The sequence below is a fragment of the Carettochelys insculpta genome, chromosome 27, assembly GCF_033958435.1.
Source record: "Carettochelys insculpta isolate YL-2023 chromosome 27, ASM3395843v1, whole genome shotgun sequence".
NCBI classification, from domain to species: Eukaryota; Metazoa; Chordata; order Testudines; family Carettochelyidae; genus Carettochelys; species Carettochelys insculpta.
The window spans coordinates 14292100-14410489 of record NC_134163.1 but is presented as its reverse complement, the minus strand read 5'-3'; the positions used below and the strand labels follow the sequence as shown (position 1 = coordinate 14410489).

Genomic DNA, 118390 nt, shown 5'->3' with positions numbered 1-118390 from the left:
GTGCAACTACACCAGCTCGTGTCCTCTGCAGGAGGGATGCCAAAGTTCCCTGCAGAAAGCCGGGCACCACTTCCCGGGCAGGCAGAGGCACAATGTGGAAGCCTGGGGTTGCCCCCACCTCTAAATAAAAACTACTAGTTTCTGGCATCCTTTTAAAACCAAGGAGATCCTTAAAGTCAGGGGTGAGCAAACTTCTGACATCCGGCCCCACTTTTCACCCCTGCAATTATCAGGGGCCCTCCCAACTCCTCTAACGTCAGCCAAACCGAGGGGCATTTCAGTTGTGTTCACATTAAAAAAAAAATCCTTTTGGCCGGTGTAAGAAAACGTCTGCAGAATGTAAAAATGTCATTAATCAGTATGTAAATACGAATGCACAGACATAAAAACAATAACCCATTTCTACATTTTTAAGGAGACGGATGCGTCTCACACCCAGCAGCTAATTGTACTGTGCCTCTGTTATGACATTTCACTCCGCCTCAGAGGTGCCCCCCACTTGGGGCACCCCTGCATCTAACTGGAGAGAGTAAGCGATTTGCCTTTGATCCCATGTGTTTCACTGTGGAGAGGGGAGGGATTCCCTGGGGAGAGAGGAGAGGAGAAGAGATGGGAGTGAATTATTTATTGCAGGGAGCTGATAGATCCAGGAAGCGTTCTTGATCATATGCTGAAAAACAAGCTGACCTCACGCCTCCCCAAGGCAGCCCCCCTGCCCTCCCGATGACTCCACGTGATCAGGTGGCTCAGCCCCAGGATGCAAACACAGCTGCCCCGTCAGGGAAAGAGACGTGAGACAGGGCAGGTTGGTGCATGGGCCTGCTGAGGCCTCCTCTCTCAGGGCTTTGTCTGGGCTTAGATAAATGCTGCTTGGCCTAGAAATCACGTCCCATTGCCTTCCTGAGTCTGGCACAAACCTCCTCCCCAGCTGGGTCCCATCCTCACCCACTAACAGTGCCTACTCCCCACCGCCCCTTCCCTCCCACTGCCCCACTTCTCCCCTTTTTCAGTCATATCTTTCCTCCTTCCTGGGCTGAGGGGCAGGAGGTGGATTTAGCACAGGTCACTGGTTTCTCATTCGCCCCTTTCATGCCTCTTCCGCTCCACTCGCTTGTCTGCTGCTGCATTAACTGTTCAAATCACAGCACAGTGTAGGGGTCCTCCCTGCATGCTGCATGTGTCTGGCCAGGTAAGTGGGGCTGGGGCTGGTCCAGAGCGGGTCAGTTGCGATCAAAAACTGAGGTGCAAGAGACAGGATGTCTGAAAGAGAGACAGCAGTGGAAACTCCCCATCCACGCTGCAGCCAGCCACTTGCGCCAGCCAGTCTGGCAGTACCCAGGCAGCTCTTGACAGAGGAGGACACTCTGGTAGGACATTATCAGGGCTCCCAGGGTGGCCACCCTGGAGCTCTCCAGTCAAGGAGAGTTTCCCAACCAGCTGGGGCTGCGAATGCCCCTTGGGAGCTGGGAGTCCAAGCGGATTCGCTCCACTGCTTTTGTCCCCCAAGAGAATAAAGATGGCGGAGTTGTGAAGAAGCCGGGAGCTCCACTGACCATGTACAAGGCAGAGCAGGGCAGGACAGAACCACACTCTCTCCCTGGCGAGAGAACAAGTATCGGAGCTCGTGTCGGAGGACTCAGGAGGTGTGTGAGGCCAGAAGGCTGGTGCAGTGGGCACTAAACGAGGCGCCAAATCCTCTTGGGCTGTGCCCCCGGGTGATGGCTGAGGAGGAGACAGATGTGCCCCTGGAACTCTGCAGTGTAGAAACAGACTGTGTGACAAAGAGTCTTTCCCTGGTCCAGTAGGAACTCTACCTGCTGGGGGTGCATTAGAACAGGTGGGGGCAACACACTCACAAGAGGCCCCCCAGTCTATTCAAATATTAATGTAACAGCATTATTTATGCTTTACAATCTATTCACGCTTATTATTACTCATGATGCATCATAAAGTGACGCTTGACTTGATTTTAATGAAAGCACAATGGGACACGGTTCTTTTGTTCCATGAAAGCGAACTGTTAAATGAAAATGGAGTTGTGGAGCCTGGGGGTCCCTCATGCCTGGGGGCCCTGGGACAACAGGCCCTTATTTCCATATGTTAATTCACCACGGCGGGATCACTGGCAGAAAAACAGTCAGTGGGAGGCAGCTGACTTAGGTGCAGAGGAAGGGGAGGGAACCCAACTTACAAAGTACTGGAAGACTCCCAGGCAAGGATTCCTGTAAGACGGGCGTGTCAGTGGCCGCCCAGGAGAGAGTCAGGTGCTGCCCATCTGATTAGCAGAGACCCCATGGCTGGCAACATGTTTCTACTGGTGGTGCACAACCGCACATTCCTCAGTGCAATTAACAAAATTTATTTTGCACCTGGGTGGAAAAGACTAGGAGGAACACTGCTCCTGGGTGTGTATTGTAATGGAGGGTGCAGGTCTGCCCCAGCATGAAAAGCATCACAGAGTCTGGGATTTTTCCCATTCACCTGCCACTTTTCTCCCTGCTCCAGAGCAGTGATTTGGGTAGCTGCAGTGTCCTGGTACCCTGCACCAGGCATTGCAACTACCTCCTGGGGTCGCCAAGCCTGAGTGGGACTGCTGCCCTGCACTCAGGGCTGCCACAGCTGGAGCAATGGGCAGAGCCCAGCCCCGTGGGACACAACCAGCACCTGTCCTGGGGGGTGGATGCAGAGCTGGCATGCTCACCAGTCCTGCGCCCTGCTCTCCCAGCCTCCCCCTGCCGTGGTGCCCATTAGAGTTATGGGGTGGGGGAGGGTACTGTCATGGGACGGAGCCGCAACACTCACCCATCTGTTGGTTCCTTTTCCACTGCTACGGCACCCGGGGGTGGGACTTGGTGCAGACCAGGCCTTCCCTGCCCTGAGTCTCCGCCTCCCAGAGGTGTTGTGAGGACACAGCCATTGGGGCTGGATGCTGCTGTGCTACAGAGATGAGAACTGCAGCAGCAGCTTGAGAAGAAGCAGAGCAGAGAGCAAAAGGGCCATTTATACAGCATCTCTGCGCTGCACCGCCAGGCTGCGGATGCACAGCCGGAGGGATCTCCCCAAATTCCTCTCCCACTCTCCAGAGCCTGGCTTTAAAATGCTGACTCTGGGCTGCAGCAGCAGGAAGAGAGGGATCCGCCCGCCCAGCTCGCCCTGTGCGCCCTGCTTGTGCTACATGACGCCCCAGCCTAATGCTCGCTCGTCATTTGCCCTCTTGGAAAACGCAGCCTCCCGCAGCAAGTGTGAACCATAGAATTTATCTTCATCTTCATCTTTATCCAGCCCTGTGTGGCTGGCAGGAGCTGGGGGAGATGGACCAGCCTGGTGGGGTGCCGCCTGCCCCAGACCATGCCAGCCTGGGGCTGCTGCAAGTACCGCTCCTCCTTACCCCAGCCCTGGGACACCAGCACAGCCAGGGATCACCAGTCACAGCTGTTGAGCTAGGGGACAGGCCTAGTGGTTAGAATAGAGAGTTGGATGCCAGGATTCCTGGGTTTAACTCCTACCTTTAACAGCACCCGGAGGTGAATCAGTGCTCTGTGCCTCAGTTTCCCCTGGCTATAAGGTCACTAATGACATTTCCTGACTCCCAAGGGATTTATTACATCACCCTTTGCGCCCCACCCTCCACAGTCCAGGGTCCCTCTAAATTTTTCAATCCATGAGCAGAAAAAAAAAATTGTTCTGTGCACCCCAGGATGTGCGGCTGTGCACCACCCATAGAAACACAGGGTGCCGGCTGGGGGCGCTCTGCTAGTCAGCTGGGCAGAACCTGAACCTCTCCTGGGCAGCCACCCCAGCACTCAGCTTCCAGAAAACCCTGATCCAGTCCCTGATATCCCTGGTCCCCGTGGACCTGGGGTGGGATTAGAATTGACTCATGCATCTGATGAAGCGGGTCTTTGCCCACGAAAGCTCATGCTCCAAAATTTCTGTTAGTCTATAAGGTGCCACAGGACTTCTTGCTGTTCTCGAAGCTACAGACTAACGCGGCTCCCTCTCTGATACCAGTTGTGACCAGCTCCATATCCCATTCCTACGCACACTTTCTCGGGGTCAGCGGGGCCCCCTGACCTGGGGCTACACCCTCTAGAGAGGTGCAGGGCCCTGTGCCCAATTCCCAGTGGGCCCATCTTCCAAAGACCCAAACCCACCAAAATATGAACCTGCACAAGGAAAAAAGAAAGCCAGATGTGCGGCACGAGGGGAGCTGCCCACAGGTTGCTTAAAGCACTGATGCAATTGAGCAAGACTTGCATTTGAAACCAACCGTAACGACTCGATTCTCAAATATCGCGGTACGGGCAGAACACGAGCCCTGTTAGCACATGAGCCATGTAACCCTGTATCCCAACCAGGCGCCTGCATGGGAACGCACAACTCCCCCGGCTGAGAAGTGTGGTGTCAGTGTACGTCCCAGGGCCTGCGCGCAGGGTCCTCGCACTAGTGCAAGAGATAGCGGGAAGTGTGGGAGAGTTAGGCTGGTGGTTACCGATGGTGCAAAGAGCTACACGGCTTGTTCCCCCAAATCTTCCCAAGTAGATATGCTACGCCAGGGGAGCTGAGATGATTTATAAATGGATCGTTAAAGATTAGCCAGGCCTTCTGTAGCCCAGGTCAGGTTACCTGCATGTCCTTCTACACTGGCTCAGCTTTAAAAATAACAGCATGACCTCGAGGGCTGAAAGCCAGAGTGGGGCAAGGTGGGGAGCCCAAGCAGTAAGATCTGGAGGGAAAGAGCTCAGTGGCTAGAGCAGGGGGCTGGGACACAGGCGGGCTTCTGGGGCCTGGCCTGGTTTGGGAGGACAGTGGAGTCCAGGGATGGGAGGAGGCTGGGCTGGGAGTCAGGACAAACAAAGTGGGTTATTGGCTGAAATTAGCGCGGGGTCTGAGGACTAGAACGCCTGGGTTTGACCCCAGCTCTGCCAAGGCCTTACAGTGTCACACTGGGCAATTCCTCTTCCTGGGTCTCCCCTTCCCCCACAGCGACCCCCCCGCCCATCCCCCCAGACCTCCTCTCCCTCCCCCAGAGCGGCCCATCCCCCCAGCCCTCTCCCTCCCCCAGAGCGACCCCTCCGCCCATCCCCCTGTGCCTCCCTCTTCCTCCATTCGCCCCCACAGCCCTCTCCTCCCCCCTCCCGCCCCCTTAATCCTCCCATCCCCCATCCCTGCTGCTCTGTTCCTCCACCGCCCTATACCTCCTACTCCCCCTCCCACCCTTACCGACCCCCACTGAACCCCACCCCCCCGCCCCATACAAACCCCTCCGCCCCCCCCCCCTCCCCGCTCCCCGCGCCCTACCTGCCCCTCCCCTGCCCGGAGCCCCGGATCGCGCTGCGGCGGCGGACGCCAACCAGACTCTCCGCCCGCCTCGCCGCGCCTTTGTCCCTCCCCCGGCTGGGGGAGCCGCGGGGCCGGTGCGGTGCGGAGCGGAGCGGAGCCCCATGGCGCGGCCGCTGCCCGGGACGGGACCCCCCGCGCCCCGCCGCTGAGCCCCGCGCCGCGCCCGCCAGGATGCCCGAGCCGGGCGCGCAGGAGGGCGAGCGGCAGCAGCGAGCCCCGGCGGACGCGGAGCCGGCCCCGGCCGGGGTCTTGGGTAGGTCCCTGCGGGCGCCCCCGGCAGCGCGGCGGGAGAGCCCCGCCCGCCTGGGCTCGACCCCCCGCAAGCGCCTTGGCGGGGTCCCCGCGCGCTGCAGGGCACTGGGGCGCACAAGACTGCGGGCTGGGGCCGCTCTGCAGGAGTCCCCGGGGCTGTCAGTGCAGCCGGCGGGACACTGGGGCGCGGCGGGGGGCAGGAGCTCTTCCACGCAGCAGGACGGGGGGGGCCCTAAAACCTGGAGCATGTGGCCTCCCCCCACCACTTCATCAGGGCCTGGCCCGGGCGTGTGGTGGGCTCGGCCCGGTCGGGGCGTTTGGGGGGCGCTCCAGTCCAATGGGATCTGTGCATGGGGGGGGTTCCCCAGGCCCCTGTAGCTGCAGGGTGGGTGAGAAGGGAAGGACCCCGCCAGTGCCATGCCCAGCTGGCACGCCTGCAGCATGACCTAATTGGTGCCCTCCCAGGAAATGGGCGCCTGGGCAGCATAACTGGCAGTTCCACCCTAGTAAACAGCCGCCCAGGCAGCGTGGCGCCCAGTCCCCTCGGGCATCCCTGGCAGGCCGGGGCGGGGGGCGTATCGGTACCAACCCGCTCTGCGGCGTCCGTGACCTTAGCCTGGCGAGCCCAAGGTTAGCTGCAGGGGAGCCCGGCCACGTGGCTCCACCAGCTTTAAGGCCCCAGGAGATGAATGGGAGGTTAAGCCCAAAAGGGGCCGTTGATCCCAGGGGAGTCTCGCTGGCCATGACCGTGACCCGTCGTTTCTAGCAGGCCGGGTTTTGCTCTGGTTCGCTACCCTAGAGTCACTTCCCTTACACAGGGACTCCCGCATCCCGGGGGGATAACAATTGGCTCTTGGGGGCTCTGCGGGGAACCGCCAGCGTTGCTGTGGTGTCTGTTCCCGCCTGGAGACGGAGCCAGGACTTCTGGGTTCTACAGCCCGGTTGTGCTGTCGCGTCGCTGGAGGGGGGAGAAGCCGGGACTCCTGGAGGAGTCCACTCTAGTGGATGGAGCTGTGGGGGGCTGGCCCACAGGCCTCCTGGGTTCCTTTCCTGCCCCAGCTGCTCACTTGTGCGGTGACCTTGGATAACATCACCCCTGCCCTGCGTGCGGCAGGGATGCTATTTACCTGCCTCTCATCCCAAGGGGGCAGTTGTCAGGTTGGTAAGGTGCTTCCAGGGAGAAGCGCTAGAGATGGGCTCTGGATTATTATTCCTGCTCAGTCCCCTACCTCAGGGATCTCTGCAAGGCCTGGAACTGGAGTGCTGCAAACCTCGCTGGCTGGCACATGATCCTGCCGGGGGGGGACAATTACCTTACCCAGAAAGACTCGCCGTTTGTGTGGCTTTTCTGGGGACGCAGTGGGGTGTCTTGTGAGCTAGGGACTGGATCAGGCATCCCCTTAGAGCCAGGCTAGCTGACCCGATCGGGGCCAAGCCAAGCATGATACAGATGCAGACTCAGCACCAGGTGCAGCTTGGCTCAGTCTAGCAGGACTTTCCTGGCACTAAGCTCCATCTCAGTCGGATCTGCAAATGGAAAACCCTGGTGGAGGCAGGTTCGGGCTCCCATTGCACGCAGCCTCCAGGAGCAGGTGTGGTGCTGGCATTGGGGGAATGCAAGGACAGGGCCCCTCCCCAGCTGCAGGAATGGCGGGGGAGGATTTGTGCGTTGCTCCCTGGAGAGTGGAGCCCAGCCCCACCCGCATGGCTAAAGCAAAAAGCCCCGGTCACAAGCAGCAGCCGTGCTGGTCCTGGGGACTCCCAGTTACTGATTACATACATGCTCCCATTCCACGTGGGCACGGGATGCGTGTTCACACCCAGGCGTGTCAGTGCACATGCAAGCTCGGCGCGTGTGGGCTTATACTAGTGCGTGTGCTGGTGGGTGGGTGGGGTCTGAGTGTGAGGGTGTGCCCCTCCATGAGTGTGCATGGGTGTGAGTGGTGCACGCATCTGGGCGAGCAGCACCCCCCTCCCAGTGCTTCCCCAAAGCAGCACTGCCTGCCTGCTTGGAGCCCTTTGTTTCCCAGCCTGTGATCACAGTGCTTGGAGCGAGACGTAAATAATTCACGGTCGGCAGGAGACGCGCTCCCTAGAATCACAGCTCGAGCTCCGGGGGCTTCGCTGCAAGGGGCAGAGCCCCCTGCGGCTGGCTGAGACCTGTCCCAGCTCCTGCGGTGCAGAGCTCCTTTGAAGTCCTCGCATCCTGGACCCATGCTGGCCTTCCGGGTGAGCAACGTGTGCTTCTAGTGTGGGTCCCTAGGCTAACAGGACCAAGCCCAGCCTCTGCCAGGCGGGGGTAGGCCAAACCTCCTCCACCAGCGAGACTGGAGAGGCAGGCGGCTCCAGCCCTATCCGCCCCATGGGCAGGGACGCCCCTGCTGGGCCCAGCTCTGGCAGGAGACCTGAAGTGTGACCACAGAACGGGCTGAGTTAGGACTCCTGGGTTCTCTTCCTGAGGATGTGGGGCTGAGAAGCTGCTCTTCTGGGTGCAGGTTCCAGCTCTGCCACGTGCTCAGTAAGCGAGCCTGTGGGAGACTTTGTCCTGCTCATTGCCTCAGTTTCCCCATCAGTAAAACAGGGATGAGACTTCCCGACCATTCAGAGCCGCTTGCATGGAAGGAGCTGTGTACTGGTAAAGCAGAGAATTGCGAGTCAGACAGCCGGCTGGATCCTTCCCCAGCACTGCCCCAATTGCTGCTGTTTGCCTGTGAAGGAAGAACCTTTAGGCATGACTTTATTCTCGCTCCTGTTTGCCGTGGGCAGGAGTTATTGTCTCTGTTTCCCAGCTCCGATGAACAGGATCTCGCTAGGAATAACCATCTGGAAGAAGCTTGAGACAACAAATGTACTTTGGATCCAGGCACAGCTGAGAAGCGAGTTCTTGACCTGCTGGGATGGAAAAGGGCTGGATGTGAAGCAGGGCTGAGACCAGGGTTCCCTCTAATTTTTTCCGTCTGGGGCAGAATAAATTTTATGTGCGCCGAGGCATGTGCGGATGTGCACCATAATAGAAACACAGGCTGTGTCTGTGGGTGCTTTGCTAATCAGCTGGGCAGCATCTGAATCTCTTCTGGGCTGTAGGAGAGGGCCAAACCCGTTGTAGACAGATTCCATCCTTCCACCCACACTCTGGATGGTGTTGAGTGGATGCAGGAGTTCCTTCACCTCCTGTCCTAAATTACTGGGTTGTGACTGTTGGTAAGGCTCTTCAGGCCAAGTGTGACGAGTACTGTATAATATAGCGAGTTGAATGGGAGGTATGTGCATACCACCGTTCTCTGTTGCATAGAAGTAAACTGCTCATCTGTATGCCATAGGCCCTACACAGCTAACTGTGCATGGTGGTTCTCCTTCAGCTTGAGGGGTAGCAGCTTGGGTTTTTGGAGCCCAAAGATCAGAGTTCACATTCAGGCTGTAATCGTCACTGAGCAGGGAGCCCTTTACTTTCAAATGTTTCTGGTGGTGTAAGAACAAGAGCATGCGGGGGGCAGGGTCGGCACCATGCTTCTCTCTCTGTTTTTCCAGACACGGGCGGAATAGATTTTGTTTGTGTTCTGAGACATGTGAGGATGGGCACCACCCATAGGAACACAGGCTGCCAGCTGGGGGCGCTCTGTTAATCAGCTGGGCAGCACCTGAATCTCTCCTGGGCAGCCGCCAAAGCGCTGGGCTCACAGGGAACGCTGGTCTGTGCAAAGGCTGCGAGGCCGCTGATTGACGAGGGACCTGCAGCTGCAGCTTCTGGGTAAGGGAGCCAGAGAGGGGACAAGAGAAACCCACAGACTTGGGGAAATGGAGGAACAGCCACATTACTGCACATCAGTCAAGTGCCTTAATGAACTCGACAGCTGCAGTGAGGTGACAGGGAAACCACAAGTCAAACTGGTGTCTGGGTTGCTGACATACAAGGGAGGTCACAGTTTCATTGTAACCCTGCTACTGCATCCATGTGCCTACCAGATCCCCGGCAGCTCACCAGGCAGAACCCCAGCACTGGGCTCTGCCATCAGCCAACCCTGAGCACGGCTGGATTCTTCCCTGCGTCCTGCTTGGCTGCCACATCCCACCCCAGAGGTGGCTGCATTTTGACCTGTGGATCATTTTGCTGCATGAAGGTTCCCTCCGCACCAAAGATGAAGGATTTTACTTTGCTTAGTGTCACCGTGGCCCTCATGCTCTAGGACATAAATGAAGTGCTGGCCGCGGCCAGGAAGAAATCTCTCCTGTGGTATCAGGCTGCTGAGTGCATTGACTGGCGGCAGAGCCAGAACGCGGGCTTTGAGGCAACGTGCTGTTCTGGGGGATGTTCCTCTGCTGGTCTGTAAACAATGAATGTGCATGAATAGGACAGGACGGGGAAGCAGGTGCAGCCATCTACACTCAAGGGGCTGGTGCCGCACCCACTGCAGCCTCTCCTGGATATGGGTGATAGAGGAACCCGCTGGGCTGTTTTTTTAGTATCACCCAGTTCATCCAGGCATCACTCACAAGTCAGGTCTCATCAGAGGAGCTTCCAGGCAGAGCCGCCGCCATGTCCCCATCCCCCATGGGATGCAGAGGCTGCCGCAAACAATGCTCTTTGTGAGGTTCCCTGCAGAGGGGCCGGATCCTCAGCTGGTGTCAAGTAGCCTGTGGGAGTAACTCCATTGGAGCCGTGGAGCTGTGCCAATGACACCCATGGGAGCTGGCCTGCAGATTGCTAGAAGCAAAACTCTGCGAGGAATTCAGAAGAATCCTTGTACTTTTCTTCTTAAAATGATTTACAGAAGAGCGTCTGATTTCCAAGACCAGCATCTGATGAATTGAGTCTGTGCTCACGAAAGCTCACGCTCAAAACTTTTCTGTTCGTCTATAAGGTGCCACAGGACCCTTCATTGCTGTTGCAGAAGAGTGGCATTTATCCCCATTTTGCAGCTAAAACAGAGGCAGAGGAAGGGAGGTGATTTCACAATGTCACCCAACAGTTCCCAGGTCTGCCACCAGCTTAAGTCCATACTCCTTAGGCCAGTCAAATATTCTGTCCACTAGGCAACACTGCCTCTGTTGACATGCCACCTTCTGCCTCTCTAGAACAGCACGGTCATGTCCAGCATCTCTTTGTCTTTTCAAACTATCCTGACTTCCACGACCAGCACAGTGAAGCAGTCAGTATCTGTCACACTGCATGGAATCACAGATGTTACATAGGTTATGTTTGCTGACAAACAGGCTTCCACCCAGCTTGAGTTCCGGCTTTGTCTCCTTTGTTTACCAGAGGCCACACCCTGGTCTGGAACTGTATATTAACATGCAGGCTATTACTCAGCTAATTTTACTCAAGGTAAATTTACTGTTACTGTATTGGAAAAGGGTGCAAAAGTTTACCAACAGCCCTGGTGGAATCTCCTGCCTGTAACATGCAACCCTTTGTCCAGTTATCAAACCTGCTGCAGGCTTATTTGCTGTCCCAAACCGCTGTATAGAATTGCTGTACAGCTGTTAAAAAGCTGTTCTGGCCCAGAGGCAGCTGCATTTTAGGGACTGCAGGAAATGATCCCGGCCCATAGTTTGCCAGGCACGGTGAGGGCGAGTACAAGGTTACACACCACTTGAGTCCCATTTAAACTCTGGGCTTCAATGGGACTTAAGTGGCTGGTACAGAGACTATGTCAAATGCACACAGTGCTGAAGTGGTGTCTAGCACCAGCCCCGATGCACAGGGGTGAATATCCCCCTTAGGGCAGAAATGACCCAGTGGCAAGTCAGGTCTCATTCACCCTCCCTCTCCAGCATCTTTGGGGAAGCTGCAAAGCAGGGTGCTGCTGGTACTGGCCATCCTAGACAGAAACAAAGCCTCTGGGGCAGCAGCCGCGTGGCAGGACCGTGTTTCAGGGCAGCTGTTGCTGTGGTGCCTTGTACAGAGGCCCAAGGGCTGTCGCTGATGAAAGGCAGAGTCTGATCGTTCGTAAACAGTGGCCTGAGGTTGTGTGAGGCTGGGTCAGTTTTTTTCACATCCGAGCTGGAGCTTTAAGGATTCCAACTGCGGGGCAGGGAGGAAAAGATCACTGGAACAGATGCAGACGCCTGCTGCGGAGCCTGAGCTTAACCCGGGCTCCCTGGCTGGGCCTCCTGGAGACAGGACGCGTCAGGCAGTGCCACCCGCGTGAGCCCCGGCAGAGGGCCGGGAGGACACAGGCGGGGTGGCAGGAGCAGGCGAAGGGCATGGGAGAGCCTTGACCCAGTGCAGTGGGCAGTGCTAAGGGCTGTTTACCTCCAGCCCGGGGAAAATCCCCAGCCAACGAAGCCAGCGGCAGGAAATCGCTCAGCCAACCGCCTCCCGGCTCCCTGCCCCTCCCCGCTACAGCTGTGCTGCAGAGCTCGGGCACCCACAATGCCAGGCCTGTGCACTCCGTCCCAGACCTGGGCGGCAGAGCCCTGCGCTGTTCTGTGCCAACTGAGGGCAGCTAACAGTGCCTGGGGGCGAGGGGAAGGGCAGCGTGTGGCCCGGCCGGGCAGGGGTTTGGCCAGGTGTCAGGGACCAGGTGTGCGGCCCAGCCTGGAGTGTGCCAGTCTGCTCCACCCCAGCTCCTGCCTCTGCTAGACGTGGGCCAGCCACCAGCTCTGCGCTCAGCCTCCTGCCCCTGGAGGAACAGGAGCAGCCCCAGAGCACAAGCCCACCCCCTGCACTGCCACATCTTCTGATGGGGCTGCCCAGCCCTGGGGCTCTGCAGGACCGGGCTCTGGCCCTGTTAGGGTTCCAGTCGTGCTCAGAGCTTGGAGTGGGGGGCCCTGCCGGTGGGACAGACATCAGGGTTGTCCTGTCCCATGCACGCCCCAGCCCGCTGCCTCTGGCTCACCTGGGGTCCCCCCCGGCCCTTTGGGGAGATGACTGCACGGTCGACGTGCACCTAGAGCAGTGTGCCCGACCACCTGCTCCTCCCCCAGCCTCTGTCCTCCAGGGGATCAGTCCCCAGGGACACGCCCAGAGCCCGCGGGAACCCGGGGTAAAGGGCAGCCAAACTGTTGGTGCTGCTGGAGCAGAGGGGGCTGCGCAGAGTTCCCCAGTGCCCGAGGGGTTACATGAGGCCTTCGCCCACACCCGGCTGGAACAGGGCCGGCTTTCAGCAGCGCTCTCTCAGCTGGCGAAGCTTGAGGCCTGTTCCCACCCCCCTCTCCCACTCACTGCCCAGGGAATGCCACAGTGAATGGGGAGCGAGGCACTCGGCCCCTAGAAGAGCAGTCGGAGGAGGGAGGTAAAGGGTTAACGCACCTAGGACACGGCACCCGCTCCCGCTGACAGGTGAAACGAGTTTGGTGGGTCTTAGCCTAGGCGCTGGGCTGGAGCAGGGCTTGGCACAGTCGGAGTTTGCACAAGGGAGAGAGCAGACGGAAATGACAGGAGGCTGTGGGGCAGGATTACGGGGCGTCGGCAGAGCTGGGGGTGAGCCTCCCCCCCCCACAATGCCCACTCTGCTTGGGTCCGGCTGCTCTCTCGGAAGCCTTCACTCTCCCCAGGGCACAGACTTGGGGCAAGACCCAGACGCAGGCCAGGGGCCTGTTGGATCCACTCCAGGGAGGGTCTCGGGCCCAGCTCGTGGGGCACTCAGGGCCTCCAGGGCACAGTCCCCCTGGCCACGTGCTGGTGAGGGGCCTGGCGAGAAACAGGGGGATTTGGGGCTCGCTGTGGGACAGGGATCGGCCCATCTGTCCCGTCGGCCCAGTCCCCCAGATTAGGGGGTAGCTGGTGAGTGGGGCTCAGCCCCGTTCTGGGAGCTGCCTGGCCCTGCTGCCCCATTAGCTTTGGGGGTGGAGGAGCAGGTCCTTCCTGTTGGCACCTGGACCTGAGCCCAGCTCTCGGGCTGCCTCCCCACTGGGCCAGCAGGCCCAGCCAGTTCCCCAGGGTGGGGCAGGCCCAGGATGATTCCCCTCTTCCTGCCCGGTGCCCTGACAGCCGACAGCTCCTGCCTCTCCGGAGCCCTGCTGCCCCCAGAGCACCTGGGCGTGTGCAGCTGGGCTGGGCTGAGCCTAGAGGCCCACCTCACCCCTGGCACCAGCCAGCCCCCGAGAACAGAATGGGCTCCAGCCGGTGGCCTCCCCCAGGCTGGGAGGGGGCAGCTTGCTTGTGTGCGGCCCAGTGCAGTGGAGGTGGGTGTGTCTGCTGGGGCGGGTCACAGTTATAACCACCCCTGGATTCCCCACGGACCCCCTCCCCGGCCGCCCTGTGCCCCATGGCTTTGGGGGCGGAACCGAAGTATCAATGTGGTTTGGGCCACGGGTCCCCACTAGGGGCAGCTTTCCCTGCTCCGAAGAGCTCCTGGTCCACAGGCCCAATCCTGCAAGATGCTGGGAGCCCTGGACTCCCCCTGGCGCTGGTGGGCGCCGAGGGAACTCAGCCTCTTGCAGGATGAGGCCTGGGTGCGCGTGCGTGCCCCCCAGGCAGGGACAGGGCAGGGAGCTCCTGCAGCGCAAGGCAGGGTGCCTGAGGGCACCAGGGGGTGTGAGCCAGGGCACCTCTGGGCTCAGAAGTCAGGCCAGGTGCACTGGGCTGCTTGTCCCAGCCAGGCAGGGAGCCGAGCTGGGCAGGAGTCCGAGGCCTCCCCCGGCGGCGGAGGGATTCTCAGGCGGGATGAAAGGAAGTAGCCGGCGGGAAGGAGAGTGGGAGCAGCCCCTGCTCCGAGTGGGGCTGCTACTGCGTGGGGCCTGCCGCAGGTTTCCATGGAGACGGGCTGCGTTTTATCCTTTCAGTTCCCCCATCTTCCCAGCTTTGGTGGAGCTGCGGCTGAGGAGGGGCCGCTCTGCCCTGGGCCCGGTGCTGGGGGGGTTGTAGGTAAGACACCGGGGAGAGGGTGACGGGGGACTCCCTGGGGTGGCGGATTCAGGGGCAGGGGGCCAGTCTGGGAATTGCCTCCTTGTCCAGCCTGGGGAGGGGGACGGGGCTGTTAGACTAGGCATGGGGCTGCCATGTGCCTTGCGGATGGACGGCTCCAGAGGGAGGGAGCAGCTTTGCCCCGCAGGGAGGCTCTGGGCTGACCCAGGTCCAGTGGCGTTCGCCGTCCCTGGATGAGCGTGGAGTGTTGGCCAGGCGGGGTCCTCCCTGGAAGTGCCAGGGTGACGCCAAGGCCCAGGCCAGGGTGAGCGTAGAGAGCAGTGGGGAGTCACTCCTTAGCTCTGCCAGGCTGAAGGATGTGGCTGTCTCACCTGGGATGCTGGCGGTGGCCCCTGCACTGGGCTGGTGCTGGAGGGGGACGGCTGCGGACGAATGGAGCGGGGATATGGAGTCACTGCCCTGCAGGGTCCCTCGCGGCCACCCCCGGCGCCGGAGCCGGAGCTGGAGCCCTTCCAGCTGCGCTTTTTGCTCCGGCCCCACAGGGTCCAGCCGCCCCGATGCTGATCTGGGGAGAGGCTCCAGCTTTGCCAGTGCCACTCAGCTGCCGGCCCAGCGACTGGCCTGCTGGAACTGGGCACACGATGGGGTGGCCTGTGCCAGCCCCTGGCCTTCCTGGGAGAGACCCCCCAGGAGCCGACCGAGGGGGAGCAGAGCTGGGATTCCAGCCGAGACTTTTCTGGGGAGTAACGGGGGTATGAAGAGCGGGAGCAGGTGGCTGCGAAGAGGGTGAGATGCAAGAGGAGCCAGCTGGAGCCTGCTGACTCAGTCTAGCCAAGGGGCCGCGCGTCCCTCGCGGGGACGGCTGCAGGAGACCGAGGGGCCCGGCAGCGCTGGGGGAACGGGTGGCAGAGGAGTCCGGCCTGTACGGGGACCCAGACCCAGGCCGACGCCTCGCTGGGCTCTGCAGTGACTCAGTGAAGGGACCCGGGTGTTGCTGGGGTGGCTCAGAGGAGGCCCTGGCTCCGCACACACCGAATGGGACAGAGGAGAATATGATCAAGCCAATATCCACCCCCTGCCCAAATCACTGGGGTCCACCTCGCTGTTGGGCAAACCCCCTTGGAAAGGGCAGAAGGAGGGCGGGGCCCAGAGACAGGAGACAAGGACATCTCTTAGTTGTTTGTGTTGGGGGGGGGCGCTAGGGACCCCAGTCACTACCCAGGTGCTAGGTGCTGTACAACACAGAGCCCAGGGACAGCTCTTCCTCTGAGGGTTCAGCCACCTGGAAAGACTCCTGCAGACTGGGGCTGGTTAGTTGGGAGGGGAGATGGATACACAGGGGCCTGAGGAAGGCTAACCACAGGTGTCTGCCTTACCTCTCCCCATTAAGGCACTGCTGTGCCTCAGTTTCCCTTCTCTGGCCTCAGGTGGCCCTGTGAAGAGCACCCCCTCCTGGTGGTCTGTAGCCCAGCCTCTGTGCCACCCCTTCCACGGTAACGGAAGGCAAGGCACAGTTCTGAGCTCTGGTCTGCAGGGCCCATCCCACCCACTGCTACCAGCAGGGTGCACATCAGGCCCTGCTTCTCACTGCAGGCTGCTGCCTGTGCCCCCAGCGCTCTGTTCAGTACAGGGTTCATGACACTGCAAATGCCTCCTCAGGCCTTGAGCAGCTCCTGCTGGTCCTTCCCAGACCTACCTCCCGTCCAGCATGTCGGCTACACCCTGGCTCCCTTTTGCTCTGCAGCAAGCCCCTCTCCCACTCTGCCTCTGGTCAGGGGAAGGCAGCTCTGTATATTCCATGGAGCGCCTTCTCGGCACGCCTTGCTGCAGCTTTCCGTGCCCGGGGTCCGCGTGGGAACTACATCTCCCAGGATTCCCTCGTCCCACGCTCTGGACCCGTAGTCCCTCAAGGCCCCAGCGCCCTATGTGAAAAGTTCTTTACTTGTTCCCATAACGCAGGAACTAGGGGTCACCCGGTGAAATTAATGGGCAGCAGGTTTAAAGCAAACCAAAGAAAGGTTTTCTTCACACGGCGCAGGGTCGGCCTGTGCAACTCCTCGCCGGGAAGAGGGTTCAAAACAGAGCTTGCTCAGTTCCAGGAGGGGGGGTCCGTCAGTGTCTGTTAGCCAGGCTGGGTAGGGAAGGTGTCAGTGGCTGGGAATGGATGACAGGAGAGAGATCACTGGGATGACTGTTCGCTTCCTCCAGGGCACCGGGCATTGGCCACTGTGGGCAGACAGGGCACTGGGCTAGATGGACCTTTGGTTTGAACCACCTGGCCCTTCTGTTCTGAAGAGGGAATGCTTTTTAGCAGCACACAGGGCCTGCGGAACTCCTTGCTGCATGATATCACTCAGGCCAAGAGCTGCAGCCCAAAGCCACTGTCGGAAACAGGACACAGCCCCAGATAGCCCCTGACTGATCCAGTCTGGCAGTTGTTGGGGAGCACAAGGCTGGGTTGTGGGGTGATTTCTCCCTCCGGCAGGGCTGAGCTCCATGTTCGGTCATGCCACAGGGCGGCTTGCCTTGCACAGGGGAAAAGCGTGTGGGAGTGGACAGGTGGCGGGGACCACGCAACACGGGTGTGAATTCCATGGCAGCGAAAGGCACCCACAGCGCTGGCCTGGGGCAGTTAGTGGGTTCTCCTTGTCACCCAGACAGGGGATTGCTGGATCCGGGCCAGATTCTGATCTCTGCTTCTCTGCACTGACACTCCTGATGTACCACTGAGTTACTCCACGTTTGCACCAGGATGACGGAGATCTGGATCTTGACGCCCAGATTTCGAAGCCCCGACAACACTTTTTCCAAATCAGCCCCCGTTTCTTTGCCAGACTTTGCCTGTTTGTGCCCGATCCGGTGGGCTGGTGACCCGGATGCCAGGCGGTGCGGCTGTGGGTGGCTCTGGCTGGGTTAGGGGTGAGCTGGTGCAGGCGTCGGGGGGAGGGGATGTATCTTGGGCGCGTGTTGTGTAAGATGGGGCGGAGGGGGAATGTGCTTTGTGTGTCTGGCTTGCCTGTGACGAATGGAGTTGTATTTGCGGTGGTTGCGCTGTGGGTTGCCTGTCAGCCTGAGCCATGGCCAGTGGCTGGCTTTGCACACCCACCCTCTGCATCGCCTTCATCCGGCCAAGACTCCATGGCTTTAGGCAATACTGGTCACGAGCCCTAGGAGGCAGGTCTGGCTCCATAAAGAGCCAGCCAGCTCCCTTATTGCTTGAGCAAGCCTCCTGGCCTGTGCTCGCCCCATGGCCCCCTCCTCCTGGGGCAGCTCCACCGTTCCCCCATCTCCTGGAGGGTCTGAGCTCCGGGATCCACATCCCCTGCCTCTGTTTCCAGCCCAGCTCCTTCCCCGCGCCTTCCTGACCCCTCGTTCTGGCTCCCTTGCAGACAAGCTCTTCGGGAAGCGGCTGCTCCAGGCCGGGCGCTACATCATGTCCCACAAATCCTGGATGAAGACGGTGCCCACCGAGAACTGCGACGTGCTGATGACCTTTGCTGGTAAGGGGCCGCTCAGCTACGCGCCAGGAGCGGCAGGCAGCCACCTCTGGGGTGGGGCGCGGCAGCTGTTTACCATGGCGGTAGGACAGGACGAGGCTGTGTCCAGTGGACACGGCGAGAAGGAGGCGGCAGGAGATGGGGCAGGGTGCTGGGCTGACGTCCGAGCGCCGGGGGAGAACACGGCGGGTGGGTGCCCACGGGGGGCTCGCAGATGCCACATGTGCTGGTTTCTAGTTCAGCAGATTGCTCCCATGGCACAGCGCCCCCGACTGCTCGTCTGGGCTCAGCAGCGTCTCCTGCTGTCCCCTCGCCCCGCTGCCTGGAGCACTAGGAGCTAACAGAGGACGCTCCCCACTGCCTGCAGCAGGCAGAGGTTTAGCTAGTAGCCTACGCTCCCAAGCCGTGGGCTGGAATAGCCTTTAACCCTAAGTCCTGGTGGCCAGAAGTGGCCCAGCATGTGGGGAGGAGGGGCCGTGGACAGGGTCCCCTTTTGTTTTTCTGTCTGTGTGTGGAATAAATTGTTTTGCATGCACTGAGGTGTGAGCGGATGTGCACCACCCACAGAAACACACGGGGCTAATCAGCTGGGCGGCCCCTGAACACCTCCAGCAGCTCAGCTTACAGGGAGCCCTGGCTGGGGATCAGATTCAAGGGGCGTTGGCAGAGCCAGGGCAGGGCAAGGCTGGAACAGCAGAGTTGGGATTGGCTGAGCTGGGCCGGGCCAGGGGAGACAGCAGGGCCCTGACTGCTCCCCCCGGGCTCTCCCTGGGAACCAGCCGTTGCACTCCCAGGAGCCCTGCCCCAAAGCAGGCCGTTGTAGGTGGGGGGTGCCCACTCCCTGCCCACCTGTGTCCCCTGGCTCCTCTCGCCACAGACACCACGGACGACCACACGCTGCTCTGGCTGCTGAACCACATCCGCCTGGGCATCCCCGAGCTCATCATCCAGATCCGGCACCACCGCCACACCAAGGTTTACGCCTTCTTCGTCACCGCCACCTACGAGAGGTAGGCCGCCCTGCCCTGCCCTGCCCTGCCCTGGCCCGGCTGGGGGGGAGGGGGCTGGAGGAGGGGCGTCTCCCCACTCTCATGGCTTCCCCCTCCGCCCGGGCAGTTTGCTGCGGGGGGCGGACGAGATCGGGCTGCGGAAGCCGGTGAAGGCCGAGTTCGGGGGGGGGACGCGCAGCTTCTCCTGCGAGGAGGATTACATCTACGAGAACATCGAGAATGAGCTCTTCTTCTTCAGCTCCCAGGTGGGCACAGCCCAGCCCTGCCCCGCCCCGCCCCGCCCCCGCGCTGGCTGTTGGGCACACGGGGCCACCCTGGGTCTCTGGGAGAGGGGGCTTGGGTGCCGTGGGGCAGGAGCCGGGCTGGGAACCCATGGGGGGTGCAGCTTTCGACAGAGAGTCCCAGGCGGTGTTAACTCGGAGCTGAGCGCTTGGGCAGCCGCCCAGCAGAGATTCAGGTTAGCAGGGTGCCCCAGCCGGCAGCACGCGCCTGCACATAGCAAAACTTATTCTGCCCTGGATGGAAATAAATAGAGACAACCCCAGTCCTGGGCCCTGGGTGGGCGGCCTGGCTCCACGCGTGCGCGCCCCGGACGATACAGCTGGGAGAGATGCGGGGGCGGGGTAGGAAAGCAGGGGTCCCTCGGTGCCGGGCGCTGGGCCAGGCTCACCCGCTCGCCCGCAGGAGCGGCAGAACATTATCCGGTACTGGCTGGAGAACCTGCGTGCCAAGCAAGGGGAATCGCTACACAACATCCACTTCCTGGAGGGGCAGCCTGTCAGTGAGTGTGGTGCCCGGACGGCTGGCGGGAGGGGAGGGACCTGCCCCCCCATACAGCCCCACAGCAGCAGAGGGAGCCCGGCTTCATGATGCCGCATGGTGCTGGTGCCCCCCAGGAATAATGGGGCCGGCTCATCCGGCCAGTTTGCTGACGGGCTGGGCTGGGCTGGGCGGGGGACGGCGGTGAAGGGGGTTGGGCATGTGTGTGCACGTGTGAAAATAAGCGTGCGCGTGTCACCTCGGCCACGGTGCGACCCCTTCTGGCAGGGCCACACCGGAGTGGGGCGGCAACCCCGGGGGCCAGGTCGCTGTGCCACTCGGGGAGTCGGGGGAGGAGGGGAGAGGGGGTCAGGCTGCGGGGGGGGGGTGGAGAGACCCTGCGTGGGGGGCAAGGGAGGGGCTGGCTGGGCACCTGGCCCCTCACTGCTCCCCCCCCCGCAGTCCCTGAGCTGCTGGCCCGCGGCGTCATCCAGCAGGTCTTTCCCGTCCATGAGCAGAGGATCCTCAGCCGGCTCATGAAGTCCTGGGTGCAGGCGATCTGCGAGGCCCAGCCCTTGGGTACGTACCTGTTTCCTCCACCCTGCCCGCCGGGGGCCGGGCTGCTGCTCCACCATCCACAGGGCTGCCAGGAGCCTCGGGGGCCTTGTTCCAGGGTGTCAGGAGAGGGTCAGAAAAGAGGGGCTCCCCCAGTGTTGCAAATAGTCCACACGTGTCCACTTGCCAACTGCACCCCAGCCCTGCCCATGTCCCACGCCCCAGCCGTGCGCCAGCCTTGCACACGTGCCCCACGCCCCAGCCGTGTGCCAGCCTCGCACACATGCCCCACGCCCCAGCTGTGGCCAGCCTCGCACACGTGCCCCACGCCCCAGCCGTGCGCCAGCCTCGCACATGTGCCCCATGCCCCAGCCGTGCGCCAGCCTCGCACACGTGCTCCACGCCCCAGCTGTGCGCCAGCCTCGCACACGTGTCCCACGCCCTAGCTATGCCCAGCCTTGTTCGTGTCCCATGATGGATGTGAACACCTAGAAACCTAGACACTAAACGCAGCCACCCAGGAAGGTCAGGGCCAGTGTACCTTGTAAGCTGAGTGCCCAGGAGAGATTCAGGTACTGCCCAGCTGATTGGCGGAGTGGCTACCGCCAGCAGTGTGTGTTTCTCCTGGTGGTGCACATCCGCACATACCTCGGTGCACAGAACAACATTTATTCTCCACATGGATGGGAAAAATTAGCAGGACCCAGGTCAGGGCCCACTTTCCAGTGCCTGGATTTAAAGCCCAGCTCCAGGACCCCGAACCCTCTCCGGCCCCATGTTCCTGTCCTGCGCCCCAGCCTGGCTGCTGACTCCTGCTCTCCCCTGCGCAGACGAGATCTGTGATTACTTCGGGGTGAAGATCGCCATGTACTTTGCCTGGCTCGGCTTCTATACCTCCGCCATGGTGTACCCTGCCGTCTTCGGAGCCATCCTCTACACCTTCACCGAGAGCGACCAGGTGAGGGTGCCGCCGGGGCAGGGGGGAGCGTCAGGCTGGGGGTGCTGCCGTGGGACAGGGAACTGCCCTGCTCTCTAGCCCCCCTTGGGCTGGCCCGCAGTGCTGTGTCCATCTCCCCCAGCGTAGAAGGCTGATCACTTCCTTACGGGGAGAAGAGTGAAGAGTGCTAGAGCCGGGGGAGCTGGAGTCAGGACTCCTGGGTTCTCCTCTCAGCGCTGCGAATCGGAGGGGAGCCTAGTGGTTAGAGCGGTGGGGACCGGGAGTCAGGGCTCCGAGGTTTGATTCCTGGTTCTGCTACTCACCCCTTGCTGTTCGTTGCCCCTCTCCCCTGGCCCACGTCTGTCCCTCCCGCTCCCAGACCAGCCGGGATATCTGCTGCGTGGTCTTCGCCCTCTTCAATGTCATCTGGGCCACGGTCTTCCTGGAGGAGTGGAAACGGCGGGGGGCCGAGTTTGCCTACAAGTGGGGGACCCTGGACACGCCCGCCGAGGCCATTGAGGAGCCCCGCCCCCAGTTCAGGGTGAGTGACAGGTGGGCAGCCCCGGGTGACCTGAAAACCGCTTGCTGACGGGATTGGCTATCCAGGCGTGGGGCTGCTGGCTGGGGTCTCCCCACGAGCAGGGGGGCCAGGCTCTGGCTGTGCACTGGGGCCGCCCGAGCAGGCGGGCACCAGAGAGGGGCAGTGCCCCGTCGCGCTGTGTGAGAGCCTTCCAGGCCCAGGGGTCTGCTGGGAAGTGTGGGGCACATCCCTGCCTGGGCGAGCCCAAAGTTCTGGCTGGCCAGAGCCCGGCTGGGATCTCTCTGCAGGCAGGGGGGTCACGAGCTGCTGTCTCCCCACTCAGGGCATCAAGAGGATCAGTCCGGTGACCAATGTGGAGGAGTTCTACTACCCGCCCTGGAAGCGGCTGCTCTTCCAGTGCCTGGTCAGCCTGCCCGTCTGCCTCATCTGCCTCTCCTTCGTCTTCCTCGTCATGCTGGGCTGCTTCGAGCTGCAGGTGGGTGACGCTCCCCCAGCCTCGCTGGCTGCCAGACAGGGGCGCTGACTCCCCCACCTTCCTGGGAGCAGCGGGGGAGGGTGGGTACAGGGCAGGCGCGGCTTCATGGGTGCGCTTGTGGACGCCCGTGTGCACCTCGCTGCATGCGTGCACACGCGTGTGGATGTGCATACACGCCCGTGAGCACGCGCGCAGGCGTGCGAACCGCTGGGCGTGTGTCTGTGGACATGCACGGCGCGTGCACTTGGGAAAGCTTGTGCACGGGCGTGCAAGTGAAATCCCGTCGTGCCCGGTGGGGAGCCTGGGGCGTGCTGCAGCCAAGCTTCCCTTTCCTGCCCGGCCCCCGTCACCCCAATCCCACCCCCTGCTCTGGAGCAGCTGTGTGAGACAGAGCTTCCTGTCCCCATCCTGGCACGGCCCAGCAGGCGACTCACCACCGCCCTGGGCTCTGCCGGTGTTTCTGCCCCCGCTGCCGCCCGGCCCTGGCGTGGCAGCACACAGAGCGGCGGAACTCACTGCCACGTGAGACCATTGAGTCCAAGAGCCGGATTCGAAAGAGGCTCGGGCAGTTGCCAAGAACTGGCCACTCAGAAACAGGACACTGGCCCGGACGGCCCCTGGTTTGATCCAGGCTGGCAGGCACTGGCTGGGCTCTGTGTGTGGGGGGGTAATCCAGGCTGGCAGGCACTGGCTGGGCTCTGTGTGTGGGGGCGGTAATCCAGGCTGGCAGGCACTGGCTGGGCTCTGTGTGTGTGGGGAGGGGCGGGTAATCCAGGCTGGCAGGCACTGGCTGGGCTCTGTGTGTGTGTGGGGCGGGTAATCCAGGCTGGCAGGCACTGGCTGGGCTCTGTGTGTGTGTGGGGGGTAATCCAGGCTGGCAGGCACTGGCTGGGCTCTGTGTGTGGGGGGGGGGTAATCCAGGCTGGCAGGCACTGGCTGGGCTCTGTGTGTGTGGGGGGCGTGTAATCCAGGCTGGCAGGCACTGGCTGGGCTCTGTGTGTGTGGGGGGGGTAATCCAGGCTGGCAGGCACTGGCTGGGCTCTGTGGGTGGGGGGGGGGTAATCCAGGCTGGCAGGCACTGGCTGGGCTCTGTGTGTGTGGGGGGCGTGTAATCCAGGCTGGCAGGCACTGGCTGGGCTCTGTGTGTGTGGGGGGGGTAATCCAGGCTGGCAGGCACTGGCTGGGCTCTGTGTGTGTGGGGGGGGTGTAATCCAGGCTGGCAGGCACTGGCTGGGCTCTGTGTGTGTGGGGGGGGGGCGTAATCCAGGCTGGCAGGCACTGGCTGGGCTCTGTGTGTGTGGGGGATGTAATCCAGGCTGGCAGGCACTGGCTGGGCTCTGTGTGGGGGGGGTAATGGGAACGAGGGGTCACAAGCGCCTGTACAGCCCAGTCCCTCCTGTCCCCGCAGGAGTTCGTGCTGAGTATCAAGGAGCTGCCCCGGCTCATCCGTTTCCTGCCCAAGATCGCCTTGGCCCTGATCGTCACCGCCTGTGACGACGCCTACCGGAAGGTCGCGTACTGGCTGAACGACATGGGTGTGTCCCTGGGCACCGGGGGGCTGTGGAGGGTGTGATCAGCCTGCAGCCACCACGGCACCTGGGTCAGGGTGTCCCCAGGCTCCCCGCTCGCTCTGTTCCCCACGGCCGGCCGGCTGCTGCTACTCCTCCTGGACCACTGCGGCGCCAGCTCCACTCTGCTGGCTCGAGCTTGGGAGAAGCGTCAGGCTTCTCCGAACCCCCAGCTGTCAAATCCCTGGGCCCGGTGGCTCCTAGCGGGAGGTCCAGCCCTGTCCCACTGCAGGAGCTGGGACTCCAGCTGGGAGCCATGTCTTTCATTTGCCACCAGAGTACCTCCAGGCTCTCAGTCTGGGGCACGCCCAGCAGCTGGAGATGCTCTGGCTCATCCTAATCTAGCCTTGGGGGAGCCAGTTCTCCGCAGGGTCGCTGCTTGGGGCGCATGGCTGGAGCTGGGCACTGAGCGTGCTGGCTACTCTTCCTGGAAGCCGTGTTCAGGCGGCCGCCCAGGAGAGGTTCAGGTGCCACACAGCTGATGAGCTGAGCTCCCCCAGCCTGTGTTTCTCTGGGTGGCGCTACACCCTCCCCCGGCCTGCATGAACAGAACAATCTTCATTTGGCCCTTGCACGGGAGAAGTTAGAGGGCAAACAAGCCCCCCGCTTGCCCCCGGCCCCGGCCTGAGCCTCCCTCTTCTCGTTCCAGAAAACTACCGGCTGCAGAGTGCCTACGAGAAACACCTCATCATTAAAATGGTCCTGGTGAGTGAGCAGGGGCAGAGCTGCCCAGGATGGAGGGAAGGGGCCCTGCCCCCTGCTCGGTGACCTGCTGGGAGCAGCCGCAGGGGTGCAGGTGGGAGCTGGGAGAACCTGTCCATGCCGGTGAGAGGGGCTCCGTGTGTGCGGGGGGGTGACGTCACCCCCGCTGGTCGGCAGCGGTGACTGCTGCTCACGGCCACCCCAGGGGCCAAGCTGGGGACCTCCTGCTGCCCCCTGCACAATGAGCATGAGCTGGGGTCCTGGCAGCCGTGGAGCCGGCTCCTGCAGGCAGGGGCCGGACTTCCTGTTTCGCGCTGACCCTCCCTCTCTCTCCCGGCAGTTTCAGTTTGTAAATTCCTACCTAAGTCTTTTCTACATCGGCTTCTACCTCAAAGACATGGAGCGGCTGAAGGAGGTAAGGGGCGCTCCTGGGCCCAGCCTGCTGCGCGAGCCAGGGAGGGGCGGCTGGGTCCCTGCCCAGCTCAATCCAGCTGGGCTCTTGGCTGGCTTCCGCGCACCCAGTACCTCAAGAGCCCAACGCCTCCGGTGCAGGTCAGCCGGCAGCCAGGCCTGCGCCCTCGGGCCTGCGCACGGAGCTGCGGGCGCCCGTCAGACCCCCAGAGTCAGCTTTCCATGGGCTGCTCCCTGCTTCCTCCTGCTCCCCTCCTCCCGCCTTGACTGGGGGCCTCAGCAGATTCCCTTTCTCATTGTCTCTCTGTGTCTCTCTGTCTGTCCGTCTGTCCCTTCCGCAGCTCCTGCTCATCTTCTCCCTCTCCCAAAGTCTCATGCGTCAGCTCAAAGACGCCCTCCTCCCATTCATCACCCTCCAGCTCCACCTCCTTCTCATCTGTTTTAAGGGCCTTCTCAGCTTTGCCAGGACCCTGGCAGGATCCAAAGTAGGAAGGGGGTGGGGGCGGGCAGGCGGCACAGCCGCCCCCGGCATATTCCCCCTGCCCCCTGGAACAGTCAGCCTGACCGTGGGGGTCAGCCCCGCTGGCTGGAGCAGCTGACGCTCCCCCTGGGACCGGCCGTGGGGGGAGCCTGGGAAAGCAACCGAGCTGCTGGGTGGGGATTGAGGGGCGGCTGGTTCCCTGCTAGGGCCACCAGCTCTGATCGGCCCCAGGGCAGGGGGCTGGGAATGGGGGGTGGGGAGGTTCCCTTCTGGGGGCTTTGGTGCTGATGGGTCCCCATAGCAGAGGGACCCACTGGTGTGGGGGGCGGGTAGGGAACGGGGCCTTGCACCCTCACGGCGGCTGGCTGCAGGGGAGGCGGCGGCGTCTCTTTCGGCCCGAGGGGGCCCAGTTCTGCTCAGCCCCACGGCAGCGGATCGGAATTTGCCAGCCTGGGCCGGCTTTTGGCAGCCTGCGTGCGATGAGTGCAGCCGATCTCAGGGACTGCCCGGCCCCAGCTGAAGGAAGCCGCTCGCCCTCCCAGCAGCTCAGCCGGGGGGGCTGGATCCCCCTCGCCCTCGGAGGGGCGTGTGGCAAACTGGCCCAGCTACAGGGTGCAGTGGAGCACTGAAGCATGAACCGCCACCCTTCCCCCCGCACATGGGGGCATCCACCGGGCCCCGTGTGCAGCCCCTGTGCCCGGGGGGGGAGCAGCCCTGGGGTGGGGTGGGGCAGCGCCCGCGGGCTGGTTCCCCAGCCATGACCTCCCCCTTGTGTCTGTCCCCTGCCCAGATGCTGGCCACGCTCCTCATCACCCGCCAGTTCCTGCAGAACATCAAGGAGGTGTCGCAGCCCCACCTGTACCGCCGGTTCAAGCGGGGCGAGCTGAGCCTGCAGCACATCCGTGACTTCTCCCACGCCGTCCTCCGCCTGCTGGCCCAGAGGTACGCGGCGGCGCCCTGGCCGGGCCCCGAGCCCCAGCCTGCAGAGCCAGCGGCTGGGCCGGGCCCCGAGCGCCAGGAGGTGCCACCGGGGGAGAAATGCCTCAACGGGGGCTGCGGCGTCCCGGAGGAGGAGGAGGAAGAGAAGCGGGAGTCGGACTCAGAGGACGAGAGCCTGCTGGACTGCGGGCTCAAGCTGAAGAAGGTGAGCTTCACGGAGCGGGCCGAGCGCCGGGGCCGGGAGCCGGGCGCCGGGGAGGGCTCCAGCTTCCTGGAGGAGGGCAGCCCTACCATGGTGGAGAAGGGCATGGACCCCGCCTGCGTCTTTGAGCTGCCCGAGGACGAGGAGGAGAGCGAGGGGCCCTCTGGCAGCCCCCTGCCAGCGGCCCAGGAGCTGGCGGTGACCCTGCGGGCCCGGCGGGGCCCAGCAGCCCCGAGCCGGGAGGAGGAGGAGGAGGAAGGCGGCAGGAAGCGGAACAGGGCCTCCTGGCTCGACCCGCCGGAGGAGAGCTACTCCCCACAGCTCACCCAGGCCGAGGTGGAGAGCTGCATGAAGAAGTACGAGGTGAGGGGCGGGGGGCTCCGGCTGCGCTCCCAGGGCTCGGTTTCAACCCTAGCTCCAGCCGCAGGCGAGAGCAGCAGCTCAGGCCATGCCTGGCCTGCGCCCATCACAGCCTCCCGGGATTCGCCCTGCGGGGCGTGCTCAGAGCCAGGGGAGGGAGGGACACCAGCGGGGCCCAGAGCTGAGGGGCAGCCGGGATAGAGGGGGAGCCCAGGGTGGGAGTGAGGGGCACAGACAGGGCGCAGTGTTGGGGGGAACTGGGGTATGGGGGGCAGTTGGGCGGGACTGGGGGGCACCAGGGACTCGCTTCCCCCCAGCGTGACTCCCCCCCGCACTGCCCCAGGACACGTTCCAGGACTACCAGGAAATGTTCATTCAGTTCGGTTACGTGGTTCTCTTCTCCTCCGCCTTCCCCCTGGCTGCCCTCTGCGCCCTCATCAACAACGTCATTGAGATCCGCAGCGACGCCTTCAAGCTGTGCACGGGACTGCAGCGCCCCTTCGGCCAGCGGGTGGGGAGCGTCGGGCAGTGGCAGGTGGGGAGCGGCGGGCGGGCAGGCCGGGGGCGCGGGTGAGCCACGCAGGAACCCCTGCTCCCAGGAGGGTGTAAAGGGGCCAGCGGGTGGTATGGGGGCCCCTCCGAGCATCCGTGACCCTGGGAAAGCTGGTAGCCCCAAGGGCTGTCTGACAGGAGGGGAACCTGAGCGCCTGCCCCATCGGGCTCCTCAAAGGCAGCAGGTGCCAGTGCTAATCTCAGTGTCCTATGTAGCCTCGTAGGCCCAGGTGCTTTCAAAGAGACCCCGGCGTCCCCTCGCCTCAGCGCTGTGCCGGGCTCCACCCCAGAGCTGCCCGGCCACAGGAGCTAGCGGAACGAGAGTTACTGGTTGTTAAGAGCCGGGTACAGAAGTTGCCAGCCCAGCGCGCGCCTTGGGGCAGAGCCTACTCCTGCAGCCCTCACGCGCTGTACTCTCTGTCTCCAGCTCCCGCGGGGTCTCCTCTACACACCAGCCCCGAACCAGGGCCCAAACGCTCCAGCCCGGCTGGGCTCACCCTTCAGCCCCCTTCTTGGCCAGCAGCCCCGGTGGCAACGGCCTGTCCTGCTGTCCAGCTCCTGCCCTCCTAGCCAGGGCTGCAGGCAGACAGCACAGTCCCTGCCAGGCTCCCAGCCCCTGCCTGGCTCCACTTCCTGCCCTGGCCAAGTGCTGGGCTGGCTTCTTAAAGCCCACCCCACCCCCCATGCCCTGTTACATACAGGCCAGTCAGAGCCTGCCTCCGCCCGTCCCCTAGGCTAGAGCTGAAGTGCTGCATGGACTAAAAATAAGCCCCAACCACGAGTCCCTCTAATTTTTTCCCTCCACGGGCGGAATAAATTTTGTGTGCCAAGGCATGTGCAGAAGTGCTCGCACACTTGCTGTGAGCCAGGGGTGCTCTGCCAATCAGCGGGGCAGCCGTTGAATCTGTGCTGGGCGGCTGCCAGGCGCTCAACTCACAGGGACCACTGGCTCCAATTGATGACTAAAAATGAGGAGACACTTGTTCAACCTGTGGAACTCGCTGCTGCAGGATGTTATTGGGCAACCCCTCAGCAGGAGGACAGAGGGCTGAATAAGGAGTTCCCTGGCAGTGGCAGGAGGTGGGAGACCCCCAGCTCCAGGGGACAGGCTGGGGAATTCTCTAGTGGGATCTCACGCCGTCCCCCTGGAGCCTTCGTGGAGGCCTCTCAAAGCATCTCCCACCATGGCGGCCGGTAGTTAGAACTGCTCCTGCCTCTCCGGCCCTGGCCGTGGGTGCTGGGCGAGATGGGCTGAGCTCCCAGCTCCAGGCAGGCGCCGGCCCGCTGGGGTGGGGACAAGCGGCGCCTCCCTTCCACAGCGTTTGTCTTGCAGAAGGTGATGGAGGCCATGGGCATCCTGGCCATCGTGGTGAACTGCTACCTGATCGGTCAGTGCGGCCAGCTGCAACGGCTCTTCCCGGGGCTGAGCCCCGAGGGAGCCATCATCTCGGTGGTGGTGCTGGAGGTACGAAGTGCTGGGGGGGTGAGGGCTGCAATTGTAGGGGCTCCTGTGTGGCGGGGGGGCGGGGTCGGGGTCTCTGGGTGCTGCCATACTCAGCACAGCCCGGCCCAGCAGTTGCTTTGGGGCCAGGAAGCTCAGTAGAAGCACCCTGGGGTGGAATTGGGGCCAGGACACGGGGTCAGATTTCAGGCGTCTAGCCCAGCGCCATTTCCAACGCGGCCACGCAGCGCCCTCTGCTGGCGCAGCCGGGACCAACGCGCCCTCCGCCTGTTTTCTGGCCATGTGTGGAATAAATTGTGCTGAGTGGACGGAGGCGTGCGGATGTGCACCACCCATAGAAATGCGCTGCTGCTGGGGGCGCTTTGCTCAGCAGCTGGGCAGGACCTGACTCCCTCCTGGGCGGCTGCCCAAGCTCTCAGCTCACGGGGAGCCCTGGCTGAGCCCTCCCCACCGCCCTCTGCCTGTCCCCTCCCTGCAGCACTTTGCCCTGCTCCTGAAGTACCTCATCCAGGTGGCCATCCCAGACATCCCGGCCTGGGTGGCGGAGGAGATGGCCAAGCTGGAGTATCAGCGCAGGGAGGCATTCAAGGTGAGTCCTGCTCCTCGGGGGCTGGCGTGCGTGGAGTGAGTTTGGGGCGGTCTCAGCCTAGAGGCCACATTCCCCCCCCCTCCCCCGTCCCCTTGCTGGTGGTCTCAGCAGCCGCCAGGCTTTGGGCAGATCGTGTGCAGTTACGGCCCTGCCCGCTGGGTGATGCCCCTCAAGGTGCAGGGTGGTGGGAACTTGCCGCAAGGGTTCCCGCAGGCCTGGCAGGGGAGAGCCCCACAGCTGTGCCGTGACAGGAGCTGCTCCCTCCCCAGAAGCACGAGCGGCAGGCACAGCACCACTACCAGCAGCAGCAGCGGCGCAAGCGGGAGGAGGAGGAGCGGCAGCGGCAAGCCGAGTACCACGCCCGCAAGGAGCGCGAGGCCGGCCGGGACGAGGGGAAGCCGGAGGCGGCCGGGCAGGACCCAGGCCCCGAGAAGAGCCAGGCCAAAACCAAAGGGGCCGGCGGCTCGGCCCACGGCACCGACAAGCCCAAGCGGCCCAGCTCGCTGCTGGCCACCAACAACGTCATGAAACTGAAGCAGATTATCCCGCTGCAAAGCAAGTTCCTGTCCGGGGCGGGGGCCCCCAGCACGGCCTCGGCCCGCTCCCCGCAGTCGCCGACCAGCAGCGAAAACAAACTGCCCAGCTTCCTCAGCTTCAAGTTCCTGAAAGCGCCGGAGGCCCGGCGGGAGGGAGCCACCGAGAAGGTCCAGTCGCCCACCAAGCCTTTCAACCCGGGCAAACTGTTCAACTTCGGCAAGTCCGAGGGGGCCGGTGGCAATGGCTCCACCCTGGCCGCCCCCCCGCCGCCGCGGCCCGGCCCTTCCCCGGAGGGCGGCGAGAGGCTGCCAGCCAGCAAAGCCCACCTCAACGGGCTGGTCGACGAGGGCGGCCTGCAGGAGGGCGAGCTCGGGGCGGCGGCGGAGAGCACAGGCCATAAACTCTAACGGGGGCGGGGGCAAAGGCACCTCTGCTCTGCCCAGCTCTGTTCTTCAAGCAGAATTAGGACGCCCCCCACCTGGGGCGGGGCCCGAAGATCCCTGCACCCCCCTCCGGAGAGCACCGCGACGGGTGCGTACCGTGTGCGGCGCTCAGGGGCTGGGGGCAGCAGCTTGGCCGCAAGGTGGGGGGCAGCTTCTGCTCCCAGCCTCGGGGAGATCACTGGCCTCAGCTCGGTGCCAAGTGGCCCTTCTGCCGCCCTGGCCGTGGGGAGGGGCAGGAAGCCAGGCAGAGGCGGGGACTGGAGCTGTGGTTTACTGGGGGCCTATGGCCCAGCTGTCAGAGGGGCTTGGCCGAGGAGGGTCATTGCTGGAACGGGGGGGCGCTGGCTGAGCCTGGGGGAAGCCAGGGCTAGAACAGCAGGGGGCTGCACGTGGATCTCCCCCTGGAGCCAAAAGGGGCAGAGGGGCTGGGGAAACAGGCAGCCGGCTGCTGCACCCTGCATTGAGGAGCTCAGCAGCCAGCGCACACAACTCCTTTCCCCTCCGTCCCAGTGCGCATCAGAGGGGCCGGCCAGGGCTCTCCACTGCTCCCTCCCCTCCTGGGGGCAAAGCCCCCAGCGTCCCCTGCAGGGAGACTCCCCCGCCCGCGGCGAGCTCAGCCCCTTTCCTGTGCCCCCGCCGGCCGCAATCGGCCTGGGGTTACTACTGTGAGTCTGCCCCGGAGGGGGGCACTCCCAGCCTGCATCCTCCTAGGGCTCTGCAGTTTGCTTCCACGGCCCCTGAATCTGACCCCATGCACTCAGGCCCTCCCGACTGCGGCTGCCTCACGCCATGGGCAGGCCACGGCCCAGAGCCACAGCAGCCGTTGGCAAGGGGCTGGAGGAGCCTCGCCACTCCCTGAAGTCTAGGCTGGCACGAACGGGGCTGGCCTGCCTGGCTCAAGTGGCTGCCCCCCCTCTGCCAGAGGCCAGGAGACTTAGGGACAAGGGCAGCTCGTGCGCTTCGGCCCAGCCAGGGACGGACAGGAAGGGAGGCTGCTGCTGCAGCATCAGGCCAGAGCCACTGATCACACGGGCTGGTGAGACGGCCCGAGCATCCGGAATGACTGGGCAAGGCCCGTACACCTGAATGAGGGCTGGGGACACAGGCCCCCAGGGCAGGGTGGAGGCAGTGCACCTCTGCCAACTCCCCTGGCAGAAGCTGGCAGCCACCCCACTGTACTGGCCCGGGGAAACCCCCGTTATTCCAGCTTCGTTCTCCCAGAGCTTGCCCCACACTTGGCTTTGCTGTGCCCAGCGCAGGGCCAGCTTTCTGCTTGAAGAACAGACCTAGGCCTGGGGCAGCAAATTTGAGCCACATAATCTCCATGCACGGTTGACATTTCTTGCACTGAAAAGCCACCCCCCCGCACCCCCAACCCAACACTCTCTTCCCTTCTTTAGCCAGCTTGAAAAGCAGAGGCAGGAGCTGGGAGCTGCTCCCACCCCAGCATATGCAAAACATTGAGTTTTACGGTTTCCAGAACAAAGCGCACATTCCGGTAGCAATTTCTGCAGATTTCCGTGGGCAGGGAAGACTCTGAAAGAACAGGGATGGTTTGATTTTTTTTTTTTTTTTCCTGCAATAAGGCGCTTGCACACAAACCTGTACGAGACTTGGAAAAGATTCTTGTGGGATTGGGGGGTGGCTCCATGGGGAAGGCTAAATAACTGACGTGCTTAGCAACCAAATAATTGCAGGTCTGGAATTTGGGGGCGGGAGGGGCCAGCTTTGCAGCTGCAGCAGGGACATTTTTACCGTAGCTAGTTTATAGTTTTAGCTAGTGCTTTGATGCCGGAGAGCGACAACGTGCCGTGCAGCTCTGCCCGCATTTCGGTAACTAGGTGTAGCAACCAGGCTTCAGGGCCACCAGGGCTCGTGGATGACGGAGACAGGCCTTCGGCAGCTACGCAGCTCTGCTTGGGGCTGAGCTTTGTGTGGGGATGGAGGAATCTGTGAACAGCTACCAGCCAGCTGCTGTAGGGATGGAGGAGGAAGGCGCTGGGGACTCGGCTGACAGGAAGGAAACTCCCCAGCAGACAGTGTCCATGGGATTCTCACACGGAGTGACCAGGGGCTGCATGCAGCAGGCTGAGGCCAGGCCCCGAGAGGTGGGCTTGTGATTGAATGTTTTAATTTAAATTGTCGTAGAGACAGCGGGGTCCTTGGGCTGCTTGACTGGAGGAAGGAGGCAAGTTCAGAGTGCATAGAAATGCTCCCTATGCCCAACACCTGCCCCACAGCCAGCTGTGGCCTCTGATCTGCTGTGCCTCCCACCCTGTGAAGTGCTAGGGACGGAGAGTGCCAGACACACATTTACAGACAAGGCCGTGCCCAGTGTGTTTAGAGCAGAGATGGGGCTCGAGGGTCAGCGCTAAGGCCAGCCACATCTTAGCACCAAGCAGGGGTTTGAAAGCAGCCAGTCCTCCCACGTGGAGGGACGCAGAAGTTCAGAGGGTGTCCACAACAGAGTTTGCAGGTGCCTGTTCTGTAAGTGGCCAAGTACTGACAGCTGATTTATTTATTCTTATTCTTCCACACAGAGGATGTTTTCTTACCACCAAGTCATTCTGTAGCAGCCATAAACGAGGATCGAACCACAGCCAGGGCATGCAGAACGTAGGCTGCGGGGTGAACGTTTCCAGCCAGGCCTCAGACCTTCCCCTGGCCAAAGCAGACCCACAGCAGGGAGAGAAACCAGGAATAGACTCGATCCCTGTAGTACCAGGCAGGAGCACTAGAGAGGGTGGTGAGGCAACAGCTGGTCAGAGGGGGAAAAAATACCCAAAAAGATGTTGGTGTCCCGCTAGAAAACTAGTTGAGGAAAAGTGCACACATCACCTCTTTACTGTGCTCAAGTATCCAGAAGTAAAAGCAGCTGCTCTTTTACTCAAGTAACTTTTTGAGTACTATTATCACCTCTGCAGCTGGTGCCACCCACCGCCCTGCCATTGTTTGGTCCGGTGGTGAATGGCTGTTTAATACAGCCAGCGAGGAGAGCCAGGCGTTGCCTTACAGGTGGCTAACGGATAGCTCCTCCGCAAGATCATCACAGGCCAGGGCCAAGGAGCCTTATGGACTTCAAGGCCGGGCAGTTCTCCGGGAAGGGAATTCTCCCCCACTACATGCCTGGAATTCCCTTCTTCAGCTCTGCCCAACACCCTCCACTCTCTGCTGCAGCCGGCTTCTCACTGAGATGGAGCTGCAGGGACCGCTCCCCCAGCAGGGTGCATTGAGGAACTTAGTACCTCTTCCCCCGCCCCACCCCTCAGCACCCAGCTTGCAGCTGCTCCCTGGCGTCATCTCAGCAGATGCGTGCTGGGTCCCAGGGTAGATGGCAGGGGTTGCAGCTGTCATGTGACATGGTGCTGTGGGGTGGGAGAGAGATCCAGGCTCAGCTAGAGAAAAATCAGGACTTTGCTCGGAGGAGGAGGAAGGATGGGATCTCTGCCTCTTGGCCCCTGGGACACTAGAGGGTCTCAAATGCAGCAGAACCTAGGAATAAGGCTGCACCAACTCCTGGCTGCCCAGGAGAGGGTGGTGCTTATTCTGCAGACAGCAAGTTGGCCTCTCTACCTCCCCTCTCACAGCAGCCATGGAACAGGTGGCAGTGTGGGATGAAAAACGAGCCCCCCCCACCCCCCACTCGACCTCACCTCATACCCTCCCAGCCACCCCAACTCCAAGGAGGGGATGGAGGAGGTCACCTAAGAGGCCTTGCCCATCTTGCTCTGCTATACCCCAGGGAAACACTTCTCACTAGCTTTCTGCTCTGTTTGCGGTGCTGAGCTCTCGCCAGGGCCTGGGCTTTGTGGCCCGACAGGAAACCAGAGCCCCCCTCTGATCCTGCTTTCCCAACCTCCCCTGCCCCAGGCAGCCTTTGGCCCCACCTGTACTAAATTAAGGTCTGGGGGGGCCCCCAGAGGCCAGGAGGTTCCTCCAACATTGTTTCGCTGCTGGCCATTAAATGGTCCCAAGGATTCTCCCCCACCTCCAGTCACTGCCCTCCCCTCTCCACCCCTCCTTGGAGCCGAGAGCTAGACGGACACCCTTCCGCGGCTGCCCTGCAATGGTGCAGTCATTCCCCAACTCCTTGGTGCCCAAGGCCCTTTGATGGCCCCAGGAAAAGCTTGGCAGACGCCCCAGGGAAGCCCGCCGGGGCAGCGTCTTCCGACAGCATTTTGTTTCCATACCTGATCGGAGCTCAGTTTGTCGAAGCCAACTCTTGTGTTTGTCATTGTTTTAATCACGCTGGTCTTAAAAGGAGCGAGCTCTTACGTGGGCCATGCTCCTGAACTATAGCCTACAAGCACCACTTACCAGACAACAGGGCACGAGTCCCTTCTGCTGCTAGGGCTCCAGCAGTCCAGGGGATTTTTAAAACATGTTTAGCGGTAAAAGTATTTATATGAGTACCTGGCTGTCTGGTGTGTCTTCTGGGCAATTACTGTACAAAGCATAAAAGGGTTTTGTTTTGGCTGTTTATTTCTTTCACTTGAACTTCAAGGGATTATTTATTTCTTCTTAATTTTGTCATATTTTTGTAAAACCTGCGGAAATGCAATAAAAACTATATTTCAACAAACCTGGGTATTGGCTGTCTGGTGAGCGGATGGGGCTGTTTGCACGCTGTGTCCACTACAGGGGTCGCTTCTCCCAGTTCCTGGGCCCTGTTTAGTGGCGGTCTCCAGCGTCCTGTTAGCTGTTGCTAATAGCTCTTGAAGGATGAGGATAACAAACACAGGATTAGTAGATGGAAGGGCAGAAGGGACCTTGTGGTTGTCTCATTTGAGCTGTGTAAACACAGGTCCTAGCTAGCCAGGCACATTCAGGTACATGAGATGGGGAAAGCTGTGGGCGTCACAGGGGGGAGGCGTCTGTCTGCCCAAAGGAATTTCCATGAGGAAGCCCAGCAAGTTGGCATTTGTTTTGATGGCCATTGGAGTAAAGGCAGGAGCTGAGCTGCATGGGTTTCAGTTCCAGCTCTGGGGCAGGACAGCCGGTGTGGGGTCAGAACAAAGAAATGGCTGTCCGATTTCTTAGGTTCTAGCACAGCTCTGCCAATGGCTCACTTAAGGGCCTTGGGCGAGTCACTTCCACTGAACCTGTTTGTCTCCCCAGCTGTAAAACCAGGGACAAGGAGCGTTGATTCAGGGCCTGATTTTGCCTTCAGGCACAGACAAGATCTGGGACCTGTCGCCCTGTGCCCCCTTCTTGCTGATGGCAAGCACAGCAGGAACAAAAGGACTAGAGGGGCAGGACCGGGCCAGCCATGTGTCTTGCTCTTCCCTGTGGGTTCTCAGTGCTTGGGGCAGGACTAGGAGCCCGTGCTTCAGAACTCAAGTCCAGACCCCAAGAGCCTGCCTTAAAAACACAAGATTTTATCATTACTCCCCGGGGGTCTGGATATTTGCCTCCAAAGGACCAAGGCCTCTCGGGGGATGGGGGCAGTCTCCCCCCACCAGGGGACTTGGAAACTTGTTTGGTGTTTATGAAATCAGATCTGCCACCCCACTGCCAACCCCCTGACTCCAGGAGCTGGGGCTAAAAGGGAGCAACCCTCCCTCCTTGTCATACACAGCCTATTTCAGCCAGGGGAGGGGCTTTCCCCACCCAGACAAGGCCCTGGAGGACGCCCCTGGGGCAGGGACACTGACCAGGCCCAGCCCATCCTACGGCAGCAGGTCACCAGAGGACCACTGCATGGTACAGTGCCACTTCCTCCCACACAGCTCTGGAGGCCTGAGCAGAGCAGGAGGCCACAACCGCCGTCTCCTTGCCCCCCAGCACATGCACTCCCGGGGCAGTCCCTCACCCCCAGGGCACAGCGCACAGGCCCAGGTGTCTAAGGGCGGCAGCAGAAGTTACCATGGGAAGTGCAGTTCACGGAGGAGGAAAAGCTGATACTTTACCTCCGGCAGGTGGCCCCGCAGGCATGCTTGGTTGTGTCTGCAGTGCTCCCGGGCCCTCTCAGGCTCCTGCAGGGGGAGGCCCTGGGGCTTGCAGCTGAGAGAAGACAGTCCATCTAGCCAGGCAGAAGCTGCAGATCAAGACCCACAAGGCCCTGGAATGGACTGATTCACCCCTCACCAGTTGCCAGGCATCTCTCCCCCCTTACTTGGTTGGCACAACTTGCCTGCAGTCAATAACCCCCATGCCCTGACTCCTAGTGGTGCTGCAAGGAGCTGGCAGCGCCTCCCCTCTGCTGGCACTTCCAGCCTCTCGGAGACTGGCTCCAGTGCTGCTGGGAGCATCCATGCTAAGCGAAATGGGGGCAGTGGCGGCAGCTCAAGTGCACTGGACAGGATGGGCAGCGAGGCTACGGGCCCGGCTGAGCGGAGCTCTCACATCAACCAGCTGCCTTTCAAAAGTTCTCTACACTCCTCCTCTCTGGTTGGTTCACAAGAGGCTGATCAGTGAGCACAAGAGAGCGGTGCCTCTCCCCAGCCCAGCCTTTCCTCCCCTGCAGGAGACGCCACATTAACCCCGACGGGGCGGCAGAAGTTCAAATCTTGTGCATAGAAACTTCACTGAGGCACGTTTCTCCTATCTACCATGAACAACAGTTCATCCCACAGCAGCCTTGGGCTCTCTGAACCCTCTGTGATAATCCTAGAAGACGACGCTACAGCCTCGAGGAACACAGCAGAGGTAGCATTGAAAATACAAGCCGCTGCTCTTCAATCCACCAGCGCTGGTTGGGTGAGCGGGCCAATCAGTAGCCACTAGCACTACCAGACTGGGAGGCAGCCTGTGCTAAGTAAGTTCTCCTGGTGACTATTATATACACCTTGCAAATAAACCTAAGTAAAATGAGTTTGAGGGGTAGTTGTGTTCCCACTGAATTTTCCCATCTGAGTGGAATAAATTTTGTTGTGTGCACTGCATGTGCAGTGCACACCACCCCTAGAAACATGCTGCCAGCTACGCGAACCAGCTGGGTGGGTCCTGAATCTCTCATGGGTGGCCACCCAAGTGCGCAGCATGTAGGGAACACTGTTAGTCACATTGGTCTGTTTCAACAAAAAAAACAAGTCCAGCGGCACCTCAATGCCAACACATTTGTTAAGTATCTCAAGGTGCCACTGGCCTCCTTTGTTTGAGTAAAACAGTGCTTCCTGTCTCTTTCATTTTGCAAAACCGCTCTGAGTAAGCTCGGTGCGGAGAAGGGAATGCAGGACCTTGTTTACTCAACAGACAAAAGGCAATCTTTCAAAATCCTACGCTAGTAACGACGCACAAGTTACACTCTCAGCATCAGGGTCGGCACACTGGAATCCAGCTTAAATTCCTAGTACTGCATTTGTGACAAGCAGTTTTCTACAGCTAAGAAGGAAAACGTATCGGGGAAGGAGGCAAATTTCTGCCCTGCTTTTCTAACTCTGAAGCAGGGCATCCAGAGCTGAGCAGACCAGAGGAGTTCTAGCACGGCTTTTCTCGTGGCTTTCACTGCCCCCTGCCATTCTCAAAGAAAAAAAAGTGAGAATTAAAACTGGTTTCGGAGGGCCTGAATTTTGTTTTCATTCCAAATGACATTTCAAAGTTCTTGGCAGAAGTTACACTGCTGGGCTAGCCGGACTTCTGCTCTGCCTGGGCACGGGTGCTCTTATGTGAAAGCAGTCACTGCCAGGTCCATCAGAGGGCGTGAACAGAACAGGTGATCACTGAGTAATCCCTCCCATCTTCCACTCCCAGCATCTTGCAATCAGAGCCTAAGGCACCAAGTACCTGCCTTGCATCCTGATTATGTAGAGCTTAACAGCTGCTGTGGACTTATCCTCCCTGAACTTACCTAATTCTTTTTGAACTCAGTTATAGGTGTGGCCTTTACATCCCTGGCAACAAGCTCCCCAGGCTGCCTGCATTGTGAGTACTACTTCCTTTTTGGTTTTAAACCTACTACCTATTGGTTCCACAAGTTAAACCCTGGTTCTTGTGTTAGGTGAAGAGTAACTAAACACCTTGCCCATACCATTTATGATCTTATAGACCTCTATCAACCCCCATCCTACACCTCTCTTTTCAAATATGCACGTCTTAAAACTCACCTGGAAGCTGCTCTGTATTCTTAATCCGGTCCCCTTCTCTGTACTACTTCCAGTTTTAATATATCCTTGTTGAGATGGGCTGACCAGAGCTGCACGCAGTATTCGAAGTATGGGCATACCGTGATTTATACAAACGGCATTACAATATTTTCTGTCTTGTCCATTCTCTTCCTAATGGTACTTAAGTTAACTGACTGCTTTGTATCAACCTGAATGTTTTGACAAAAAGCTTTCCGTTCTGACCATTTTACAATATGCAATACAGCAAATTCAAGATGAATTTGCTACTAAAGAGGAAAAAAAAATAAATGTTTCATGGAGAGTAAGTGTCAAAATAGAGAGTTTCACTCTTGTCAAATTTTCTGCTCTCCCTCCCAAAAATAAATTTCTTAGAAAACTGAATTTCACAGTGTTTTGATTTTGACTGAACAGGGTTGGGGGAAAATCTTCACTCAATTTTTCCACTAACTCTATCAGCAACGGTTGTTTTCCTTGTGTTTCTATTATTCTGTGCACTCACATGCATGGTAACATTATAGGACAGCAATATAGCATAGGAGGAAAAAAAAAAAGACTTGCCTGTAACTGTCTGTCACATACCAGTTTCTGCAGCCAGGCAGCTGTTCTCTCACCCTCGATGTAAAAATGGCAGAGGAACGATGGAAAAAGAAAGATATTCTTATCCTCTAATTTCTGCAAATTTATTATACACAGTATCAAACATGAAATAGTTTAAAAATAAATGCAAAATCCAACAGCTGTGACATTCAACTAGAACAGAATATTTACAGCCGCACCATTACAGCAGCCCCTCGGTCGCCACACAGCTCAGGAGGACGCATTGCCTCCTGCCCCACAGACAGTGTTTGCAAAAAGAGTAAGGGGAGGGGGGCAGGGGAGGAGCTGGAACTCAGCAGGTATTTCTTGTCCACCAGCAGAAACGTAGGGTTGTAAGTAGTACAGGCTCCAAGTGATACACTGTGTGTTGCCCAAAAGAGTAATCCTGGGATTTTGTATTCCAGACAGACTGTAACGGACATAAAAGCAACTGGGGTTGACTGGCAGGATAAGGCCCAATCTCATACATTCAGCTGTTACATGCAACTGACTAGAGAGACTACATAGATTAGGTTTAATAAAAAAACCAGTAAAGCCTTTTTAACTATACACATTGCACTAAGTAGTAAGAAACGTGGATTTGAGAGTCCAGCCCAGCTGCACGGTGCGCGGTGATGCAGTGCCAATAAGCACCACAGATCGTTCCTTCAGATCGCATGGTAGTAATTCGTGTCGCTTCGTCTTCTAAGTGAAGAATCAATATCCATTTTTGTCAGGACCCTTCTGCAATCCAAGCCAGACAGCCAGCGTCACAGAACAAAGCAGGGGGCTAGCAAATGAAGTAGTTTACTTTGCCCTCCTCCTCCAAGTACACACTTATTTAAGTAATTAAATGGCCAATCTCAGGAAGAATTTTTTTTTTTTAAAAAACACACATTACTTAGCAAAGCAAGGAAGGATATTTGACCAGTTATGTTCGTAGTTCTCCCCTCACTTCCCAAAGGAAGAAAAGAAAAGCACACTTAGATTTGTGTCATAAAAATAACCAAGCACAAGATTAGAGCACAGGGCTGCACTGGACATCTACAGGGAACTGTTATCGATGTGGCGTTCAGGGTATGGCAAGCAGCGAGCTGGCCAGCGAAAGGCCATTACTGTGTGTCCAGCAAGAGGATTTCAGGTAACGCTCCAAGTTAAATTTGGTCACAAACACAAAGTCGCCAAAGTAGTATCCTTCACACCACAGACGGCTCATTAAGGCAGCTTCGTTCTCCCAACACAATGGCTGTTCTAGTCTATATGTTCATCTCGCCCCACGGAATGCTGACCGACGAAGTGCACACTTCTCCGGACGAGGAAACAAAAGACAGTGACCCACAAAGCTTCATTTGTACACAGGTGACCTGAACAGCATCAGAACCCAGGACAAAAGAGGTGCAGACCAACTTGTGTTGTTACTTCCAGGTTTACACTGACAAGCTAAACTCAGGGCTCTTCCAAAAACATTAAGTCCATCAGTAGACGTTTGCCTTCTACAGAACCTAAGAGCCACCACTGGAATTGTGCCAGACTGCATGAAAAAGCCAATGTGTACAGACAATTCACCTTTTTGCTCACCACACACCAGCATAAGGAGGGGGTCGAGAATTTCTGCCTTAAAAAGATCTGACTGCAAAAAGAATCTGAAGGTTGACATTTGTACACCCACTTTTAAAATCAGTGCTGCTCTCCTGTACAGATCAAGCTCCGTCTTCTTCACACCAGAAGGAAACATTCACCCTAAACTTGTAACAAGAGAACTAGAATTCCAAGTTCAACCCTAGTGTTGCTAATGTGATGTTGCACTCCACTGAAGAATCCACATCCAGCTGCGAACACCACACAGCTCACTAGCAAAGCAGGAGACAGCTACAACCCTGCTGGCCTCTCACATGAGAGATGTAGCTGGGAGGATGTGAAACGTCAGGAATCCAGGGATACAGCTGTATGGCTCTAATGAGCACATTCATTCTACATAAACTTGCAACTGACAAGGAAGTCCTGTGGCCCACCTGCAAATGTGGCTTTGGTCCCACATTCCTCAGCAGGTTAGTGGTAGTTAACAGCCCTCCGAGCTAAATTAACCTCTCGTGAAGATTCCATGACTAAGTTCTCCACTACTGTGAAAAGCAGCGCATGTCTGTGAACCATCCGAGTGGAGACGGCTGAATGAACATTCGGCATGCAGGTTAATAGTCTGTGCTTGAGTAAACAAATGATGCAGTGTCCTTCATTGGGCATGGTAAACAACTAATCCTCATCCCCAGCCTCCCCAAATATGCCTGGGCATCTGAAAAAAACACCACCCACGCCTACTTTTTATACACCTAAGTTAAACACACAGAAGGTGCCAAAGACAATCAGCAAGAATCCTTCCAGTCAAAGCGACAGTGTAGCATGCCTTCCCTGCTGCCAGAAGCCAGTCAATAGATCAGTGCAAGAAAAGGTCACTATAAAAAAAAAAAAAAGTATAGCTGCAAAACTAAAAAAAAGCAAATCTTTTAAACAGAAAAACAAAGTCACGAGTGATATTTGAACATAACAGTGCTAGAGTGTGTGGCAGCACTGCTTATGAGTGATCCCTGTTTGTGTGATCTGTCCATGATATACATCAGCAACTGCTTAGTCTCAGCGAGTCTAATTTTCAAAAGGTATATTCTCAATGAGCTCCTCTGATGCAATCCTATCTACTGCAGAAGCAGATTTAGGATTTTCCAGCAAGCACTCCAAATTCTGCCCTCAACACAGGAAAGAGGGCAGCGTTAACTAAACTACTGTACAAGGCACAGAGTCATGACATCAAAAGAACGAGAAACCAACCAACGAGAATGCAGGAGCTTCTAAAACCGTTAGCCCCCAAGAAAAGCAAATAAGCAGTACTGATTCAGTGGGCTTAAGCCACCCACCTAGTGACTGTATGCAAGAGAATTACTTCAACACAGCAAGCAGCATACAGCTTGGTCTATGGCCCTCATCCTCTCTTGAGCTCCTGACTATTGTGAACAGTGCTCAAAGAATTACATGCCACTCGGCTTCTGGACATGGTTTCAGCTTATATGGTTTGATACGCAAGGCCCAATCAACAGTATTGCTACAAGTGTCACTGAACCTGGTTACAACACAGCTCCATTTTAGCAGTAGTGGAGGATCTTCACTCTGCCCTCAAAGTACGATAGATGCCCATGGCTGGCTCAGGCTGGTGTGGCTCTGGGTAAGAGGCTGTTTAACTGTGGTGTAGATGTTTGGGCTACAGTCTGTTTCACGAACGAACCTACTTCCTGGGCACCAGTGCAAATGTGAATGTCTACATTGCAATTCAAAACAGCCCCTTAGCGTACGCCTGGGCTGCAATGGAAAGCTTGCAGATGGCTCAGGCTAGCTATGCTAAAGCCTTACGCCCTCTCTAGGCTAGGAAAATAGGTCATTTTAAAAAAAGTGTTACACGATTAGTGTAGACAGGCTTAACTCCCTTAACACCTGTTCTCTAGAGCCAAGCGCAACCAGCTAATTGGTTTTCAGAGGTGTTCAACACCAACTGCCCGAGAGAGCTGTAATAAGGCCTATTTCCCTAGTCTAGCCTAAGCCTTAAACGGAGATCAGGGATGATTGATTATTTCCCCCAAACATCCCATCCAGGACGGTTTTCACAGTTTCAGACTCTCAGCACTAACAGCCTGACCAGCCTGCCAGTTCTACTCAAAACAGATCATCCTCCCTCAGCAGTACTCCTTTCCACAGCCCTTTGTTTGCTCAAGGAAATGGCTGCAGCACTCAAACTGACTGCACACAGATACAAGCAACTGGCAGGTCTCAAGAGCCAACACCAATACAAATAAACATGGCCTGTGAGGATCAGATGTGACCACTTATGACCACTGGAACGAAAGGAACACGTACCAAGGTTTGTTTAAAAAAATCCCCTTCAAACTTCAATACCTTTTGAAGTCATTTAGGAATCAGGGGAGGAGGAGAAGAGAATAAATATCCTTCAGAACACTCCTCTGAAGTCCAAAGTGGAAATCCAGAGTTTAAGACATCTTTGGTTTTGCCTTAAGTCAGTCACTAATCTTGTGATAACACCTATTACTTTGTTTTTAAAAAGGTAATGTCTGCAACTGGAAGAGCTCAGATGTATTCATTACATCCAGTACAGGCGAAACCTGCCTTGCTAGAGATGGCAGACACTTGCTAGGCTATTCCCATGATTCAGCGTCCTCTGCATTCTTCACTGAAATGAAGAGTGAAATACGTACCTGCAGCTCCAATTTCTGCTACAAAAGTCACCCTATTTGCTCCCAACATTCTAGTCTGATTTTTGACCGGCTTCTAAAGTTTTATAGAAACTGTGTAGAATACTAGAACCAATAAAAATACCGCTATGCTGACAATACAAAATACCCATTAAGGGTCAGTAAATCCCAGTCACTATGTAACAAGATAATCAGAATGTATTAGAAGAGCTACATACTATAAGAACTAAACATTGTTGGAGAAGGTCTAGATCTTTGTTTAACATATGAAGTGCCTAACACACCAGATGATTGATTGGCTGTGGGAGGGTTTTTATATGCAGTGCAAACCTGACAGATATATTAAACAGCAGTGGAAATGTGTTGAACTCAAGGCAATTGGAGGGTGGTATTTGCAAGCCTTTAGTAGCATGGAAACTGGACATCAAGAGGTGGCTTTCAGCTCAGATTAAGTAACTTTGGCAAGCTGAGAAATAGTATCAAAAACTGACAGTGAAGTGCCCCAAAGACACCTTTTAGTGGGCATCAAAAAACCAGGCTGCTTGTGTACAGCCAACATCAAAAGCAAACTGCAACAGTTTGAAAGGACACTGGAGCGTAAGTACAGCGGCTTCACCATCCCCACCCACTTCAAACGTGCTCACAGGACATTAGAGGCAACTATTTTTTCCTCTTTCCAAAAACAATTCCTGCACCCGAGTGTGAACTGCAGATATTTTTCATAAATTAAACAAAAAAGAATCCTTATTCGTAAGATGTCAAAGGTTTCACAACCAGCAAGTGGCTATTTACTATAAGGGGAACAAACGTATGAGGCATAGAACAGGATTTAAGTGACAGTTCTTTAACAATACCTCGCTCACTGTAGTGGAAAGGTCAGCAAAGCTCTAAACTCTCGATAGTAAGGAACTAAACAGCACCTGACAAATATCAATCTTTGAGACTAGAACTCTCGAATTAGCTAAAACACACAGCATTGGTTACACTATCAACAGCATGACACTTGTTTCCTCCTTTGGTATCTTACAAACCTTTCACATGCCCTTGCAACTAACATAGCATTTTCCATTTATTTCTTCCACTTCACACACCAGCACCTTCTTTGGCAGAACAGCTCTGGGCAAAGTTTTAAGTTCGGACTGCCAATGGATCACATAAAATTGTGAAACCCTATTTGTATCCTCACCAACCCAGTTGGTATTCCTGCAGCAAATGTTGCTATTTTAAGGGCCAGTACAATATTGGGCCCAAACAACTTAACCGTCTGCACCAAAAATGAGATGTATTTAATATTAGAACCAGAGCTTACACCCTGTATGTAGTTATAAAAAGGCAGCAATAAGTGAGGTTGTGTCCTGCTCCTCACAAAATCCTGTCTAGTAAAAAAAGCTGTACTGCTTTCACACACATCATGCTTTTATTGTGATGAAGTCCCGTCCACTTGTCTAACTGCAACATAGTAGTGGAAGGAGACAGCATGAATCCTGTATTTGCAAGTCTTCCATCCGAGTTTAGTGACCATGGTCAAATACCCTACACTAGGCTTACGCATGGCTTTCTGGAAAAAGGTTCACATGGCTTCCAGACTCCGATTGTTCAGAATCTGTGGATGAGCAGAGATGCTGGGAATGGAAGGCGATCTAGATATCGACCTAAAACAATGCAGACTCAGCTTTTCACATTAAAAGCACAACAGACAGTCAATAGTGAGACACACACCTTCAATCAACTGGTTTTCTTTCATTTCACTTAACCATCTTGACAGTTCTGCATTTAGCTCCTACCAGACAATCAGCAAAGGATTACAGGTGACAGGCACTGAACTGTCAATGTCCAAATGAAAGAGGATTGGTCTTTAATACAGACCTTGGAAGCTCATTCTGTTCAGCTACTTTGCATCAGGAAGTCCTGGACTCTACTCCAGTCATGCAGTGTAAGATTTTTCAGAATTGCTGGTTGAGAGAAAGGAAATAGCCAGAGACCAACCTGTACCCCATTTGATTCTCAAATTTAACAAACAAGTTTACAACGTAGATCTACTCAGTTCCACCAGCTGACATTTTAAAGACACTGTTGATCACATACTTGGTAGGATAAAAGTACCCTTTTTATTCCAATGGAGAAGTTGCACATACTAGTCCGTTCAAGACTAAAAGGCTGTTAAAATAGAAGAGCAACCAAAGCAACACACTTGTCACTTGAATTCTCCATGATTGCAGGTTTGTGAGATAACATATGTTGCTGAACAAAAAAAATCCACAAACTGTTCTACCAAGCCGGCCATGGTTGATCAGATCAGCCTAACTCTATAAAGAACCCCCACAATTTCTCAGTACAGTGCTGATTTTAGCATCAACATTTCAGAGCAGCCAAGCACCCCTCCCCACAAGTTACTTCTAGACTGGGCACAGCCAGTACAGAGTTGGCTGCTGTAATACAGCAGTGGGTATATGGATTGGAAAGCCTGTTTCACTGGAATTCACATGCTTGAAATTCATGTCCCCTATCCAGGCTTCCAGGGCAAACAGGGTTAATTAAACAACTGGTTTTATGAGACCTGGGAAAGCGATTGTGTATTTTTTTTAGAAAGGACTGAAGTTATACCACATCATTTGTGGACCCATTCCACCAATCACTCTAAGTTTAACAGCATAAATAAAAACTGGAGAAAAAAAATAAATACGTTGGCTCCTATGAAGTCAGAAGTGGTTTGGGCTGCAGAGTGGAGGGAGGTGGGGAAAAAGGGGTGCGGAAATTTACACATGTTGAGACAAAAACAGGAAGCGCCTGCAAAATAGCGTATGAGAGAGTTTAAGTGTCCTCGTTCATGTCCTGGCTGTCTGTCCGAGCAATTTTCCGTGGTGGTGCCGAATTCTCACCTTCTATTTCAACCTGCTCTTGATCTCTCTTCTTTGCTGCATTCTGATTGAAGCAAAGAAAAAGGCACATCAATGAAACCTTCCACAACACTCCACTCCAGAGACGGCAACATTTCCTCTTGTATAAGAAGTTGGGAAAGGTCTTTGTGAGAGAAGACCCTGATGTATATGAACTAGCATAGACCTCTTCTGATGAGCACCAGAACCCTGTACACTAAGCTACACTACACACTGAATTTTCCTTGTAAAATGCTCTCCTGCCCCTGCAGGGCTGCTGATGGAAAATCCTTTGTCCTTAACTTTTTATTCCAAGGATCTTGAGTGTAAACTTCAATGAGACCTGCTTTTTCTTCTAGGGCTCTGATTCCGTCTCTCCCAAGTACCTCATTATTCACCTCAAGGCTCTTGACACCCTGTCTCCCATTTGCCTTTTTTCTTGCAACCTCTCCTTCTCTATGCCCTCTCACTTGCTCCCTGTCTCTCCTTGACTCACTCCCAGCCTCCTACCTTCTTTCTTGCTGTTCTGTCTCTAAGCCTTCATGTACCCCTCCCAAAGAAACACCCTGAAGTATCTTCCCAAAACAGATGGATTCTGGCTATGAAATTCCTCACTGTGTACACCTTATATTGTGCCTACTTCTGCCTGTAGAGCACAAGGCATGAAGCAGGGTATGGGCTAGGAACTTGTTATAACATGTACACCTGGCACACGCTGTTTGTGTGACGCTGTGAGAAAAGGAAGATATGATTTTACAGGTAAGTACCCAGAAAAAAAAATATTCAAAGGCAACCACTGAGTCAACAGCAGAGCCCGGGAAAAAAAAACAAAACAGGAAACATGTTTCCAAATTTCCTGTATTAACGACCAGGCTAATAAAGGACTATATAACCTAAGCTGTGCTAAAAGTCCTTTATTTACAGGCAGGGAGCTGAGGCACAGAGAGGCCAAATGACTTGCCCAGGGTCATACAGAAAGTCTGTAGCAAAACAAAATTCAAACTATGGTCTCCATTTCTAGGCTACCCTCTTAGTCACCAGACCATTTTCACTCATTCTAGAATATGAGAAGTCTAGCAAAGAAAGAAAAATTGTCACAGATACCTTCTGGTAGAATTCAGAAACCCAAGGTTGGCTCAGTCTTTCATTTAATTTAATATCTATGTATTTGTCATGACTAATTACAGGCCTTGGTGATCACAGACTACAAGCAATCAAAGCAAAGTGCACTGTAAAACCAAATATCAGTTTTATATTAAAAAAGCATACCTTTTTGTCCCACTGCTGATGTAGGTAACGCAATAGTATATTTGTCTTTTCCGTTACTATGACTGTTGAAGAAAGAGAAAAACACTCTGAAGGCATTTCTAAGGAGATAACATTTAAAACTATAATGACCAAGACTTCATGAGAAAGTTATGTTCCTTTTAAAAAGCAGCAATACCACCAACGCCACTTGAATGATTGTAAAGAATTAGAGAGAAAAAGAAGTGTAAAATGCTGTGAGAAAAGTTAACCATCTGAACTCTCTGGAGTCACTTCAATCCCACATAGGTAGCACAAACCTGAAATTGATTTTTTTAAATTATCAAATGAGAATAATATTAAAACTTTGGCGCACACACAAAACACAAAATATCAGTTTAGTAAATAACACTTGAAGCCTCAAAACATAGGAGCATACTTACTTTGTTCAGATGGATATTCCCTTGTGGGGAGATATACCGATGGTCTTCTGTTCTGTAGAAGAATGAGAATTGTTACGGAGCAAAGGAAAAACATAATCCCAAACTTCCCCGAACAACTAAGGCCACTGAAAGGTCCCAGTCCTGACAGCAGGTTCCTCTCAACTGCAATGCTGTAAGAGTGTGGCAAACATGACAATCTCACATGCAGCTGTGAATTCTTTCATATGTAAGAAGAGGTCCATTTATCACGTATGCAGCCCAATACCAATGCTAAGCTTAAGAACATAACAACCAGGAAGGACTGTCACACAGGTTTGGCCCTGCTGATACTACATTTTTCTGAAGCACATCAAATTTGTATCTGGGAAGTCTCCCATCCTGTGACTCCAATCTCAGATAAGCAGATGCCGCTCATGATGAAACCAGCAATAACTTATTTTAAGAAACCCAAGGCACAGTTAGAGGCCATCTGAAGCACCCTCAGAATTCTGCAAGATTTCACTGCAAACAAACCAACTCCTGAGAGGCTGAATTTAGATACCATACTCACCGAGGCTTTACATACAGAGTCCGCATGAAATCTACTGAAGTTGCTTTTGTTGTAGACTGGTAATCCTTTCAAAAAATCTGCCTACAATGACATAAGGCAGCTTTGGTTAAACAGTGAAGCAAGTAAAGAATTAAAACAGATAAGCAAAAAGATCAATGGAGTTGCACAAGCAATAGTGATGAGATTTTGAGCATTTGGAAGTGCAGCTATAGCTATGAAGTGAAAGATAAAACATTCAGAACAAAGATCTGTTTTCTTAAGACAAATCCTGCAGTTCTACATGTACATCTCACCTGTATTTCTCCAGCCTACGTAACTTAGGATCGCCAGGGATAGTCTCTGCTGCATCTACATCCATTTTGAACACCTTTAAAAAAACCTAGTTCACTGTAAATATATACTAAGGTCTCATTTTTAGGATTAATAGATTTCCTCAATTTACTGGAAGTGGCATAATGACATTCAAAGGGGGTCAATGTTAAGTTAAGAACACTACATTTCTTCAAATGATTAGGTCAACAAATTGAAAAACCTAATGAGCTATTTATGCTGTCTATAGTTTTGTACCTCAGCTTGAGCCAGGAAAGTGCACCAGCTCTTTTTATTTTTCAGTACAAGCAGTTTTGCTTTCTTAGATCATAGGCACTAATGCAATGCTGTTATGTTTCTGTTGCAAGCTTTAATTGAATTTAAAAAAACAACAACACTGAAGCATTTATTTCGGTTTCACTTTGCCAATGTTATGGTACAGTCAAAATTGGCCCAGATATTTCAAGTTTTTTTCTGAGAGGCACGCCTGTAACTGCACAATGAAATACTCACTCACTGTGCATGCAATAAAGCAAAGGGAACAGGAGGAAAAGAACTAATGTGCCCATGTTAGAGCAAGCAGCCAGCTCCCTAGAAACATCACAACAGCCCACATGCATCCTTAATGCCAAGTCTGGTTTTGAGAAGCAGGGGACATGACAATGGAACCATTAACGTAATATCTTACAACTGTTCTACAAAAGGTGTTTACTCATTAAAATGAGCTTAGTTCTCAAACAAGGTAGCTACACTGAGGCAACCCAAGTGTAAACCTGTCAGATGGAAATTACCACAGCGGCTCACCACACAATGAAATTATCACTCCAGCACAGCCACACCAGCAGATAAAACCCTCAGCACAAAGCCAAGGCTCCCCAGTGAAACTGGCAGCTGTCACAAGATTTACAGGGTCACGAACAGCTCATGAACACATCGCACAGGAAGCAATCAAGGGAAGACGGAAGCACACAGCCTCCATGGCCTGATCCTGCAACCCTAACAAAGCTCTAACCCCTTGACCAGAGGTGGTTTCCACGACAAGAACTTGGGAACTCTTTGAGTAGGTGCTTGGCTGGTTAAGTCTTCATAGCAGAGTCTGAGTAACACACCTGACTAACAGTAGCAACTGCTTCACAGGAAGTGTTCCAGGCATAACAGGAACAGCTGCCCTGAAAAGGCCCTTTACCCCCAATCAACTAAGGATGGAGAGTTGTCTTAAAAGCAACAAGAAGGAGCATTATGGTAATCAACTCAGCAGTATGCCAGATCCACAACTACCCCGGTCAGTGACTAGGGCCCACCACGTGTATGTAACAATGAGACAGACACCCCCTTCCCCCTCTGAGGTTACAATATAAGCTTAATGTATCATCTTATTTAGAAGTAACTAATGGGTAGCAAAACAGCAGATAATTCTAATGAGCAGAGTTGTTCAATCACAACAAGAATAGTGACAGACAGATAGCCCTGTTAGTCTGTATTCTATCAAAACAAAAAAACAGTCCAGTAGCACTTTAAAGACTAACCAATAATTTATTAGGTGATGAGCTTTCGTGGGGCAGAAGAAGATCTGAAAAAGTGGGTCTGTCCCACCAAAGCTCATCACCTAATAAATTCTTTTGTTAGGTCTTTAAAGCACTACTGGACTGTTTTTCTGTTTTGATAGCAAGGAGACGACAGAGTCCTCCTGCAATGCTGCTGTTGTGGAAGAAGTTAAAATAATTTTTAATGGGAACAAACTATTTTCTTTTTGTAACTGAAGTAGCTTATTCAAAGCAATGCTCTGCAATCAGGAGGCTTCTGAAGCACTGTATACATTCTGAACTTATTTAAAGAAAAGTTATGTACTTTAATAAGATTTCCAAAGATACCTCATCCCAAGCTTCCTTTCAGGAAAAGGACAGTCCTGTGATTATTGTACTGAGTTAGACTCAACCAGTTGGGTCTCACTTTCCAGTTCTGCCACAGACTCTGTGCAATTATGAATAAATCACTAATTTCTCTTACCCATCTGTAAAATGGGGATAATCCTATTCTTCTTCCACCCTTTATTTGCCTACTCTCTCTAGCTCTTGCCAGCTCTTCAAGTAACGGGGGTGCTGGTTCTTGTTTCCCCTACACAATGAAAGCACTATTGAAGTTGGCCTCTCCCCCCACTGGAATAGAAATAAACTTGTTTTCAGATTCTGCTGTGCATGCCAACCGTTATGCCTCCTCTCATAGGCTGCTTTGTTTACCTTCATTTCTCTCTCAAGTTTGGTTTTGGTTACAGAATACTCAAACTGAAAGTTTCATGACTCTGGAAAGGGTCATCCAAGCATATTTCACTCACTTAAAATCTCATTCCTGTGTTTATAATTGAACTTGAGCTCTCACATACTAGAGCTAGTAATATCTGACTGGAATTGACCAAAATTCACAGGTATGTTTCTTACTCTACAGTAGAGAATTTTGATCACATCCCACTACAAGCCATTTAATTTCGTGCAGCCTTTCACTGCACTTTGATGCAAGAAACAAACTATTTGCACCATTACGCTAGCCCAGCAGAAAAGCCTTTGTAATTTTATTACACTGAACTTGGACAATTTGATGTAATAAAACAAAAATGAAATATATTATTTTAACAAGCACCTTATCCAATTTCTGATGTTTAATAAGCTACAGCTCAACCCCCATTTCAAACTATGAAATTGGCTCTAGACCATTCCTCCTGTCTTTCAGTGATTGTCTCTCTCCACACCACATTTGAATAGACTCATTGGACACACTCCGGCAGGCACATTTCAAGGATTCTACAAAAGGAAAAGCTGGGTTAAACTGCAAATTTAGAAAGCCATTTCCTCAAACAACTGTAGTGTAAGAGTTCTGAACACCAAGGAATTGATCAATAATTGTCACTAGTTACTTCAAATTTAAAATAAAAAGCTGATTTAAAGATTGGCAGAGGAAAATTGTACTTTCTTGAGGTATCTAATCATTAGGATCACGATATTTCTGTAACTCTCCTTGACTTTACACAAATCATGTGCAACAGAACCAGAACTAGCCAATTTAGGATACTGTGACAAAAGAGAAAAGCTGGTCTTGGCTACCAATGAGTCTTAAATGAGGTTAATTACATAAGGAATGCCACACTCCTGGACCTGAAGCAGGATTATATCACGTACAGCATATGTTCATAATGTGGATTCTTTCCACATCCATTAAAGAGCAATATTGCTTCCCCAAAGAGAACCACTGTAAGTATTTAAAGATGAGGACTAAACGTTTCTCCAAGATGCAAAAGGAGCTCCTCAGTACAGCTTTGGCCAGGCTGCAAGACAGCTTAAAGCAACATTAGTTTTCAATTATTCTGTCGTGCCCCCACTCACAGATTATACATTTAAACATACTAACGCACAAATTCCATTTAAACAGCGAATCCATTACTGTAAAGATTACAGCCGGAATCCATTTTGACAGAGAGCAATAAAAACTGATCAAATATATCTAAAAAGCAGTTCTTGCCTATCTCCCAGAATAAGAGGTGGTGGAAGGCAACCTAATTAATCACTTTGAAGTCAATGTGTTTCTACGTGCCTACTAGATTTCAGACTGCTGTCCCCACATGCAGCCACCTAAGCTTTTGAGAGCCCAAATACAGATGAAGCCTCAAAATGACAGCTATGAAAATAAAATAAACAATATGAAAATCCTGAAGGAATTTTTAAAAATGTTTCATTTCTGCAGATTTCATTTCATTGTTCAGATTCTCTAATTAAAACTGATAAATGCAAGACAGACACCAGACTTATGCAGGTCAAAGACTTCCATACCTGTGAACAGGAAGCTGGCTAGTCATTTACACTACAGGTGGCACCATGATAGGTTAGCTCTACAGGCAACAAGTGGGAGCTGGAGTTTCCCTGGTTACAACCTACTACCCTTTTATTTTCCAGGGCAGAAGTTATTTGAATGATTCAGCTACAGCACCACTGGAAGTGTTTGCCAGGCAACCACTATAACTGCAGGTACATCTACGCTACAGGGAAGCTCAACCCTGCCATGACTGATCCTCTGGAGTTCAATTTAACATGCCTAGGGGGGCTTGTTAAATAGAATTTACAGGCCCCTCTCATCAAGTGCAGTACAGTAGACCACCGAGTTACACAAGGGTTGCATTCTTGGGCAACTTGACATAACTCAAATTTTGTGCAAATCAGGGGGGTGGGGGAAGCAGCCAGGAACCAGGCAGCACCCTGCCTCCAGGCTCCCCTCTGCTGGCCAAGCCAGGAAACTGACCAGTGCTTGTCAGTTTCCTGGCTTAACCGTGGTGGGGAGCTGGAAGCAGGCTACCTCCGAGTTCCTGGCTTGCCACCACTCCCAGGGACCAGGAAACTGCTCCCGCCAGCTTCCACCAACCGGGGGAGCCGGCAGAGAAGCTTCACTCCTACCAGCCTCCAGGAATCCCAGGATTTCGACTAGCTTTAATGCAAGTGAAGTGCTGGTTGAAGTCATGTATTTTTGGGGGGTGGGGGAGGGGATTTACTGTCCTCCTCCTCCCCCCTTCGGAGGCAGGGAACGCAACGGCAGCGTGGGCACCTGCCAACCTTCCTTCGCGGAGATGACACGAGAGCCCCAATTGAGCTACGAGGCCTTCAGCTATGCGATCAACACAGCTGAACTTGCGCACCTGAACTCCCCCCGCCCCGAGACACGAGCAGGGAAGCAGAAGCGCGTCTAACACACACACACACACACACACACACACACACACACACCCCGCACCCATTCAACAGGGCGCTCCCCCCCCCCGCAGCCTCCTGCCCGCTCCCCCCGCTTACGCCAACGGGGGCCAAGGCCCCAGCAAACCCCAGGGGCTGAGAAACGTCCCGAGGAGCCAGCACCCGAGGGAGGGCCTGAAACCTGAGCCCCCTTCCCCCCGCTTCTGTTGGGGGGGGGGGGGCGGGGAAGGTGACGCAGCACGATCCCCCCCCACCCCCGCTGCCGCCTGGAGACCCTCCGGGGGGGGGGAGACCAGGCCGCATCCGCCCGCCCCTGGCCCGCGAGCCGCTTCCCCGCTCCCAGCCCCCGGGGCACATCCGCGCCGGCCCCGGGGGCGGCCGTGCCGCAGACGCAGCCCCGCCGGGCGCCCCGCGGCAGGAAGGGGACCCCGCGGGGGGCGGGGGGCCGCGCCCCTCCCCGGAGCAGGCGGCGCTGGGGGCGGGGGGGCGGCCCGGCGATCACCGACCCCCCGGCTCGTCCGCGGAGGGAGGCCGGGCCCAGGCCCCGGGCAGGTGCCCACAGCCCCGCCGGGCGGCCGCACACGCCTGCGGACAGGGCCGGGGCCAGGCCCCGAGCCAGCCTCGCTCCGCTCCAGGGGGCGGGGCCTCTCCCCCGGGTCCCCGCGGCTGCGGCCCTGTCACCCCCTCCGCCATTTTGAAAGGGGGACGGGGAGGGGGGGCACAAAGGACCTACCATCTTCCCCGCCGCCGCCTCAGCCGCACGGCAACTTCTAAGACCCCCCCCGCTCCCCGCTCCCTCAGCCTAACTTGCCTCCTGGCCCGGGCCGCCCCGCCGCGAACGTAAGCGCCCATTGGGCGGCTCTGCCAGAAGCTGCGGCTGTATTGGCCGTCGGCTCTGTCCCTCAGTGCAGCGCCGATGCCAGCCGGTTCGGTTGAGGCAGGAACTGCTCTAAGACTCGCGGGAGGGAGCGGAAAGGACCCGGCTGTGCGGCTGGCCGCGCTGCGTCATGGGAGCTGTAGTCCCAGTGAGAAGCAGCGGGCTTGCCACTGCCCGCAAAGGGAGGACAGGGTCACGAATGGTGAATTAAGAGACAAGTGTGCAATAACAGCGTCTGTGCAACACCACGTGATCATCAAACATTAATGAGCCTCAGTATTCAACTCACAATTAGTCAATGATATTAAGCCGCAGCAATGGCTTAAGACCGCGCTTATCTGACAAATAATAAGCAGTCCTGCAGCACAGGGAAGCAAATGTTATAGGCTGAGCCCCACTCTTCATGCCTGCAATTACTAGCCCCCCCCCGCCCCATGCCTGTCTAATGTAATCCAAACTGATGGAAATTTCAGTTATGGGGGGGAAAAAACCCTTTCAGCGCGTAGGAAAGTGAGTCAGTAGAATGTGAAAGCTTGGTTAATCAGTATGCAAATGTGAATACGCAAACCTCAATGCAGCAACATTTTTCAGCATGTTTAATGAGATGGATGAGCCTGACACCCAGCAGCCAATCATGCTGAGCCCCTCTTTATGAAATTTCACACATCGGAGCTGGGTCTGCTGGGCACCTGTCACAAGTCGCTGGGATCTCTGTTCTCCAGGCCACTGGCTGTGGCCTGCCAGTTCTGTGCTGGTTCCTGCCATACAAATCCCCTCACCTCACCATACCAGTCACACCAAGTGCCATCCCCTCTGCATGCAAACCTTTCAACCCCCACAAACTGCCCACTTCGTCGCACATCACACAGCTTGAAAAGAAGGAACTGTCCTGCAATTCCCAGGATGTCTGGTCACCTTAGTAGATCTGGCATCACTGCATCGGACAGGGCCGGGCAGGCTCTTTGCCATGACAGACTGTTCAAAAACTGTAAATGTATTTTCTGTCCAAATGATTTTGCTGGCAACAGTTCTGGGCTGTTTCTGTGCTTAATTGGTGCACCCACTGGAGAGATGCTTGGAATGGCCTCGTCTGTGCCTATCTGAGCTTTTCATTCCCTGATCCTGCTGTTGGGATAACAGGAGCTGTCCAAAGAACACAGAGAACTGGAAACAAATTTAGTCTTATCCTTAGAGGAGCAGAATGGGAGTCAGACCTTCTGGATTCAGTTCCTGCCTTCACCCTAGAGCTTCTCTATTACATGAGCCAAGTCACTTTTAAATTGCTCTGTGCCTCAGTTTCCCCCTCTGTACAACCAGATGGTACTATTATTTCCCCAGGGGAGTCATCAAGTTGGATGTCTGTGAAACATTTTTGAGATTTCAGATTAAACTTTTTATGGAAGATTTATTATTATTAGCCTTCCATGAATACAGGGGCATAATATTTAGCTGGAGAGACTATCATTTATTTTGGGGCTCCCTTCACAAGCTTTAAGGCACATTACAGATGCCAGAGGGGTTACGTCCCCTTCCCACTGAAATTCAGTCACCTCTGGGGAGGGAGAGAGCAGCTGTTCTGAGGCCGCTCACACAACCCAGCGGGTGTGGTGGCTGATGCTTTCCCCACACTGAACTACTTGGTGAATTACTGCAGGATTTAAAACTCCAGCAGATTGTTCAGAGTAAGAGCACTTAGTGTTGTATGGTGTGTATGGCATTCCTTGGCATTTTTACTTTCACTTAGTAATGCCAAATTTTAGTTACACAAAGACTCTTTGACTTCATGGCCCTTCCTTCAAGTTAACAGGAAGGACCTCGATTGATTCTGCACTATTCAGCTCCCTGGGAAGAGGTTTGTTCTGTCTGAGCTCTGGCTACCCAGGGGAAGGGCTAATTTAATAAAAACGTGAGCAGAGGCAGGATACTGCTAATTTCAAAACTGCATCTGCTGGCTCTTCTGTGTGTATCAGTCACATCTGCTGATGTCAGCACTTCACAGACCGTGCTGTTGCCATTCGGTGACTGAGCTGCATTCTCTTGCATTCAGGCATTATTAAAAGCACCGTTCATGCCAGTCCAGCTCCAGAATCCAGCAACGAGTGGCCAGCACCTGGAGTAGACTCTTCACCTGGATCAGAATTAACAGGGGTGATACCTGAACCAGAAAGCCACCCGGCTTGATTAAGATCCTTCCTCCCGCTACCTCGGTGAGTTTGCATCCTTTGGCAATTAGCAAAAGCAGCGTTTGACTTGCAAACTGGGCACATTTGCTCTGAATTCCTGAGACACAATAAATCATTAACATGTTATAAACTTATGCATAGTTATAATGGGTACCATGATAATATACTGAGTGTAGCACAAATGGATCTTGGGATCAGCTAGCAGATGTAAACGTGTCAAGCTCTTCGTCTCAAATCTAATCCAGCCTCTTGCTTTTAAAATAATAATACTTTTGAAACAATGTCCTCGAGGCACTTTAGAAACAGAATTAATTCTCCCATCATTCCTTCACAGGGGAATATAATTATTGTAATTTTACAGAGCAGGGAAACTGAGGCACCAAAAGATAAAATGACTCACTCAAGGTCACATGGTGAGTCAGTGGCATCCAGGAGTAGAACCCAGGAATCCTGGCTCCCAGTTGCCTGACCTAACCATTAAATAAAAGGTTTTATTTTCACTGCCATTGCTGATGGCAAAGGTAGCTGGCTTATCAAGGACAGGGCCAGGAGTTTGAATTTAGTATATTGCCAATTTCAAGCTCTCAAAACAAACGAGTCAGCCCCTCCCACCTTCATCCTCCAAATTTGTAAGATTTAAAAAACTAACTGAAGTGTCCATTAGTGTCATGTTTGTCAGGGGCCACGGTTTCAAACTTTTTCTGGAAAGAATAAAGAGGGCTAGAACTTACTTTTGGTATTGTGTGAAAGCTAAGACATTCAGGTAATTATCTGCATCCAGACATTACTGCTTTACAAAAAGCACCAAATATTTGTGATGAAATCATGAGACTTGGCAACCCTGAGTAAGATCAAAGGAATTAATTGGAACGAACTTGACTGTAATGTGTTTCCAGGAGATTCACGGCCACATTGTCACAAACACAGCCAAATTCCTTATAGAATGCTGGAACTGGAAGGAACATCGAGAGGTCATTGAGTCCAGTCCCTGCCCCTACGGCAGGACCAAGCACCATCAGACCATCCCTGACAGATGTCTGTCTAACCTGCTCTTACATATCTCCAGCGATGGAGATTCCACAACCTCCCTAGTTAATCTATTCCAGTGCTTGACCACCATGACAGTTTTTGCTAATGTTCAACCTAAACCTCCCTTGCTACAATTTAAGCCCATTGCTTCTTGTCTTATCATCAGAGGCCAAAGAGAACAATTTTCTCCCCTCTTCCTTGTAACAACCATTTAGGTACTTGAAAACCGCTATCACGTCCCCTCTGTCTTCCCTTTTATAAATTAAACAAACCCAATGCTTTCAGTTGTTCCTCCTAGCTCATGTTCTCCAGACCTTTAATCACTTTTGCTGCTCTTCTCTGGACCATCTCAATTTTTTCCACATCTCCCTTGAAAGGTGGTGCCCAGAAGTGGACACAATATTCCCCTTGAGGCCTAATCAGGGCAGAGTTGAGCAGAAGAGTGACTTCTCCTGCCTTGCTCAGGACACTCCTGCTAACGCATCCCAGAAGGACGTTTGCTTTTTTTGCAGCTGTGTCACACCGTTGGCTCATAGGTAGCTTGTGGTCCACCCTGAGCCTAGATCCCCTTCTGCGCTGCTCCTTCCTAGGGCAGCTGCCTCCCATGGGGCTGTCCCCCTAGCAGATTATTTTGTTCCTCTTTAAAGGGCTGCATGAGGGCTGGTTTGTTCCACTTTGTACCCGTGAAACTGATTGTTCCTCCCTAAGTGGGGAACTTGGCCTTTTGTCTGGATTGGCAATTTCTCTCCAATTTGTCCAGCTCCCTTTGAATTCCGACCCTGTCCTCCCAAGCACTTGCAGCCCTTCCCAGCGGGGCATCACCTGCAAACTGCCTCCCTGGTACCCCTGTGCCATCACCGTAAGATGTGACAAGAGAGGAAGGAACAATCCCTGCAAGTGCAGGAGCCCCCAGGCCCCAGCCTGAGCCCTGCCCGCAGAGCTAGAGCACTTCACCCCCCGCCACCCCATGTCAAAGACACTGGAAAGGGGGCGACTTTTCGCTTCCATTGGTCAGCTTCCCTGCCTGTCACCCTCAAACCCCGCCTCTCTGGGAGGGATTTCAGCGGCTTCTCTATGGCTACAGCACACAAGGGCAATCAGCCCCCCGAAAGCCCAGGCGCTGGTGCCTTCCCCGTCTGCGGGGCTGCTGGCGGGGGCCAGGTTCCCCTGGGAAGCGCAGGCTCGGCGCGGCTGCAGGGCGCATCCCGCCCCGGCTGAGATGTAGCCAGGGCGGCTCAGACCCTGCCCGCGCCTGCTCCTTGCACGAGCCGCGGCTGCTGCTCCGGGCTTTGCTCCCTCCTCTTCTGCGCTCTGCGAGTTGAGCCCCTGAATTTGCACGCCCGGGAGCGGACCTGACCGCCCTTGTCCCTCCATGAGGTGAGGCGGCGTCTGTGCGCGGGGGGCTTGGATTTGGGTCCTGCCCGGGGGCGGGTCTGCACCGGGGAGCAAAACGGCTAAAGGACTCCCGTGGCCGCCGAAGGGGACGGCAGGGAGTGAGGTGTGCAGTGCATTGCAGTGCAGGTGCAGTGCATGCAGCGTCGTGCAAAGGCAGCGCGCGCACCAGCCGCTGGGGGAGCGGTGCAGGCTGAGGCAGCAAAAGTTCGCTGCATGCAGCCGCCTGTTGTGATGCAGTGCTGCAATTGCGGGGGGGGGAGGGGGGGCTCTGCGTGTGTTGGTTCCGCCTTGATTGGGGTTCCACACACCCCCCCCGCTTCCTCCAGCTCCCGCGCCGTGCAGGGCTGTGGCACTGCTGCCTCAGGAATGGCAGCTGGGCTCGTTTGCAGCTGTGCATTTTGTGGAGGGGGGCGGGGGGCAGCCAGAGGAAAGGGGAAATATCAGGTCTGGGAAAGGGAGGATTGGGGTGAGGCGGGGTTGGACCTGACCCACTACATGCAGGAGGGGTCAGATAGGGGTCGCTTCTCTCTGCATTGCTTGGGCTGCTGTGCTTTTCAAGGGCTTACCGCCTAAGGAGAGGCCAGCTGGGCCGTGACCGGCAGGTTAGAGAGGCGCTTATTTTTGTGGGATGCTCTTCCTCCTTTGAGCATCGTTTGTCTGCACTGTCTTGCTGCAGAGCCAAAGTCCCTCTCACTGACCACTCAGCTCCCCCGTCCTGGAATCTCCATCCCTGGAGATATTTAAGAGCAGGTTAGACCGACATCTATTAGGCATGGGGACCGTGCCTGGCCCTACCATGGGGGCAGGTGACGGGACTCGATGACCTCTCGAGGTCCCTTCCCGTCCTAGTGGTGTAGGATTCCTGCAAGGATGCTGCATATTTTAATTGCATCTCTGTGCAGCGGTGTTGGAACAGTTGTGTTTGGGTTTGTTTTTTTTTTTGAATAATGCAGGGTGCTGAGAGCAAACTGGAAACCCTGTGGAGAATGGAATCTGCTTAAGCGAAAAGGGTGTGATGGCAACACTCCTTCCAGCCCTGTAGGCTGAGAATTCCACCTTTCGAGCAGCTCTGATCCCATTTCCGTGGCTTGCAAAATCCTCCCAGATACTTCCTCATAAACCAGCTGCGATGGACTAGGTACACAAGGAACCAGGCATGATGTGAAAGCCAGCAGTGGTAGCCTCCCCAGGAGGAGACATTTGCTCTGTCCCTGGTGAGGACATTGCTGAAAAGGCACCGAGGTAGCTCCCTAAAAACAAGCAGTGCAAAGGGTTAGGGCCTGTGTGCAGCTTACAGATCCCTCGTTCGTTGTCATTGCACTTGAGTGTGTTCTCTGTACCTCGTGGGGTTTTTTTTCCCACATGTGGGGGGTGGGGAAGGGAAGGGAAGGGGCGACTAACACTTGTTCCTTGGGGGTGCTGTTTAGTTCCAATCGTATGTGTGATTCTGGGGTGGAAGCCAAGGGATGAGTTCTAGTTATTAGCGTAATCAGAATCCCAGCTTGGGCACATCTGTTATTGCTCTCCATTTCCAGGGCACTTGACATGTTAAGCCCCCAACTCTCCTGTGAGGCTGTAAATATGGGGAAACCAGGGCACCCAGAAGGGTGGTGAGTTCCCCCAGGGTCATGAAGTAGGACAGGAGCAATGTGTCCTCCACTTGTATTTCTGCCCATGGGTGGAATAAATGTTGCTCTCTGTTAATCAGCTGGGCAACATCTGAATCCCTCCTGAGTGACTGCACAAACGCCCAACTTATGGGGAACACTCGAAAGCCAGGTGATGAACACAGGTCTTTTGGGTTCCAGGTTCCCGCTCTAACCATTAGACATGCGTCCCAGTGAATAATGCTCTGTTGGGATCAAAGTCTGCTCTTGATGTCCGTGAGGAAAGAGGAGCCAAAAGCTGAGGATGCAGGGGGCTGAGAAAGGCCAGTTCCTCCCCCACCTTGGCCCGTGGATTCAGCGCTGTGGGCAGGACAGGGGAAGTAATTCCTTCCCTCTGGGTCCCATGGGGATCCCAGCTGCGTACGAAAGCTGGCCTGCTACTGTCCTCCCCTGCATCCCTGGAGCAAGCCCTCCAACCAGGCAGGGGAGCAGTCCCAGCTGGGGGAGGCAGCGTGGCAGTGGGAAGCCATAGAAACCAGCTGGGGGATCCGTTCTGGTGATCCCCTCTCTTGTGGTGGCCGGGCAAACCTAGCTCCTGATGGACCCATCTCTCAAATCCTGCCCTGGTGCAGTGCATGGAGGGGCTGGTATGGCCCTTAGTCCTCAGCTGGGTTGTTAGCCCATCTTCTCTCTGGGGGTGGTGTCATACACTCATTGCTGGGACACACAGCACCCCACGCCCTGTGACCCTGGCATGCCTGGCCTTAGCATTACCTGGTCCGTCTTCCTCCCTCCCTCCCTGGCCCACCACCTGCATCTCGGCCTCTCTGTTCTCTGCCTGTGATGTTTTGCCATTACATTATGTAAAATCCACAGAGTCTCAGCTCAAAGTAGGTCAGGAAGCTGTTTTCCCTTTGCCTGCCTGTTCTGCCAGGCATGAACACCCAGGAAGCGGGGAGGAAGGCAGAGAGAGAAGTTGGGGAGCTCTGTGGTAGGAGTGGGATTGCAACGCAGAAGGTCTAAGAGCTGATCTCAGAGACCAAGTCCTGGGTTTAGAGAACAGACAAGCGCAGGGTTCCCTGTAAACAGAGCGTTTGGATGGCCACCCAGGAGAAATTCGAATGTTGCCTAGCTGATGAGCAGAGCACCCGCAGCCGGCAGCCTGTGTTCCTAAGTGTGGTGCTCATATCTGGGTGCATGCAACAAAACTGATTCCACATGCGGGTGGCACACTGGACAAGCCTGGCTGCTGTGATCTCACAGGACCAACCATTGCTTAGATTTATTGGGGTTGGTCTCCTCCAACCTTCATCGTCAGTGATTTTGTGACTAGCATTACGACGACCCTGAGTTTCCCTCTCCTGCAGAATCAGGGCTCGTTTCCCTGGGGGAAGCCGTGGTGCTGGCAGGGAACTTGTTTAGGGCTCAGTTATATAATGTGACTCGAACACGGGAGTAACACAATCCAGGGGCTACCATGGGGGAACCCCATCCCCACAACCGTTACTTCTGCAGAATGGATGAGCCCGTAGTAACCCATGAGTGCTGAACCGATGCTGTTCTGACTTCTGGAGGTTGTGCGGTAACGCTGCTGGCTAGATTTTTTTAAAGAAATCCAACGGTAGGAAGCCAGAAACCCCTGCAGGGGCTTCCAACTCTGCCCATCCCCTCTCTGGCTGCGCTGACCCAGCGGATTCCAGGTGGGCAATGCAAGGGGCAGAGGGGCAGGGAGAAGGAGATTTATGTAACGCCTTCTGCGCCTGGCTCACTGTTGTGACTGGCGTTATGTAACTGGTGCTCAGTTCTTTGTCTGCGCTGGGGCTGGCAGCTGAATGTACCCAGGGCTTGTCACCATGGTTACCAGCATCTTTACAAAGTTCCCTCCAGTCCAGATGGTTTCATTTTCTGGCTTTTCATCCTCTGGAGGGAAAAGCCCTGGATTTCTGGCTGTCCTGGAGAGAGGCAGCACTGTCTGGTGGTTAGAGCGGGGGAGTGGGAGATTTGGAGACAGAAACTAACTCTGCTACTGACACTTGGGGTGACTTTTTTTTCCCCTACCCCCGCCCTAAGCGCCACAGCTCAGCAGCTCTTGCATAAACACTGCATTTATTTGCCACACTTGATGAGTGGCTTTTCCTCTGCTTCCAGGAATTTCTTTACTGAGCCAAGGTTGGCACCATGTTCCCCATAAGCTGCGCGTCTGTGCAGCCATTCAGAGGCCACCCAGCGGATTAGCAGAGAGCCCACAGCTCTCTTTGTTCTCGCAGGTGGTGCACAGCTTTACCTGTCTCAGTGCACGTAACAACATTTATTCCAACCATGGATGAAGAGATGAGCGGGCGCATTGGCTGTCACCCCTTGAAATGCGAGTCCCAAGCGACTCCCCTGTCTTGTCTTCTAGGAGGGCAGGGGAGGGTGTTGGCTTGGGCCGCAGGCGGGTGCAGGAGGCTGTTTGCTGGGCTCTAGGTACCCTTCCCTGCTGAACAGATGACAGCAAAGGTGTCCCATGAAGAGGCTTCAAAGGGAAGAGCCCTGCATTGCTCAGAGGAGCCTCCCACTGCCCTGGAATAGCCTTTCCCCCCAGTTCTATGGTAGATTCTGCCCGTCACTCTCTCTCCCCCTGCCCCAGCCCCCAGTGCGGTGTTTCCTCCTAGAAGGGGTAGCGGCTGGGTGGGAGACAGGCTGGGGAGAGGGGTGGGCACCATCTCTGCTACAGCAGGATCCAAAGTTCACAGCTTGGAAGGAACTTCCCAGTCCCCGCTGGGGCTGCTTGTGCTCGGCCACCGAGAGCCGCTTCAGCTGTTCCTGCCTGACCTCCGTTTTCTCCTCCAGCCTCTTCCTGCCCAGTTAACGAACACCCGCCAGTTTGTGCCTAGCATAGAGCCTTGGGCAGGGCCGGTGGCAGGGAAGCACTTAACGGACAGCAGGGGGTTGCGACTCAATCCATGGCTTAAGCCAAAGAAGCATTCATCAGATACCCTGTCCGGGCTGATTCCCCCCGAACTCTGACACTCCAAGTGCACAAGGTGCAGGCTGACAAAACTACTTAAAACTCCCTCTTTAAACCCTCCTCTGCACCCCCCCTCCCAACACGTGCATCTGACGAAGCGGGTCTTTCCCCACGAAAGCTCACGCTCCACAATATGTTAGTCTGTAAGGTGCCACAGGGCTTCCTGGTGTTTTTAAAACACCTGGCCTCTAGGGTGTGCTTGAAGGCTTCCCAGGTCACGGATTCCCTGACCCTGGGCAGTACCTGCCACCCCCCAAGTGAGAACCCCCCGCTTAAAACCCAGAAAGATACACTTGATGTCTCCCTAGGGGGTAACCCCAAGCTCTGACCCCTCCCTTAGGAGAGAGCTTGAAAACGAGACATTAAGCCGCAGTCTGACACCCGACTTTTCAGTCTTAGGCCTGGATACACACAGCCCCTTTTCTAGGACACAGGAATCAAATCATTGCTTTAAAATTATTAACAAAACAGAAGATAAAATATACCAAGAAAGAATACTTGATTTCTAGGTTTTACAGATCAGCTAAAAAAAAAAGAGTTTAAAGCAGAGAGAATTACTTCCCGGGGATTCAGTTTAGCAGTGACAGTGTTTGGGGGGGGAGGGGGTGGCACATAAGCCAGCCCAAGCAGTCCCACACCAAACCCAAAATAAAAAATAGCCTAAGCGTGTGTTTAACTAAACATTTCCTTTCTACTTACATAGCTGTATGCCCAGATCTCCCTGTGGCCTGGCTATTTACTGAAGTCCTCCAAGCCTGGTTCAGACTTAAGCCACCTCTGTGTGTCCCTCTCCTCCAGCCACACCAAAGAAAGACCCTCTCAGCAGGCAACTGCTTCCATTCAGAAATCCCCCTCTCTCTTCCCATTGGCTTCCCCAGCTGACGGCCAACAGAGAAGCCACTCTCTCTGGGGTTAACCCTTGGCAGCATTCACTCCTGACATGCCCTTATATCCTTAAGGGCCTAGGTTCTGATCCAAAGCGTGCTGAGATCTGTGTATAGATTCCCATTAACACCACGGGACTCTGGAGCGGGGCCCCTAGTTCTGCAGGCATCGGGCACGTTAGCAGCATGGCTGATGCCAGTTGTGATGTGGGGCTTCTGAGCTGCAGCGCCAGGTGCCCTCCTGCAGCGAGAACTGGGCCGGCCCCGTGGGATAGACCCAAGAGCCCCGGGGGCCGGGTAGCCACTGTGAGATAGCTGCAGAGAGCTGCTGCCTGTGTCTGGAATCGGGACACAAGCAGAATCGTTCCTCCCCGGGCAGGAGAATGTGTCTCCAGGGAGTCCCTCTGCAGCTGGCTCTGTCCCTACCTGAGAGCTGGGAACAGACACCTTCCGAGGAAATCGGGGCTGGAAATGAGCAAGGGACTGATTGAGTTCATCCTGGGGACCGAGTTACAGTCTAGCAGATCAGCCAGAAACCCTCCTAAGTTGACGGGATGTAAAAGCCCAGGCTAAATGGCAGGTTTAACCCATTAAAGGGAAGGGCAGCTGGGGGGGCCGCTCCAGCACCCCGCTCTCCTCCATGGCATGCTGGTGAGCAGGGCTGCTCCACCCTGGACGGAACTTCCCTGTCCACGGTGCTGCTGCGCATGGGGGACATTCCAGCACAGCCGGAGCAGCCCCGGTCCCCAGCGTGCCACGGGCAGGGATGCTCCAGCTTGGCCAGGGCAGCCCATCCCTGGCAAAGGGGGCTGCTCCAGCCCCTAGTGCTTAACCATAACCAGTAATCCTCATCAATTTAGGATAAGGCTTATTGGTTAACCAGTTAACCATTAGTATCCCTAGTAAGTTCATTAGCCTCTTACCCATATGAAGAGCATTAATACCTTGTGTGATTGAGGACATTGTTTAAATCCAAGCCCTGACTGGAAATCCTAGGAAAACGACCTTTCTGGTTAGGTATGAGGTGAGCTTCGACTCCTTGTAGCCTAGGAGTTCAAAGGCCTGGCTGTCAGGAGGCCCCGATTCTAGTCCTGGCTCTGCCACTGACTCCCTGCGTGACCTTTGGCAAGTCACATCTCTCCAAGCCTCAGGTTCCCCATTTGTAAGTGATGTGTTGCTTGTGGCATGCAGAGGACTCAGAGTCTCAGATGAAAGCTTCCGCAGATGGGAGAGGGTAGCAGAGTCCTTCGGGGCGGTATCCGAGACTGTCCCCAGCGCTCATGGGCAGGGGCACCCTCTCATTTTTCCCATCCATGGATGGAATAAATTTTGTTCTGTGCACTGAGGCATGTGAGGATGTGCACCACTGCTAGACACACATGCCGCCAGTGTTGGGCACTCTGCTGGGCGCTGCTTACCGGCCCGGACTGGGTAAGGGCAACCTATGCCACGCTTGCTCCCACGGCTGCTGCTTCAGCCCCACGGATACCAGCGACATGGGGAACCCTGTAACGAATGCTGGTCCTGCTGCTGTATCCTGCAGCTCAGCTCTGAGCACATACCGTGAAGATGCCCCCATTCTGCATGTGCCAACCCTCCTGCCGTTTGAGTAGCGTGTGAGCTGCGTCTGTAGCAGCAGAAGTGGGAGAGACGCTTAAAAAAAATGCGACTCCTTCCAGACCGTGCGCCCCCTGCGCTGCAGTTGGCTTCCTTCCAGCTGGCCTGTACAGAGGGCAGTCTGTCCTCATTAGAGCCTGAGTTTCGCTTCGCGGCCCTGCTCGCTGGCCGGTTGTCAGCACTGCTGGCTGAGCGGGTCCCACGCTGGGCGTTTCCAGGGGGAGTCGGCCTTGCGCACCGTGGGAAGCATTAGGTTGAAAGATCTTCCAGGGGCTTCTCGGCAGGCTGTGAAACAGCCACGCGCTGCCTTGTTCTGCCTGCTCTGCAATGGACGGGGGGATGTCGTGGGGTTTCGTTCGGGCTCCCTCAGTCATGATGAGACTCGCGGGCAGCAGAGGTCCCTCTGAGCAGCGCTCAGCTTACAGGGAACACCGGTCCTGGGGCAGAACCCCCTGCTTTGCCCTCTGGCAGCCCTTCCCCACCCAAAGCTGCTGCCAGTGGGTGGCTGGGAAGGGTTTGTCGGGGGCTGAGGTGACTCTGCTGGGATTTATACAGCTGGACGATTGCTCTTCCCTCTCCACCCTGCAGGGACTGGTGGGCTGGCAGGAGCGCAGCGCCTGGCGGTGGCTGGGGAGAGGGCTCCCAACAAGCCAGCCCCTTCTGCAGCTGTGGATCCAGCTGTGGGCGCCTGCCCTAACAGCCCACCCCACCAATAATTCACCGCACCAGCCTGAGTAGCAAATGCGCTTCAACCTGTCCAGCAGGATGGGGGAACGTGCCTAGCCCCCTGCAGGGACCGGTGCTTGCAGGCTGCCAGCCCCCAGACGAGTTTGGCCCCTGCAGGGCAGGGCGCTGTACCTGACACAGGCGGCGTCTGCTCTATTCACCTGCACCCAGGGGCCAGTCGCTGCGGGGATGGTGGATCGCAGTGCTGGGCCGTGCCACCGTCCCTCACTTTGCACCCAGGCTCCGGACCCTCGGCAACTGATCTTGGCGTTCAGGCCGTAGGCGGCATGCGAGCGCCTCGTCCTTTCACACCCGGGCTCCCGTCTCCTGCCCCAAACGCCTGCGAGCCGGCGTGCCCAACAGTGCAGCTCCGGCCGCCCGCTTCAGCTTTGGGGTTTGCTGCTTCAGCTCCAAAGCTGAACCTGATGCTGCCCTCTGCAAGGCCTGGCTAGCCCCCGCCGGCTTCCCTCCTTGTCGTCCAGCAGCCCAGGCGGGTGTGGCAGGCAGGGTTACCTGAATGGAGGCCTCCTGGCCCTTACAGAGGCAGGTCATCCAGTGACGGACTAGCACTGAGCTGGCTCCTGCTCCAGGGAGCTCGCAGGCCAAGAGGGGCCCCTGCCAGGCCCTGACTGGTTTGGGGTGGTGAAGGCGGAGGCCGTGCTTGGCTCCTGCTGGGGGTGGCCCCGACCAGGATCTGGCAATCTCCTGCCACCTGACTTTTCACACCTGGGTTTTGGAGTGACGTCATTAAACCCTCCAGCTCCTTGTCCTGTGCTGTTCGGACCCCCCAGTTCTGGGCAGGTGCCGTGTGTAACTCAGGACCAGGATGGAAACGCGGATGGTTTTTCAACGTGCTCTTCATTCGGGTGTTTCTTCCCTTGTTATTGGCAAGAGGCAGAGACTCCAATTCGTGGCAAGGCTGGGTGGACTTGGAGCCGAGTGGGGCCAGCAAAGGGGTGAGGTGCTGGGCTGAGGGCATCTCCGGGAGGTGCTGCTTTGGAAGCAGGGCTGGCACTGAGTGCTGTTAAAAACCGCCTGGCGTGGGTTACACTCCCCTGAGCCGCTTCCTGGCCCATCCTGCCCCTTCCCAGCACTTGGCTTGTAGCAGTAACCTCCATCCAACACCAGCCTCCCCTTGCGCCTTGGCTACACCTGTTCTTCCTCCACCTGCTGAGCCCGCACCCTAGATCCTCTCTCTCCAGAGCACCTCCTCCTTCCTCCTGCCCAACGCTCCTTCTCGGCAGGCCTGGCCCTCCGGGCAGCGTGGGGTTGTTTCAGGTTTAACCTGCCGGCTGGGCCGAGGGTGGTAACTGGTTCCCTCTCCCCTCGTGTTCGTTGGACGTTCTGGTTAACGAGCAGTTCTGGAAAGGGCTGTGTGGTGTGGGCGCCTGGCAAGGGCCCAGCGGGTGTGGTGGTCACAATGCTGCTCTATCATCCCCTCCGGCGCCGGGCTCGGGGGCGTTCTGAGCAGCCACCGATAAGCTGGTGTCTTGCCACTCGAGTTTCTCTCCAGTCAGAGGGGCTGCGTGTGTCACACCAACTGGCTTCCTCCCAGCTATCCCCGGCTCCTCCCCGGGCACTCAGCCAGTCAGGCACAGAACCCAGGAGTCCTGACCAAAGGGGACTCGATAAAGCAAAGCGTTTCTCTCACTCCCCTGTCCAGCACGTGTCTGGCGAGCACAGGAGGGGGGCCTGCCGCTGCCCTTGGTGAGCCAGGACACCTGGGTCCTGCGTTCGACGCTGTTCACGGGCCTGGACCCTCCTCTTGCTGTCACCGCGGTGGCTTTGCCGGTGGCACGAGGAGGGAATCGGGCTGGGTATTGTCTCCAGTGCCCCACTGGGGCTGTTGCAGGGTCTCTGCCGGGGGCACCTGCCCTGATACGCTGCACGTGGCAGCTCCAAAGCTGGAGGAAGGCACGGCGGCCGCTGGACCCATTCTGATTTGCCCTGGGGTGACGCTGCTGGCTCCCTTCCTGCTGATCCACACCAGTTAAGAGCAGATCAGCCCACTGTGGGGAGGGGGACAAAGCGCTCTGGCTGCAGGGGCCCGATTCCCCGCTGTTTGCACTGGGTGGGGGGGCGTGAGGTGCAACAGAGCCAAACAGCAGCACATGCCAGTCCCTCTGCGTGGGGCTGATGCACAGCCCAGGGCAGAGCAGAACCAGCCTCGGCCGTGTCCTGCACCCGGCGCTCTTTGCCCCCCCCCCCACCCAGAGAGGGGCCAGACCCTCAGCAGCTGTGAACAGAGCCAGGGGGATTCCCCCCACCTGCAGACCTGGCCTGGGAGGGGAAGGGTTCGGTGGCCGTAGGTCTCCTGCTAACAGCTCCCCCTCTCGCCCCTTGCCAGGAAGCATAATGCTGACCAGCATCGCTGATGGGATCATGTGCTGCCTCATCGGCAAGACGCCCAACACGGTGGGGCCCGGGGACAGCGTAGAGTCCGGCGACGGCTACAGCTTTGTGGAGGTGAAGCCCGGCCGGGTCCTGCGGGTGAAACACACCCTGCCCGCCCGCCAGCCTGAGGCGGGGCCCGAGGACCCCCGGCCCGAGCGGGGCGTGGTGCACTGCAAACGCAAGATCACCATCTACCGCAGCGGGCAGCTGGTGCTCGAGAACCTGGGCCAGGCCGTGCGGGCCGAGCTCCTGCACGGCCAGAACGGGCCCGTGGAGTCCCGCGGCACCGCGGAACTGGAGGTCCTGGACGTTGCCGCCAGCGCCCGGCCGGCCGCGACGCCCAGGCAGTGCCGCAAACGCAAGCTCAAGAAGATCATCCACGTCGACTGCAAGAAGCAGATCACCAGCTGCAAGGGGACGCACAGCGACGTGGTGCTTTTCTTCGTCCACGGCGTGGGCGGGTCCCTGGACATCTGGAAGGAGCAGCTGGACTTCTTCACCAAGCTGGGCTACGAGGTGGTGGCCCCGGACCTGGCCGGGCACGGTGCTAGCTCCGCCCCACAGATCGCGGCCGCCTACACCTTCTACGCCCTGGCTGAGGACATGAGGGCCGTCTTCAAGCGCTATGCGAAGAAGAGGAACATCCTCGTCGGCCACTCGTACGGGTAAGGCGCCGGCGGGCGGCAGAGTCTGGCTCGGTGGGTTCCCAGGTGGGGCGGCCTTGTGAGCGGATCTCGGCGCTCCATCGAGGGCAGGACTCGCCGCTGAAAGGAAGATGATAGGATGAGGGGTCTCTGCTTTCCAGGCTGGTCCCACCTGTTCCAGCTGCATCACACCACTGGGCCATCCCCCTCCTGGACTGGCCCGTAGGAAGGCAGGGGAAGCCCCCAGGCTGCTCGCCCCTTGTCCCCGCAAGGAATCTAGCGGCCCTAGTTGCAGCTGCATAGACAGTGCAAGGTCAGGGAATTCACAGACCTTTCCTGCACTGGCTCTGGTGGGTAAGGGAGCTGCCTGGCCCAGCAGCCATGAGACTGTCCCTTTAATGATAAATCCCTGCTCCCCCAGGCTCCTTGTTGATGTCTCGGGGGTCCCAGGAGGAGTATTTTTATTTGGTGCCGAAATCTGGTCAGAAACTTTGCAAACCCAACAGCTGGCCAGCCCAGTACACCTCCTGCTGTCTCTTGTTAAGCGGCACGTGAGCCGTGCCAGGGCTCCCTCTAATTTTGTGTGTGGAATAACTTTTGTTCTGTGCACTGAGGCCTGTGCCAAGGTGCACCACCAGCAGACACACACACGCCGCCAGCTGTGGGTGCTCTGCTAATGGCCTGGGCGGCATTTGACTCTCTCTTGCGTGGCCGCCCAAGTGCTCTGCTCCTAGGGAACGCTGGTGCTGACCCCCCAGCGGATTCAGCCTTCAGCTTCAGATCACAGGTCCCAGAAGTGCGTGTGGCAGGTGCTGGCCAGTTACTGCCTCCACTCCCCACCCTTCATCCCCACACCGGAGGGGCTTCCACTTCGGAGCTGCTGTGTTGGATCCTGCTTTATGGACACAACCGAGCTCGACCTTCCCTGGAGAGCAGCAGTGCTTAGACCTGGCCATTAGCTAAGCTTCTGATACAGTCTCCCAGGGAGGTTGCATCCCAGGGCCCTTCCTGTCCTTAGCCCCTCTGCTGGGACTGCCATCCACAGGCCTGGTTAGCGGCTGCGATGGTGGAAGTCTGGTGTTTGGCAGTCACCTCAGCCGAGAGCGGCTGCCTCCTTGCACAAAGGGCTCCATCCAGACCTGATCTGGGCTGGAACTGGGGCACGGCCCCCTCGCTTGTTCCAACCCTGGGACTCCCAGTCCCTCCCTCTCCATGTCGATGTTCCCCCAGGACTCCAGCCGGCTCACGGCAGAGGCAGAGCCTGGCAGCTCCTGCTTTCCAGCTGGGGACCAATATGGGTCTAAGCCAGTGTTCCCTGTAAGCTAAGCCCTGGGGCGGCTGCCCAAAGGTTCCAGGGCCAGGTGATTAGCAGAGCTCTCCCAGCAGCCGCTGTGTGGTGCACATAAACAAACAAACAAACGGGTGGTGCAATTCACGAACGTTTGTGAGCAGAGTAATTAGAGGGAGCCCTGGAACCCCCATTTCACTGCAACCTGATCTCCCACCGGCACTCTAAGGGCTTCCCTATGCTGTAACCTCGCGCAGGGCTGTGAGAAAACACCCTCCGAGCGCAGCAAGTTCCAGGTGGTGCCAGCGTGAAGAGGCAGCTCCTAGCTACTCCCCTCCTGGAGGGGTTTACCTGGTATACTAGGAGGGAGCTCTGACCACACTGCCCCAGGCGTGCTTCCTTCTTAGCTGTGCAGACAAAGTGTAACGTGGGCAGCCAGGCTGCGCAGAGACCCCTGCTGTGACCTCCAGGCAGGCGGCCCAGGAGGGGGAGTGAATGCTCACCGCCAGGGCGGATGACCTGTCCTGCCTGGTGGAGAGGATGCTATAAATAGCAGTAAGTCCAAGAAAGTCAATTAGGCAGCAGTTAATCAGTGCAAAGAGCAGGAAGGGGAGTTTGGGAAGGAGCAGGTCTCCCTGCAGCCCTGCCAGGTATTTAAGGGAGCAGAGAGGAGAGAGCTGCTGGCTCAGAGCCGGGGAGTGAAAGGGGATTAGGTCTGACAGGCGGATGTAGATTCCCCATCCCCCTGCCCCAATCCGTGTGCAATTGACACTCTCGTCCGTGCTAATGATCCATTTGCAGGGCTGGGCGGATCGAGGGCCACAGCACCAGGCTCACGGTAGGGGCCGTCCCTGGCTCTGCGGCACTTGGACCCCAGCCACTGTGCAGCAGAGAGAGAAAGGCACAGAGGTGTAGGGCTGGGAGAGCCCTTGGGACGTCATTGAGTCAAACCCCCTGCTCAAAGCAGGACCAGCCCCAGTTAAATCTCCAGCTGGAGTTATCAAGCTGGGACTTATAAACCTCTAGGGATGGAGATTCCACCACCTTTCTTGGTAACGCATCCCAGGGCTTCACCACCTGCTGGGGAAATAGTTTTTCCTAATATCCAACCTACACCTCCCGCTCTGTAACTTCAGCCCCATTGCTCCTTGTTCTGCCCTCTGTCACCACTGAGAACAGCCTCTGCAGAGCCGCCCTGCAAGAAGCTGAAGGCTGCTGTCAAATTGCCCCTCAGTCTTCTCTTCTGCAGACGAATAAGCCCAGATCCCTCAGCCTCTCCTCATAGGTCATGGGCTCCAGCCCCCCTCGTCATTTTTGTCACCCTCTGCTGGGCTGTCTCCAGTGCGTCCACATCCTTACTGTAGTGGGTGGCCCAGAACTGGATGCAATACTCCAGATGTGGCTTCACCAGTGCTGAATAGAAGAGAATAATCACCTCCCTAGGTTGGCTGGCAATGCTCCCCTATAACGCAGCCCAATGGGCTGTTAGCTTTCTTCGCTACCAGGGCACATTATTAGTTCATATCCAGCCTCTCGCCCCCTGTGATCCCCAGGTCCTTTTCTGCAGAACTGCTGCTTAGCCAGCCGGTCCCCAGCCTGTAGCAGTGCTTGGGATTCTTCCGTCCCAAGTGCAGGATTCTGCACTTGTCCTTGCTGAACCTCATCACTTTTCTTTTGGGCCAATTCTCCGATTTGTCTAGGTCCCTCTGGCCGCGATCCCTACCTCCAACGTATCTACGTCTCCCCCTAGCTCAGTGCCATCCGCAAACTTGCTGACGGTTCAATCCATCCACTCCTCCAGGTCAGTAACACAGATGTGGAACTAGCCCAGCCCTAGAACTGATCCTGGGGGCACCCCCCTTGACACCGATCGCCAACCAGACAGAGCCGTTCAGCGCCACCCATTGGGCACGACGATCCAGCCAGCTTTCTAGCCACCTTGCAGGCCGTTTATCCAATCCCTCCCCCGTTAACGTGCTGGCAACGATCCTGTGGGAGCCTATCAAAAGCGTAGCGAACGGCCAGGTCTAAGCGCTGCAGTTCTCCTGGAAGGTCCAGCTCAGGTGTCCATAAAGCAGGATCCAACCCATCAGCTCCCTACAGGCAAAGTAAATGGTACAAACAGGCTTTACCTGGAGCAACGGGACGCGGGCTCTTTGGCTCCCGGGCAGCCCGTGTTCCTAGTGGGGGGGTTGAGGGTGGCCGGCCGAGCTGTGGACAGGGCAGCCCAGCACTGAGCTGGCAGGTCGGGGTGACGGACGTTGGCAGAGCTGCTGCGTGCGAGGCGCCCGGGGCTGGCCCAGCTCCGGAAGAAGGTGCGCCGCCTCCCTGTTGCAGAGTGCGGGTGGGAGCTCCCCATCCCAGCCCTCCAGCACTGAAACCGACGAGTCTCAACAGCCCCCGAACTTCCACCCCAGGCGGGGCTCCTGCAGCCGGGTCAGCGCCGTCTCCTCCTCGCAGGGTCTCCTTCTGCACCTTCCTCGCCCACGAGTACCCGGACCTGGTGCACAAGGTGATCATGATCAACGGGGGCGGCCCCACGGCGCTACAGCCCAGCCTGTGCTCCATCTTCAACATGCCAACCGGCGTCCTCCACTGCCTGTCCCCCTGCCTGGCCTGGAGCTTCCTCAAGTGAGTTGCCAACGCTTCTGCCAGCAGCGGCCGGAGGAAGGTACCCGGGGGCGGAGGTTCGTGGAGGGGGTGGCAAAGCTGCCCTGCCCCCTGACTCCGTATGCCAGGACTGTTGGTGCCTTGGGCTGCGCCAGGCAGAGCTGCACTGGGGGCAGCCATGTGCATTAGCAGCTCCCCAGGCTGCTTGCCCAGCATATCCTCTTGGGAGCCAAAGGGGCTCGTGTGCGTCCCCCACCCCGCAGCCTTTCCCAGTTACGAGAGGGGCCTGGCTGCAGCTGAGCAGCGTCGTGCAGCAGGAGCATCCGCTGGGCTCTGCCGTTACCCAGAGTCGCTCCATTCGCTTGCCCAGCTGGCAAATGGCTGCTCCCCCCCTCCAGCCAGGCTCACTCCCCGGACTAGCTGTCTGCACTGCTGCACACCCAGCTCCCCTCTGTGGGGCTGTGCCGTTAACTCTGCCCCGTTCTGTGCCCTCCAGGGCCGGCTTCGCACGCCAGGGTGCCAAAGAGAAGCAGCTGCTCAAGGAAGGCAACGCCTTCAATGTGTCTTCCTTCGTCCTGCGGGCCATGATGAGCGGCCAGTACTGGCCGGAGGGCGACGAGGTGTACCACGCCGAGCTCACCGTGCCAGTGCTGCTGGTGCATGGGATGCACGATAAGTTTGTGCCGGTGGAGGAGGATCAGCGGATGGCCGAGGTAGGGTACCAGCAGCCAGACGCGTGTGGGCTGAGGAGCAGGGGTCCCTCTAGTTTTTTCCATCCATGGGTGGAACCAGTTTTGTTGCGCACTAAAGCCTGCGTGGATGTGCACCACCCCCAGAAACACTGCCGGCTGGGGGAGCTCAGTTCACCAGCGGGGCGACTCACAGGGCCTCAGTCCGCCTGACCTCCGCCCCAGCTGTGCGGGAGGGGGAGCGGCTGGTGCTGGGTGTTTCCCTAAGGCCTGACTGCCGCTGTGTCCTCCGTCCCCAGATCCTGCTCATCGCCTTCCTGAAGGTGATTGACGAGGGCAGCCACATGGTGATGCTGGAGTGTCCGGAGACGGTGAACACGCTGCTCCATGAGTTCCTGCTGTGGGAGCCTGAGACGCCTGCCGGGGAGGGGCCGGCGGCGGCAAAGAAATAAGCCCCCCGGCGAGCGGTGACCTGGCTGCTGCTTTGTCGGGAGGAACTTTCCCAGGCAGAGCGAGACGGGGGCTGAGGGCAGGAGCCGAGATTTCCTTCCCTGGAGAGGGCTGGCGGGCAGCTGGGCAGGTCAGCTTGGCAGGGCCTGGCAGGTGCAGGCTGGCAGCGGACACGCTCCCTGGACAGCATGGCTGGAGCCCCTTCACCCCGTTCCTTCAGCCGCTCCTTTCTCCAGTGCCAGGGCCCCATTTGGAGCAGAGGGGAAGGAGAGGGACTACGCAGGACCTTGAGGTGCAGCACAAGGCCGGGGGGGAACCAAACTGGGCCCTCTGGGCGCAGCCGGGGAGGCGGCCCTGCTCCCCAGAGCAAACCCTCACCCTTCCCCAGGGGGCTGGAGGGGCTGCGGTGAAGCTGTGTGGGGTCTGGGGGGAGCTGCCGCTCGAGGATGGCTCAGCCCCGTGGGCAGCCACTTCCCCACTCTTCGGAACAACACCAGGCTTCAGCGGTCCAGGAGTCAGCACCAGGCAGCTGGAGCTCCTTTCGAGAGGGCCAGCGGTGGGCTCGGCCTGGCTGGACCCAGGTCCGTTTACAGCTTAGGGCACGCGTGGCTGTTGGAGGCAGCAGGCTCAGGCTGCCTGGTACCGGGAGGAGCTGGCGCAGACTTTCAGCTGCAGCTCCCAAGGGAGACCTGTGGCAAAGTCCTGGGAGAGCTGCCAGGAGGGAGGCAGAGGACTGGCCACCAAGCCCACCTGGCTGGCAGCAGAGCAAGCTGGACTAGTACCTGGTAGGGTCAGACCCTAGAGAACCCTGGGGCTCAGGCAGGGAGCGACAGCTCAGGCTGGCCACTAGCTGCCCTGCCTGGGTGCTGGGCCCATAGAGCTGGTTGGCACCAGGTCTCTGAAAGGAGGGGCCCTGCAGCAAAGGGCAAATTCTCCAGGGTTTGGTGCCACAGCCCCCTCCAGGGGCAACTTCAACCTACGCCACCACGGTGAGGAACTTTTCCCTGGCCTTGGCCACCCTCCGACCACCAACCTCCAAGGAGCTGGTCGGGTCACAGGAGGTTCTTGGGTACCTGATTTCACAGAATCCTCAACAGCTGGAACTGGAAGGGACCTGGAGAGGCCATCGAGTCCAGTTTGCTGCCCTGCCGGCAGGCCCAAGCGCCAGCCAGGCCATACCTGATCAGGGTCTGTCTGACCCGCTCTTATCTCCAGGGATGGAGATTCCCCAACCTCCCCAGGCACTTTGTTTCGGTGCTTAGGAAAATCTTCCCAGCAGGGTGGTTAATGGCCAACCTTAATCTGCTTGGCTGCAACTTAAGCCCACTGCTTCTCATGCTTCTGGAAGCTGTTTCTCCAGCAGGCAGCCCAGTACCTCCCCAGCTGGCTTCACTACGAATCCAAACATCTCCCTTTGCTGGGGCTGGGCCCTGCCTTTCAGAGCAGTGTCCTCCCCAGGCTGCCGCCGCGCTTGCACACAGACAGGGTGGTAGCCCCGCTGGAAGCTGCGTGCACCCAGATGCGATGCAGAGGGAGCGGTGACACCTCACAGCCCCACCATTCACGCTGTGTTGGTCCCTGGGAGAGGCACCTTTTATCCTGGTTGGGAGTTAGTGCGGGCAGGGGAATGCTGCCAGTACCAAGGGTCAGCGCACAAGCCAAGCAGCCCTATGTCCCTGACCGACGGAGTTGTGCAGCAAGAGAACCAGTGGCAACTGCCCCCCACACCAGCTTTTCCTCCGCACCGTCAGAACCAGCAGGGGGGCAGGAACCGGGGGAGGGTGGACGATGAGCCTCTTGCGGGGGTGGGGGGGGGCTATGAAAAGTTGATAGAGGGTCTCCCCTTCTGCATGGACTGAGGTGACTATTTGCTCCAGGGTCCGGGTGCAGGACAGACTGGCCCAGAGGGGTACACGGAGGGCTGCTGCATGCTAGAGGGGTGTGAGCAGCTGCACTGCTGTTCCCCTGCTGCAGCAGGGTCTCCTGCCCACTCCCCGCTGCCCAGAGCTGCGTTGGTGCCGCTAACAGCCCGTCCAGGTGCAGTCCCTCCGTGGGCGCACGACTGCACCCCCAGCCCACTGCAATGCTGCCCAGGCCGGGCTCAGGGGTCTCTCCTTCCCCTGCTCATTCATCAAAACCAAACAAACAACTAGACCCCAGCCTCTGTCCTGCACGGGCCACTGCAGCGCCCCCCCACTTTGCTCCGCTGGGAACAGGGTGAGGCAGGGCCAGAGCTGTTTGTGGCACTGAGCCCTAGCAGAACACCACCTCCACCGGCACTGGGTCAAGGACTGTTGGAGGCCTCCTAAGTGCAGCTGGCGCCTTGGTCTGCACAGCCAGGGCCGGGGTGCCAGCCCCAAGCCTGCTCGGCCTGGACTGTAACTGCAGCGGCCGTGTCCTCCCCAGGGAGCTCAGCCCCAAGCATGGCCCTCCCAGCAGGGCTGATGGCTGCAGTGGGGAGGAAGCCCTATGCCGCCTGACCTGCCCCCAGCCTCGCTGCTCCTCGGGCCCCAGCAAGGGTTGAGGATGGATGGCAGAGCCTCCCTCCTGGGCTCGGGGGGAGGTGCCTGGCCCCTGCCCAGCACTGGGCTCTCGGCACTCGTGTCTCACGGTGAGAATTGTGACACCTTTACAAGGACATTGCAAACCTGTGTCCGTTTACACAGCTGACTTGGCCTCCAGTGAACGGCGCGACCCAGCAGCTGCTCCGACTCTGGCGGCAGGCGCCTCTCGACTGCTGCACCTACGCCCCTTCCGCCTCATTTCCACAGCTGGACAACACCCGTTAAAAGAGCGTCTCTCTTCTCCTCTGTGTCCTTTGCTCTGGGTGGACACCGCCTGGCACTGCAGCCTCTGGCTAGTTGCTTTCAGACCAGAGGCAGCAACCTGCTCTGTACACACCTGTCAGAACTGGCCGGTCCCTAACAAGGAAGGTTAACATCCAAACAGAACCTGCTGTGGTTGTGGGACTTGGAGGTGGGATGTAGAACGGGTCAGGACAGAGCCCCTCCAGCCTGCTGAGAAAGCACAGGGGACAGGAACTTCCTTGCTCAGCCCTGTTCCACTCTGAGCTATTACTGTGCCTGTTGGGAAGCCGCCCTGCTCTCGATCATGGTGATGTCTGCCCAGCCTTTTGTTGCATGCTTGGAATCAGCTGCCACATTTCAGTGGGCAGGGAAACGATCTCGCTGTGGTTCAGGAAGCCCTGGCTGGCCGCAAACTACAAACAGGCCGTTCTCTGGGCAGAGGTTTTGCAGGGGTATCTCAGCCAGCTCAGGCCCTGAGCAGCAGGAAAATGACCCAAAATCTTGCTCTGAGGGACGAGCTGCATTGGTTAGGCACTAAGCAGCAGACAGGCTCCTGCCTGGAGTTTGTGGTTATGAGGAGGTCTGGAAATACTACAGGTTCAACTTCTTGTATAGCACTCTTGGGACCTGACCAGGCTGGATGAGAGAATTTGCCAGATAGTGGGCAGTTAATATTGTCTAGCGCGTTCCCACCGCTTCTGGGGCTCTTAGAGGGGTAAATTACAGCTCGGTAACAGCAGAGAACACAGACAGCCAGGACTGGTGGTGGGAAACAAGCTTCACGGGATGCAGGAAACTGGGCTACACCAGTGACGAGTGGTCGTCCGGGTGCCTCAAATCATGCCGGATTGAGGCTGTTGCTGGATAAGAGTTGTGGGCTGGAGGGGTTCAACTTGTAGCACTGGTCAGAGAAAGCTGAGGGGTCTGCCCATGGCACCCTGATGCCAGGGCCAACGTGGGCACACGCTAGACTGTGTGCTGCAGGCAGGACGGGGGGCAGCTGTACAGGCAGCCAGAGGAGACCACTCCAGCCCTGCAGCTCAAAGGCATCTCGGCTTATTGCAACAGGCACCGATTGGCCCCAGCAAAGGAGGCAGCACTGCACCCACTTCTGCCTCCCCCAGGCCCTAGGGAGTCACACCCAGGGGTGTGAAATGCTACCAGCCCCCCCTTGGCACTCAGGATTAATGGGTGTCTAAAGCCTGGGGCAAACAGGAGGGGGGTCACCTGGGTCCAGCAGGGTGGGGGATGCAGAAGGGGCCAGGGCTTTGGGTTAGGTTCTCTCCGGCTGCCTGGCAGAGGTTTCCAGAAAGCACTCTGTGCCCCCAGCAGCTGGAAATACTCATCTCCTAGAACTGGGAGGTCATCTAATCCAGTCCCTGACCTCCGGTCAGGGCCAAGCACCGTACCTGGTAGCTATTTGCTCTCAGCCCTAAATAGCCTCCTTAAGGCTTGAGCTCACAACCCAGGGTTTAGCAGGCCAATGCTCAAACCATTGAGCTGTTCCCTCCCTGGAAGAGAGCTGCCCTCACTGGTCTGCCACACAGTCTAATTCGATCACCCCCAGCCCCTCCTGGCAGCGGAAGCCTAAGTGCTCCTTCCGCTCCTTGCGCTGAGAAGCCCCCGGTGACCTGGCCGCTGGGCCGAGGGGGCTCTCCCAGGGTCCGGCCGCTGCTTGTGGGGACGCAAAGGAAAGTTGTGCGTTGTGATCCAGCAGTTCCAGCCGAAGCACTCGCCTGTGAGCGTGTCACGTCACACAGTAAAGACCCACTCTGTCCTCGGCGCCTGTGACTTCGCTCGGACCCGTCCTGCTCGCCGGGGCCAGGCCTGCTGTGTTCTCAGACCTCAGCCTGGGCCTGCTGATCGGCTCACGAGGGGGGGCTTAGTGAGTATTGCAGCAGGAGGAAAGTAGTGTTCTCCCCCCGGCAGGGCACACAACTTCCTGTTCTCAAAGGAGCTAGAGCTAGTCCCAAGAGCAGCCCAGATCAGCTCAAAGGTGCGTGGGAAAACCAGCTGTGCAGATCGACCTCGCCCATCGGTCTCCTGGAGTTTGATTTAAGGGGTCTGCTAAGGACCTGCTAAATCGATTGCTGGTGGCTCCCTCCTTGAGCCAGCACTTGCCCAGGTCACAAATTTCTCCCGTTAACCTCCCAGAGGGGGGACGCTGCAGTACTTTAACCTCCGATACGCTGCCTCCAGCTGCGCTAGTCTTGCGGCTGGAGTCGCGTCTCGGGCTGACTTTCTCTGATAACGCAGACCTGGTGTTAGCCTGAAGAGGGCTGCAGCCCAAGGGAGCAGAGAGAAAGGGGCGTGAGGGAAGGAACAGCGAAGCCCTGACTGCGGGGTGGAGATTGTGGGTGGGGGGCCACGCTCCTTCGCCACTTGCTTCACAAAGCAGAACAGAGGATGGCGGAGGGACCCAGCCGCAGCTCAGATCCCTGCACAGACAGGCTGGGAAGCCCGTTTCTGAGCGAAGAGCTGGACACAGAGATTTATTTTTTGAAAACGCTACTTTGGGGAAGACTAGGAAAAAAAGCCCCCAGCCTCCCACCACGCGAAAGGGAGAGCTACCAGGCGAGACAAGCTGCAGCGGCGACAAGGCTCGCTCAGGGGCAGCCCCGTCTGTTGTGACGGCGCAGACCCCAGCTGCCAGCGGACCTTCTGCCCTGTGCAGCTCCCCAGAGAAAATCCAGACCACGAGCAGACAGGAACAGGTCCGTTTAAAAGTCCCCCACCCCCGCCTGCCAGCTGGTCAGCGCATGGCATCAGAGGATGATTCCTGGTGCCACAGACACTGAAAACCCTCCTGTGTTCTCATGTGCCGGAGGCCCCGGGCCAATCGCAGCAGCGAGGAGACAAATTCACATTTCGGCGATTAAAAATACCCCCTGGCAGGGAGGCAGCCCCCCCCCCCCGGCCCCAGACCCCCCCCCATGGTCCAGGGAGCCCCCCCCACCCACAGCCAAGCGGCCCAAGTGCAATCTAAAACTCCCTCTTCTCTAGGGAGTTCAGTTCCACAGCAGCAAGTTCCCACCCTGCCTCCAGCGACGAATGAGTCCGAGACTCCGCCTGGGTCAGAGCGCCATTATCCCAGTGCCCCTCTGCAGGCCGGACGCCTCCCCAGCTCACCACTCGCAGCCGCCCGATGGGAGCAGGGCCGGGCAGCGTTCTCACTGCCCAATCTGGAGGTCTGCAGGACGCAGCTGCCGCTCGCCTTCCGCCAGGAAGATCTGCATAGCCCTGTGCAGCATGTGAATGCCCAGGCACCGGCGACGCCTCATAGGCCAGCTGGCCACCACGCCGTAGTAATTCCCCTTTTTCTGGTTGGTGAGCATCTTTAACCCTGGCAGGGGAAGGGGAAGCCTGCTCACTACAGCCACCTGCAGTAAGTCGAGGCACACAGCTTGATCTCTCCCTACCCCTCAGCATAATCACCCCCCACCCTGTGCCAGCCGTGTGAAGTTCCCCTGGGGCTGCCCCATGGGAGGCGTGTGTCCAAGCAGTCACAGCTGCACGTGTCAGGAGTAAGTTTAGCTCAGCTGCAGCCCCACCCCCCTGCGCCCACTGCCACAGGGGCAGGGACCTCGCTCCCCTGGCACAGGGGAATCTCTCCAGCAGAGCCTGGGGTGGGGCCCTCCTAGAGCTGCTGCTGCAATCGAATCCAGAGACAGGAAACGGCAACCCCGATGCTGCTAAACCTGCTTTACGGTAGCAGCAATTCCTCCCCAGCCAAGAGCGCACCCCATCCGCCCCAGGCTCTGCCCCCCACAAACCCTGGACCTCAGAGGATGGAAGCCTAGCTCGGGGTGTACAGACTACAGTTCTCACCAGCTCAACAACTTCCAAGTGCTTTGTAAACAAGGCAGCCCACCCTCCCGACCCACTAGGGGATCAGTCATCATCACCATCCCTATTTCACAGATGTGGAAACGGAGGCACAGAACTTGGCAGCAACTTCCTCAGGGTGATGGAGGGGAGGATTCAATTTCAGAGCCATAAATGGAACCCCAAAGTCGGGGGCTCAGCACCCAGCCGCTTCTCCCCTAAACCACATCACTGTGTCGTCACAGAGGGGAGAGTTAAATGGGGGGGTGTCTTTTAAGGGTCTCTGGGGGGAGGCTTGTGTGAACCTAGAGCAATACCACTTGCTACAGCCTTACCAATGGCATCCACCATGCAGGCCTCCCGCGTGTAAGCTTCCACTGGGATGGTGTTCTGGAAGCAGTGCATGGAGATGACGCCCTGGCCGCCTGCCCAGATCTCCAGGATGTGCTGGACTTTGGCGCATGCCTGTGAGGGACAGAGACAGCCGTGACCACAAACCTGCTTACCTGGGGGCTTTCCAACCTTTAGCCACAGGCAGACCTCTAAACACTTCCAGGGGAGGTGTGGACCCCTTTGGAGATCTTAGACCCAGTCAGCAGAGCCGAGGATCTGCAGAGCACAGGCTGCAAACCACTGTTTTCAGACGGGGGAGTGAGGCACAGAGGACCGAGCTCTCTGGTCAGATAACCTGGGCAGTGGCCGTTCCCAGAGACCTTTAAGCCCAAGCTGTTTTATTCTTCCAGCTGGGTCTCAGGCCCCGTCTACATTGCAGGGCTTTTCAGAAATAACTTACGTCCCCGCTCTATTCCTGCAAAGTGCGTCCGCACCACAAGAGCCTCTCCCAATGGAGCCCTCACGCCAGCGAGCCCGATTCCCAAGTCAGAGCAATGATGGGCCGCCTCCCTAAGGCGGATTAAGTCGTAATGACCTCGGGTGAGTGCACACGGAGTCAATAACGAAACCGAAAGGGAAAACCGTTTGTTTGGGTGCTGTTCCTATTTCAGATTCAATGCTCTGTTAGCCCAGAACAACAGGCTTTGCAGTGTGGATGCAAGGGGCTTCTTCCTGGGAAAAGGGATTTTTCTGCAAACCCCCCCTGCGTAGACGAGCCCTCTGGCAGCAGTGGCGAGTTTGCTGGTTTGCTGTCACCCGGCAGGTTCTTGGTCACACTGCAGGGGTTGGGAGCTGCACACAAGTGAGAGCAAACAAACCCCCCAAAGCCCCTCACTGACCTGACCCCTATGTTAGAAGGCAGAGCATGAAAAAGAGCCACACTCCTCTCACTCCAGCCCCAGGGTCGGGGGATGCTCCGGGCTTATCAGGGCTAGATTTACTCTTCTGAGGGGCTGGAGCTAGCAGACTTTGTGGGGCCCCTTCAGCTCCGGGATGGGGCCAAAACTGAGGGGTTCAGTGTGAGGGAGGAGGCAGCTGAGGAACAGGCTGAGGGTTGGGGTCCTGAGTGGGGGTGGGGTGCAGGAGTGGGCTGGGGTGGAGGTTCTGGGCAGGAAGAGGAGTGGGGTGGAGGTGCAGGGGATTGGGGTGCCAGCCTGGTATGGCTCCTGGGTGCTCTGGAGGGACAAGCCATCAGCTGGTAACAGCTACACCCCACTTCCAGCCTTAGCAGGATTCAAAAGGCAAACACCGAGGATAAAGGAGCCCCCGAGATGCACAGGGGACTAAACTGCTGTCTGGCCCACGTAAATCAGCCAGCTCCAGCTTCACGCCAGTCCCACTGGCCGTCCTGCGGGCTTCAAACCTCAGGCGGAGCAGAAAAGTCTAGACCAGTCGGTCTCAACCAGGGATATGCACAGCCCCGGGGAAAAGTTCTGCAGCAGCCTCTGGTGCACTCGATCCCCTGCTGTTCCCAGGGTGGGACACTGTGGGCCAGGTACAGCAGCCTGCGGTGCTGCTTTTGGGGAACGACCAGCTGCAGCTGGACCCTCCACGGTGCCACTTCTCTGGGGGCGCCGTTCCCGGCACAGGAATCCCTTCTCCCACCGGAACCCAGAGCTCTTCTCGGTGGGTTAGTTGCCTTGTCTGACAACAGGCTGCCGGAGAAGCACTAGCAAAGTTGGTACAAACACAGCGACTTGTTTCTGCAGCTCACTGGACTGTGCACAAAACTAAGTACAACAGCCAGAGCCACACCTGTCATTCTGTGGCAGAAACCGTGCCGGGCCACTGCCGTACGGGCACGTCCGACCGGGTGGGCAAGCCGGGTTTGAACCTGGGGTACGCCAGGCAACTCAGACTCCTGAAGGGCCCGTCCAGAAAGGCTGAGAGTCTCTGGTGAGCCCTATCGCCCCCTACTGGCAGGTAACTGTACGACTTCCCCACCCCCTTACCTGCTTCTTCCTGGCCCTGTAGTGAGCGAGGGCCTCGTAGAGGTGGCTGTAGGGCCGGGAGCGTTTCCCTTTGCCCACGTAGAAGACGGCCCTGATGAAGGTCTGGAAGCAGTCAGCCTGGCTCAGGCGGTGGCAGCGGAAAGGTAAGTTCTGAGTCACCCTGCAGCAGATTTGGTTTCGTTGGCTGCGTCTTACACCCCCCTCCCCACAGCAGAGGCTGCCCCCCTCTGCCCCGGGCATCTCACTGGCTTCTGTACATCGATGTGAGCTCAGGCCCCCCAGTCCCCAGGGGTGATGGGCGACAGGCACTCAGCGGGGTGGGGGGCGCCAGCCATGTGACATCCCCGCCCGTCGTGATTCCTCCTTGCAACACCCGGAGCCTGGGGGAGGGCCAGGACAAAACCCCCGTCTCACCCAGGCCCCGCACCTTTCCCACCCCTCTTCTGCCGCGCCCCCCCCCCGAGCTGGGAGCCAGGGGGAGGGCTGACCCCTGCTGCAGGCCCCAGCCCCCCACCCCCGTTAGTCCCCTCCGCTAGTGCTTGGGAGCACCGCCCCTCCTGATCACACGCCCCTTATGTCCCTCTGGAAATCCTGGCCCGTGGGCATCAGTTCCCCACTGCTCCCAGCACGGCTTAACCGACCCGCCCCCGCAGGTCCTGCAGGGATACAAGGCCTAGTGTGGATGCTCCCAGCCCAGCAGCCAGGCAGAAGAGAGAGTTCTCCTAGTGGACTGTCCCCAGGAGAAGGCAGTTTTGAGGCAGGTTGGACATGGACCCTGCAAAGCTCGTCCCTGTCCCTTCGAAGGGAAGGGGGACGCTGCCTGGAGCTCAGCTGAGAGAGGCAGCTGGCACAAGAGACCTGGGAGGAGAGACCGTACCTGGGGTCCAACAGCAGGTAGTTAAAGCTGGACTTGAGCAGGCCCTCCCTCCACTTCCGGCTCTTGTCGGGCTGGTCGAACTGCCTGGAGAGAGCCATTTCGTCGGCCGTGCAGTCGGGGATCTGAAAGGTCTCGAGCACAGCGGCCAGCTCAGGGCTGTGTCCTGCGTCGGTGCGAGAAGCAGGCGGTTTCACACGCGGGGAGGGGAGGAAAGGCACAGCTGGATTAGTAACAGCCAGGTGAGCCAGAGGTATCTGGGCACCGGCGCGTAACGTGTACACGCCAGGCAGCGATCAGCTGTCGTCTCTTCCCAAGACGCCACAAGGGCGGAAATCTAGCGACTGCAGTGCTTTGGGCTGGGGGAACGTGCAGAGCAGGTACAGAGGCTCTGGATCCAGAAGGAAGGGGAGAGAGGAAAAGAGCCCAACCCCTTAACTGGCCCTTCCCAGGGAGGTCTGCCGCCCCTGCGAATATCAAAGGGGGGAAATTGTCCTTGTGATGTGTAAACCCATTGGGATCTCGCCCTCCTTCCTCTCCCTCGCCCTTACTCTTTAATTTCAGTATTTAGCCAGTTCCCGGGTTCTCTCTCAGCTCTGCTCCAGCATCTGAGGAGTGGGTCTTTCCGCCGAAAGCTCCTCACCTAACCAATCAATCGTCAGTCTTTAAGGTGCGACAGGACAGCTTGATTTGTTGTAAAACTGGTGCAGCCCCTGCGCTGACCCTGACTGCAGCCAGCCAGGGCCTTATTTCAGGCTCCCAAGCCACGTTAGCTTAACAAATGCACCCGGCTTCGAAGGCCTTTACCTGCGCTTCTCTGAATCGGTTTAAGCAGGTGCAGCCTTCCCATGGTGACTTGGGCTAGATGCAGTGTCTCAAAGAGCTGCTGGGCTAGAAGTTGCCCCCCGCCCCACCTGTTCCCTGGAGGAGGTGGCTCACCTGCAGACCTCTTCTTGGCCTGGGCGCTCGGCTCCGTCATCAGCTGGTCAAGCAGCTGCAAGTAGAGCTTCCTCGTTTGGCTTGTCACGGGCCCGGGGTTCGCCCCCAGCTCTCTCAGCTTCCTAAGGAGGGCGTCGTCGGAGAGACACTGCCGCTGGGAGGGCGCCACCGGGGACTCGTGCGTTGGGGGCCGGTTCTCCTTGCTCCCCTGCCCCGCCAGCCTGCTCTGGTAGGCTCGCCAGTCGTAGATGATAGTGTCGTCGGAGCTCGTAGTGTCTGCGAGGACGGAGGCGTCATCTGTGCAGGGGACGTGCCGCTCGACCAGCGTGTAGCCTCGCTCCTCGTCTGTGTAGAGGAATTCCACCGGCTCCCGGGCGCCGAGCTTGGCCGGCCGGCCGCCAGGCGAAAGGGGAACGTCCTGGCTACATGCATCTGGCACGGGGCTCAGCTGCCCCGAGAGGTGGGCAGTGGCAGGCGCTGCCCCCGGGGGCCCCCTGGAGGACAGGCGACTGAAACTCACCCTGGAGGAGCCAGGCTGTCGCTTTGCATCCCGCCGAGGCTCCTCTGAGAGGCACACGCTGGGCACCTCTCCCCTGCGTTCGCCTCTCCCAGCATCCAGCCTGGCCTGGGAGAAGGCTGGGGCACCAAGGGGCCAGGCGAGAGCGACCTGCCCTGCTGGGTGTGTGCAGTCAGCCTCCCCATCCTCCGTCAGCCATGTGCTGCCCGATGCCGCGTGGTCCAAGCTGGGGGGCTGGGGGAGGCTGGGGTTGCAGGCAGCACTTGGCTCAACCTTCCCCTGGTTAATGCACGAGGCCTGAGCACCAGAGTCCCCCTCAGCGTTTAGTGGCACGGTGGGGCTGGCATCTCGGTAGCTGCTAGGACCTGGAGAGGACCCCGAGCTGCTGCTGCCTTTCGTGATCATTGCAGCCGCGTCCCGGCCAGTCGATTTTTCGGCTTCCCAACCAGATGCATTGTCACCAGCAACCCAGCTGCTCCCCGGGGCATTCTCTCCCCGAGAGGCGGCAGGGCCAGCTGGCGTCCAGGGCCTCCCCTCGGGGCTCCTAACTCTCCTGGGCCGCCGTGGTATCTCCAGCGTCGTATCGAAGAGCGAGGAGGAGGAGCAGCTGCTGTCCCGCGTGGCAGAGGTCAGGCGGCTCTTCGTTCGGGGGGTGACGTGGCAGGGCCCGGAGGGTGCCTGCAGCAGGGGGGAGCAGGAGGACTGGGTGTGAAACATGGCCTGCTGCTCATTCGAGTGAGAGAACGTGTCTTCAGGGGGACTGGCTGGCTGCTGGATCACTATGGTGTCGGCTTCACTGCTCAGGCTGGGAGGGTTCACCGACCCCCCATTGAACGGACTGTTGTTCTCGTCCTCCACGGCCCTGCCTGGCAGCCCTGTGTCCAGCACTCCACCCGCCGCCCTGCCTGGCAGCCCCATGTCCAGCGCTGCTACACCAGACCGCTCTGCAGAGAGACCCCCCTCCACAGTATCGGCTCTTCTTGCTGCCTCCCGGATACCAGCCCCTCCTGGCCTTGGAGCGGGACCACTGTCTGCAGAAAGGAGGCTCCCCTTCACTCTACTCTGCGCCTCCCAGTCGGCTTTAACCTGCCTGCAGTTCCCAGAGGGGGCAGCTTCCTCCAGGCCAGCCTCCTTGACCGCAAGATCAGCCAGAGACAGCCCATGGGGTTCCTGGGTGGACAAGACGTTTGAACCTCTGTCATTCTGCTCGCGAGGGATGCACTCTGCTGGGAACTCCTGGCCCGGCCTCGATGCCCCCGTGTCTTTGAGTGACTCCTGCGCAGCGCTGTGGGCACACAACTCCAAAGCTGGCTTCCCGGGGCCAGCCGAACCAGACCCAGCCCTGCTAACAGGGGAGGCTTCAAAATTAGCACAGAAGCAACGTCCTCCTGCGAGCGGTGCCCCGGAGACAGACAAGTGCTGCATGGCTGCTTCTACGGCAGAGGGCATTTCTATCAGCTCCTCGCAGCTGGCTATCAGCTGCTTTGCCACGTGCTCTTGGGAACTCCCACCTTTGCCGCTGGAATCAGCACTTTTGTCTCTGGCAGACAGAGAGCAGCAGCGTGGTCCCTCTCCACAGGTCCGGACGCCGTCCCCTCCCGACTCCCTGTGGTCAGAAGCTTCTGCAGCACTAACGTAACATTCGCTGTTGCAGCTGCCATATCGGCCGCTGCTGCTCTCGGAGCTTCCGCTAAGCGTCCGTCCGGCTGCGGAGGGCGCGTCCGAGCTGTCGGGTGTTCCAGCGAGGAACGTCGGCCCCATCACTGTCTTTTCCAAGTCGCTGATGGCTGTGGAGTTGGCCCAACAGAACAGGTACGCGTGGTCAGGGGACGTGACGTCCAACCCTTCCTCACCATTCACCTTCACTAGCATTTTGAGATCCAGGAAGTCACTGAGCTGGGACAGGTCCAGAGTCTCACTGGCATTGCCAGCCCTGGGGCTTTCCTTCTGGTCCTCATCCTTATGGAAGGGGAAGGGGAAGATTGTCGGTGACCCACAGAAACTGACACTTCTCCGGGCCAGCGCTGCATGGCATCGCTGCAGTTGAGAGACCAGGAGCTTCTCTGAAATGGATTCATCATGGCAAGGTGCTGGCCGGGCAGGCGGACTGAGACCGCTCTCTGTTGCGTCTTCACAGCCAGGGCCTGTTGGTGCCAAGCTACTCTCTGTCTCGGATGAAGGACAAACAGCAGCAGCATCCTCCAGAAGACCCTGTGCTAGACTCAGGTTTGAAGCTGGTTCTTGAGGCTCTAGACTGGCTAACAGCTGAGTGCTGGACAGTACTGGCTGCAGCAGGCCAGATTCCTGGGAACACTGAGGGTATGAATGGACACAAAAAGGCAATGGGGACAGAGCCAGTGAATGGCACGGATGGTCCTGGAGATCCCCTGGGATACACCTCAACTGGACACTGGCATCGGCAGCTGCTGCACTGTTAACGGTGACCCCCTGCCCTGCGTTACTGGGACTCCCGTCTGGCAGACACTTTTGGGTGCTGCTGAGCGGCCCCGGATCTTCGGAAAGTGTCACGGCGACACTGCTTTCCGTGCAGTCGTCCGTCAGCGTGGAAAAGAAGCTCTCGGCGTTTCTGCAGACTGCACAAGACAGAAGGGGACGCTCACTACTCAGCGTTCAGAAGAACAAAACGGCAAATATCAGCATATGTTGGCGCTTTTCAAGCGGTACTATCAAAACACACACAGCTGCTTCTCTGCAGTACTGACTAGCTGGCAAAGCAGACACTAAGGCCCCAGCACTCCTTGAAACGATTCCTGGCTCTGTCATGGACTCTGTGGGTGACTTTGTGTTACAAGGGGAGCACCCCACAGCAAGCTGTCTGACTTCGATTCTGAAGTCCTTTGAGATCAAATCAAAGCTTGGTACAAATCAAAAGGAGGCAGCGTGGTCGAATGAACACCACACGGGACCAGGGCTTGGGAAACCTGGGTTCTGTTCCTAGCCACTGCTGGGTGACCTTGGTGAAGTCATGGCTCCCCTAGACCTCAGTTTACGCATCTGTAAAATGGGGACAATACTGCTGCTCTCCTTTGTGAGGCTCTGAGACTGATGGAGAGTTCCTACAAGCTGGGTATTATCAGCGTCAAAGCAGTCCAGTCTGCTTTGGTTTTCCTCGACTGGAGATAAGTGAAAATGCTTGGGAGCAGTTTGTGCAGGTGGGTCAAGGTACTGATTGGGATCCAGAGGCTTCATATCTCAGTCACCCCAGGCACTGAACCTCTGTTAGCTGTTCAGTGCCTTGCTCGGTCAGTAGAGAGACCAAAGGGTGACTGCTGAGTGGCCATCTATAACACCAGGCGGAGGATGCTGGATGCCAGGCTTGTGGGGGGATTCTCTGCGAACGTGGGGCTTATTTCCACTGCTCCCTTGTCTCACACACCCAGGCAGAGTTCCTCTGGGCGGTGCCCATGGGCCCCCCAGACAGCTTGGAGGAGCAGCGGGTGCTGTCTGGGGTTCTCGGCTTGGTGCGCCACACTGGTTTCCTTGTTTTGCACCTCTGGCCTGTAACCCTGCCCCAGTATTCTCACCTGTTGCTCCCTGCAAACAGCTGGTGCCCAGGTCCAGTAGCTGGGGGAGGGGCCGTAGCAGCTTCCCAGCATCCAAATAGTGCTCACTACAGGGTCAAACAGCAAGTCACCTCGAACAAGTCTAAACCAGGTTATGGTCACATCTCTGGAATGTAGGTCGACTCTACACTCAACGGGACTTCCCCTTGCAGCAGTCACTAGGCATGTGCTTGTCCAGGCTGAACCTCTTTAATCCGGCGCTCTCTCGCCCGGCAAACTCCGTAATCCGGCACCATTTGAGTTTGCCAGGTAACCACTGATGATGGGTGTGGCCGAGTTTCCCGCAGTCCCATAAAGTGTTTGAAGACACCAGGCCTGGCCCTGTGTGTTCTGTGCTGTTATTTGGCTGTAATTTACCCCTCAATGTCTTCTCAGAGCCCAGTCAGCAGTGGCAGTGTTGGTAATGTGCTGGACGCTACTGACCTCCCATCGTCCGGCAAATTCTCTCGCCTGGCACCGGGCAGGTCCCGAGGTAGCCGGACGAGAGAGGTTCAACCTGCACATTTCACATCTGTTCTGTGAACCAACTAAACTATGCTGGAAAAAAAAGCCAAAAATAAAAGAAGACTCACAGCTGAGACAGAGCGTGGGAGGAAGTTTTCAAACAGCCAGCGGCCCAGAATCCAGAGCCTTTCACCAGCACTTACTGCAGGGAATGTGTTAAGCGTGTGGGTTTTTTGTTTTTGTTTTTTCCAAATAAAATCTTTGCATTTAAAAACCATGTCAATTTTGGCTTCAAACAGGCTTGTGGGGAGGTGATTCTCCGGGGGCTGCAGAAGCCCTTACACCTGAGAGCAGCCCAAGCCCAGCCCTCATTCAGAAACCCTCCCTGCACTCACATATGTGCTCGCTTGCGCCGTCGGCCTCCTCAGGGAGATACATGTGTCGGAAGCCCTGCAGGGTCTGCACACACATCTGGTTCCCCTCTTCCAGCGCCAGGTCGATTGCTCTGTTTCCATCCTGAAGTGCAAGGGCATAAAAAAAAAAAAAAAAAAAAAGGATCAAGCCCACACCACCTTCTCGCATTCCCCTTCTCCAAGGGAACGACTGCTGCGGAGCACCCAGCTGCACAGCTGCAAGACCGCATCTGGAGGCTCACCAAGCCTTTGGCTAGAAGGTTGCCCATTGGTCCAGTGGTGTCTATTGTTTCCAGAGACAAAGGGTCTCAAACTAAATGGGAAAAGGGATCTAGTGGCCCACGCAGAAGCTGTGTTTAAATGGTGCCTCTCGCTCCAAAGCATTAAGGGAGGAATCTTTCCATTCCTTCCCGAAAGGCAGCCACCTCTGAGGTGGAACGTGGTGGCCTTTAACCGTGCACAGCAACGCAGCAGGAAGGGAGGTGTAGAAGAACACCATCGCCGAGGGAAGCAAAAGGCTCACCCAAGGGTGAGTGAATATAGCTGGATCTTCCTGTTGTGAACAGAGCATGAGCTGTCCCCCTCACCTCCCTGTTGCATCCTCGCCAAGGCAGGGACCACGCCCTTATTTGTGCCTTGTACAGAAGCGGCAATTAAATAATAAACTGTGGCTTGTCTGGATCTGGCCCCCAAAGCTTGGGGCTCCCCTCCCCAGCATCCCACTGCAGCAGGGTGGGGGGTGGGGAGCCCCAAGCATTGTGGGCTGGGTCAGGCACCGCCCCAGACCCCCATCTCCTGAGGAGTAGAGTTTTTAAGGGCGAAAAGGACCACTATCATCAGCAAATCTGACCCCGGCATCACCTTGGCCAGAGAACCTCACCCAGTGAGTCCTGCATCAAGTCCACAAGTTGAGCGTGAGCAACCACGTGTCAGTTAGACAGATCCCGTACAGCAGATGAGACCATGAACGCCCCCCCCCCACGCCCGCACCCCTAATACACACTGGCCCCTGAGTCCGGTAACCAGGGCCCGGGGAAAAGAGCAACACTGAACTCACAATTGTACTAACCTGGTCTTCCAGATTTGGGTCCCCGCCATGTCTCAGCAGCAGCTTCAAGCATTTGTAACACCCCCAGGAAGCAGCTACGTGCAATGGCGTGAGCTCCTCTACCGACCTGAAACACACAGTGCCCCAGGCTTACACCAGAACAGCCACTGCGGGTCAGAGCAAAGCTCCATCTTGCCCAGCGTGTTGTCTTTCAACAGAGGCCAATGGCAGGGGCCCCAGAGGGAGTGAGCAGAATGGAGATTCATCAAGCGACCTCCCTCCTGACCTCCATGGCCAGCCTCTGACACACAGAGCTAGGGCCACCACTCCAACCTACCCTGGCCGATAGCCACTGATGGGCCTGACCTCCACAAATTCATCCAGTTCTTTTATGAACCCTGTTAAAGTCCCGATCGTCTCCACACCCGGGCCCCGACCCTGCGCTGCGTGAAAAGGAAAACTTCCATCCGTTAGTTTTAAACCTGCTTCCCTGTCACTTCTTTGGGTGACCCCCTAGTCTCTTTCATATTCAAATTCGGCACATTAACACGTGGTTTCAACCGGGATGCACATCTTCTGGGACATTGTAGGGGCTCTTTGGCACACTTGGCTTAATCTAATTCTTGTCTGATCTAATCCCCACTCCTCTGCTCTCTGATTTGCTCACCCTGATCATTTTTTTCTGATTTGTCCTCCTTGCTTTCTGTTTTTGGTTCTCTGTGCCTTAAATATTGCGCCTGTTCTGGTCTGGCTATGGGCTGAAGAAGTGGGTCTGTCCCACGAAAGCTCACCTAAGAAACTATTTTGTTAGTCTTTAAAGCGCTACTTGACTGCTTTTTGTTCTGATAGTGTATAGACTAGCACAGCTTCCTCTCTGTTACTAGTTCCTGTGTTATGGGAACAAAATAAATACCTTATCCTTATTCTCCTTCTCCAGCCAGGATTGTACTGACTTCTCTCATATCCCCCTTTAATCTCCTCTTTTCTTAGCTGAAAAGTCCCCATCTCTTTAAACTCTCTTCTTACGGCACCTGTTCCCAACACCTAATCATTTACACTCCACGCTTTTCCCGGCATGGGCCTTATGGAAAAAAAAAAAACCTCTCTAAACGCCATTGTATGTATTAAAACCCAGAGGAAACAGGAGAGGATACAGCACAAGGAGTAACACCCACTGACGGGTGTATATTTTGGTACATACCATCTTGCAACTCCTTCCAATCTTATTTGATAAAGGAAAAGACACAAACTTCATTTAATATTGTCTTGTCAGGGGTACAATGGATTCTAGAGAGGAAAGGACCGCGACCACTCTAGATATCAGTCTAGTAACATGGTAAGACGCACTAGTGTTTCTATATATATCCAAGGCTTGAATGAGCTCTCAGCTGACAGCTAGAGATGAACTAGGGGCAAAAGGCTCCATGACCAGACCGTAGTTACATGAACGCCCCTGTTCTGTTAGGTATCCAGCAGACAGAGCTGTACTGCCAAAGTGATTCGTTTTAGCTGGTGTTGGGTTACCGGCTGCAGGGCTTGAGGTGATTTCTTATTACATTGTTAACAGGAACTGCCCATATGGATGCCGAGTTGATCTTGCAGGACTGCACAAACTTCTTGAGCTATCTGTCATGACATATCTATGATGGGCAACCTAGGCCAGTGTGTGGGCCGAAGGAGTGGCCCTCCTTCATCTCGGTGGGCCATGAGATTCTCCTAACCAAGACAGTCTCCTAGGTTAGGGCAATTTTGCAAACTGCTCTTGCATAGCTAGAGTTTGCAGGCGGTGGCGAGTGAGTGCTTTGACTGGCTGCAGCGGGAGCACAAGGCTCTTAGAGTTGCGCGTGACCAGCTCACACCTCACTTCAGGTGCATGTCACTTTAGTAGTATCAGTAGAAAAAACCTCTGCAGACAGAAACTGGTGGAATCTGGCAACCCTGTGCACAGGCAGCAGTAACAAAACGCCCCATGGGTCATGCACAGAACCCCACTGGGCTGCATGTAACCTGTGAGCACCAGGGTCCCCAACACCGATATAAACCATAACAAGGTTGTGATCGTTTGTATTATTGCAGCTCTTCTAAGAAGCACGTAATTTGGTGGAGGTTTATTATTATTTGATAAGAGATTTGAATTTTGGTTTTTGTCTTCTTTTGCGTATGCAACTTCTAAAAGAGCAACAAACATTTAAAATAAGAGGCCCGTTTAAACCAGAGTTTCTAAAACAACTCACAGCTATCCCATGAGCGTTTGGAAAAATACACCGCTGGTCTATAGTTTCTGTTATTAAAACCAGATGCAATGTTACTTCTCCATTGCTATGATACATTATTAAGTTACTTCATTTTGTTTGTGCTGTATATGCTGCTTTTTTTTTTTTAATCTGCCAACAGTTTTTTTAAAGAAAATGTTCATAGGTGTTTTGCATAAAGAATGTTATTGTTTGGTGTTCTGCGGTCTCAAAAAATTTAAGAAACACTGGTTAAGTCATTGTTCTGTGGCAGAAATCCCTGAGACACACCCTGACAGCGAACGCAGCTCTAAACACAACGCCCTGGTTGAAAAGGAACAATCTTCCCTATCAAGAGTTCTCACAATTTAAAATTATTCTTCCCTGACTCAACTTCATATACATCTCCTCTTTTCAGCTACACAAAATAGGCAAAAAGTCACTCTAGCATCCTTCACTCCAACAGGTGATTCAACAGGACACAGCACACCCAGATCTCACATATTTGCCACTCTGGAGCAGAGACTACATACTCCCTCATTGTCCTGCCTTTTCAGCAGGTGAGAAAGAAAGCCACTTAATTTATGCTGAATGCACCTGTGTCCAACTTGTCAGGTTCAATGCTCTCAGATGGCACCTTGACCAAGGCTCTCCCATTCCTCAGCACAGTGTGATAGTCTACTGAACAGAGAATCTTTCATTTTGTGCTTTGAAATCACTTAGACAGACAGACATGAGGAAAAACAGAAGGAGTTAACTAATCCAGGATCACAGTTCTGGGGGAGATTTTCTAATGATTCAACCACAAAACTAGGGGTCAGGACTTTTGGGTTCCTTCCCCAGCTTTGCTGGTACAGGCTGAACCTCTCTAGTCTGGCACCCTCGGGACCTGACTGGTGGTGAATGAAAGAATTTGCAGGACCACAGAAAGTCAATATTGTTTAGCATCATTAGCAACACGTCCTCTGCTTACCTGGCTCTGAGAAGACATTTAGTGTAAATTACAGTTAAATAACCGCACAGAACACTGAGAGCCAGGCCTGGTGGCTGGAAACAAACTTTATGGGACCATGGAAAACTTGGCCACACCCATAATAAGTGGCTGTCTGGCTAACTCAGATCATGCTGGATTATGGATGTTGCCAGATGAGAGAGTGCCAGATGAGAGAGGTTCCACCTGTAGTTTAGCGTATAACCTGGGGCGAGTTACTTCACCTCTCAGTTCTCCTATCTGAACAAAGACACCACTTTGCCCTAGAAAGGCAGAAGGGTTAATTCATTAATGTTTGAAGTGCACAAAGTATTCACCGGGCTTCATCTGCTCATCCCAGCACCCCACACCCTGCCCCCCCCCAAAAGAAAAAGATTACCTGGCATTTGGGTTTCCACCGTACTGAAGAATCAGCTTCAGACAACGAACCCCACTTTCCCTTTCTTTGCCAGCGGCCAGGTGGATTGGTGCAATTCCTTCTGGCAGAATGAGGTTAGGGTCTGCGCCCTGCTTCAGGAGTGCTTCCACAAGCCTTGGAGGGCACAATGGGACATCAGGTCACATGCCACCCCCCTGGGATAACCACACAGCCTGACTTGACTGGGACCATTCAACATGGGGCTGGAAGCTCTGTGGGGCAGGGACAAGGGGTTTCAAAGTTCTACGAGAGTCAGTCCACCGTGTGAGCATCAGCAGCAATGCTGCAGATTTGTCAGTTCAGGGAAGTCTATCATCTGATGCACATGGTGGGCTCGAACATGCGTAACTCCGGCATCTAAAGATGCAGCTTTCAACTGAGGTTACGCTGCTGCTAAGAGTCTCTCTTTGTCCCCTAACAATGTGACAACAGCCATGCTGGGTCAGACCAAAGGTCCATACAGCCCAGTGTCCCCTCTGCCAACAGCGGCCAGTGCCAGATGCCCCAGAGGAATGAACAGAACTGGGTATCATCAAGTGATCCCCATTTCCAGCAGACAGACAGGCCAGGGACACCATCCCACCCATCCTGGCTAATGGCCACTGATGGATCTATTCTCCATGAATTCATCCAGTTCTTTTTTGACCCTGTTAAAGTCCTGGACTTCACAACCTCCCCTGGCGAGGAGTTCCACAGACTGCCTGCATGTTGTGTGGAATACTTCCTTTTGTTTGTTTGAAACCTGCCACTCACTGATGTCATTGAGGACCCCTAGTTCCTAGGTTATGGGAACAAGTAAATAACTTTTACTTTCTTTAAACTCTCATATTTTTATAGACCTATCCTACTCCCCACCACCACAGTCTCTTCGTTTCTAAGATAAGAAGTCGCAGGCTTTTTAATCTCGCCTTATAAGGCAGTTCTTCCGACCCCCGTAATTGTTCTGGTCCCCTTTTCTGAACTTTTCCCAGTGCCAAGATATCTTTCTTTGAAATGAGGGGACCACAGCTACGTGCAGTATTCAAGATGGGGGTGTACCACGGAGTTAGTCTCTATCCCCCATTGTTTTTTCTCCAAACTCGTGCTGGTTTGGGACTGGAATTTCAGTAGTTCCCAACCTTTGCACTGGAGTGAACCCCCAATTGCCCCCCCAAACCATTCGCGGGCCTCCATCAAAGCCAATTCTAGCCACTACGCACCCTTCATTCAACGAAAAACGAAGCCACAACACTGATTTTCAGACGGCAGTTCACAACACTATTGGAAGAGATTTAATTTAAGAATAAGAATCGCTTGTCACTTTGCAATTTATTTAAAGCTTATTTGCTATGATTGTTAGTAGTTATGTTTTAGTCTTTTCATGAACCTCCTGCAATATCCACACGGATCCCAAATTGGAAATGATGCCCTGGAGGAGGTCATGCTCCATAACACTCTCTCCCTTTTAAAAATCCATTTCTGGGTTTTGTGCTGCTGAGCCAGCTGTGGTATTGGAGCAGCTGCAGTATAAAATCTATAGCCATTGCAAAGGTCCTGCTGGACTTCACTGAAGCTCTCGGACATCGCCTGTTCTGGGATACAATCAGCACGGGCTGTGTTGTGCACACTTAAAATGTTGTTTGTTTTTCTTAATTGCTTTGGGTCAGGTTTTCCACCCTTGGATTGTTTGTGTCTTGGGGAATGGGGAGATGGAGGCGTGATTCTTACAGGGGAATGCACTTACTGGAGAGAACAAGAAGTCCTGTGGCCCCTTATAGGCTGACTGATATTTTGGAGCATCAGCTTTCATGGGCAAAGACCCGCTGCATTTGACAAAGTGGGTCTTTGTCCACAAAATCCCATGCTCCAAAATATCCATTAGTCTATCAGGTGCCACAGGACTTCTTGTGGTTTTTGAAGATACAGACTATCTCAGCTACCTCTCTGATACCTACTGAAGAAGTGGTTTTGGCAGCAGTTTATTACGACAATACAGTAAACTCTTTCATATCCAGCAGCCCCCGGACTGGGAGGTTGCCAGGTAGGTATACCTCTCTATTATCCAGCATATTTGACTATCAATGCATAACACTACACAAAAACAAGATTAGATGTTAAGAGCAAACAAAAATGTATACAGAGCACTTTATTCACCAACAACACTAGTACTGTACCCTGTAAACTGACACTGGATTTGCTATATTTATTTGTATTTAATCTCATCATAGTGTATTTGTGGAAAACGTAACTAAAATTTACTTCTGGTTAAAATTCCGATTACTTGAGCATTCCGGATGACAGAATGCCGGATATGAAAGAGTTTCCTGTAATCTGTTTGTCCCTTTCTCATTCCTTTCATCGGGGGTGGGGACCAGGAGGGGGAAGTGATGTAAATCTGCTGCAAAACTTGCAGCAAATTCCCATCCCTCCAAACCCTGCACATAAGGAGCATTCATCAGTAGCTGTCACACATCACAATCTTCTGTCGCTTCTGGCTGCTGGCTTTCCAGAAGCAGCCCCTTGTGCAATGTGGCTAGCTTTACCACGCATGGCAAAGTCGGCTTCCTGTTTCTCAGGATTACTTGATTAACCTGGGGAAAGGCAAAGGCTCCACCCCTTATTACTGACTTAAATCACACTGCTGCTGCTAACAAGTCCAGACATCTCTCCTTACAATCTGAGCTTAGATAGCTGGTTGTCTGGCAAAGTACAAGGGCTATTAAAATCCTCTAATTTCCACCATATAACCATCAGAGCAGTCACTCCCTCGCTGCACTTCAAACAGACACAGTCCTCTTAGGCAGGAACAACTTCCTTCTCAGTGCCTCAGTTTCTCCATTTATAAAATGGGGATGATAGTGACTTGCTTTGTGATCTACTCATGAAAAGCATCACACTTACCGCCTCTTAAACACCCTAAGGTGTGAAATAACCACAAATTATCCTTATACAACCAGCAAAGGCAAAACCAGCTACTTTCTTGGAAAGCATCATGCAAGTCTAATTAATTGCTTGGCATTGGAATTGCAATGACTACGAGGTACAATTTGCAAAAAGGTTTTAAATGGTATTGCACATGTTCAAGCAAAGTACTGCACAAATGGGAGGCGGCAACACACTGTTGTGTCCTTTGGCTCATACCAGGAGGCATATGCAGAGCCGCATAAGGTTACTATTGCCTATTAATATATGATCAGAAGTGTCTTATGTACTTGGACATATATGGAGACACAGCCTCTGCCCAAAAAGGTTAGTTTACCTGGAGAACTAGAGCCCTGCAACTCCACCGCTATCTGCAGGCATCTGCATCTGTGGATGTGAATACAACTATTCGCAGCTCATTGTTGCAGATACAAATTTTGTATCTAGAACCTGGTGAATCTGCAGCTATCCACACCCTCGGACATGCATTTCCATGGATCATTTTTGCTGCTGGGAGTACATATTTTGTCTACAACTAACACATGCTCAAGCAACAAGGCCAGAAGGGAGCCACTAATTAGTGAAGAATCCTTAATGCCCGGCTGTTTCTCTGCCCTGTTTTATTTAGGCTGCTTTTGACAGCAGGATGAGCACAGCAGCTGGCAGATTTACACATACACAAGCACCACAGGCCTGTATGCTTTGGTCATCCTCTCCCTGTGGGTCCAGTGCAAACTAGTGAGCAGCAGCCAAAAAATCAGCGCTGGGGGGTCAAAAGTTGTTAGCAAGTCCATTCACTGCAGTGAAGGAAGATCCACCCACCCCTGCCCCAGTAATGCAATGTGCATGGTGAGCATCCATTCCTCCAGTGCAGAGCCCCCCAGTATGCAGCGAGCTGCCTTTCTTTACATCCAGTAACCTACCTGCTGTCACCAAGGCAGCGAGCCCCTCCTTGCTTCAATGCCCATGCTAGACCCACAGCACAAGAGGCCCATTCCCTCAGTGCAGCAACCCCACACTGCATACTGAGCCTGCCTGCTGACTCTTTGTCAATGGAGTGATCTGTGATCACCCCTCCACTGCTACCTACAGCTTAACCCCCCATGCAAGGCATGCAGTGATTGCCTCCGAACTATGGCTTAACCCTTCCGTGCAGTGCATGCAGTGACTGCCTCCTACCTATGGCTTAACCTTTCCGTGTAGTGCATGCAGTGATTGCCTACCTATGGCTTAGCCCTCCTGTGCAGTGCATGCAGTGACTGCCTCCTACCTATGGCTTAGCCCTCCCGTGCAGTGAATGCAATGACTGCCTCCAACCTATGGCTTAGCCCTCCCGTGCAGTGAATGCAATGACTGCCTCCAACCTATGGCTTAGCCCTCCTGTGCAGTGCATGCAGTGACTGCCTCCAACCTATGGCTTAGCCCTCCTGTGCAGTGCATGCAGTGACTGCCTCCTACCTATGGCTTAGCCCCGCCCCCCTTGCAGTGTGCGCAGTACATGCAGTGACCTCCGCCACTGCAGCCCCCTGCTCCTCCTCCACTTACGGGGCCTCTTCGCTGTGCAGCGCCTCGCACAGCCGGGCGGCCAAGACCGCGGGCTCCGCGCGGCTCATGCCGGAGTCTCACGGGCGGGGTGGGGTGGGGGATGTCCGCTCCCCTCGGCGCATGCGCATTTGCTGCCGCCACCCCTCACCGCGCGGGGGACTCAGGGGGCGGGGCCAGGAGGGTCCAACTCACGGCGACGCCATCGCGCTTCGAATCGCCCTCCACTCCAACTGCGCCTGCGCGGCCCTCCGCGCGCCGGCTCCTCATTGGCCACCTCGCCCAGCCAATGGGGAAAGGCGCCGCGGCCAGCTGGCGGCTCCCGGCTCCGGACCCAGGGCTGGCTCTGGGGAGGAGCATCCCCACGGCCGAGGCGCGAGTTTTTACACCGCAGGGGGCCCAGCGATGCAGGAGGGAGCCCTGAATGGCCACTTTTCTTCCAGCCCTTCGCGCACCCGGCTGGGCTGCGAGGGCCGTTTTCTGCAAACGCAGTGGAGTTTGGTTTGAAACCATCCTTCGCCCTTAGGCTGCCCTGTAAAACAACCAGCCTGGCCCTTATTGCAGGTGCGGGCGGCCCAGTTTTAGCATAGAAGCGAGCAGGCCAAGCCAACAATCACAGCCCTGCAACTCACTTACAACACGTCCATCCCCCGAAACCATGGGACAGGGAGGCAGAAAGTCACCAAGGCCCTGCTACGAGCTTTATCTTGGGCTGCAAAGGTCAGACCTTTTAACTGGCACACACACCCTGTAAAAGGCAATTTGCAGAGGCAGCTTTATGAAGAGAGTTCATTTCATGAACTGTCTTCCTAGGTATATGACAGCCAGAAACTGGCAGAAATTCAAGGGTCAGTTAAACTAAGAAACTGTTTCCAGACTTTTGGATGAAGTCAGGGCACAAGACAACATGCCACTAGAAGTAGCTTTCTCAACATATGACACTGGCAGATAAAACCGGACACATGAAGGATCATTTATTACACAGTCGCTTCAATTTCTGCTGGCTCCTCTTCCTCCAGCAGGCTGTAAGAGGCATGGGTCTGGAAGGGCCTCTGGAGGGGATGGGCTAGCAGCTTAGCCATGCAGTTGTGCAGCTCCACAGCAGGGCCTGTCACAGACACTTTGTATTTGTAATTGGTGCCTTTGGTGTCCAGGTTGCTGAAAAAAGTGTACATCTCCTGAAAAGGGACAGAGCCGCTCAGTTACAATCAAGCACCGAGCACAAGACAAGGCCTGGCTAAAGCACAGAACTGCGGTCAGGAGATCTGGATTTTATTTCCAGCTCTGACCCACTGTGGGACTCTGAACAAGTCACTGTGCCTTATGGGTTAAACAGACGATAATTCTGTCTGACCTCTGGGATGCCATGGATTTAATTCACTAGCATTAACTCATTAGCACCTGAGATGTGATCCTCAGGCAGACAGTGTGAGCCCACTCATGCATCTGACGAAGCGGGTCTTTGCCCACGAAAGCTCATGCTCCAAAATATCTGTTAATCTATAAGGTGCCCCAGGACTTCTTGTTGTTCTTGAAGATACAGACTAACACGGCTCATCTCTCATAGTGTGAGAAATGTACAATCACGAGCAGACGTCTACTACCATGCAGCACTTGATCAATAAGGACGGTACTGCACAAGGCTGGATCTGAAGTGATCACTTATCAATAAAATACCAATCCCACAGGTCAATATCAAAGTCAGGACAAAGTTAAAACCGGACATGCTGGGCCTAGATATTACATCTCAAATGTGCAACAGTGCACAGACCATTGTAATACCGCCAGAGCCACAAGAAGAGTTGAGGTGTTACTAAGTAGGGATCTAGCAAATTCATGGCCATGGAAAACATGGGACTGGGGAGGGTTTGGAGAAAAGAAAGTGGATCATGCTATGGCTCCCACCCAGGCTCTCACCAGGGTTCCTGCTAGTTTTTTCCATCCAAGGGTGGAATAAATTTTGTTTTGTGCAACAAGGCATGTGCAGACATGCACCACCAGCAGAGACACCTGCTGCCGGCTGTGGGCACTCTGCTAATGAGCTGGGTGGCCCCATAATCTGTCCTGGGCAGCTGCCCAGGTGCTCAGCTCACCGGCAACACTGGCTCTCACCTTCCAGCTCATCTCGTCCTCTTTGTCTTCGGCACCATTGTGGATATAAACCACATCGAAAAAGAAATACGGGCACTGAAGCATTTTCTGAAGAGGAGGGAAAACAAGAAGGTTCATTTTCCCTGCAGAGGCCGATTAGCAGACTCCATGGAAAAGCAGAGTGCTGGGATAAAGGCTGATGGGTGCTAACCTGCCCAGGATGGAGCATGAGCCCCTCAGGTACAGGCAGGAGCAATGCACCCACTATGTTCCTCACCCCCTCTTGTGATGAGACTCATTCGCTCTCAGGAGGAGGTTGGTGTCCACTGTTCCCTCTCATTTTTTCTACTTGGGACGCAACAAATTCTACGTGCACCAAGGGGTGCGTGGATGTGCGCCACCAATACAAACACACACTCCCGGCTGTGGGCGCTCTGCTAATCAGCTGGGTGGCACTTGAATCTCTACTGGGCGCCTGCCCACACACACAGCTTACAGTGAACACTGTTGCTGTCCCTATCCCACTTAAATCATTGGTTCCGCGGCTGATTAGCGCTGGCTGCAGCAGTGGCTTTTGTACAACGTTCACATATTGGCTGGGAACCCAGCGGCGACTAAACGCCTTCCAAACAGGCCACCATATGGCATCAGCTGTTTGCAGCTAACCCAAGGTGGATGCAGAACACTCTGTTAAATGGCCTGAGCCATCCGGCCCCACGCACCCCCCCGACAGCTAGCAGGTGAGACGACTCAGCTTTGGGGTCCAGCACCTGCAGGCATCACTGGATCGAGAGAACCGCAGGGGTATATGGCCTGATACACAAAGGTTGTTGATTCCAGCCAAGGTGCACAGCCCCTCTGCCAGCTGGTCACCACCAGATGGTAACCTGGCAGCGCTGGCAGGCTGCTTTTTCTGGCTGGGACGATGCAGAGCTCAGCACCAAGGACGGCCCAACGAGTCAGAAAACCAGGAAGTACCTACCTTCATCTGCTCCGTCATGGAAAACTGAGGCTGGCAGGCCGGGCGACTGTACACCAGGATGGTCCTGACCACATAGGGAGGTGGGATCGTCTGGATGTTTTCTGTCACCGGCAGCTCGATCTTCTGCTGTCTGTGCCGTTAAAGAGAAAAAAAGGCCATTCAGAAACAGCAGCAAACTCTCTCGTGAAGCCGCTGGGCTGGGTCACTCAAACAGCACATGCACAGCTGCCATCATGCTGCAAGGGGCTACGGGCGGCCAGCAGGTGAAGCTTGGCTCCAAAGACAACCACGGACCCTGTTAGAGCCAAAGGATACTAAGCATCTGCTTTCAGGTTATACAGAAAGAAACAACATATAATGAGAACAGCCACAGAGAAGGAGGCCACATGGCAGATCAGAGCTAAGCTGTGTGGTCTGAGGGGTTTCCCTCGTGGCAGACACAGGGCTAGGATATAAGCTGGAGCCCATGTGCTTTGGAGAAGCTCAGCAAAATGAATTCAGAGCAGGAGAAGAGAGAGTTGCTTGGACACAGAGCTCGCTGGAGTGGCAGAGCTGGGGATGGCTCACCAAGGAAACTGCCATTGCTGCTTGTTTCTGACGTATTCTGGGAAACAGGATTTAGTGGCTCACTTGGTTTTAAACGAGCAAGACTGCACAAAGAACCAGACGTGATCTGTGGAACGGATTTCTCACGCAACGCAAGCAACCCTAGATGGCCCCGGGTATTGGCTAAACCACTCAGACCAAAGGGGCAACACCACTATAAGAGCAACATTTGCCATCTCTGCCTTCCACGGAGCAGCAAACTTACATGAGATTGAAGAGGCCTTCGAGGTCTAGTGTTAGAGAGATAAGGACTGGTCGTTACACACACACGGCCTTTCCAGATGCTATAAGCAGTTTTTAGGGGGTGAGCTCGTTGGGGTCACTTGACCTAGCCCTTGGTTTGTACAGCACCTAGCACCAGTCGAAGGAGTCCTCTGGGAGCTACGGTAAGTGATAAGCAGTCGTACATTTCTGATCACTCACACTCTGCAGGCAGACAGAACGGGGAAGGGACATGCAGACTCTGCCCAAATAAATGCTGAATGTTCTGTCTGCCCTAGGCAACGTGCCACTGTGGAAGGGGAGCATGGCATAACCGTTGATGTACTTATCCTCCCTGTAGGGCAAGGCAGGGCTAACAGCCCCATGGCACAAGTAGGCAATGGAGGGAGGGACTAGTCAGAGCATCTGTGGCACAGCAGAAAACCGAACCCAGGTTTTCAGAGACATACGACAATGCCCTTACGCACTGCACCTTCCTTCTGAGCTGCTGCATCAGCTCCAATTCCAGCAGCAGTCCCTGCTCGAGGCAAACTCCAGCAGAGCTCAGCTCAGTCACCGCCGCGACAGATGTCTGGGACCACTCTGCACTTGTTCTGCACAGGCAGCACTCCCTTACAGTGACATCTGCTACCATCTTCTGGCAAAACAGCAGATAACAGAATCACAGGGTCCTAGAACTGGAAGGGACCTCAAGAGGCCACCGAGTCCAGTCCCCTGCCCTCCTGGCAGGACCAAGCACCGTCTAGACACCAGGGGCATCCAACCTTCTTTCACTGGGGGCCACACGGCAATTTTGTGTGTGTTCTGGGGGGGCCCAACACAAGATAGCCCCAAACTTCACCCCCAGGCTTAGACCCCTCATAGCACCAAACCACCGCTCTGGCCCCTCACCCCAGCTGGGGCTCTGCTCCCGGGGTCAGTGAGGTCTCTGTGCCCCAGCCGCTGGGCCTCTGTGGCAGCTGGACCTGTGGGCCAGATAAAAAGGTTCTGTGAGCCGGATTCTGGCCCCTGGGCTGCCTGTTGGACACCCCTAATCTAGACCATCCCACAACCTCCTGGGCAATTTATCCCAGTGTTTAACCACCCTGACAGGTAGGAAGTTTTTCCTAATATCCAACCTAAACCTCCCTTGGTGCAATCTAAGCCCATTGCTCCTTGTCCTCTCCTCAAAGTTTAAGGAAAATAATTTTTCTCCCTCCTCCTTGTAACAGGTTTTTACGTACTTGAAAGCTGTGATCATGTCCCGCTCAGTCTGCTCTTTTCCAGCTAAACAAACCTATTTCTTCCAATCGCCCCTCAGCAGCCAAGTTCCCCAAACCGTTCATCATTTTTGTTGCTCTTCTCTAGACCTTCTCCAAATTTGTTCACATCGCTCCTAAAATGGGACACCCAGAACTGGACACAGTACTCCAGTCAAGGCCTAATCAGGGCAGAGTAGAGCAGAATGACTTCTTGGGTCTTGCTCCCAACCCTCCTGTTAATACAGCCCAGAATGATGATTGATTTTCTTTTGCAGCAGAACTAACAATGGGTCGCCCCAGGCCAGCGGTGGGAAACCTGTGGCCCAGTTGGGTTCTTCGTGTGGCTCAAAAGACATTTTCTTTGCCATTGCCCAGGTGCAGCGTTGCCAGATTCCACTGGTTTCCACCTGGGTAGTTTTTTCCCTGCCGGTATTACTAAAGTAACACATGTGTCGAACAAGGGCGTGTGATGTGCAGCACATGCTGATCGCACACAACTTTGACTGTGAGAGCTGTGTGCTCCCTTGACACCTGCTCAGAGTGTCACTACAGTCCCGTTGGCACACCCCACAAACTCTAGGTCTGTGAGCACAGTTAGCAAAACTGTCGTATCCTGGGACGCTGTCTTGGTTACAATCAACTTGCATCCCATTGAGATGAAGGGCCAGTCCCATAGCCCACTCACTGACCTCAGCTGCCCATCACTGCCCCAGATCACACACACTTAACACAAATCAGTTCCAGCACAGTCCCTGGTTCACAGCACGGGATTCACGCTCGCTTAGGAGCCGGGAAGCTCGTGATGTCAGGTGTGAGCTGGGCTCTCAGCTGCCGAGGAAGCCTGAGGGGGGAAAAGGGGCGAGTCTGCACACGAGTGACCCGCTGGGCTTTTAGACCTGGAACTCAGAGGCTGCAGGATTCTCAAAAGCCCAGTTTTAAAGGGAAATGTGCCTCTGTTCACCAGGGACTTGGGCTGCTGGACTGGAATGCAAGAAGAACCTGAGGCCCATCCAGCTGCAGGATGCCCTCCACCATCAAAGGATACTGAAAGACTTGCAGACCACAGTTTCCAGGTCGTAGAGGCAGCTGCAGACTTCTCTGGGGTCCGAGGTGAAACCGGAGAGCTAAGAGACAAGGCAGAGGATGTTCAGGGACAGTGGCAGAGTCTCCCTGTGCTGTCACACCAGCAAGGAGAAATGCCTGCATGCTGTGCTAAACACAACAGGATCCCCAGTCTCCCACAGGGTCCCCTTGGCCCTGCTGGAAGAGAGTGATCTGGAAAGATGCTGCCGCAGGCTTGCCCCAGAGTATTTTCTCTGATGGATGAAGAAGGGCTACGGGCCAGGGCTGAGATTGTAGTTTCCAATTTCTTCGGCAAGTGAGGAATTTGGGGCTCAGCTCCTGTTTCTCCTGGAAGCCCTGAGTGGGGGTATCACAGGCGCCGACACCAGAAGCAGAGAACCCAACCGCATGGCTGCTTGGGCAGCGGGGACCCAGGCCTGTTGGGTCGCACGCACCCATGTGGCATCATTGTTCACCACCACCAGGGCGAACTCGTGGCATTTGTCGATCTTGTGCTTCGTCCTCACAAACATCTCGATCATCTTCTGGGAGATGTTCAGGGCGTTGGTTTTGGATCTACAGAGCAAGTGAGAGAGCACACTATGTCAGTGACTGTCTAATGCCTTCCCATCCCTGTCTTTCCCCAGCATCCTTATCCACAACCCCATCCTTAAGGGGATGCTGAGGGGGTCCCAGCCCCCTGACCTGCAGGGCCGATCTGAACTGGGGGTCAAATCTCTCTGCCTCGTCCCTCTGTCTCATTTCAACATCACCTGCTCCCTCCTTCCCGCACTGCCGGATGCTTTGAACAGCAACCTGACCCCGCCATCACCTGTGCCTTTCCTCACCACCCGTTTGTCATATGCAGCCCTGCAGATGCTTTACAAGAGGAGAGTAGCAGGGAGTCAGTAGCAGAGGTGGGAACAGAACCCAGAACATTCACAAAACATGACCGACAAGCAGCGGCTGCTCACCCGTTAAAGGATTCCAGTTTGGGCAGAGACATTTCCTCAGAGAGGTCCAAGCAGATGATCTGCATTAGAGAAAACAGCAGCGTTAGCCTCTCAGATCCTTCCTGAGCCCACCATACCAGGAGCTTGGGTTTGACGCTGACCACTAGGAACCATTGCCCTGCTGAGGTTCCCATGTGCAAGCGTGCACACAGCAAAAAGACGACAGCAGGGTTGAATTGGGTCCATTCAGCTCAGCAACCAGGGTATGAGTTCTTCCCCCCAGCAGAAAGGCCTTGGCAAAGAAGGCAGGGGAGCCACTCAATGGCAGAGGTGGGAAAAGTACTCCAAAAGTTACTTGAGTAAAAGTATGACGGGGAGATGTACTTAAGTGCAAGTAGCTGGTGTCCATCTGGAAAACTACCTGAGTGAAAATACACAGTGTCACACCTCAATTGTACTCAAGTATCTGGAAGTGAAAGCAGCGTCACTTTTATTCGAGTAATTTTGGGGGTACTTTTCCCACCTATGCCCGACAGGTGGCAGGGCGGGAGCAGGCGGCCGGCACTCACCACTTTCTCAGGACAGTTCACCCTGGGAGTCTTGACCTGGAACTCGGTGGGCTGCGCCGGGACCTGCCAGTCTTTGCCGTTGGGCGCGGCTGTACTCTGCGGGCTGTCCTCCGCGCTGGCCGCTTCTCCCTCCCCTTCGCTGCGGTTGCCCACACTGGCCTGCGCGCTCAGAGTCCGGTCCTCGGCCCCCTCCGGGTTGGAGCGGGTTCTGGGCCTCTGCTCTGCCACCTTCTCCTCCTCCTCCTCGGCAGCGCTGCCCGGCTCCGAGGTGTCCATCAGGGAACTGCGCTCCACAGGCGACTCCAGCGTGGATGTGGCAAAGGGCTCCCTGGGAGGGGCAGAGGCGGACCAGTGGATCAGTGCAGGGTGCTGCACTGACAATGCCGCACGCTATCCTCTGGGCCGGGGGCTAGACCGGGGCTGGTGGCTGCCCTGCCCCCCTCAGTGCTCTGGGCTGGGAGGGCATCCAGACCTGCCTTTGGGCAGGGGTCCTAGCACCCGACTCAGCCAGTTCGGTGCTCCAGCTGCTCCCCCCGCCTTGCCTTCTCCAGCCCGCGCCCTGGCAGTCCCCCAGTCACCAGCCACTCTGTCCCTGGCCCATCCCCCCATCACTCCCCCAGCCCAACCCCCTGCTGCCCCCAGCCCAACCCCCCACTCCGCCCATCGCTCCCCCAGCCCAACCCCCCGCTGCCCCATCCCAACCCCCCACTTCGCCCATCGCTCCCCCAGCCCAACCCCCCGCTACCCCATCGCTCCCCCCCGCCCAACCCCCCGCTACGCCCATCGCTCCCCCCCGCCCAACCCCCCACTTCCCCCATCGCTCCCTTCAGCCCAACCCCCTGCTGCCCCCAGCCCAACCCCCCACTCCGCCCATCGCTCCCCCAGCCCAACCCCCCGCTACCCCCATCGCTCCCCCCCGCCCAACCCCCCACTTCCCCCATCGCTCCCCCAGCCCAACCCCCCGCTTCCCCCATCGCTCCCCCAGCTCAACCCCCCGCTGCCCCCGTCACTGTCCCCGCCCCATTGCCCCCCCGCTGTCCCACCTGCCCACACCCCCGCCCCCCCGCTCACTCCGGCCGGACTCTCCTCCGCGATCCCCAACCAGGAAGTGGCCGGCCGCCGGCCGCGCAGGGACTGCTGGGAGATGTAGTTTCCGGTCTGCCCCGGCCCTCCCTCCCCCGCCCAGCGCCTGCGCTCTCCAGCCACCCCACCCCCACCCCCACCCCGCGCCGGGACTGGGCATGCTCATTTGCATATATCTGACATGCAAATTACCTCACAGGTGCCTAGCCCTCCTGCCCCTCCCACCCTGGGGGGCTGGGGAGTCGCCCAGCACCCTCTGCCCTGGCTTGGGCATTGCCCCACTGGCCATAAACTGCAGCTTGGGGTCCGGGCCCTTTGGGGCCAGGGTTGTTCGTACAGCCCCTAGCGCAACGGGGTCCCAGCTCACGAGTGGGGCTCCCCGGGTCCAGCGCAAACCCCAAAGCAGAACGCGCCTTCCAGCCTCGCCGGTGCACTGGGGCAGGCGTAGCCCTGATCGCAGCATCCCGCACCCACCTTCGCTGGAAACGCAGCGTTGGGGTGGGCAGTAGCGAGGTCACGGCAAGTGGTCGGCCGAGGTCCGTCTCCCAGCGTGTGTGCATTTCATGCGCCTCTTTGCTGGGTTGACCTCCCTGCAGATCTGGCCACAGGCCCAGAAGTCCGTGGGCCTGGCTGTGTCAGTCGGCGTGGGGCAAGCCCGGAGGCCTTTCGTCCCTGGGGCTAACATGGGGAGACGGGCTTCCCATGGGGACAAAAATGCCTTCAGCCGGCGTAGGGCGCACCTGCGTAGGCTCTGGAGTGCAGGCACACCCTTGTTGGGTCTGGGATGTGGCAGGCCCAGCTGTCTAGCAAGGCACTCATCTGGCCCCGTGACAGCAGTATCTGAGCACCTCACACCCTCTATGACACCAGGCAGGGTTATGGCCAATGTTCCCTCTACTCCTTCCCATCCAAGTGCAGAATAAATTTTGTTCTGCACACCAAGACATGTGAGGATGTGTACCACCAGGAGACACACAGGCTGCCGGCTGTGGGCGTTCTGCTAATCAGCTGGGCAGCACCTGTATCTCTCATGGGTGGCCACCCGAGCGCTCAGCTTACAGGGAACTATGGCCACAAACCAGTCAGGACACTATCTGCCTAACCCTGCCAACACTTTCCTCCATGTCCACGGAGGGGCTCAGGTTTCCTTCGCCTGCGGTGAAGGCCAAGGGCAGGAGAGAATCAGCTCTACCTTCGGTGTCTACGGGACACTCAAGAGTTAAAGGGTGACGGAGCCGGGGGTAGCGCCCGCAGCACAAGGGAGAGGAAATACACACCGGTCGGGCGGGCGGGCGGGAAGTGGGAAAGGGCTGGGACAGGCGGTTGTCGGGAAGCAGCGAAGACGGCAGGAAGAGCCTGGCAGGGCCATAATCTCCCCACACTGGGATGTGTGGAGGGTGGCCAGGCTGGTAGGCCAGGGCTCTTGGGGATCCCAGCTGAGACCCTGCTGAGAAGGGGCTTCTGAAGGCAAAGGTGTCGCCTGGTTTCCTGCCCCAGCGCCGGGACCCTGCTGCTTCTTGTGGCTCTGACCTCCTGCCCCAGGGCGCCGATCCTGAGAGGTGTGAGGGGCACAGGAACCGGGATGGAGCAGGTAAGTGGCTTCCCAAGGGAACCTCGTGCAGCAGGCAGTGTTGTGGCTCTGGCTTGGCTCGGCCACTGCTCCTGCTCGGTGCTCCTCAGCCTCCCGCCATGAGACACCTCTGGGGATGGGGCAGGGTGTAGCCTGGCTGTGCTTCACGCTGCCGTAAGGGAAGCCAAGGCACCCCACCCAGGCCACTGTCTCGCTGCCCCAGCCTGACTCGATAAGGAACCCCCAGGATCAGACGGATCCCTGGGGATGGTACAGCCAGACCCTGGCAGAGACCCCCCGCATTGCCGTGGCATTACAGGCGATTCGGCCCTGGCCAGAGCTCTCGAGCTCATTGCTCCTGGTTGGGCTCCACCCTGCCCTCCCATGGGGATGGATGTGACAATCCGGCGCCGCTCCCCTCTCTCTGCCATGACCCCCAGGCCTTTGCTCCTCTGTGGAGTCACAGCTGAGCTGCTGCTGCAGGCGTGCGTTTCCAAATCCTACCCTCACATGGTTGGAACCCTCCCCTCCGCTGCAGGGGCCCTGGAGCCAGCAGTGTGCGCACACGGGGGGCCCTGGGGTACCCAGCATGCCCAGGGTGTGTGCTGGGGGGCACGGGTCCAGGCTGGGTGAGGGGGGGCTCCCTGCGCATGCCAGGCACGGCTGCACAACCCTGTGGCGCCTGCTGCAGGGAGCAGGACATTGTTCCACTGAAAACAGGAAGCCGCTCCAGCCTCTCCTGGCTCCTGTGGTGGCCGAGATACTAACAAACCCACTGCACTGCCCCCTCGGCCTGATGGGGTCTGCAGCCAGCCCTGCAGGGGTCAGAGCACCAGCCGCAGAGGCACAGAGAGTAACCACGAGCCCCTGATTCCTCACCTGGGCAACTAGTGCCAGGGAGGGGAGGGGAGGGGAGGGGGCGCAGGAGGGTGACACAGAGGGGGCAGGTGGGGCACCCCATTTAGCAATGTAAACTTTGGGGGTGTATAGGGGACGGTGCATTGGTGGAGTGCTACCACCAGTCCCCTCGGGCTTTGGCAAGTCGCCAGAAGGTGGGGGCCAGCCAGGCCTCATTCTTCGCACCCCTTGTGCTGTTTGTGTCCGATGCAAATAGACTGGGAAATGCGGCTGAGTCTGAACAGTAGCACTTTGCCCTGGGTGCAGGAGATGAGAGCCGTGGTCTGTACCGGGTTTCCAATCCTTTGGCCCTGAAGGGGCTTGAGACTGGGGTTTCTCTGGGGATTGAGTGCAGGCTGCTCCGGGCTGGGTCGCCGAGAGGCCGGAGGAGGCTGACGTGGCCGGGGCGGACGAGCAGGCCATGCTTCATTACGAGGAGCGCATCACCAAGCTCCTGGTCACCATCGCCCAGCTGCACAGCAAGGCCGAGCAGCTGCAGCAGCAGAGAGCCAGGTACCTGCCCTGCTGGTCATGCTCCCTGGAGGGCCCTGCCAAAAGCTCCGGGGGCACCAAGCCTCTTCACACAGGCCCCGTCTGGCAGTGCCCGGAGAGGACAGGCACCTCCGCTGGGCTTTCTGTGCAGAGGCAGAAACTCATCCCCCAAGAGAGGGTTATGTCCCCCGCGAGCGCCTGCTCCCGTGGAGGAGAGGAGCCCACTGCTGCTGCCGGCTGCCAGAGCCTGTCTGCGGTGCACATGGAGAGGCCCGTGCTGGGCCGTACATGGCCCCGGGTTTGACTTCCTTTGGGAGCACAAGACTGAGGGCCCATAAATCCTCCACAGGCCTCCAGGCCCTGGGGCCACCTTAGGGACCTGCTCCCCAGTGTCCTGCTCCCCCTCCTCCCGCACCCATCTTCAAACCCACCCCAGGCTCCGTTCATTCCAGGGGCCAGTTTAAAATTGCCCTCTAGCCTGTGCCACACACCTGGCCTCTCTCTCAGTTCCCCTTCTCCCTCGGCGCAATAGCACCTTTCCTGTCAGCCTGCCCTCGCGCCCAGAGCCTTCTCCTCCACTGTGGGGAACAGCCTCGCCATCCAGGCTCATTCTCAGCTGAAAACCTGCTCCCCTCCACCCTGCCGGTGGCTCTCCGTGGCTCTCGCCCTTTGCCACTCTGAATCAGCTAACGCCTCGAAGCTGTTTCGGAGACCAGCCTGTTGCAAAGATGTTCTTTAAAACAAAGTTGTCACCGGGGGGTCCCTCTAATTTTTTCCATCCAAGTGCAGAATAAATTTTGTTCTGCGCACCAAGGCACATGCCGATGTGCACCACCCATAGAAACACAGGCTGCTGGCTGTGGGTGTTCTGCTAATCAGCTGGGCAGCACTTGGTTGTCACCTCTTTCTTCTCTTCCTTTCCGGGTCTTGTATGCTGCCTATCACCACAGTATCTGTGCATCTGATTCTTTAGCTGAAGACGTGCCCTTGGCTAGCTGCTCAGCTTTGACCTGCCTGGCTTTGCTGAGCCGTGACTTTGCATTCTTCGTTTCCTGCCGTCCTGGGGGAAAAAGACGGGAGCTTTCTAACCTTTGCTTTGGCTCAGTAGTCCTGCCCCTGTACGGACTGAAATCCCCAACTGTCTTGTCCTCCTGTCCCAGGAAGGTGAAAAACCTGATATGTCCCTCTCCCAGCAGAAGCCAGAGCCTGGTTCTGATGGTGGACGGCAGAAACACTTGCTGTTAATCCCTGTGCTCGCTAGGTGTCTCCCTGTCATGCTGTTCATCTGACTGGCGCCTTACAGGGCTGGTTTTAGGTGGTTAAAGCCATAGCTGGAGCTCAGCTCTTTTGCTGTCTAGTGCCAGCTGCCCCCCTCTGCCATATCTCTGGGGGCGGTCAGCTCCCTCCTGGGCTGCCTCGGGCTTTCATTCCTTGCAGGGAGGAAGATGAGTATTCAGACCAGTGCTCCCAGTACACTGCGAGCCTTCCCCGGTGCGTGCAGAGGCCCCGGAGCTTGGCCATCCGTCCCTTCCCCACGGGCTGTACGGCAGAAGGTGAGGTGGGACTCGTTGCATTCTTCCCCCAGTGCTCCTAAGCCTTTCGGAGGCAATGAGGCTTAGTGGGTAGGCGCAGGTTGTCTGGGTTCTGCTCCTGCTTCTGTCAGAGTGACCCCGAGCAAGTGACTGTCTCCCTAAGAGCACAAGAACGACCATGACTGGGTCAGACCACAGGTCCGTCTAGCCCAGCAGCCCATCTGCCCACAGCAGCCAGTACCAGGTGCCCCAGAGGGGGTGGACCAAAGACAATGATCAAGTGACTCGTCTCCTGCCGTCCAGATCCAGCCTCTGACAACCAGAGCCAGGGACACGTTTCCTACACCCTGGCTAATGGCCTTTGATGGACCCAACCTCCATGAATTGATCTAGCTCGTCTTTGAACTCTCTTATCGTCCTGCCCTTCACAGCCTCCTCTGGCGAGGAGCTCCACGGGTGACTGTGTGCGGCGGGGAAAAGAATTTTCTTTCCTCAATTTTAAACCTGCTCCCATTAATTTCATTCGACGTCCTCTAGTGCTTACGTCCCTCTGTGACAAACGCCTGCCGGGGGTGGTCTGGACGGCGCTTGGTCCAGCCAGGAGGGCAGGGACTGGACCCGATGACCTCTCGAGGTCCCGTCCGGTTCTAGTGTTCTAAATCCAGGCCGGCAGCGAGTGCTGGGGGGGGCTGGGAGCTCTTCCCCTTTCTGCTGCTCTGTCCCTCTTTGCAGCAATCCCTCTGGGACTCAGACCAGATCCCCAAGCATGGAAGGGCCCCCCCCCGACTCTTCCCGACCTTCTCCTGTCTCTCCCCCGCTAGGAGGCGGCTCGGACGTGTTCCTAGATCTGCAGCAGGCCGTGGCGTCTCTGGAGAATGCCGTGTTCTCCTGGCGGAGCTGTGCTCGGCTGCTTGGTGGGGCTGAAGGGGAGACAGGCAGCCCCAGCGCAGCAGGGGAGGAGTGGGCCCAGATGGGCCAGGTGAGCAGGCCTCCCTCCCTGCACCTCCTTACCCCCCACACCTGCCCTGGGCTCTGGGTCCCCCCGCCACTGGGACAGGCGGGGTTTGCACCCTCTGTGCAGCGACCCCCACCTGCCCCGGCGCTTGGCCCCTGTCTGTCCTGCCCGCCTCTAGCTGCAGGAGGGGCAGCAGGTTCTCTAGGGGATGCCACACGGTCAGTCTTCTCTGCAGAGGCTGCCTCTGAGTGGGGCGGCCAGAGCCAGCCGTGCAGGTGTCTGGGCCGGAACTGCTCAAGACCCACCTGCACATCCCCCAGAGAGGCCAGCAAGCCACCGCCGGCGGCCCCTTGATTTGGGGCTGGACTGCAGCGGGGAAAGAGCAGGCACCCCATTTCCTGCCAGGCAATCCACTCCCCCGCCACCGGCTGCGTGGCAGCCAGCTCCCCCGAGAGGGGCGAGGCCAGGCACCCCATTCCCCACTCCCACAAGCCAGCCGCTTCCCCTGCCCTGGGCACAGATGGGAGCAGGCACCCCCGAGAGGAGAAAGGCCCTTGGTGCCAATCACCAGCACTCTGAGCCAGCCAACCTGCTCCGCTGGGAGGTTTGGGCTTCAATTGTCTGGAAGCCGAGGGGGTGGGGATGTGACACCGTCTAGATGCCAACCTGACAGGTGCCTGCCACCCGCCTGAGATGAGCTCCAGGCTCCTGCCATGACACTGGCTGCGGCTTAGGTGGGGGACTGGGACGGGTGGGACTGGGCACTGTCTCATTTCCAGGCCCTGGAAGAGCTCGAACAAGGCCTGGGGATTTTCACGGGGCTCCCAGAGGATGATGGGAACTGGCCATGGAAGGCAGCACCCGGAGCATGGGAGGCCAAGCCGGAGCTTCCAGCTGAGGACGTGAGCTGGGTCAGGAAGGAAATAGCCATGTACCGGGAGAGGAATGCGGCTCTCCAGGTGGTGCTGGGTAGCAAGGAGGAGGAGCTAAGCAGGTCCAAGGTCACCCTGCAAGCATTGCACGAGGAACGGGACAAGCTCCAGAGAAAGGTACAATGGCAATACCCACCCTGGCCAAAGCGCCTGCCCTGCTCCAGACATGCAGCCACCCCAGGGTGCAGGACGGCAATGCTGCATGCTGTGGGGAAAGGGACTTACAGACCAGGGAGGGTTTAGGTTTTCTGACTAATGCAATGGATGCTTTGCTGTCCGTGTCTAGCAGCCAGGACCTCATCTGGGAAGGTCGCAAGCTGGCCACTGCAGGCCCCCATCTCCATGGGTGATCTTTTTACCTGCAGCATTTTATTCAGCCACTAGATGTCACTGAGTGCAGAGTGGAGTGCCACGTGGGGTGCTCCCTGGTCAACAAAACAGACAAAGCCAGCACTCAAGCTGTGTGGGCACCAGTATGTTTGTAGCCATTTTGTTCGACAAACACCTTCTGATTGAGAGGATCTGTTGATTCTGTATCTCACAGCAGAATGGGCAGGAGTCACATGACCTGCCTTGAGACGAAGAAGGGCTCAAACACTCCATCGGGAACTGAGCTGCTGGTGCCACAGGAAGCTGGGTTCTGCTCCGCCTGCGGAGCTGTCACCTCGGAGGGTGGCTGGGGGATGGGACAGTGAAGAAGGGGGATTTCCCAGTGTCCATGCTGGGATGTGATGACCCCGGTTCTGCAGGTCTGGGATGTGTGAGGACTCAGCTTGTTAATTTCCCGGGGCGGGGTGTGTGTGTGATGTTCCCCCTGGAGAGAGGGTGCTGGCGGAACCAGTCACCTTTCTGGGCTGCTGGAGCAATCCAGGCTCTCCCGCTCCCCTCCATGGACCCACTTGGGATTTACTCTGTCAGAGGCAGCTCTGGCTCTGGCTCCATGAGCCCAGGCTGCAGCCGGGGGTTAGCGACTGATGCTGCTCTCTGCTCAGGTCAAGGAGCTGCAGGACTCCCTGCTCAGGATGGAGACACCATCCCAGCCTTGCAGCCCATCGGCGTCGGCCAGTGGCACTGTCAGCACCAGGGGGTCCATCAGCCCTGGCAGGGAAGGGGATCCCTGGCCATGCCAGGTGAGTGCAATGTCTGTGTTCCTCCATCTCACCCTGTGGAGGGGGTGTAATCTCCCTTCAGCCACTGTGAAGTACAACCAAAGTACAGCCACTACTGCAAACTTCCCTACTATTGCAACCCACCATGGCCTGCAACTCACCGCCAAGAGCTTATTGCCTTTTGCTTAGCTGGGCTCATTCTCCGCACTCAGCCGTGGGCACCGGTCCCATGTGGCTGGGGACTGTCACACCAGCTTTGTGCAGGGCGGCCTGTCCCTGCTGCACTGGGTAACAGCAGCAGTTGTTAATGCCGTACTGTGGGTGTAATTTCTACTGCAGTGGTTTCCAACTGGTGTGTCGTGACCCACTGGTGTGCCCTGATAACTTGTCAATTTCCCCGTGCTGGGGCCCTTTGCAGGGCCAGCCTGAGGGGGAAATGGATGACCCCATGCCAGCTGAGGCTGAAGGAGCAAGGCTGCCTGAGTCCCAGCAGGTGCAGGGCTGGTCAGTTTCCCCCCAAGGGTGGCTCTTTGCAGAACCACCCTGAGGGGAGATGCCGACTGCACTGGAGCCCCTATGTGCTGGGATTTAGCTGAAATGCTATTTCCCCACCCGAATGGGCCGCAGGGAGCCTGCTTCCCCTCCCTGCTGTGGCAAGCGGGGAGGAAAGGAGCAGGGGGCAGGAGCCTGTTGGAACTGGGATGTGGTTTAAAGGCCGGGTCCGGGCTCCAGCAGGCTGGCAGGGAGGGGTGACATTGACAAGCAATTGATTCAGCTGAAGAAAGTGGCTGTGCCATGGAATTGTTTGGCCCATCAAAGTGGGTTGTGTTACCGAATCGGTTGGGAACCGCGGGGGATGGGAACCTACAGGCTGAACCTCTCTCACCCAGCAACACTCGTAATCCTCTAGTTAGCTGGAGGGCCACTTCTCATGGGGGTGGCCAAGTTTCCAGTGGTCCCAGGACGTTTATTTCCAGCCACCAGGCCTGGCTGCCAGCGTTCTGGGCTGTTGTTTAGCTGTAATTTGCCCTAAATGACTTCTCGGAGCCCAGTCAGCAGTGGCAGTGTTGGTACTGTGCTAGACAATACTGACCTCCCGTGGGCTGGCAAATTCTCTCCTCCGGCCCAGGTCAGGTCCTGAGGGTGCTGGACGAGAGAGGTTCGCCCTGTACTAGCACCGGCGTGCCCCAGCCTCCAGCCCACTCGGGACCCACCTGTCACCATCCCGCAGGGTTTGTGTGATTTCCATCCTCTGCCTCCCCCGGGCACGGACTCACTCCCTTGTTTGCCGCTCCCACGGCACCCTCCGCAGGACGCCATGGCCGCAGCCCGGACCTTCCTCCGGTGCTTCCAGAGCTGCTCCAGCACCCAGCACCTCTGCCACCTCTTCCCCCAGCACCGGCCTGTGGCCCCGGAGAGCCACAGCAAGCGGTGGGGAGCTCAGAAGGAACAGCTGCAAGGGTGAGGGCTGACTGCCGACCGCGCTCGGCCCTTCCGCCAGGGGCCAGCAAGGACTTTACATGTCAGCCAGCGTAGCCTTGCTCCCCTCTCCTCCCCACCAAGTGTGAGCCTCCCCTAAGCTGGGCTCAGCCAGGGGAAACTGAGACATGGCAAGGGCCAGTGCCTCACCCAAAGTCACAGGGAACTCTGGGGCAGAGGCAGGAACCGAACCCAGGCGTCCTGACTCCCCTCCCGGCACTGACGCCGGACCCCATCCCTCACCCAGGGCTGGGAACCGAACCCAGGCGTCCTGACTCCCCTCCCGGCACTGACGCCGGACCCCATCCCTCACCCAGGGCTGGGAACCGAACCCAGGCGTCCTGACTCCCCTCCCCTGCATTAAGTGCTCACGTCCAGTGCAGTGACAGGCAAGCCCCCGAAGATGGCAGCAATGAAAGGCCACTGTGGCCCCAGTTTGGGGCACGTCCTTCTGGGGAGGGAGCCCTGGAAGGGGCGTCCAGCCTGGGGAGGGCTGGCCAGCAGGGTGTCCAGGGGTGTCCCCCCGGGCTGCTTCCACAAAGGCATTGGCGAGGGGCGCACTGGCCCCTGGGAGGAGGATGTCTGAGCATGGCTGGGGGTGCAGGAGGGCAGGGTGGGTTACAAATTGGCTCTTCCCCACATCCCCTGGGAGCCAGCCCAGCTGCTCCCCGTCAGGTCAGCCTGGCGCCTCCCTCCCCAGGAGCATCCAGAGGCTGCAAACCCTGAACCAGCTGCTCCTGGGGACACTGCGGCAGTGCAAGGGCCATTCAGAGCAGCTCAGCATGTGGCTGGGCCAGCACGAATCCAACATCACGGCCCTGCGCCTGGCCGTGCAGTACAGGTGAGGGGACGGCCCCTGCTCGCTGC

At 56.6% G+C, this 118390-nt stretch overlaps 6 protein-coding genes across 13 annotated transcripts in view; 3 read left to right on the top strand and 3 right to left on the bottom strand.

Moving 5' to 3' along the window:
• The first annotated feature begins 5289 nt into the window (after nt 1-5289).
• ANO8 (anoctamin 8) lies at nt 5290-38828 on the top strand. Of its 5 annotated transcripts, none has more exons than XM_074978528.1 (19): nt 5290-5596; nt 17794-17904; nt 18779-18911; nt 19018-19156; nt 19596-19692; nt 20133-20249; nt 21056-21183; nt 21542-21703; nt 22026-22178; nt 23587-23713; nt 24396-24451; nt 24789-24863; nt 25201-25344; nt 26131-26844; nt 27185-27376; nt 28727-28858; nt 29334-29444; nt 38234-38287; nt 38523-38821. In XM_074978528.1, the coding sequence occupies exons 1-18, from the start codon at nt 5515-5517 to the stop codon at nt 38237-38239; spliced, it is 2679 nt and encodes an 892-aa protein (XP_074834629.1). In that variant the 5' UTR covers nt 5290-5514; the 3' UTR covers nt 38240-38287; nt 38523-38821. The 5 variants fall into 5 exon arrangements, with proteins under 5 accessions (XP_074834629.1, XP_074834628.1, XP_074834626.1 ...); XM_074978526.1 differs by lacking the exons at nt 38234-38287; nt 38523-38821 and adding exons at nt 17062-17323; nt 29714-34974 and having other exon boundaries at nt 5349-5596; XM_074978527.1 differs by having other exon boundaries at nt 38234-38828.
• Nucleotides 38829-39154: 326 nt separating this feature from the next.
• Nucleotides 39155-54255, bottom strand: DDA1 (DET1 and DDB1 associated 1). 2 transcript variants are annotated; one of them, XM_074978530.1, is made up of 6 exons: nt 54200-54255; nt 48431-48511; nt 47881-47932; nt 47462-47523; nt 46196-46238; nt 39155-39810 (listed from the first exon to the last, which is right to left on the bottom strand). In XM_074978530.1, exons 1-6 carry the CDS (start codon nt 54200-54202, stop codon nt 39800-39802), a joined length of 252 nt encoding a protein of 83 aa, XP_074834631.1. In that variant the 5' UTR covers nt 54203-54255; the 3' UTR covers nt 39155-39799. The 2 variants fall into 2 exon arrangements, with proteins under 2 accessions (XP_074834631.1, XP_074834630.1); XM_074978529.1 differs by having other exon boundaries at nt 39155-46238.
• Nucleotides 54256-56444: 2189 nt separating this feature from the next.
• Nucleotides 56445-76620, top strand: ABHD8 (abhydrolase domain containing 8). Of its 2 annotated transcripts, none has more exons than XM_074978381.1 (5): nt 56445-56550; nt 69142-69853; nt 73581-73751; nt 74227-74443; nt 74719-76620. In XM_074978381.1, exons 2-5 carry the CDS (start codon nt 69150-69152, stop codon nt 74869-74871), a joined length of 1245 nt encoding a protein of 414 aa, XP_074834482.1. In that variant the 5' UTR covers nt 56445-56550; nt 69142-69149; the 3' UTR covers nt 74872-76620. The 2 variants fall into 2 exon arrangements, with proteins under 2 accessions (XP_074834482.1, XP_074834481.1); XM_074978380.1 differs by lacking the exon at nt 56445-56550 and adding an exon at nt 58625-58932.
• Nucleotides 76621-80727: 4107 nt separating this feature from the next.
• On the bottom strand, nt 80728-99842 carry ANKLE1 (ankyrin repeat and LEM domain containing 1). The gene is made up of 9 exons (XM_074977947.1): nt 99752-99842; nt 95267-95419; nt 91687-91792; nt 90600-90720; nt 85660-88770; nt 84724-84886; nt 83847-84006; nt 81837-81966; nt 80728-81019 (listed from the first exon to the last, which is right to left on the bottom strand). Exons 1-9 carry the CDS (start codon nt 99817-99819, stop codon nt 80847-80849), a joined length of 4185 nt encoding a protein of 1394 aa, XP_074834048.1. The 5' UTR covers nt 99820-99842; the 3' UTR covers nt 80728-80846.
• A 594-nt stretch (nt 99843-100436) lies between these two features.
• On the bottom strand, nt 100437-108589 carry BABAM1 (BRISC and BRCA1 A complex member 1). Its single transcript, XM_074978231.1, has 9 exons — nt 108546-108589; nt 107475-107802; nt 106927-106985; nt 106408-106528; nt 105936-106014; nt 103633-103657; nt 102822-102951; nt 101861-101947; nt 100437-100926 (listed from the first exon to the last, which is right to left on the bottom strand). Exons 2-9 carry the CDS (start codon nt 107748-107750, stop codon nt 100726-100728), a joined length of 978 nt encoding a protein of 325 aa, XP_074834332.1. The 5' UTR covers nt 107751-107802; nt 108546-108589; the 3' UTR covers nt 100437-100725.
• Nucleotides 108590-109915: 1326 nt separating this feature from the next.
• Nucleotides 109916-118390, top strand: part of USHBP1 (USH1 protein network component harmonin binding protein 1) — a 13978-nt gene continuing 5503 nt past the window's right edge. The window contains exons 1-8 of one of the 2 annotated variants that reach the window (XM_074978520.1): nt 109916-110148; nt 111380-111537; nt 112954-113069; nt 113870-114027; nt 114783-115052; nt 115928-116065; nt 117276-117505; nt 118224-118364. In XM_074978520.1, coding sequence (XP_074834621.1) covers nt 110140-110148; nt 111380-111537; nt 112954-113069; nt 113870-114027; nt 114783-115052; nt 115928-116065; nt 117276-117505; nt 118224-118364 — 1220 coding nt within the window. In that variant the 5' untranslated portion in view covers nt 109916-110139. The remainder of the gene's footprint in view (nt 110149-111379; nt 111538-112953; nt 113070-113869; nt 114028-114782; nt 115053-115927; nt 116066-117275; nt 117506-118223; nt 118365-118390) is intronic. The other variant, XM_074978521.1, reaches the window with a different exon arrangement.

Excerpts from the sequence above, each read along its gene's own strand:
- ANO8 (XM_074978524.1), top strand. The coding sequence starts at position 5,515 with ATGCCCGAGCCGGGCGCGCAGGAGGGCGAGCGGCAGCAGCGAGCCCCG. Across the intron at positions 5,597-17,793 it reads GGCCCCGGCCGGGGTCTTGG|ACAAGCTCTTCGGGAAGCGG; the intron begins GTAGGTCCCTGC and ends GCTCCCTTGCAG. Across the intron at positions 23,714-24,395 it reads GTACTGGCTGAACGACATGG|AAAACTACCGGCTGCAGAGT; the intron begins GTGTGTCCCTGG and ends TTCTCGTTCCAG.
- DDA1 (XM_074978529.1), bottom strand. Across the intron at positions 47,933-48,430 it reads ACTCTGTATGTAAAGCCTCG|AACAGAAGACCATCGGTATA; the intron begins GTGAGTATGGTA and ends ATTCTTCTACAG. Across the intron at positions 46,239-47,461 it reads ATCAGCAGTGGGACAAAAAG|AATGCAGCAAAGAAGAGAGA; the intron begins GTATGCTTTTTT and ends TGCTTCAATCAG.
- ANKLE1 (XM_074977947.1), bottom strand. The coding sequence starts at position 99,819 with ATGAGCCGCGCGGAGCCCGCGGTCTTGGCCGCCCGGCTGTGCGAGGCG. Across the intron at positions 84,007-84,723 it reads TACCTGCTGTTGGACCCCAG|GGTGACTCAGAACTTACCTT; the intron begins GTACGGTCTCTC and ends AATCTGCTGCAG. Across the intron at positions 81,020-81,836 it reads CTGCATGGTGGATGCCATTG|GGTTAAAGATGCTCACCAAC; the intron begins GTAAGGCTGTAG and ends TTCCCCTGCCAG.
- ABHD8 (XM_074978381.1), top strand. The coding sequence starts at position 69,150 with ATGCTGACCAGCATCGCTGATGGGATCATGTGCTGCCTCATCGGCAAG. Across the intron at positions 69,854-73,580 it reads CTCGTCGGCCACTCGTACGG|GGTCTCCTTCTGCACCTTCC; the intron begins GTAAGGCGCCGG and ends TCCTCCTCGCAG. Across the intron at positions 73,752-74,226 it reads CTGGCCTGGAGCTTCCTCAA|GGCCGGCTTCGCACGCCAGG; the intron begins GTGAGTTGCCAA and ends TGTGCCCTCCAG.
- BABAM1 (XM_074978231.1), bottom strand. The coding sequence starts at position 107,750 with ATGGACACCTCGGAGCCGGGCAGCGCTGCCGAGGAGGAGGAGGAGAAG. Across the intron at positions 106,529-106,926 it reads AAACTGGAATCCTTTAACGG|ATCCAAAACCAACGCCCTGA; the intron begins GTGAGCAGCCGC and ends CTTGCTCTGTAG. Across the intron at positions 100,927-101,860 it reads AGGACGAGATGAGCTGGAAG|GAGATGTACACTTTTTTCAG; the intron begins GTGAGAGCCAGT and ends GTCCCTTTTCAG.